Source organism: Camellia sinensis, chromosome 1 (genome assembly GCF_055761805.1).
Source record: "Camellia sinensis isolate YWXY chromosome 1, ASM5576180v1, whole genome shotgun sequence".
Classification (NCBI taxonomy): domain Eukaryota; kingdom Viridiplantae; phylum Streptophyta; class Magnoliopsida; order Ericales; family Theaceae; genus Camellia; species Camellia sinensis.
In genome coordinates, this window is record NC_138961.1 from 241141195 (window position 1) to 241285373 (window position 144179).

The 144179-nt window shown below is 36.5% G+C and overlaps 3 protein-coding genes, 1 long non-coding RNA gene and 1 pseudogene across 27 annotated transcripts; 1 reads left to right on the forward strand and 4 right to left on the reverse strand.

Annotated features, from left to right (window-relative positions):
- Nucleotides 1-4802: 4802 nt before the first annotated feature.
- LOC145790727 (uncharacterized) lies at nt 4803-8673 on the reverse strand. The gene is made up of 4 exons (XR_014329791.1): nt 8547-8673; nt 8415-8470; nt 7526-8323; nt 4803-5167 (listed from the first exon to the last, which is right to left on the reverse strand). It is a non-coding gene; the product is annotated as an uncharacterized LOC145790727 (long non-coding RNA).
- A 1578-nt stretch (nt 8674-10251) lies between these two features.
- On the reverse strand, nt 10252-13393 carry LOC145790728 (uncharacterized). The gene is made up of 5 exons (XM_082869237.1): nt 12539-13393; nt 12299-12440; nt 12033-12155; nt 10607-10884; nt 10252-10278 (listed from the first exon to the last, which is right to left on the reverse strand). Exons 1-2 carry the CDS (start codon nt 12899-12901, stop codon nt 12423-12425), a joined length of 381 nt encoding a protein of 126 aa, XP_082725363.1. The 5' UTR covers nt 12902-13393; the 3' UTR covers nt 10252-10278; nt 10607-10884; nt 12033-12155; nt 12299-12422.
- Nucleotides 13394-51999: 38606 nt separating this feature from the next.
- LOC114267951 (inositol hexakisphosphate and diphosphoinositol-pentakisphosphate kinase VIP2-like) lies at nt 52000-119806 on the reverse strand. Of its 11 annotated transcripts, none has more exons than XM_082924800.1 (31): nt 119386-119806; nt 119186-119245; nt 118885-118931; nt 118129-118212; nt 117376-117439; nt 116543-116696; nt 115909-115979; nt 115377-115481; nt 114194-114286; nt 113242-113316; nt 112488-112573; nt 110851-111057; nt 110665-110764; nt 110512-110582; nt 110182-110263; nt 104039-104197; nt 103829-103871; nt 101270-101352; nt 100928-100990; nt 100772-100846; nt 93542-93667; nt 92962-93203; nt 92709-92753; nt 89139-89205; nt 74400-74471; nt 73460-73704; nt 73205-73262; nt 66505-66672; nt 54496-54570; nt 53554-53769; nt 52000-52801 (listed from the first exon to the last, which is right to left on the reverse strand). In XM_082924800.1, exons 1-31 carry the CDS (start codon nt 119440-119442, stop codon nt 52634-52636), a joined length of 3261 nt encoding a protein of 1086 aa, XP_082780926.1. In that variant the 5' UTR covers nt 119443-119806; the 3' UTR covers nt 52000-52633. The 11 variants fall into 11 exon arrangements, with proteins under 11 accessions (XP_082780926.1, XP_082780941.1, XP_082780933.1 ...); XM_082924815.1 differs by having other exon boundaries at nt 52000-52382; nt 119368-119791; XM_082924807.1 differs by having other exon boundaries at nt 52000-52500; nt 119368-119791.
- LOC145824630 (65-kDa microtubule-associated protein 1 pseudogene) lies at nt 78815-80042 on the forward strand (annotated as a pseudogene). Its single transcript, XR_014366462.1, has one exon. The product of XR_014366462.1 is annotated as a 65-kDa microtubule-associated protein 1 pseudogene (transcript).
- Nucleotides 119807-123551: 3745 nt separating the features above from the next.
- Nucleotides 123552-130896, reverse strand: LOC114267950 (FAD/NAD(P)-binding oxidoreductase family protein). Of its 13 annotated transcripts, none has more exons than XM_082924892.1 (16): nt 130691-130896; nt 130434-130562; nt 130210-130269; nt 129043-129156; nt 128823-128910; nt 127660-127805; nt 127479-127580; nt 126489-126560; nt 126316-126415; nt 126148-126230; nt 125254-125331; nt 125064-125162; nt 124930-124968; nt 124767-124823; nt 124522-124563; nt 123552-124061 (listed from the first exon to the last, which is right to left on the reverse strand). In XM_082924892.1, exons 1-16 carry the CDS (start codon nt 130835-130837, stop codon nt 123975-123977), a joined length of 1443 nt encoding a protein of 480 aa, XP_082781018.1. In that variant the 5' UTR covers nt 130838-130896; the 3' UTR covers nt 123552-123974. The 13 variants fall into 13 exon arrangements, with proteins under 13 accessions (XP_082781018.1, XP_028064848.1, XP_082781053.1 ...); XM_028209047.2 differs by having other exon boundaries at nt 124930-124980; XM_082924927.1 differs by having other exon boundaries at nt 124522-124600; nt 124930-124980.
- Between the last annotated feature and the right edge of the window lie 13283 nt (nt 130897-144179).

Here is a 144179-nt window from a genome sequence, read left to right on the forward strand (position 1 = left end):
TCCATAATTACCATTTCAACCCTTAGGTCCCATTTTCATCAATGATTCAACATTTATTCCATTTCTCTATACCAAACATACATCTAGGTTTATTATAAATAAAACCCCAACCTTTGTAAAATAACACAAAAGCCCCAAATCTTCACAAGATTACCAAACCAACCCCAACATCTCAAAATACAAAAATTTAAAGACAAAATCCATAGAGAGGAGTAGGATATCCCTACCTCAAATTCGGAGCTCCAAGGGAGAAGAAGACAAAACCCAACGTGCTCCAAATCTCGAAATTTTTAGATTAAAAAGTAGCCCTCGACGATCAACAACTTTTTTGTAAAGGCCAAAGGTGAGCAAATCACTCCTACTAGATCAAAACCTAGAGAGAAGGTAGAATTCTAGAGTGAGAGGCTCAACAATGGTGTTTTTGGAAAAGTAGGAGAGAGAAGGGAAAGTGAAAAAGTGATTTGAAAAGTCAAAACACGGAACTTAAACCCAGTCGACCCGCTCGAGCGTCAAACACCCCGCTCGAGCGTCACTCACAGACTCCCGCTCGAGCGCCAACAATCCCGCTCGAGCAGCGGATACCCACTCCCAGAACTTTTACAGAACCAGGTCTCCGCTCAAGCTTCCAACTCCTCGCTCGAGCGGCACTCACACAACCCCGCTCGAGCGGCCAATACCACGCTCGAGCGTCCAACACTGCACAGAAAATACTGGATGGGTGCAATTCCCGCTCGAGCGCCAACACCCCCGCTCGAGCGGACAGGTCAAAATCTGGGCAACTAGTTTTGGTTTCTAAACTCAACCAACCTGTAACAAACCTGCCCAACACATCCTATAACTCAAATACGAAGTAAAAAGGATGCAAACAAGATAATAAACAACTACCAACATCCACGGACACATGTCCGGATCACAGTACAACAAGGGTAAACCCGGGATCGCTATAGTTATAAAAAGTATGCTATACAATGGTATTATTAAATTTTCAAAAATATTCCATGGCTTTTACTCAACCACCACTACAAGAAATTGCATTTTTCGCAACGCAACAAAATATGTTGCTAAAAGGAAAAATTCGTTGGCAAAGAGTTTTGCCGACACACAAAGCTACGTTGGCAACCCGTAGGCAAAAGTGAGTTGGCAAAAGTTTTTGCCGACGAAATTATGATTGCGTTGGTAAAAGTAATGCCTTTAGCGACGAACATAGTCGTCGCTAAAAGCCTCCATCCATCGTCGGCAATTTACCTTGCGTTGGTAAAAGTCATTCAAATAGGATGATTGTGTGGCACTTTTCGCGACACAAATTTGCATGGGCAAAAAATATACTTTTAGCAACAACATATGCGTTGGCAAAAGTAAACTTTTGGCGACACATTTACGTCGGCAAATGTTGCCATTTGCCGACGATTTGTTTGTCGCTAAAGCTTTACTTTTGGCAACGACAAATTGGCATTGGCAAAAAATACACTTCTACCAACACAATATGAGTGGGGAAAAATAACTTTTAGCGACACATTTACATTGGTAAATGTTGCCATTTGCCAACGATTTGGTTGTCGATAAAGCTTTAGTTTTGGCAACGACAAATTGACATTGGCAAAAAATACACTTTTAGCAACACAATATGAGTCGGCAAAAATAAACTTTTAGCTACACATTTACCAACTAATTATTTGTTGAGAAAGCTTCACTTTTTAACAACGACAAATTTGCAACGGCAAAAATAATTGAAACTCATTTATAATTTTTTAAAAAATTTACAGATTTACAAGAGGCATCCCTCAGGCACCACTATAACAAACTAATAACATGGATATGAAATCACACAAAATACCCCCTCCATACCCTTCTAGCCAAAACACAGTTGCCCGAACTTACACCTAATGACAACCCCCATTAATGAAAACCTGATCTATTACAGATTGGACAAAAAGTCATGCACCCTTCCAAACATCAACAACACTAGCAACACCAGCAAACATCCAACAACAACACAGCAGCACCTTATCGTAACAAACACCATCACAGCAGCATCACCACAGCATCTCAGCAACAGCAGCAACATCACAGCAGAACCAGAAGAATAGCAGATCAGCAAACTGATTCAACACAGATCATCACCAGTTCAGAAAACCATTTCAACTTGGCAACCCAAACAAAATCATATAACCAAATCAGAATTGACGCAACAGTTTACCTCATTTACTAAAACAGTCAGAAAATAAATCAAACAAAACCAGCAACAAAACAACTCAACCAAATCAGAAATCAGGACAAACAGATCGCATCAATCAAAAGCTGCATCAGAGGCAGAGCACACAGAACAGAGCCAATCAACACCAGATTCAACGCAACACAGCATCATGCCACAAAAGTATCCACCAAACAAGTTGCATCAATTGTTCAAACAACCCTCAAAACTATACAATTCTTAGTAACTTTTAAGCCATCAGGTTAACAGAAGTTAAGTTAAGTAAAAATTCAAACTAATTCAGTGGCTGTCATGTTTACACTAGGAGAGTAAGTTATATAAAAACACTCAATTCAAGTACACCACAATGGGTTAATTGAAATCGATTTGGTTGTGTGTTTGTGAAACTATTTCAATTTCTGAATTGTACTTCATTTTTCATTCATAATAAATGATGATCTAGTTGAAGCCACCTTTTTTTTTTTTTTTTACTAAACTTATAAAAAAGGTTATAAAAAAAATAACTTATAGATTTGGGTAAATCTTATATGTTTTTACTAAAGTTATAGATTGAAAACGACATATAGATTTGGGTAAATTTTACTAAACATAAGTTTTCTATTTATTCTATAACTGATATATAGTTATCTGTAGTCAGGAAACAACTCCCACTTCTAAGAGAAAATGGACCAGCATAATCTAGAGATGCAATTTATTGATGAGCAATACAAGTCGTATCCAGACTTCGGCAGCAAATTTTCAACATATCTGAAACAATTATCAAAGCAACAAGCAACTTATTACACTACATCTATAATAGATATACGACAATGGCATTATTACCTCAACTACAAAGAAATAAAAGACCACCAGTAGAATGCCTTTTAGTCAGCACAAACTTTAAGAGAGACAACAGATGTTGTTCTGCAGTGTAATATATGATACCTAATTGACCATCTGATGCAGCAGACTTGACTCGGAATGACATTTTATTAATATTTTTTTTCATAAATAAGTTTGTACCATATTGACAGCATTGGTAATGTTCACCCCATATACTTTCTCCCAAGCCTGTGCAAGAACAGGTGTGTCTACTTAGCAAATGGCATGTTAATATTTACATAACCTCAAAGCAAGTAAAAAAGCCACATAATATAACTTTTATATAAAAGAAATTAGTTCATGAGAACAACCTTGATGAATGTGTCATCACCATCATTTCCATGACCATGAGAGGAGCTTGTGAAAGGACAATTAGAAATTAACAAAATGAGTATCAGGTTGCTCCAAAACATTAATAGCTGCCACCTACAGATTATGGTTGTGAGAAACTGTAAATCATGCAGATACATACCTGCTATTAGATGTTGAAAAGCAACTGCCAGAAGTGGAAGAGGAAATGTACATGATTTGGCCATATCCAAAACAATACCCTTCAAGTTGGACAAAAACCCATCAGGCATAATTGACTCATCCAGCCCTTGATAGAGCGAAATAGAGGAAAATGATTCATGTAACTGACGCCACTTGATTGGGGACACAAGGCTTAGTTTGGTTTGGTTTAGTTTTAGCTTTGCAGTTCACAAAGAGATCTCTATTGAATAAGAGTTCAAAGATTTGAACAAGAATTTGTTTAGATTAGAATGACAAAGCTGTCCACTTAAGGTCTTTCCAATAAAGTGATTAAGCTGAATAGGATTCTAGTATTTAAGATAACTAGCTTATTTTTTTCTCACATTAGCACTTCTACACTTCAATGCCTAGCCAAATAAGTCTTTTCTATTTTCTACTTCATAAAAACATAAGTTTTCTTAATGTGAACTTATTTCGTACATTACTTTATTTTATCAATAATGAGTTCTTAAAAAAATAAGTGGATAAGAGACCCATTTAAGAATGTGATTCTGAATTGAGGTCTACCTTACAGTATTAATATCTCAAAAATCATTATTGAAAGTCTCAATGTGTCCAAATTCATTGATGAAGAAATGATTACCGAGTGGTGTTCAAGTCTAAAATTTTAGTATGCATTTAGCAGATGGTCCTCAAGTAAATGTCCTAAATGCTAAATCCACCACAAGAAAGGAAGCATAATTTGAATGGAATTATAAAACTGCAGTTAGCATTTAATTCACCCAAAATCCCCATTGAACTTAACTTCAAAGTCAAGAAGTAAAGAAATTACTCATAATACACTTGAACAACACTAAGAAACTTACAACATGAGAAGACTTACCAAATTTTGAACAAAGTATTCAGGAGATGTTTGGTTTGATTATCCCTTAGCAACTGGGGAACACGATTCTTGAAAACCCTATAAAATTGAATCCAACGGAAGGATGTCTAGTAGCAAGGTAACACAGTATCTGCTTAAGAAAACGCTAGCAAATTCCAGGAATGTCATGAAAAAAAAAACTAACTACAGCATTTACATTTACCAACACCAACTACCAAAGCCTTGAATACCTATTGAGTTAGTATAAAAATGCACAGATCTTTGAAAGTAAACAGATGTTCCCATGTTTGTGTATACATGTAAGCACATAACAAGAAGGGCTTTCAGTGTTCAATAAATTTTGCAGCTAATTTCTTTAAAGGCATGGGTTCTACAAAATCAGTTCATTGTTAGAAACAGAGAGTGCCAATCAGTGCCATGGTCTCAACTGGTGCCCATGGTGCAAATCAGATTATTAGCAGTCTCATCTATCAAGGTTGTGCCTGATCTAGAATTGGCAATTTCAGATCAGAATGCTTATAAGGAATGCTTCAGGACTAGAAATATTTAAATTTTAAACACACAACATAATCCTCAGTAAAGAATTGTGAACAATAATTTACCATGAATTTCCAGCAGCATTAGAAATAATGTCATAAATTATCCATGGATGAATACCAGCTTGGGCACCAAGAGAAATGACCTCCACAGAAGAAACAAAATGAATGCCCTCAAGCAGCTCTATTACCATTTTAATTTTGCTGCAATTTAAAAAAGAAAAGTAGACATTAACAATAACATCATCTAATATGATATTAGAACACCTAACATAAATAAACAAAGAAAAAGGGCCATTCCCCTGTGCCAATCCCTGTTAAATTGGGTTAAACACCTAGCACAAACAAATTTACTATCAAGTGGCACAACCAAGACACAATTAAATTATCATTTGAAAAGCATTGTTCAAAGATATGAAATTACTTAAATTTGTATTGGAATATTCAAGAATCATTTAGTTGTAAGTTTATAGTAAATTAGATTTGACTTGGTTTACACAATCACTAGTGTAATATTAGGTCAGGTGTTGTTTTCTGCGCAAAGCCATTAGTTTTTTTTTTTTTAACCAAATTTTAATTCCACTTTTTGTTTCCAATATTTACATGTTATCAAAGCCATATCACTACTAAGAAGCAGCCTATCAGTTCTCGTATTCCTGTCAAGTAAAAAAAATCTCCTATGGTTTCCTAGTGCTGTCTTGTGAATTTTCTAGTCTCCAATGGTTCAATAGCTACATGTTGAATATTGTTATAATTTAGCAATAAAAAGAGACAAAATGCTATATATTAGCAATGTTGCTCCAATGATGACTTTGCTCCCTCCATTTATTCTCCCATTTCAACTATCATTTCAAAATAACAAGTACATGCTACTTAATCAAACTTTATTAACTTAATTTAGAGTTACATGCTGCAAAATAAAATAACATAAGACATAATCATGGAAGAGGAAGAACATAATAATCTGAGTTGCTTGATCATGCCAAAATTTTTGTGCATGATCGTTCATTTAGAGGTATCTCAAGTCAGCTCTTGTGAAATGGATCCTGTGCTCTAACCATGATCACTTAAAATTGAAAGCATTTAGTGATATTATTATCAAGAAGACTAAGAAACTGCAGCTTAGGGAGTGATGCAAGAGGATCAATCTCAACCAAATTCGTTAGTTGATTGTTAGTGAGAACCAAAGTATGCAACTTGGGCAAGAACTCTGCAATCACAAACTACCAACCCATTAAGATGCTATTACTTTAGAACAAACCAAAGCCCTCCACTCTCTTAAATGAGGAAGAAATTGTGTGTTATGTGTTTGGGGGTGTAATCAATTAGCATTTTATGAAAACACTTGACAAAAGTTAAGATTTCAGATTTTCAAGTTTTATCTTTGACCAAAATATTTATCAAGAGGCTGCTAATTTGCATCTCAGCCAGCCATGCCTAATGCTAAACCAACAAGAGGAGAGTGCAATCTAGACAAAAAAGGTTATACCCAGTGCACAAGGCTCACACTTACAGCAGGGCCTTGGAATGGAGCATGGTGTCCAAGTTCCTCAAGTAGTACCACAACCTCAATATAGAATCTATAGATTTAGTGTATAGGGTTGGGTCTTCTTTTTATTTATTTGCTTACAATATATATATATATATATATATTTGTTGTCCCTCCTTGTTGAAGCTGTGTCAATAATTCTTATGGCAAGAGCAGACTAAGGAAATAGTCACTTTGCTTTACTTGAGTTTTATATTCAAGTAGGCAACTGCTTTAGTTTTTTATTCTTCAACCTCTCTCATCTGCTTTAGTTTTAGATCGTAAACAATTACGCATAAGTCTGTGCATATCACCCTCTTGTTGTCTATGTTTATTCTTCTTCTTTTATATATACATATGTGTGTGTGTGTGTGTGAGAGTGCAATTCGTAAACCTTGTTTAGTGTAGCCATGTTCAATTATCCATTAAGGTAGGTTTTGGTTTTTGTTTACAAACATTTTTTTATGCTTTCCTCATGTTTCTATTTCCAAGCTAACTAAAATAATGTATTGAAATGAAATTCTGACCCTTATATATAATATATAAGCAAAATCCCATCAATTTTTAAGAATTAAAACACTAGTTTAGTGATTGTTCATCAGCAGCAAAGTGGCAACTGAAAAACATACACAATAAATAATAGAAATACTAAGATCAAGTTGTAGGCTCAACCCTGGATAAGTTAAGGAATGTAAAGCAAACAAAACTATCACTCCTGAGATATATAGATATAGTTGGAGACAACTGCTACTCAAACTATGGTGTGAAGAACAACAAATAGCACATAGTCACAATATACTTCGTCCAGCACGACATATAGTCATGATTTCTTAAGACAACAATAGCACATCCCTAGGTGAGCAACTGGATAGAAACACAGTACAATTATTCAGCTCATAATTAAGAACATTATTTCACGTTAGGGATAACGAAGAAAAACAACAACAACCAAAAAAAAAAAAAAAATCAGAAACTCAAGCAAATCATGAAACAAATACTAGTATTCTTCGCATAAACTAATGAATACATCAAACCTTTGTCTTCTCTGTCTTTCCAGAACCAGTGTTGATTTTCAAAGAAGAAATATCACTAGAACTGCAATCTTGTGCAGTCTTTTCACTAGGAAATGCTGCCCCACCATCTGCATTTAGAATTATACAATAGCAGTGATCTGTATCTATCAAGACCTGCAAAACAAAAAATTCCCAGATGATAAATGAAACAATGCAAGAAACAATACTTAATTCAAACATGTAAGTAATAGATTTCAATTTTTACCTCATTTCTCCGAATCTTCAGTGGATACACTTGAAAATAACTGGGGAGTCATGTATTTATAATGATATAAAAACTTTGTTGTGAGTAAAAATGAACTAAATAAATATGTGATGCACTCTCCTCACCAATTTTGAAAAGGCAAAAGCCTTAAAGCATGACAGATCATTCAAAATCAGAAAAGCATATATGTAAACAACATATTTGTCCGATATCTACTAATTTAAGTTTTACAATGGTATAAATCATTTTTATCCTTTTATTTAACATCATTATTTTTCAATTTGCATATCAATGACAAAATTGCAGATTTTTCAGCAGAAAGATAAAACAAAAGGATATAGCATATATCCATAGCATACCTCGGAAAGGGTTCAAATTGAAAGGAAATAAAAGATAGTATGGCTCAACCCAACTGTTTCATGATGAGCTCAAACTGCCAAATGTTTGGTTCAACTCAGGTCAATTGCAACCCTAGCTCAATCTTGGCAAGAGCTAGACTTCTTATGCTCCAAGCATGCATGAATAGTATGACAAAAATGTAGTTCTTTGTCCACCTATGAATATCATCAAAAATAGCTCAACCAAAAGATTTCAACTAACTTACGATTTGTAAAAGATTATTGAAAGACGAGGAGAGAAGCATACCGTGCTTGTAGTTATATCACCTTTGGATACCAAGGCACCAACTATAAACTCCAGAGCTGCAAGATCACCAATGTTTGAATCTATAGCAAAATGTAAAAGGTTTTTAGCAGTTTCTACTGGAATCTTCCTTACATATATTGTGATGAATGCATTCTCCACAGCTTCATAAATGGATTTGTCCTGTGAAAATACCTGTATGCAGCCAGCAAATATGCACAATTCACTATTTACACGAAACATCTACTGAAAGGTATGAGCAAAAAACTGATAGAAATCCAATATCATTTTCAAGCTGGAAATTTGTGTTCTCCCCAACAGTGAAGAGAAGCTGGAGATTTGCATCACTGGAAACCAATTGAAATTAGATGTCATTTTCTGTTACACACAAACACAAAGAGATGGGGGGAGGGAGGGAGAGAAATCTTACCAAAAATCTGCATCAATAATCATAAATCAACATAAAGCAAGCATTGCAGATGCCAGTAGTTCAGGATACTAAAAAAAAAACAGCAATCAAATTAGTTCTTAGATTATTATTATTATTATTATTATTATTATTATTATTATTATTATTATTATTATTATTATTATTATTTTGATGTTGGGAGATAACTTCGCTTAGTAGACATCTAATTCAAGATACTTAAGAATACAATTAGCCAAGATGAAAGGCATTGTTGTTCATATTGGCTATTGGGGATGCAAATATTCAAACAAATCCTCAAGCTCCAATACTAACAAGAGAACAATCACTTTACTAATACTGACAATATTAGCCACTAATATCTCTGTCCTAACCAATCCTTACAAGGTCAGAGTAACAACTTTGCGGAGCATAATCAAACCAACAATTCCTAAAACTTCACCCTTAAAGCAGTGCCAACCATCACATAAATAACCTTATTATAGGATATAGTATTGCTTAGAGAATATCTTCTTCATCAATATGTTCTTCTAAGAAGGCAGATTTGAAATAGCATTTTCTTTTTTTTTAACCCCTTTAGTTCAACAATAGCTCCTGCCAGGAGCTAAACATCATATAGGAAGGTATTAACCAAAAGTTGTATGGTTGGTTGGAAGCTTCTAAGAAGAAAAAGAAGAAAAAAACTTGCTAGATCAGCCATAAAGCAGCCAAAAGGATGCCTCATCAAGCTACCTTCAGTTTAGTCATAATCACACATCTTTATTGATCCTAAACATCTCACATGATCCTGGATCTGTGCAAGAATGAATTGGTCTCTACTTAATGATCATTGTATTGACAATCAAAACTGTAATGCTTCTAGAATTGCATGTCTGTGTGTAACATGGATGGACATTTATATACTTAGGCGTATGCACATACGCAAATATGTATTGTTAACAAAATTCTAGTAGCAACTCCAGGTTGATAATTTTTTTGGCTATATGCCAAATCTGGTATGCATCATTTTCACACTCATTTCCCAGCTCAAAGCATAGAGAGAGAGAGAGAGAGAGATTTACCTGCAAGGTATTGTGCTTGAGTTATGGTAATAGTGTCTGTAGTAACTCCATTAACGAGGGGTCCCCCATATTGCAAAACATGACGACCTGGTGTCACATAGCCCTGAATGGTTGGATACCTATGGTTGCCAGAGAGAGGATGACCCATTTGTCCATATGGGACAATATTTGTGTTAACTGTGCTTGGTACGCCATATATTTGAAGGTAATGCTGACCCATGTGAGGATTGTAGACACCCTGAAAAAATAGACAGAACACATCACGATTGTGCACATATTCCTTTCCAGAACTAACTGGAGTACCAAAATACCCATTAGCAGTTGAGATTTGAATTTACTGACCTGTGGGTAGGCATATTCGGATCCAAAAGATGCGTACCTGCCAAAGGAAAGATTAATGCCTTGATGTCAAAGAGCACATCAATCAGTTTAGGTTGTAATGCAAGTGGACATCAGATGATCATGTAAGTGAACACATGAAGCTCTGACATCACAAGAACAAGGCTTTTCTATCATACATAAATTACCATGACAATCATCTTGTGCTGATGCATATACCTTCGGTTTTTTGAATTAATAATAAAAACATAAAAAGCGGACGAGTTCAAAAAAATATCACGAACAAACAAACTTTAATTCACAAAAGTTAACTTGATTTTCACAAGTGTATGAATAAACTTTGCTAGTAAACATCAACTTCTACAAACCTCTGGTTGATAATCAACAATGACTTCAACAAAGAAAACGGACGCACAAGAATTTGCTCAATTAGCTATTTGTCTGGATAGGGGCAATTTAACTCTCCTATAGGCTCATTTTGCCCACGAAAGTGCAAAATCATGCGAGTTTGTAGAGATTGAGAACACCAACAGGTGGAAGTAGATTTTCACATAAGTCTTAGTTCATACTCGCCGGCCATGGTTATGTATCTCACACATGGAAGAGCCTGGTAGCCGCTTTTCTCGATAATCTTTAGGTAACGAACCTACAAAACACAACATTTACATAAATAAAGGATATTATTTTATTATGGTTGTTACGTTACGTTCAGAACCAAACTGAGCATCCAGAAGAACCAAACAGCAGGAATACATCATCATGAAGAGTCACCAAAGCAGTTTCCCCAACCAACTTGAATAAAATAAAATAAATTTCAAAGTTAAAACCAGTGGCACTGTTCACTCCTCAGAACAAGAACAAGACCAGAACTAGGGCAAGTAGGCATCAACCCCTTCGCTTAAGGTTTAGAAGTTTCACATCCCAGCAGTAGAAAGCAGCAAGCAAGAATCAGAATAATTATAATACATAGGTTCAATCATGCTCAATCACTAACATCTGTGGAAAACCACATCTCTAAGTTCAACATGCTATTCTATTCTAAAAGGAAATACAGTGCAGGAGCAGGAATACCACTTCAACAAGCACAACTTCTGTCAATGGCTAATGACAAATTACAGTGCCAAAATGGCTGAGACAGACAGAGAGTAGTTTGGCCTTTTTTTGTATCCACATCTGTGAATTTAAAAAGCAGGTTGGCCCTTTTAATGCAGAGTCAAAAGAAAGTAATATTGGAATAGGTAGTTACAGAGGAGCAGTCGTTCAGAGTCATTCATGACCTCTGTTGGGAGGACAAGCATTTCAGGGCATAATGAAACCCAAATAAGAGTCATACAAAATGCAGATTTATGTATCATGCAATCCTGGAAAGTGAGTGAAATAGTATTCTCAGTCCAACAACCAACCTTTTTTTATTATTATTATTATTTTTTTTTTATATTTGTTGATTTGATCAAGGAGAGCAGGGCAGTAATGGTAGGTGCATGGTTACATGCACGTAACAGGGAGTGATATCCTGCATCAGATTTGAGTGTTCAACCACATCAAGTATGAATCCTCCCACTTGATTGGAACACAAAGTTTGGTTTGGTTTTGGTTTATCATTCCTGATTGGAACACAAGGTTTGGTTTTATCCATTCCACCTTTGTCTAGATAGATTAAAAAAAATGAAAAAAAAGACGCAAACACAGCAGACACAGAAAGAATGAAGCATTGTAGATATACATGCAACAATATCTGAATTTTCTATTCAATAAAAAATTAAAATAAAAAAAATTGTATTTGAGAGGGGAAACCTGGATTCCTGAAACAACAAAATATGGTATCTCAAACTTCACACGTATAGAAGCTTTTCTCTCAGGAGCTGCGTCTTCAGATGTTATACTGGGAAGAGTATACTCCGCTCTAAGCATATATTCCTAAATTGAATTTGCAAAGAGTGTCAAAATTCCATGTCAAAATTGCAAGTGGAAAAGATACTGTAGCCCCACATAACCAATAGCCATGAACAAGAAATTACTAGCAAACAATACACTGAGAAAAAATTGAGGTAAACTCTCACCTTACCACCAGGAAAAGATTTAATTTTCCAGATCAAAGCATCATTTTCTGGTGCATATGAAGCAGATCCCAATGATGTCCAAACATTTGGGTTGGTAGCATCGGCTGGAACAGGCAACTCAATCTCAACATTTGTAGCAGTGCTGTAAAATTGATTCAATGCATGAATTAGTTAAGAAAAATCTAATGATCAGGCATTTCAAACAGCCCAAGCAATTGACCCATAAGTCCTTAGCCATACCTGCGAATGAACAACGGCAGGGCTCGACGCCACTTCTCCCCCAAAACAAAGCTTTTGTTGCTGAGCAAGGTCTCGGATCTCGAAACAGAGACCACCCATAGCTTCGACAAAGGAACTAGGAGTAGGGACCTCGGACTGAACCCCAATCGAAGCCCTAGGGCTCATACCCAAAATGATCTCGGAGGCAGAAGACTGATTTTTACCCCCATTTCGCTTCACGATGTCCATCAATGTTAACAAATCCCTCTCCAACAGTAAATCTTTCACGATGTGCGAACTCCCCTTAGGCGAAGGAGAACCTTCAGTCACTAACCCATCAGCCATCGTAGCCAAATTGCGTAAATCAGATGTGAGATCAGCCATTATCAACGAAATATTGAATGAGAAAACCCTAGAAATTTAGGCAATTTCTAGAGAGAAGGCAGACTCTCTCTCTCTCTAACCCATCTTTTCCCGAACCCTCAATCTCTCCTTTCACACCCACTTTCTTGTCGATACCCTCCGGCGACAGTGTTGCTAAGATTTTGGAGAAGTTTGGAGAGGATGCCAGGGGTGAGAGACGCCATTGTTGTGGTTGAAAATTATATTTTTAAAATTTTAAAAAGTATTTATGACCTAAAAGATAAAAATATACAAAAATAATAAGTATTTTTTTGTTCACCCAATTTGTTTTTAGTTTTTTAGGAAAAAAAATTTTGAAACTAGTTCCTGAAAATAAAAACAAACATATTGAAATTGATAATCTAACCATATTCTTTGAAAAAATTTAAATTATCTCAAATTAGTCATCTCAACTTAAAACTGTGTTCAATGGGTTCATTTTGTGATCTAATTCAATGATCATTTTAATTTTACAATTAAGTAACTAAAATATTTAAAACTCTTTCAAAAATTATAATAAAAAACACAAATCACTAAATCAAATCATTCCACTAGCAAAACTTTTACCGACGAATAGTGTCATCGTCGCTAAATGGTTAACTCTTTACCTACGCCAACTTGTCGTCGCCAAAAGTAAGCACACTAATAGCAACGCTCATTGTGTTGCTAAAACATAAGCCTCGTAGATAAAAGTTTTGAAATTTTGGCGCCAACCAAAAAAATTGGCGCTAAAATAATGTTATGCCTTTTTAGCGACGACAACAAGTTGCGTCGGTAAAGGTATACTTTTACCAACGAAATTGATCACTGTGTCGCCAAAAATATACTTTTAGCGATGAAAAATTGACGTCGTCGCCAAAAGTAGTCGCCAAAAGTGCAATTTCTTGTACCTTACTATAGAGGCTAATAAATTGTGTGCATGACATTAGTAAGGCCAATCATCTAGCCACACAAGATCTTATATCCCTATTTTTCCCTCCACATATTTCAAATTATTTATTTGTCATACGATAAGTTTGACCGTATAAAAAGAAATGATTTAAGACAATGGGTCAAGCCCATTTTGCCCAATGGGTCAAGCTCGTGTGGTGATTTTTGGATCCAATGGGTCAACCCCATTTTGGTCATAACCTCCCTCTCTACAAAACTTGGGCACCCCATGAGGCACACCCCAAGGTCCAATCCTTTGCCTTATAAACCCACTCAAAACATCCCACCAAATCAATGTGGGACAAGCCATTTTCCGACCTTAAGGAATTTTCACCAAAACTCCATTTCTATGGAGCTCACTTTGGCTTCAATTTCCCATTCATCCGATAATGGTTTTGAGCAACCAAATATACCACGTGAATCACAACGCGGCATAGAACGCGTTACCACTTAGACCCGCCAAAATAGACGCACGGGTCCTACCTAAATTAGAGACTAAAGTTAGGAAAAAAATTCTATTTTTACCCAGAATTTTTCAAATATTTCCAACAAATTGTTATACAGTAGGGATTAGTTTTAGGTGTGAAAGTATTTTATGAAAAAACTTGAATGTTTGATTATGATGCTTGCGTTTAGACACGACCCTGTGCATTGAGGTACATGAAATATTATTGGCCATTCAGATTTGCCAACTCTAAGGTTGTGTTTTTCTATCCCGATCTAATCATGGTCGATTCTCATTATTGAATCTGTTGATAACTTGACTAGTAAATCTATTTGTCCAAAAAAAAAAAGGGTCAAAAAATTTATTGAGAATTTGATTATGCGGGCTGTCTTTTTTAATAAAAAGGCGCTTCTATGATGAAGGAGGTATTGTGGACTATCTTGTACATTATTTGTAGCCGTCCGTTCATGTCGAACACATAGCCCAACTACCACCTTGAGGCATGGACAACACATTGCCTAGCCAACACCTAGAAGTATTGTCCGCTTTGGCCTAAGCATGATAGCTGGCAAGCCGCACGGATTTATTCCTTTGATTTTCCAAGGACGCCTCCACAATGGAAGTGTCCAATGCTATCTTATAAGTCTATTCTAAATATTATCTACAATCGATGTGGGATGGCAACACATATTTGAAACAAGATAATTGAGAATATTATCCGCAATCGATGTGGGATGGCAACCCATATATTTGAAACAAATGATATAATAAAAAATATATAACTTGGACATGAACTTTCAATACATCATATTAATATTTTTCCAAACTGGTGTCGTTCAATGGTCAATTTTATTGAATTATTTTAGAAAATTCGAAGTTATTTTCAAATTTTCAAAACTTTAATTTATATTTCTTTATTTATCTTGATGAAACTTTGTCCCACATAAAAAAGAAAGGATAAAAATAATGTATTAATAAATGAAGTTTTCAAAGTAATTTTTAAATCAAAGAGGCTTGATGATTTAAACCAAAAAAGCATTTCGACGGTGGAGGTATTGCTAATCAAGAGTGATAAAAAAAATTTCTTAAAAAATCTACGTCAATAAATTTTTATTTTAACTTCACAAATGGTTGATACATATATATTTTTAATAAACTTAAATAATTTGATAGATATAAACTGTTAGTTTTTAAAATTTTAATCATATAATATAATCTTATGAAATCAAATAGAAATCTCGACATGATCGATCAAAATTCTAATATTTAGTGCTTGTTTTGCATGAGGGTTTTTGATGAAAATAGTCAAAATGTCAAAACATCCAATCACATCACTTTCTTTACTTTTTACACATCTTTTCTTAACACATAAAATAATCAATTAAAATAATCAATTCCCAAATAACCCCTAATGTCTTTTTTCACCTCTCCATTTGTTTATATTAATCGTAACTAACAGATTAAAATTTTACAATACATATGGCACGTTTGTTTGTTTGGTGAGTGCTACATATGAACTTAATATTCATTTCATCAACTTTTTTCTATTATAATTTAAACTCACAAAATGATTACAGAGGTGTGAACGAAAATCATAAGCAAATAAGTCTAAAAAAATAAGGCTCCATTTGGAAAGCCTCTCAAAATATGGTTCCACCCATTGATTTGAGTGTGTTGTTTGTTTGGAGCTTTCAAATCATAATTCTACACCCATTTCTCAAATATCAATTTAAGACATAATTATTGCTTTTCAAAACTCATAACCAAACACATAATTCAAAACTCTTTTCAAAACTCAATTCAAATCAATAATTTAATTTTTTTAAATATTTTAAATATTTAAATATTTTAATTTTGTTAAGATTTTAAAAATTTTAATATTTAAATATGTTATCCATTTTTAATTTTTTAATTATTTTTAATATTTTTAAATATTTCAATTTCAAAATATTACGATTCTCATTTTTTAAATTTTAAAATATTTTATAAAAATAAATTCAAACTCTATTTTATAAAAATATTTTTAAATATTTTAATTTTTTTGTTATGTATTTGGTTACGATTTGGGTGTAGAGTTGTGAAAGTAGTATGAAATTTCGAGTTATGTGTTTGGTTATGAGTTTTAAAAATAATTTCTAAATTGAGTTTTGTTTTATGTGTTTGGTTACGATTTGAGTGTAGAGTTGTTTTTAAATTTAAAATATTAACACTTTAAATTATTTAAATTTTTACAATTTAAATTTTTTGAATATTTATTTTAATTTTTTACTTATTAAATTTTTTAGATTATTTAAATTATTTAAATATTTATGATTTCAATTTTTTGAATATTTATTTTGAAAAAAATTTATTTCCGTTGTAGTCTTTTCAATTAAAAAATTGATTAATGTTATTTTCTGTTAATAATAAATTTTTTTAATTGAATTTTAAAAAGAGTTTGGTTATTCGTGTTGATCAGAATTTTCAATAGTGTGAAAGTAATATGTTTTGTTATCAGTTATAATAATTTGAATTAAGTTTTGAAAACTATTTCCAAAACTCATAACCAAACAAATTTTCTTACTTCACATGTCAGATCAAACTTGCAAAACTCAATTCCACACTCAATTCAACACTCTATTCAAAAACCATAATCAAACAAATTTTCTACACTCAAATCATAATTCTACAACTCACAAACTCAAAATACAACTCATACTTTCAAATCATATTTACAAAACTCTACCAAACGCAACCTAAATTTATATATCATTCAATACTCAAGATCCAAGAATAATTAAAACAAAAAATAAAAATTTAAAAATTTTGCCAAACGGGCCTTACGAAGTTGAAATTGAGACGTAATATAATTTGTTTTTATCAATTTAAATAGAATGGTTCATGACACTACAACTATAATAAAACTACACAATTCAAAGGATTCGTAAATTCATACCAACCCAACTCGAGTCAATGCCCGAACCCACAAACAAATTAAGAATATTATTTAACAGATACCCAAAAAAATAATAAATAAATAAATGCAATTTTATTCAATTCGTTACAAATATATTATTAACATCACAGTTATAGAAGTATGCTATAGAATGGTATTATTAAATTTTCAAAAATATCGCATGGCTTTTACTCAACCACCTTACTATAGAGGCTAATAAATTGTGTGCATGACATTAGTAAGGCCAATCATCTAGCCACACAAAATCTTATGTCCCTATTTTTCCCTATTTTTCCCTCCACATATTCAAATTATTTATTTGTCATACGATAAGTTTGACCGTATAAAAAGAAATAATTTAAGGCAATGGGTCAAGCCCATTTTGTCCAATGGGTCAAGCCCATGTGGTGATTTTTGGATCCAATGGGTCAAGCCCATTTTGCCCATAACCTCCCTCTCTGCAAAACTTGGGCACGCCTTGGGATATACCCCAAGGTCCAATCCCATGCCTTATAAACCTACTCAAAACTTCCCACCAAATCAATGTGGGACAAGCCATTTTCCAACCTTAAGGAATTTCCACCAAAACTCCATTTCCATGGAGTTTACTTTGGCTTCAATTTCCCATTCACCCGATAATGGTTTTGAGCAACCAAATATACCACGTGAATCACAACGCGGCATAGAACGCATTACCGCTTAGATCCCCCAAAATAGACGCACGGGTCCCACCGAAATAATAGACTAAAGTTAGGAAAAAATTCTGTTTTTACCCAGAATTTTTCAACCATTTCCAACAAATTGTTATACAGTAGGGATTAGTATTAGGTGTGAAAGTATTTTATGGAAAAACTTGAATGTTTGATTATGATGCTTGCATTTAGACACGACCCTGTGCATTGAGGTACATGAAATATTATTGGCCATTCAGATTTGCCAACTCTAAGGTTGTGTTTTTCTATCCTGATCTAATCATTGTCGATTCTCATTATTGAATCTATTGATAACCTGACTAGTAAATCTATTTGTCCAAAAAAAAAAAAAAGGGTCAAAAAATTTATTGAGAATTTGATTATGTGGGCTATCTTTTTTAATAAAAAGGCGCTTCTATGATGAAAGAGGTATTGTGGACTATCTTGTACATTATTTGTAGCCGTCCGTTCATGTCGAACACATAGCCAAACTAGCTACCAGCTTAAGGCATGGACAACACATTGCCCAGCCAACGCCTAGAAGTATTGTCCGCTTTGGCCTAAGCATGGTAGCTGACAAGCCGCACGGATTTATTCCTTTGATTTTCCAAGGACGCCTCCACAATGGAAGTGTCCAATGCTATCTTATAAGTCTATTCTAAATATTATCTACAATCGATGTAGGATGGCAACACATATTTGAAACAAGATAATTGAGAATATTATCCGCAATCGATGTGGGATGGCAACCCATATATTTGAAACAAATGACACAATAACAAATATATAGCTTGGACATGAACTTTGAATACATCATATTAATATTTTTTCAAACGGGTGTCGTTCAATGGTCAATTTTATTGAATTATTTTAGAAAATTCGAAGTTATTTTCAAATTTTCAAAACTTTAATTTATATTTCTTTATTTATCTTGGTGAAACGTTGTCCCACGTAAAAACAAAGGATAAAACTAATGTATTAATAAATGAAGTTTTCAAAGTAATTTTTAAATCTAAGAGGCTTGATGATTTAAACCAAAAAAGCATTTCGACAGTGGAGGTATTGCTAATCAAGACTGATAAAAAAAATTTATTAAAAAATCTATGTCAATAAATTTTTATTTTAACTACACAAATGGTTGATATATATATATATATATATTTTTTTTTAATAAACTTAAATAATTTGATAGGTATAGACTGTTAGTTTTTAAAATTTTAATCACATAATATAATTTTATGAAATCAAATAGAAATCTCAACATGATCGATCAAAATTCTAAGATTTAGAGCTTGTTTGGCATGAAGGTTTTGACGAAAATAGTCAAAATGTTAAAACATCCAATCACATCACTTTCGTTACTTTTTACACATATTTTCTAAAAAAATAAAAAAATCAATTAAAATAATCAATTCCCAAATTGTCACGCCCCACTTTTTATTACTCGAAGTATTACCAATTTCCTTTACTTAATTCCATTTCAGAGATAACATGTAGAAATAAACTTGTATATTCAACTCGTAGAAGTGAATAACATTGCTCTCATTTCGTATGCAAGTAAATACCACATGAGTATAATAGATAAATTGCCCTTGGGCTTACATCATTAACAAATCAAGAAGAAGGGTACAACCCTTTTACACATATGGCATTCCACCAACACAATGAAGGCCCCGTGGCCAACAAATAAGAAGATCCAAATCTTGTAGCACATCCTGCTCTACACCTGAAAAAGATTCAACAACGTGGGATGAACATATAGTCCAGTAGGGATCTCAACATGGTCCTCAACAATAACAACTTACAGATAGCTATGTTCATGAATGCTCAATCTCATACTAGGGTAGTAATATGACAGTTTATACAAATATACATAAGTATGAACTTTTCTTGAAAACAACTATTTCAATCAACGCCATAGGCGATTCAATTTTCTTTTCTTTTCTTTTCATTAATCCCCGTCCCAATCTTTCATAACATTAACAATACCTTAGGAAATAAATTCACTAAGCCCACTGCTCTCTTCCACTTTCCACACATACATAGATATGCCTTTTCAAAACATATATCTCTATAAAATATCCGTTCTCCTTCACACTTTCCAAAAGACAAAAATGACATTTTGGCTTCTTCCCGATACAATCAAATCTATACGTGCACCGTTATAAAAAGGGAGATAACAACTCACCAACATGCATAAGATAAACCAATGGGGCAACTTGGCCCTTTAAAACCGTAACCAACACAATCCATGATATTCTCAGACATACTGAAACATCAACAACAAAACTTCACTCTACTAGCTATGTGCGTAATAAGCCAAAGATACACCTTTCACAACAACATGCCAGTTTACCAGGCGCTAGCTGGAAGGGTATGGTGCCTTAGATTTTCAGCGCAGTCAGTTCTCCATGCGCTAGCTGGAAGGTCACGGTACCTCTGATTTTTAGCGCAAGGTATAACACCACCAATCAAAACACAACAGGGCATAACCAACATGTATAACACATATACATAAACTATCAAGATACAAGCCGTGTGTTAAATTATATGAACACATAATTAATTTCCCCCGAACAGGTATACATATATAATGTATTTTAGCATCTCATCACATACAATGTTCAATCAACAATGGTATGATGCATACACGACAATTCAACACAACCATGTCATCCTCCACTGATGACCAAGGACAAAACCTCTAGATGCAAGTATTTAGTACATCTATTAAAGGCTCAATTATTATGAGGCCACAAACTCAACAACAACACTAACATGGTAGTTAAAGATACAACCCCCCACATGTGTGTATTTAACCCTCAAGAAACAACAATCCAATTTTTGTACTTATAACAAAGATACTTTTCTCATTTCACAAAACAAATTCCATTTCCCTTTGTTTTCACAAAACCAACTCCATTCCTTTCATTTTACAAAACCAATTCCGTTGATAATAAAGCCATAACTCACATTAGTCCACTACATTCATTTCAAAACCATTTCAAAGCCAAAGTTAACTCCTTAGGCACTAACACCTTCACCCAACTCACATTAACAATAGAGATTTACAACACGGGTTAACTACCCTCCATTTTAATTTACCAAATCAAAATATAGTTTAGGGCTTTTTCTTCTTTCAACTACAACATGATAGTTTACACTCCAATTAGCCCAAAACAACCATCAATGATAAAATAACTATTTTCAAACAACCAACCCTAGGTTCCTTCTCATGATTTCAAACAAATCCAACGTGGATATGATTTTCATGCAATACAAAACTACCACATGTCTATCTATAGACGAAGTATAGAAAAAAAAAAAGGAAATCCCTACCTCAAATATAGAACCCAAGGAGAAGAAGAGCTAAACTCGGAAGTGCTCCAAATACCAAATTTCTCGGATCAAAATGTAGCCCTCAATGATCAACACACTATTTGTAAAGGCCAAAGGGTAGGAGAATACTCTAACTAGATCAATCCCTAGAGAGAAGGTGGGTTTCTAGTGAGAGAGGCTCTCCAATGGAGTTTTAGAAAAGTAAGAGAGAGAGAGAATGTAAAAAATGATCTAAAATAGCCTAGCTGCCAACTGATATACGACTCTCCCGCTCGAACGGATAAAAGGACGCTCGAGCGTCAAGTACAAAAAACTGGACTCGCTCGAGCTCCAGGACACAAGAATAAAACACACCCGCTCGAGCGCGAAAACCAATCCGCTCGAGCGTAGATTCTCCTCCCTCAGTATCTTCACCGACAATGCTCACCCCGCTCGAGCGCCAACAGACCCGCTCGGGCGCGACCCGCTCGAGCCTAAGGAAACTCGCTCGAGCATGAAAAACACACCTGCAGAAGTTTTGCAGAGGCACGAAATACTGGAACTGTGAAAACCCCGCTCGAGCGTAATGAGACCCGCTCGAGCGTACCACCAAAAATCTGGGTGACAAGGAATGGGACTAAGGCTCAACCAACCAGTTCGAAACACGCCCAACACAACCCAAAACTCTAAAACAAAGAGTAAGGGATAGAAATGAGGATAAGACAACAACAGATCTACGGAACCAAGTCCGGATTACAGTTCAACAACAAAGAAAACTGGGATCGCCATACAAATAACCCCTAATGTCTTTTTTCACCTCTCCATTTATATATATTAATCGTAACTAAAAGATTAAAATTTTACAATACATATGGCACGTTTGTTTCTTTGGTGAGTGCTACATATGAACTTAATATTCATTTCATCAACTTTTTTTTATTATAATTTGAATTCACAAAATGATTACGGAGGTGTGAACCGAAATGATAAGCAAATAAGTATAAAAAATTATATATCATTCAATACTCAAGATCCAAGAATAATTAAAACAAAAAATAAAAAAAAAAAATTTGCCAAACGGGCCTGACGAATTTGAAATCGAGACGTAATATAATTTGTTTTTATCAATTTAAATAGAATGGCTCACGACACTACAACTATAATAAAACTACACAATTCAAAGGATTTGTAAATTCATACCAACCCAACTCGAGTCAATTCCCGAACCCACAAACAAATTAAAAATATTATTTAACAAATACCCAAAAAAATAATAAATAAATAAATTCAATTTGATTCAATTCGTTACAAATATATTATTAACATCACAGTTATAGAAGTATGCTATAGAATGGTATTATTAAATTTTCAAAAATATCCCATGGCTTTTACTCAACCACCGTTCTATAGAGGCTAATAAATTGTGTGCATGACATTAGTAAGGCCAATCATCTAGCCACACAAGATCTTATGCCCCTATTTTTCCCTCTACATATTCAAATTATTTATTAGTCGTACGATAAGTTTGACCGTATAAAAAGAAATCATTTGAGACAATGGGTCAAGCCCATTTTGCCCAATGGGTCAAGCCCGTGTGGTGATTTTTGGATCCAATTGGCCAACCCCATTTTGCCCATAACCTCCCTCTCTACAAAACTTGGGCACCCCTTGGGACACACCCCAAGGTCCAATCCCATGCCTTATAAACCCACTCAAAACTTCCCACCAAATCAATGTGGGACAACCCATTTTCCAACCTTAAGGAATTTTCACCAAAACTCCATTTCCATGGAGCTCACTTTGGCTTCAATTTTCCATTCACCCGATAATGGTTTTGAGCAACCAAATATACCACGTGAATCACAACGTGGCATAGAACGCATTACCGCTTAGACCGGCCAAAATAGACGCACGTGTCCCACCTAAATAATAGACTAAAGTTAGGAAAAAATTCTGTTTTTACCAAGAATTTTTCAACAATTTCCAACAAATTGTTATACAGTAGTGATTAGTTTTAGGTGTGAAAGTATTTTATGGAAAAACTTGAATGTTTGATTATGATGCTTGCATTTAGACACGACCCTGTGCATTGAGGTACATGAAATATTATTGGCCATTCAAATTTGCCAGCTCTAAGGTTGTGTTTTTCTATCCCGATCTAATCATGGTCGATTCTCATCATTGAATCTATTGATAACCTGACTAGTAAATCTATTTGTCCAAAAAAAAAAAAGAGTCAAAAAATTTATTGACAATTTGATTATGTGGGCTATCTTTTTTAATAAAAAGGTGCTTCTATGATGAAAGAGGTATTGTGGACTATCTTGTACATTATTTGTAGCCGTCTGTTCATGTCGAACACATAGCCCAACTACCACCTTGAGGCATGGACAACACATTGCCCAGCCAACACCTAAAAGTATTGTCCGCTTTGGCCTAAGCATGATAGCTGGCAAGCCGCGTGGATTTATTCCTTTGATTTTCCAAGGACGCCTCCACAGTGGAAGTGTCCAATGCTATCTTATTAGTCTATTCTAAATATTATCTACAATTGATGTGGGATGGAAACACATATTTCAAACAAGATAATTGAGAATATTATCCACAATCGATGTGGGATGGCAACCCATATATTTGAAAGAAATGATATAATAACAAATATATAGCTTGGACATGAACTTTGAATACATCATATTAATATTTTTTCAAACTGGTGTTGTTCAATGGTCAATTTTATTGAATTATTTTAGAAAATTTGAAGTTATTTTCAAATTTTCAAAACTTTAATTTATATTTCTTTATTTACCTTGCTGAAACTTTGTCCCACATAAAAAAGAAAGGATAAAAATAATGTATTAATAAATGAAGTTTTCGAAGTAATTTTTAAATCAAAGAGGCTTGATGATTTAAACCAAAAAAGCATTTCGACGGTAGAGGTATTGCTAATCAAGAGTGATAAAAAAAAATTATTAAAAAATCTACGTCAATAAATTTTTATTTCAACTTCACAAATGGTTGATATATATATATATATATATATTTAATAAACTTAAATAATTTGATATGTATAGACTGTTAGTTTTTGAAATTTTAATCATATAATATAATCTTATGAAATCAAATAGAAATCTTGACATGATCGATCAAAATTCTAATATTTAGAGCTTGTTTGGCATGAGGGTTTTTGATGAAAATAGTCAAAATGTCAAAACATTCAATCACATCACTTTCTTTACTTTTTACAGATCTTTTCTTAAAACATAAAAAAATCAATTAAAATAATCAATTCCCAAATAACCCCTCATGTCTCTTTTCACCTCTCCATTTATTTATATTAATCATAACTAATAGATTAAAATTTTACAATACATATGGCACGTTTGTTTGTTTAGTGAGTGCTACATATGAACTTAATATTCATTTCATCAACTTTTTTCTATTATAATTTGAACTCACAAAATGATTACCAAGGTGTGAACCAAAATGATAAGCAAATAAGTCTCAAACATTAAATTTATATATCATTCAATACTCAAGATCCAATAATAATTAAAACAAAAAATAAAAAAATTTGCCAAACGAGCCTTACGAAGTTGAAATCGAGACGTAATATAATTTGTTTTTATCAATTTAAATAGAATGGTTCACGACACTACAACTATAATAAAAATACACAATTAAAAGGATTTGTAAATTCATACCAACCCAACTCGAGTCTATAACGCCCTCAAAATAAACCCATAACGTCAAACACTCACGATAAAGAAAAGAGATTTCATATTACAATCATCAGAGTATTCTTACAAAAAGTATTACAGGTTGACAACAAAAGTAAATGCCCTATAGGCTTACAACTTCCCAAGTCAACACTTGGTTACAAAAGGAGAGTACCAACTCTACACAAAGTAAGCCCTTGGCTTGATATACATGTAATACAACAAAAACAACAAAAAAGTATCTAACAGCCTCAAGCCTCCTAAGCTACGTCCTTAGAAGTGGCATAGCACCTGCATCTGAAAATGATGTCCCATATAGGGTAAGCCAACGCCCAGTAGAGATATGCTAAACATAATATGAGCAATAACTAAAACGTGAACATTTGATAAATGTTTAACTCACATAAATCAATTCATAATTCATTTCAATTGCATGACAAATATGTCCATGTTTCCTTCCATTTTCCATTACTTATCTAGTTCTCAATTTATGAATAAGGCTCAGAACCTGGCCAATAATTTAATGAGACTATAGCTCATATCAACAATACTTCCATACTTCACAATAGATACACATATTTGTTGTATCAATATCACAAAAAACACTTCCATACTTCACAATAGATACACATATTTGTTGTATCAACACTTCAATAGATACACAGATTTGTTGTATCAATAGAGTTCATCCCCTATCTCCTCCCAAAGAATATCCGGTTTAGGAGTCCATCCCCTATCTTCCTCTAAACCATGGAGTACATCCCCTATCTCCTCCCACACAACACAATTTATATAAGCATAAATCATATACATAACCAATCAATACATAAATTTGATGTATTATTCCAACCGTCATATTCAATGACATATTCAATTGATTAGTTTTAATTCACCTAATCATCATGCAATGTCTACAGCAATCAAGACTATCCTCCACCGATAGCCCAAAGCAATTATTTCTAAACAGATAATAATCATATCAACAGATAATTTATCAACATTTTCAAAGGTGGGTGATTAATGAATCCAACTCCACCATTCTACCTTATAATGAGCCAATTTCATTATTTCCACTCAATTTCATATTCCCATAATAAATGTCATTAATTACACTAATGACCCAAATATACCCAAACATAGCATTTTTCCCCTTTTTCTCAACATTGACCCAAAGGTCCAAATATTATCAACAACATCAATAACCTCCTTTTTAGACCCAAAACACATATGTTTGAATGAAAAGAACAAAACCCCTCTTTCCAATATAACACATCTCAAACCCTAACTTTCCAAATCAAACCATTTATACAAAAAGCTCAATATCTATGTTAAAGCTCGTAAAGACGAGTAGGAATCCCTACCTCAAAAGATGAGACCAAAAGGAGATGATGACGAAATCTCGAAATGCTCCAAAACCCAAGATTTTCGGATTGATAAGAAGCCCAAGCCAAGCTCTACACTCTTTGCAAAGACACTAAGGGAGTAGATCACTCAAGCTAGATTAATCTCTAGAGAGAAGGTATATTCTAGAGAGAGGAGCTCTCAAAAGAGGGTTTAGAAAAGTAAGAGAGAGAAAGGAAATGTGAAAAGTGATTCAAAATCACCTAGCTGCCATCTGATATACGACTATCCTGCTCGAGCGGAGAATAGGACGCTCGAGCGTCAAACACCAAAAACTGGACCCGCTCGAGCGCCAAGACACAAAATCAAAAAACACCCGCTCGAGCGCAAAGAGAAACCCGCTCAAGCGTAGATTACCCCCTTCCAGTATTTTTACAGACATTGAACACCCGCTCGAGTGCCAATAGGCCCGCTCGAGCGTAAGGAAATCCGCTCCAGCGCAAAGGGACCCGCTCGAGCAGACCACCAAAAATCTGGGCAACAAGGAATGGGACTAAAGCTCAACCAATCTGTTCGAAACACACCCAATGCATCCTAAAACTCAAATATATGGAATTAAAGGATGACAGCAAGACATATACAACAACCAACTCCACAGAACCTAAGTCCGGATACAACAATCAAAGAAGGAAGAACCAGGATCGCTATAAAGTCAATGCCCGAACCCACAAACAAATTAAGAATATCATTTAACAGATACCCAAAAAAATAATAAATAAATAAATTCAATTTGATTCAACTCGTTACAAATATATTATTAACATCACAGTTATAAGAAGTATGCTATACAATGATATTATTAAATTTTCAAAAATATCCCATGGCTTTTACTCAACCACCTTACTATAGAGGCTAATAAATTGTGTGCATGACATTAGTAAGGCCAATCATCTAGCCACCCAAGATCTTATGTCCCTATTTTTCCCTCCACATATTTCAAATTATTTATTTGTCTTACGATAAGTTTGACCGTATAAAAAGAAATGATTTGAGACAATGGGCCAAGCCTGTGTGGTGATTTTTGGATCCAATGGGTCAAGCCCATTTTGCCCATAACCTCCCTCTCTACAAAACTTGGGCACCCCTTAGGGCACACCCCAAGGTCCAATCCCATGCCTTATAAACCCACTCAAAACTTCCCACCAAATCAATGTGGTACAAGTCATTTTCCAACCTTAAGAAATTTCCACCAAAATTCCATTTCCATGGAGCTCACTTTGGCTTCAATTTCCCATTCACCTGATAATGGTTTTGAGCAACCAAATATACCACATGAATCACAACACGGCATAGAACGCGTGACCACTTAGACCCGCCAAAATAGATATAGCGATCCCGGTCTTTCCCCATTTGGTTGTTATATCCGGACTTAGGTTTCGTGGAGCTTGTTGTTGTATGTATTTTATTGTCATCCTTTAATTCCTTATTTTTCAGTTATAGGATGTTTTGGGCAGGTTTATTACAGGTTGGGTGTGGCTGGGAGCAAATGGTTACTGCCCAGAATTTTGGTTCTTTGCTCGAGCGAGGCTTTTGTCGCTCGAGCGAGCTCGGTGCTTTAGATCCTTCGCTCGAGCCAGGGTTCCTTCGCTCGAGCGAGAGTTGAGTTTTGTATCTGGTGGCTCGAGCGAGAAGTCCTTCGCTCGAGCTTGTGTCTGCGTCTGGTTCTGGACCTGAAGGTTGCAATTCTTCGCTCGAGCGAGCGTTCCTTCGCTCGAGCGAGCGAGTGAGGTGTATGTTTTGAGTTTCTTCGCTCGAGCGAGCATTCTCTCGCTCAAGCATGCTTCTGGGTTGCAGACCTAAAGCTTCACATATTTGGCTCGAGCGAGGCTTTCTACGCTCAAGCGAGAGTTCTTTGTGTCTGGTCGCTCAAGCGACCAATCCTTCGCTCGAGCGAGCCTGTGTTATATCAGTAGACAGCAGCAGCTAAACACTTCACTTTTTCATCTCTTTTGGTTTCAAAACCCTAGATCCGACTCTCCCTCTCTCTCTACACACCTTCTCTCTAGGGATTGATCTACTTATAGTGTGTTTCTACCCTAATCCCTTTGTAAGAAAGATAGAGGATTGTTTGGGCTACGTTTTAATCTGAAAATTTGTGGATTTGAAGCACTTTGGATTTTCACCATCTTCTCCTTTGGTCTCTTCATTTCGAGGTAGGGATACCCTACTCCATCTTATGAGTTTTGTCTTTAATTTTGGACATTTTGATTAGTTGGTGATGTTGGGTAATTTTGGAAAAAGTTGGGGTTGTTGTGTAATTTATAAAAGAGGGGTTTTCAAATAATAAAACCCATATGTGTGTAAGACATTGAGAAATGGAATTATTGTTGTATTATTGATGAAAATGAACCTTAAGATTGATATTGTAAATTAGGGAAAAATGTCCTAGTTATGTGATAAATTAATTTGAATAATTAATTTGTGGGAATATGAAATTAAATTGGAGAATTATAAAGTTGAATGGTAGGGTTGGATAATTTAATCACTCACCAATGAAATTGTTGATATTATATCTGTTGATGCATTTATTATCTGTTTAGAAATAACTGCTTTGGGCTATCGGTGGAGTATAGTCTTGATTGTTGTAGACACTGCATGTTGATTAGGGAAAACTAAAACTAATCACATTGAATACGTCATTGAATATGACGGTTAGAATAATACATCAAATATGTGTATTGATTGATCCTTGTATATGATAACTGTTTATATACTTGGAATATGTATATTGTGTGGGAGGAGATAGGGGATGTACTCCATGGTTTGAGGGAAGATAGGGGATGGACTCTCAAACCTATTTGGGAGGAGATAGGGGATGGACTCCATTGATACAACAAATACGTGTATCAAATTGAAGTGTTAATACATCAAATATGTGTATTGAATGGAAGTGATAATGCAGCGAATATGTGTATTATTTGAAGTGTTAGAAGTGTTTTAATATGAGTTGCGATCTCATTTGAATTGTAAAGTATGGAAATGTTATAATCTGAGATATAGTCTCACTGAATGATTAGTCAGGTTCTGAGCCATGCTTATGAAATGATTGGGTTAAGTAAAGGAGAAATGAAATGTAACATGGACATGTTTGTCATGGAACTGTATGATGATATAAACTGGTTATTAAGTATTAACCATTTATCAAATGCTTGTTTTAGTCATTGCTTATATTTGGTTTAGTATATCTCTGTTGGGCTGTGGCTCACCCTTTATGGGACATCATTTTCAGGTTCAGGTGATATGCCACCTCCAAGGACATAGCTTGGGAGGTTCTAGGAGTTGAAGACTCTTTGTTATTTTGTTATCTTTTGTTGTATTACATGTAAATTCAAGCCAAGGGCTTTATATGATATGAGTTAGTACTCTCTTTTGTGTAACCAAGTGTTGGCTTGAAAAGTTGTAAGCCGTTGGGCATTTACTTTTGTTGTCAACATGTAATACATTAGTAAGGAATACTCTGATGAATGCAATTACGTTCTGTTTACTTATGTCTATGCATGTCTATAATGTGGATTTCTAAGTATTATTTTGAGGGCGTTACAAAAGAGGCACGGGTCCCACCTAAATAATAGACAAAAGTTAGGAAAAAATTCTGTTTTTACCAAGAATTTTTCAACTATTTCCAACAAATTGTTATACAGTAGGGATTAGTTTTAGGTGTGAAAGTATTTTATGGAAAAACTTGAATGTTTGATTATGATGCTTGCATTTAGACACAACCCTGTGCATTAAGGTACATGAAATATTATTGGCCATTCAGATTTGCCAGCTCTAAGGTTGTGTTTTTCTATCCCGATCTAATCATGGTAGATTCTCATTATTGAATCTATTGATAACCTGACTAGTAAATCTATTTGTCCAAAAAAAAAAGGGGGTCAAAAAATTTATTGAGAATTTGATTATGTGGGCTATCTTTTTTAACAAAAAGGCACTTCTATGATGAAGGAGGTATTGTGGACTACCTTGTACATTATCTGTAGTCGTCCGTTCATGTCGAACACATAGCCCAACTACCACCTTGAGGCATGGACAACACACTGCCCAACCAACACCTAGAAGTATTGTCCGCTTTGGCCTAAGCATGATAGCTGGCAAGCCGCACGGATTTATTCCTTTGATTTTCCAAGGACGTCTCCACAATGGAAGTGTCCAATGCTATCTTATAAGTCTATTCTAAATATTATCTACAATCGATATGGGATGGAAACACATATTTGAAACAAGATAATTGAGAATATTATCCACAATCGATGTGGGATGGCAATCCATATATTTGAAACAAATGATATAATAACAAATATATAGCTTGCACATGAACTTTGAATACATCATATTAATATTTTTCCAAACTGGTGTCATTCAATGGTCAATTTTATTGAATTATTTTAGAAAATTTGAAGTTATTTTCAAATTTTCAAAGCTTTAATTTATATTTCTTTATTTATCTTGATGAAACTTTGTCCCACTTAAAAAAGAAAGGATAAAAATAATGTATTAATAAATGAAGTTTTCAAAGTAATTTTTAAATCAAAGAGGCTTGATGATTTAAACCAAAAAAGCATTTCGACAGTGGAGGTATTGCTAATCAAGAGTGATAAAAAAAATTTATTAAAAAATCTACGTCAATAAATTTTTATTTTAACTTCACAAATGGTTGATATATATATATATATATATATTTAATAAACTTAAATAATTTGATAGGTATAGACTGTTAGTTTTTAAAATTTTAATCATATAATATAATCTTATGAAATCAAATAGAAATCTCGACATGATCGATCAAAATTCTAATTTTTAGAGCTTGTTTGGCGTGAGGGTTTTGATGAAAATAGTCAAAATGTCAAAACATCCAATCACATCACTTTCTTTACTTTTTACACATCTTTTCTTAAAACATAAAAAAATCAATTAAAATAATCAATTCCCAAATAACCCCTAATGTCTTTTTTCACCTCTCCATTTATTTATATTAATCGTAACTAATAGATTAAAATTTTACAATACACATGGCACGTTTGTTTGTCTGGTGAGTGTTGCATATGAACTTAATATTCATTTCATCAACTCTTTTCTATTATAATTTGAACTCACAAAATGATTACCGAGGTGTGAACCAAAATGATAAGCAAATAAGTCTCAAAAATTAAATTTATATATCATTCAATACTCAAGATCCAAGAATAATTAAAACAAAAAATAAAAAATAAAAAATTTTGCCAAACGGGCCTTACGAAGTTGAAATCGAGACGTAATATAATTTGTTTTTATCAATTTAAATAGAATGATTCTCGACACTACAACTATAATAAAACTACACAATTCACAGGATTTGTAAATTCATACCAACCCAACTCGAGTCAATGCCCGAACCCATAAACAAATTAAGAATATTATTTAACAGATACCCAAAAAAATAATAAATAAATAAATTCAATTTGATTCAACTCGTTACAAATATATTATTAACATCACAGTTATAAGAAGTATGCTATAGAATGGTATTATTAAATTTTCAAAAATATCCCATGGCTTTTACTCAACCACCTTACTATAGAGGCTAATAAATTGTGTACATGACATTAGTAAGGCCAATCATCTAGCCACACAAGATCTTAAGTCCCTATTTTTCCCTCCACATATTTCAAATTATTTATTTGTCATACGATAAGTTTGACCGTATAAAAAGAAATGATTTGAGACAATGAGTCAAGCCCATTTTGCCCAATAGGTCATGTAACACCCTCAAAATAAACCCAAAAACAGACATCCATGATACGAGAAAGAGATATCACATTTCATAAATCAGAGTATTCTTACAGAATGTATTACATGTTGACAACAAAAGTAAATGCCCTACGGGCTTACAACTTTCCAAGTCAACACTTGGTTACAAAAAAGAGAGTACTAACTCTACACAAAATAAGTCCTTAGCTTGATATACATGTAATACAAAAAGTAATCAAAAAGGGTCTCTCAGCCACTAAGCTTCCCAAGCTACGTCCTTGGAGGTGGCATGTCACCTGCACCTGAAAATGATGTCCCAAATAGGGTGAGCCAACGCCCAATACAGATATGCTAAACATAATATGAGCAATAACTAAAACATTAGCACTTGATAAATGTTTAACTCATATAAACCAACATACAGTACAATCCAGTTCCATAATCCTTTACTTAACAAAATCTCAACTTGTAAACACGGCTCAGAACCTGGCCAAACAACTTAAATGAGACTACATCTCATGCCAACAATACTTCCAACTGCCATTTCACGGAAATTGCGTTCGCGGGATTCGGCACCTATGTGTAATTATTTTCTTGTGGCCATTTTACGAAAATTTCATCCGCGGGACTCGGCACCCATGTATAGATATTTTCGAATTGCCATTTTATAGAAATTTCATCCGCGGGATTCTGCACCCATGTATAATTATTTTCAAATTTCCATTTTACGGAAATTTCATCCGCAGGATTCAGCACCCATGTATTCAAATACTCATCATATACAATGACCAATTAATACACATATTCGTTGTATTATTCCAACCGTCATACTCAATGACATACTAAAATTGATTAGTTTTAATTCACCTAATCATCATGCAGTGTCTACAACAATCAAGACTATCCTCTACCGATAGCCCAAAGCAGTTATTTCTAAACAGATAATAAATGCACCAACAGATAAACTATCAATAGTTTTCAAAGGTGAGTGATTATTAAGTCTAACTCCACCATTCTACTACATAATGAGCCAACTTCATTATTTCCAACTCAATATCATGTTTCCATAACATTCCCAAATTTATTATATAAATTAATTCATAACAAAAATTAGGGCTTTCTCCCCTCTTTCTCAACATTGACCAAAAGGTTCAACTATCAACAATAACCTCATTTGAGACCCAAAATACACATATAATGGCCCAAAGAACAAACCCCTCTTAAAACAATTGAAGACCCTAACACCCAAATTTACCCAACTTCAACATTATATCAAAGAGACTAAAAGTTAATGTCAAAGACCATAAAAGTGAGTAGTTATCCCTACCTCAAATTTGGAGCTCAAAAGAGGTGGTGAAGAAAATCGAAAGTGCTCCAAATCCCAAGATTTTCGGATTGATAGGTAGCCCAAGCCAAGCTCTACACTTTTTGCAAAGGGACAAGGCTAGAAACACACTAGAACTAGATCAAACCTTAGAGAGAAGGTGAAATGTAGTGAGAGAAGCTCTCAAAATAGGTTTTTGAAAAGTAAGAGAGAGTGTGAGAGTTGAAGAAGTGATCTAAAATGATCCAGCTGCCAACTGATATACGTATGACCCACTTGAGCGGAGAATAGGACGCTCGAGCGTCAAACACAAAAACTGGACCCGCTCAAGTTCAAGAATACCCGCTCGAGTGCCAAGACACAACTGCAAAACTCCACTTGTTCGAGCGCAAAGGAACACACGCTCGAGCGTAGATTACACTCTTCCAGTACTTTTACAGACATCGAACACCCGCTCGAGCTCGACCCGCTCGAGCGTAAAGAAATCCGCTCGAGCGTGAAAAACACATCTGCAGTATTTTTGCAGACGGACAAACTACTGAAGGTATGCAAACTCCGCTCGAGCGCAAGAAGACCCGCTCGAGCGGATCACTAAAAATCTGGGCAACAAGAGTTAGGACAAAAGCTCAACCAACCTGTTTGAAACACGCCCAAGACAATTCTAAACTCAAATATAAGGAGTTAAAGGACGAAAATGAAATGCAAACAACAACAATTATCAACGGAACCGAGTCCGGAATACAGTAACATGAGAGGAAAAACCGGGATCGCTATAACCTCCCCCCCTTAAAGAATTTCGTCCCCAAAATTAGATACAAGTTTCAAAAACATGTTTTTCTTTCTCAATTACCAGCAATATTACAATTCAATATATATCAACCTAACCCATCACCGGTCATACCATCCCTTCTCAAGGGGCAAATTACAACATATTCGACAACATGCATTATCAACATGTTTTTCCTTGAAATTCACCAATTTCAACACATATTCCACAATTCAATTACATACCCAATGCCAATAATATATTTGCATTTCTAAAACAGAAGTAACATATGCAATGCTAAAATAAACTTCCATTTTCCAAGCATACTCAACAATGCTTCCATAAATTAAAACATATGCCATGTTTTACAACTTAAGAAATATTCAATACTCTTAAGGTTTATCAATACAAAACAAAACTCCGATTACATAATTAAACGTTAACAAACAAATCCGGATATTTTTCTCGGACCTCCAACTCACGTTCCCAAGTGGCTTCTTCCACTCCATGATGTTTCCACAAAACCTTTACCAAGGGTATCGTCTTGCCTCGCAAGACTTGCTCCCGCCTATCCAAGACCCGCACCGTCTCTCCTCATACGAGGCATCCTCATCAACCTCTAAGTCGGTCCAATCCAATACATGTGATGGATCCGGCTCGTACTTCCAAAGCACACTAACATGAAACACGTCATGTACCCCGGACAACTACGGCGGTAAAGCTAAATGATAGGCGACCATACCAATCCTCTCAAGGATTTCAAAAGGGCCTATAAACCGAGGGGACAACTTCCCACTTTCCCAAACCTCATCAATCCCCGCCTAGGTGATATTTTCAGAAAGACATGATCACCCGCCTCAAATGCCAAAGGCCTCCTCCTACGGTCGACATAACTCTTTTGGCAACTCTGGGCTGTAGCAAGCCTTCTACGGATAAGCTCAACTTTCTCCATCATTTCCCTCACCAACTCCGGGCCCAACAAAGGTGCATCACCCACCTCAGCCCAATAAACTGGAGACCTACACGGTCGGCCATACAAGGCCTCAAACGGTGCCATACCAATACTGGATTGAAAACTGTTGTTGTAGGCAAACTCCACCAAGGGCAAGTGCCTCTCCCACGACCTACTAAAGTCAATGACACAACCTCGAAGCATATCCTCAAGGATCTAAATAGTACGCTCGGACTACCCGTCAGTCTAAGGGTGATTAGCCGTGCTAAAGGTCAATCTAGTGCCCAAGGCACTTTGCAAACTCTGCCACAACCTAGCAGTGAAACGCGGATCTCTATCTGAGACGATCGACATTAGGATCCCGTGCAACCTCACTATTTCCCAAATATACAAGTCAGCAAGATGATCTACTGAATCCTTCACGCGCATAGGAATAAAGTGCGCCGACTTAGTCAATCGGTCTACAACCACCCAAATGGCATCACTACCTCGCTGAGTCCTCAGAAGACCTTCAACGAAGTCCATAGTGACATGCTCCCACTTCCACTCGGCAATAGGCAAGGGTTGCAACAAACCCGCTGGCCTCTGATGTTCAGCCTTCACTTGCTGACAAGTAAGGCACTTAGACACAAAAACTGCCACATCTCTCTTCATACCCCGCCACCAAAACTAGCGACCCAGATCACGATACATCTTAGTGCCTCCAAGATGCACCGCAAGGCGCGAATGGTGAAACTCTCGGAGTATTTCCTCTTGGCAAGACTCCGACACAAACAAACGGTCTCGGTATCTCACACTCAGGTAGGGATACACAGTCAAACCCTTCTCAGCCTTCCCGTTGGAGATCTTCTCTCGGAGGGATTCTACCTCAAGGTCACCTCTCTGTGCCTCTAACACTCGATTCACAAGTGTGGGTTGCACAACTACAGAAAACAAGGCCGCAGCCTCAACGGATTCGCCTAGAAACAAATCGAACTCACCAAGTGCACCCAACATCTCCCACTCCTGGATGACTATACAAGCTACATCACTAATGGATTTCCTACAAAGGGCATCGGCCACAACATTGGCCTTTCCTGGGTGATAGTGCAACTCGAAATCGTAATCCTTAATAAACTCCATCCATCTCCTCTGCCTCAAGTTCAAGTCTCTCTGAGTAAACAGATACTTCAGACTCCTATGATCCGAGAACACCTCGAATCTCTCACCATACAGGTAGTGCCTCCAAATCTTCAAGGCAAAAATCACGGCTGCTAACTCAAGGTCATGTGTAAGGTAGTTCCTCTCGTGTATTTTCAACTGACGTGAGCCATAGGCTACCACTTTTTCCTCTTGCATCAACACACAACCCAAACCCTCTCGTGAGGCATCACAATAAACCGCATAACCCAAACCTTTCTCCGGAATTATCAACAATGGAGCGGTGGTAAGTCTAACTTTCAACTCCTGGAACGACTTATCACAAGTCTCACTCCACACAAATTTGACCCATTTTTCGCGTCAACCTAGTCAACGGCGAAGCTAGTCTGGAGAAATCCTTCACAAACCGGCGATAGTACCCAGCTAATCCCAGAAAACTGCGGATCTCAAAAACACTCTTAAGCTTTACCCAATCCTACACTGCCTTTATTTTGGATGTATCAACAGACACCCCTTCCCCGGAAACTACATGGCCTAAGAACTTAACCTCTCTTAGCCAAAATTCACACTTCCCAAATTTGGCATACAGTCTATGGGCTCTAAGCAACTCGAGCACTACTCTCAAGTGTTCATCGTGCTCCTCCTCCGAAGGTGAATAAATCAGAATATCGTCCACAAAGACGACCACAAAACGATCTAAGAATTCTCAGAATATCCGGTTCATCAATCCATAAACACTGCCGGTGCATTTGTGAGCCCAAAAGGCATCACCAGAAACTCATAGTGGCCATACCGCGTACGGAATGCCGTCTTTGGAATATCCTCCGCCCTGACCCTCAACTGATGGTAACCCGATCTCAAGTCTATCTTAGAGAAACAACGGGATCCTCTCAACTGGTCAAACAGATCATCTATACGGGGCATAGGGTATTTGTTCTTAACCGTAGCCCGATTCAATTTCCGATAATCGATACAAAGTCTCAAGGCACCATTTTTCTTTTTAGCAAAGAGGGCCGGTGCTCCCCACGGCGAAACACTAGGGCAAATAAAGCCCTTATCTAGCAACTCCTGGAGTTAGATCTTCAACTCACTCAACTCGGCTGGGGCAAAACGATAAGGTGCCATGGAAATCGATGTCGTACCAGGCACTAAGTCAATGGAGAACTCGTTCTCTTGATGAGGTGGTAAACTAACAAGGTCCTCAGGAAAAACATCTAAATACTCACAAACCACTCTCGACAATACAGTCTGGGTCTCATCACACTCACTACTCATAAAGCTAGCGAGGAGACCACTAACTCACTCCGTCCTCGCGGATCATATACAAGTGGTAACACACTGCCAACCCGATCCTCCAAGAAATGGAAACAATCCCCGCTCAAGGTACATACAGTGACCCTCTGGCGGTAACAATCAATAACTGCCCGGTATGACGATAACCAGTCCATACCCAAAATCACATCAAAACCCGACATAGCCATTACTACAAAAGAGAATGAAAGACGGCAGTCGGCGACCTCTATGTCACAACCTCTACATCCTTGTTTCAAAATCAATTCGCCCCCAACAGGCGATACAACATATATAGGAGATGCTAACTGTGCCAACTCCAATCCCAAAACAGATGCAAATGCAGCAGATATAAAGGAATGGGATGCACCTGTATCAATCAACGCATTGACAACCGAGTTGCAAAACAAAAAGGTACCTCTCACAACAGATGGAGCCGATACAAGATCCTGCGCAGTAACAGCATACACGCGCCCGGTAGGTCTCTGGTCAACCTGCTTACCTCTCAGTGCAAAAGACTGTTGCACAGACTGAGACGATGAAGCCCCCTGATTGGCCCTCAAGGCCTGAACAGACTGTGCTGACTGCGAACTTTGTGTCTATCTCGAACCAGACGCACCGGGTGTACCACCCAACTGTGGGCAGAACCTTTTCAGGTGCCCCGCCTGACCACACTGGTAATAGAAGGACGACCGGCCTCTGCCCTGACTCTGGCTTTGAGGTCGAGCCGAAGATGAAGCTACTCCTTGACCTCCTCCCCTCTGCGGGCAAGCTGGAGACTTGTGGCCCAGTCGACCACATTTGAAACAGGTAAACTCTCCCTGGCTGCCTCTCCTAGAACCCGAACTCGGTACTGGAAAGGTAGATCTCACCAAAGCACTCTGGGACTGCTGAGGGTTAGAACCCCTCTGCCTCCTACCATCTCCCTGGCCATCCTGACTCCTCTTGAAGCCCCTCATCCTCTCCTCCTCCTCCTGCATCATAGTCTCCATATGGGTCGCGGCATCCACAAGACGCCCATACTCCCGGATCATGGATCCCCCAACTCTGGTCTTGAGCCCATGCCTCAACTTCTTCTCGAACTCAAGACAACGACGTTCCTCAGACGCCACAAGCTCAAGAGCAAACCTGGATAAACTGGTAAAAGTGGCCTCAAACTCAGCCACTGGCATACTCAACTGCTTGAGCTGACAAAACTGGTCCCTCAACTTCTCCCTGACAGCTGGAGATAAGAACTTCTCCTGGAAAGCATCTACAAAGGCCTCCTATGTGCCACCAATACGACCCCTCATGAACTTCCACCACTGACCCGCATCCCCCTTAAGCTGGAAAGATGCCAAAGTCACCTTCAATGCCCCGTCTTCGATGCCAAGCATCTCAAACGTCTTAATCATCTGTTCCAACCACTCATCAGCCTTAAGTGGCTCTTTCGGATCACCGACAAACTTATCCGGGTTTGACCGGAAGAACTCCCTCTTTAGAAAAGAAGGCCCTGCATCAACAACCTGGGCTTGATTCTCAGCTTTGAGAATGCCCATGGATTCCCTCAAAGCTCCTGCTATCTCACGGGCTAAGGCGCCCATGGCCTGCTGACCTACTAGCTTGGCCACATTGGCCTGACCAACACCCTTCTGCTGCGCTGGAATCTCATCCGGTATAGGCATCTCCTACCTCCTAGGCCTACCTCGCCTACCACCACATCCTCGTCTTGACATCCTAATAAAGGTAACGAAGAACATTAGCACATTCACAAATGTTCCGAAGCTATAACACTCGCGTCCTAATGCAATGGACAGCTGTAATTCACCCCACGTAAGCACATAATCACAAAAGCACTTACGAATTTCATTTCTGGATAATGATAGTCTCGAGGCGTTACTAGAGTTCTGGTTAGAAACAGCATTGATCAAGTGTTTTTCCAACAAGATTCACAGAAATCCAAGGATCCAATCAACATCCTAGAAACTAAATCTCATACCCATATAGCCACATAAACATGTTATCACGTAAGCACATAACACTACATCTAAGTCTCTAACAAGCGAGACAAACCCATTGTGATACTAATCACTTCCCACGTACCTAAAGTATTCAAACCCGGTACGCTTTGATACCAAGTTGTAACGCCCTTAAAATAAACCCAAAAACAGACATCCATGATACGAGAAAGAGATATCACATTTCATAAATCAGAGTATTCTTACAGAATGTATTACATGTTGACAACAAAAGTAAATACCCTATGGACTTACAACTTTCCAAGTCAATACTTGGTTACAAAAAAGAGAGTACTAACTCTACACAAAATAAGCCCTTGGCTTGATATACATGTAATACAAAAAGTAATCAAAAAGGGTCTCTCAGCCACTAAGCCTCCCAAGCTACGTCCTTGGAGGTGGCATGTCACCTGCACCTGAAAATGATGTTCCAAATAGGGTGAGCCAACGCCCAATACAGATATGCTAAACATAATATGAGCAATAACTAAAACATTAGCACTTGATAAATGTTATCTCATATAAACCAACATACAATACAATCCAGTTCCATAATCCTTTACTTAACAAAATCTCAACTTGTAAACACGTCTCAGAACCTGGCCAAACAACTTAAATGAGACTACATCTCATGCCAACAATACTTCAAACTGCCATTTCACGGAAATTGCGTCCGCGGGATTCGGCACCCATGTGTAATTATTTTCTTGTGGCCATTTTACGGAAATTTCATCCGCGGGACTCGGCACCCATGTATAGATATTTTCGAATTGCCATTTTATAGAAATTTCATCCGCGAGATTCGACACCCATGTATAATTATTTTCGAATTGCCATTTTACGAAAATTTTAACCGCGGGATTCGGCATCCATGTATTCAAATACTCATCATATACAATGACCAATTAATACACATATTCGTTGTATTATTCCAACTGTCATACTCAATGACATACTAAAATTGATTAGTTTTAATTCACCTAATCATCATGCAGTGTCTACAACAATCAAGACTATCCTCCACCGATAGCCCAAAGCAGTTATTTCTAAACAGATAATAAATACACCAACAGATAAACTATCAATAATTCTCAAAGGTGAGTGATTATTAAGTCCAACTCCACCAGTCTACTACATAATGAGCCAACTTCATTATTCCCAACTCAATTTCATGTTTCCATAACATTCCCAAATTTATTATATAAATTAATTCATAACAAAAATTAGGGCTTTCTCCCCTCTTTCTCAACATTGACCAAAAGGTTCAACTATCAACAATAACCTCATTTGAGACCCAAAATACACATATAATGGCCCAAAGAACAAACCCCTCTTAAAACAATTGAAAACCCTAACACCCACATTTACCCAACTTCAACATTATATCAAAGAGACTAAAAGTTTATGTCAAAAACTATAAAAGTGAGTAGTTATCCCTACCTTAAATTCGGAGCTCAAAGGAGGTGGTGAAGAAAATCGAAAGTGCTCCAAATCCCAAGATTTTCAGATTGATAGGTAGCCCAAGCCAAGCTCTACACTTCTTGGAAAGGGACAAGGCTAGAAACACACTAGACCTAGATCAAACCTTAGAGAGAAGGTGAAATGTAGTGAGAGAAGCTCTCAAAATAGGTTTTTGAAAAGTAAGAGAGAGTGTGAGAGTTGAAGAAGTGATCTAAAATGACCCAGCTGCCAATTGATATACGTATGACCCGCTCGAGCGAAGAATAGGACGCTCGAGCGTCAAACACAAAAACTGGACCCGCTCGAGCGCCAAGACACAACTACAAAACTCCATCCGCTCAAGCGCAAAGGAACACCCGCTCGAGCGTAGATTACACTCTTCCAGTACTTTTACAGACATCGAACATCCGCTCGAGCGCAACGATACCTGCTCGAGCGTAAAGAAATCCGTTCGAGTGTGAAAAACACATCTGCAGTATTTTTGCAGACGGACAAACTGCTGAAGGTATGCAAACTCCGCTCGAGCACAAGAAGACCCGCTCGAGCGGATCACTAAAAATCTGGGCAACAAGAGTTGGGACAAAAGCTCAACTAACCTGTTTGAAACACGCCCAAGACAATTCTAAACTCAAATACGGAGTTAAAGGACGAAAATAAAATACAGACAACAACAATTATCAACGGAACCGAGTCCGGAATACAGTAAACATGAGAGGGAAAACCGAGATCGCTATAGGTCAAGCCCGTGTGGTGATTTTTGGATCCAATGGGTCAAGCCCATTTTGGCCATAACCTCCCTCTCTACAGAACTTGGGCACCCCTTGGGGCACACCCCAAGGTCCAATCCCATGCCTTATAAACCCACTAAAAACTTCCCACCAAATCAATGTGGGACAAGCCATTTTCCAACCTTAAGGAATTTCCACCAAAACTCCATTTCCATGGAGCTCATTTTGGCTTCAATTTCCCATTCACCCGATAATGGTTTTGAGTAACCAAATATACCACGTGAATCACAACGCGGCATAGAATGCGTTACCACTTAGACCCGCCAAAATAGACGCACGGGTCCCACCTAAATAATAGACAAAAGTTAGGAAAAAATTCTGTTTTTACCTTGAATTTTTCAACCATTTCTAACAAATTGTTATACAGTAGGGATTAGTTTTAGGTGTGAAAGTCTTTTATGGAAAAACTTGAATGTTTGATTATGATGCTTGCATTTAGACACGACCCTGTGCATTGAGGTACATGAAATATTATTGGCCATTCAGATCTGCCAACTCTAAGGTTGTATTTTTCTATCCTGATCTAATCATGGTCGATTCTCATTATTGAATCTATTGATAACCTGACTAGTAAATCTATTTGTCCAAAAAAAAAAGGTGCAAAAATTTATTGAGAATTTGATTATGTGGGCTATCATTTTTAATAAAAAGGCACTTCTATGATGAAGGAGTTGATGTGGACTATCTTGTACATTATTTGTAGCCGTCCGTTCATCTCGAACACATAGCCCAACTACCGCCTTAAGGCATGGACAACACATAGCCCATCCAACACCTAGAAGTATTGTCCGCTTTGGCCTAAGCATGATAGCTGGCAAGCCGCACGGATTTATTCCATTGATTTTCCAAGGGCGTCTCCACAATGGAAGTGTCCAATGCTATCTTATAAGTCTATTCTAAATATTATCTACAATCGATGTGGGATGGCAACACATATTTCAAACAAGATAATTAAGAATATTATCCCCAATCGTGTGGGGTGGCAACCCATATATTTGAAACAAATGACATAATAACAAATATATAGCTTGGACATGAACTTTAAATACATCATATTAATATTTTTCCAAACTGGTGTCGTTCAATGGTCAATTTTATTGAATTATTTTAGAAAATTTGAAGTTATTTTCAAATTTTCAAAACTTTAATTTATATTTCTTTATTTATCTTGATGAAACTTTGTCCCACGTAAAAAAGAAAGGATAAAAATAAGGTATTAATAAATGAAGTTTTCAAAGTAATTTTTAAATCAAAGAGGCTTGATGATTTAAACCAAAACAACATTTCGACGGTGGAGGTATTGCTAATCAGGAGTGATAAAAAAAAATTATTAAAAAATCTACGTCAATAAATTTTTAATTTAACTTCACAAATGGTTGATATATATATATATATATATATATATTTTTAATAAACTTAAATAATTTGACAGGTATAGACTGTTAGTTTTTAAAATTTTAATCATATAATATAATCTTATAAATAGAAATCTCGACATGATCGATCAATTATTTAGAGCTTGTTTGGCATGAGGGTTTTTGATGAAAATAGTCAAAATGTCAAAACATCCAATCACATCACTTTCTTTACTTTTTACACATATTTTCTTAAAACATAAAAAAATCAATTAAAATAATCAACTCCCAAATAACCCCTAATATCTTTTTTCACCTCTCCATTTATTTATATTAATCGTAACTAATAGATTAAAATTTTACAATACATATGGCACGTTTGTTTGTTTGGTGAGTGCTACATATGAACTTAATATTCATTTCATCAACTTTTTTCTATTATAATTTGAACTCACAAAATGATTCCAGAGGTGTGAACCAAAATGATAAGCAAATAAGTCTCAAAAATTAAATTTATATATCATTCAATACTCAAGATCCAAGAATAATTAAAACAAAAAATAAAAAAAATTTCCAAACGGGCCTTACGAAGTTGAAATAGAGACGTAATATAATTTGTTTTTATCAATTTAAATTAGAATGGTTCACGACACTACAACTATAATAAAACTACACAATTCAAAGGATTTGTAAATTCATACCAACTCAACTCGAGTCAATGCCCGAACCCACAAACAAATTAAGAATATTATGTAACAGATACCCAAAAAAATAATATATAAATAAATTCAATTTGATTCTACTCGTTACAAATATATTATTAACATCACAGTTATAAGAAGTATGCTATACAATGGTATTATTAAATTTTCAAAAATATCCCATGGCTTTTACTCAACTACCTTACTATAGAGGCTAACAAATTGTGTGCATGACATTAGTAAGGCTAATCAACTAGCCACACAAGATCTTATGTCCCTATTTTTCCCTCCACATATTTCAAATTATTTATTTGTCATACGATAAGTTTGACCGTATAAAAAGAAATGATTTGAGACAATGGGTCAAGCCCATTTTGCCCAATGGGTCAAGCTCGTGTGGTGATTTTTGGATCCAATGGGTCAAGCCCATTTTGCCCATAACCTTCCTCTCTATAAAACTTGGGCACCCCTTGGGGCACACCCCAAGGTCCAATTCCATGCCTTATAAACCCACTCAAAACTTCCCACCAAATCAATGTGGGACAAGCCATTTTCCGACCTTAAGGAATTTCCACCAAAACTCCATTTCCATGGAGCTCACTTTGGCTTCAATTTCCCATTCACCCGATAATGGTTTTGAGCAACCAAATATACCACGTGAATCACAACGCGGCATAGAACGCGTTACCACTTAGACCAGCCAAAATAGACCCACGGGTCCCACCTAAATAATAGACTAAGATTAGGAAAAAAAACTGTTTTTACCCAAAATTTTTCAACCATTTCCAACAAATTGTTATACAGTAGGGATTAGTTTTAGGTGTGAAAGTATTTTATGAAAAAACTTGAATGTTTGATTATGATGCTTGCATTTAGACACGACCCTGTGCATTGAGGTACATGAAATATTATTGGCCATTCAGATTTGCCAGCTCTAAGGTTGTGTTTTTCTATCCCGATCTAATCATGGTCGATTCTCATTATTGAATCTATTGATAACCTGACTAGTAAATTTATTTGTCAAAAAAAAAAGGGTGAAAAAATTTATTGAGAATTTGATTATCTGGGCTGTCTTTTTTAATAAAAAGGCGCTTTAGCTTCAATTTCCCATTCATCCGATAATGGTTTTGAGCAACCAAATATACCACGTGAATCACAACGCGGCATAGAACGCGTTACCACTTAGACCCACCAAAATAGACGCACGGGTCCCACCTAAATAATAGACTAAGATTAGGAAAAAAATCTGTTTTTACCCAAAACTTTTCAACCATTTCCAACAAATTGTTATACAGTAGGGATTAGTTTTAGGTGTGAAAGTATTTTATGGAAAAACTTGAATGTTTGATTATGATGCTTGCATTTAGACACGACCCTGTGCATTGAGGTACATGAAATATTATTGGCCATTCAGATTTGCCAGCTCTAAGGTTGTGTTTTTCTATCCCGATCTAATCATGGTTGATTCTCATTATTGAATCTATTGATAACCTGACTAGTAAATCTATTTGTCCAAAAAAAAAAGGGTGAAAAAATTTATTGAGAATTTGATTATGTGGGCTGTCTTTTTTAATAAAAGGCGCTTCTATGATGACGGAGGTATTGTGGACTATCTTGTACATTATTTGTAGTCGTCTGTTCATGTCGAACACATAACCCAACTACTACCTTGAGGCATAGACAACACATTGCCCAGCCAACACCTAGAAGTATTGTCCACTTTGGCCTAAGCATGGTAGCTGGCAAGCCGCACAGATTTATTCCTTTGATTTTCCAAGGACGCCTCCACAATGGAAGTGTCCAATGCTATCTTATAAGTCTATTCTAAATATTATCTACAATCAATGTGGGATGGCAACACATATTTGAAACAAGATAATTGAGAATATTATCCGCAATCGATATGGGATGGCAACCCATATATTTGAAACAAATGATATAATAACAAATATATAGCTTGGACATGAACTTTGAATACATCATATTAATATTTTTCCAAACGGGTGTCGTTCAATGGTCAATTTTATTGAATTATTTTAGCAAAATTTGAAGTTATTTTCAAATTTTCAAAACTTTAATTTATATTTCTTTATTTATCTTGGTGAAACTTTGTCCCACGTAAAAAAGAAAGGATAAAAATAATGTATTAATAAATGAAGTTTTCAAAGTAATTTTTAAATCAAAGAGGCTTGATGATTTAAACCAAAAAAGCATTTCGACGGTGGAGGTATTGCTAATCAAGAGTGATAAAAAAAAATTATTACAAAAATCTACGTCAATAAATTTTTATTTTAACTTCACAAATGGTTGATATATATATATATATATATATATTTTTTTTTTAATAAACTAAAATAATTTGATAGGTATGGACTGTTAGTTTTTAAAATTTTAATCATATAATATAATCTTATGAAATCAAATAGAAATCTCGACATGATCGATCAAAATTCTAATATTTAGAGCTTGTTTGGCATGAAGGTTTTGATGAATATAGTCAAAATGTCAAAACATCCAATCACATCACTTTCTTTATTTTTTACACATCTTGTCTTAAAACATAAAAAAATAATTAAAATAATCAATTCCCAAATAACCCCTAATATCTTTTTTCACCTCTCCATTTATTTATATTAATCGTAACTAATAGATTAAAATTTTACAATACATATGGCACGTTTGTTTGTTTGGTGAGTGCTACATATGAACTTAATATTCATTTCATCAACTTTTTTCTATTATAATTTGAACTCACAAAATGATTACAGAGGTGTGAACCAAAATGATAAGCAAATAAGTCTCAAAAATTAAGGCTCCGTTTGGAAAAGCATCTCAAAATATGGTTCCATCCATTGATTTGAGTATATTGTTTGTTTGGAGCTTTCAAATCATAATTCTACACCCATTTCTCAAAACTCAATTTAAAACATAATTATTACTTTTCAAAACTCATAACCAAACACATAATTCAAAAACTTTTTTCAAAACTCAATTCAAATCAATATTTTAATTTTTTAAATATTTTAAATATTTAAATATTTTTAAAGTATTTTAATTTTGTTAAGATTTTAAATATTTAAATATGTTATGCTTTTTTTAATTTTTAATTTTTTTGAATATTTTTAAATATTTTAATTTCAAAATATTACGATTCTGATTTTTTAAATTTTCAAATATTTTATAAAAATAAATTCAAACCCTATTTTATAAAAATATTTTTAAATATTTTAATTTTTTTATTATGTATTTGGTTACGATTTGGGTGTAGAATTGTGAAAGTAGTATGAAGTTTCAAGTCATGCGTTTAGTTATGAGTTTTAAAAATAATTTCTTATTTGAATTTTGTTTTATGTGTTTGGTTACGATTTGAGTGTAGAGTTATTTTTAAATTTAAAATATTAACATTTTAAATTATTTAAATTTTTTGAATATTTAAATTATTTAAATTTTTACGATTTAAATTTTTTGAATATTTATTTTAATTTTTTACTTATTAAATTTTTTAGATTATTTAAATTATTTATATATTTATGATTTAAATTTTTTGAATATTTATTTTGGAAAAAATTTATTTCCTTTGTAGTATTTTCAATTAAAAAATTGATTAATGTTTTTTTCTGTTAATAATAATTTTTTTTAATTGAATTTTAAAAAGAGTATGGTTATTAGTGTTGATCAGAATTTTCAGTAGTGTGAAAGTAGTATGTTTTGTTATGAGTTATAATAACTTGAATTAAGTTTTGAAAACTCTTCCTAAAACTCATAACCAAACAAATTTTCTTACTTCACATGTCAAATCAAACTTTCAAAACTCAATTCCACACTCAATTCAACACTCTATTCAAAAACCATAATCAAATAAATTTTCTACACTCAAATCATAATTCCACAACTCACAAACTTAAAATACAACTCATACTTTCAAATCATATTTACAAAACTCTACCAAACGCAATCGTCATTTTTGCACATTACTTCAAATTATGAAGGGTTTATGAGTATATTTATAAATCTAAGAGAGGTAATGTGTTACCTTGTTAAACCATGAGTAAAGTGTAATTAATCCTATTTTTCCATACTCTTTCCATGCTAAAATAATAATCATTTTTAGGGAATCTAACTTTTTTTTAGTAATACAATTATTGAATTTTAAAAACATTAATTTTCCAAAATTACCATTTGTTATTATATATATATATTTTTTTTGAAGAATATCAATGGTCATAATTATATTTTTTTCTGTTATTAATGAATTTAAAAAGAATGACAAAATAGAAAATTTATATTATTTTAGTTGTTGATTTTTGAAAATGGATTAATATTTTAGAACAGAGGGAGTACATTTCTTCTAAGTCCCAGTTTAGATCCGTACCGATAATTCAAATCGTCTATCTTATTAATTTTGTAATAAAGATCATTCATATAAAAAATGAGTTTCATCGAAAAATTATAAATTTAAGAAAAAATTATATTTTGTTTGATAAAATGAACGACAAATGTGATTGTAAACTTAAATAATTTATTTTATAAAATAAAATATTTTTCGTTCTTGTATTTATAATTTTACGATGAAACTCATTTTTTGTATGGATGACTTTTATTACGAAATTTACAAAATAGATGGTTCAGATCATCGGTGTGAATTTGAATTTATGGAAAGATGAAGGTATGGAGGGGAGTCTATCCCAATCGTTTTACCTACGAGAAATTATTCAATGATCTTGAGTCACAGTAATGTATTATTTCAAGTGTGTTGTAATTGGTAAAAATAAAATAAAATTTACTAGTTTATATTAAATAATTAAGCAATAACAAAAGCTATGGGCCTATTTTGACAACACGATTAAAAAGTTAATTTTTTAGTTTTTCTAGATTACATCATCTCTCTATTTTTTTTTCATATTTAATTTTTTTTTTTTAAATCAATTTTTAACCTACTTTCCAAAATAGGCCATTGTGATTTGTGATTGGTCAAAAATATATTTGCAGGGTTTATTACACTTTCTACTCTTAAATTATCACCAAATTATCTACTTAATTCTTGAACTATAGATTGAGTCTACAAACAATCCCTAAAATATATAAACTAAAATTTATTTAGTCCCTAAACTATCGATTGAATCTATAGTCTTAAATATTTAATTCAAACATATTTAGTTCCTGAAATGATCACAAAAATAAAATATAATTCCATAAGTATTACAAATTAGTAAAAGACCCTACCAATTTAAGATTTTATTTATGAAAAATATTTAAATTTTTATTTTGTCTTTCAAAATCTTTTTCCCACTATTTGTTTAAATAAGTATCAGAGTCTGATTTCTCAGTCCTGTCAATAAAATTATATGAGTATTACACATACTGAAAGAGTAAAATTAAATAATTTAAATAATAACACTTTGTTACAAATTATAATAAAATAAAAATAATACATTAATTAAGTTATAAAAAGAATTTATTTGAAAAACTTACGAACAATTAATAAGAAATTAAAAACAAAGCCCGGTATAATAATAGATAAAGGCAAATAAATAGTCACTATAGAAGATAAGTAAGAAAATACTATAGATATTACCCTTACACTTATAAAACAAAAAATTACTAGAAGAATTGACGCCTACTTTTCATAGACAATATAAAATTTTAAGATTTTTTTTTAAAATAAAATTTTAATTAGATAAGATATTTTACTAATTTACAATATTTATGAATTTATATTTTATTTTTATAATACTTTCAAAAACTAAATAAGTTTAAATTAAATGTTTTAAAAACCTAATAAATTCAATCAATAATAAAACTACATCGACGCAATTGATAATTCAAAAATTAAATAAATAATTTGATAATAATTGAAATGCGTAACCCTATATTTACGTGCTCCTCAATCAGGAAATAATTTTTCTAACTTAACCCCGTCTACTATAATGACGTCCGTGTGGGTTCACCCCATAAATTATTTTAGACTTTTTAATTTTTAATTTTTTTTATTATAATAATAATCTCAAATAAAATTGCTACTAAAGATATTATTAATTTTGAGATACACTATCTCATAATTAAACCTACACATCCACTAGATCATGAATTAGGGTTTATGAGAGTACCCACCCCAATCACCACTCATCCATCTTACTCAAATCTCACTTTCAAAACCTACCCATCCTCAAAACTTTGAAAACCTTTTGGCGGCAATATTCTTACGGTAACAATGACAACCATTTGATTACCTACATTAAACAGTCAAAATATGAAAATTTCTTAATACATTAAACTGCCAAAATTGTTAACGCTTGCAGAAATTTTTATTTTTTCAAGTTCGGAAATACAGGTCCGAACATTACTTATTTGTTCGGAGAAGAAATAAGTAATGTTCGGGGAATGCAAATCCGAACATAAAAATTTCTTAACATTATTGAACGGTCATAATTGTTAAAGCTTGTAGAAGTTTTCATTTTTTCAAGTTCGAGAATATAGGCTCGAACATTACTTATTTGTTCATGAACTCATTCTCGAACATAGATTATTTGTTCGGGAATACAGGTCCAAACATGAAAAATTGTTAACACTTTCAACGGTTAAAATTCTTAACACTTGTAGGAATTTTATATTTTCAAGTGTGGTAGTTTCAGTTTTGAAGAAGCAATGAGAGAGAGGGAGAGAGAGAGAAAGCATGCCAAGTGTGACAATGATTAAACCGGCAAAGACGGTATTCTTCTTCTTTATCGTGAGTTTTGAAAAGGATGAGAGTCTTCTTCTTAATAGGTTTTGTTAAGATTTTTTGGAATGAATGTTTTTTTTGGGTGTGGGGATATGCATTTAATGGGTGAAATGTTTAAGGATAATTTTAGTATTATTTATAGGGAGGGAAATTTTTTTTAAACAAATTTCAAAATTTATAAGTGGGGAACCAAAAAATAAAGGGTTCAAAATAATACATGAGTATATCCTTCCGTTTGACAGTCCTGCCCTCCCTTTCTATACCTAAATACAACAAAGGCAGGCAGTTTTTAAGTTATTTTTTATTTATTTTTTTTTTTATAAAACATACATTAAAATATGTAAATATATATATATATATATATATAAATATTTTAACATTTTATATTCTCTTTTTTATTGACAATATTTAAGACTGTCATTAGAAGACGCATATAATAAAAAGAAAAATCTCCACCTTTTAAGTAACTCAAGTCTAATAATATTTATATTTAAATTATTCACATTTTAAATTTAAAAAGTAAATAATTTAAATTTAAATATTATCAGATTATTTTTTTCTGTTAAAAAAAAAATCTAATATTTGTTTTCTCTTGGATTGGCTATTTGCCTTGATGGCTACGTGAAATTTAAATTTTTTACATCAATGACAAATTTGTCCACTCAAAACAAGATTTTCATGCAAGTATTTGGTTACTTAGTGAGCATAATGGTGAGACTTTGAATATTTTTATTATCTTCTCATAGTTAATCCTAAAGCAAACGAAAACAAGAAACTAAATCAAGTAGTTATATAATTTTTTTTATACAAAATAATATAGTTATGTGTGATACTTTCATTTGAAGCTCAATCTTAATTTCGTGCAAATTTCACTACAAACTTTAACTTTCTTCCAGACAACAAAATTTAATTTCCTCAGCAGAACTCTCTTTTTTGTGTGCGAGTGTGAAAACATCATACACATTAATGAATATATTGCTTATTTGGGAAACAAGTTTAAGAAATGTACAAAAAAAATAAAAATAAAATGATATAACAATAATGTTATGATGACTAGATTTGAATATCAAAGTCAGAAATAATCTAATATGTCACAAATACACATGTTTAATGGGTCTCGCATCTCATTTCTTGTACCTGAGAAATGAAAAATGAAGTCCGTTCTTCTTTTGTAGAAGGATCATTAATGTTTGGATGGCTCAAAATACTAAAGGCCCATTTCTCACACCATAGTTTGAAAGTCTCGGATTCTAGTAGAAGGTTTTGAAATCTCATGAAAAATGCAAGGACCTACTATAAGGCAAATTAAATCTACCACTAGGTTAAATCCTATTCAAAATTAGTAAATGCTCACCAAATATATAATCAAAAAATACTATATCACCAAAAAATTATACAGTATTTACTTCCAGATTATGCCATTAGCAAACCCGTAAATTATATTTATAATCACGAATCTAGTGTTTTTACGTGAAACTATCACAATAAGCCACATCATTCTAGATAATATTCTACTACAATTTTTCTGTTTCAGTTTATATAGCTCTACTCTTTATAAACTGTATAAGAACCCAACACATGCATGTGAATTGCAACTAACCTCAAACTGCATGAACATGAAGACATTTCTGTTCATCATCTTTCTTCACCTCCTTATTTCAACTGTTGTGCTTTGGGCACCAATAGGTGGTTCTTACCATCACTTTCAGTGGGTGCAGACTTGGCCCAACACATTCTGCTTGAATCCTAGTGTGAGATGCAAGAGACCTGTGCCTCAGTACTTCACCTTGCATGGCCTGTGGGCCTGCAGACAGTAATGGGATAACTCTGCAGAGATGCAATAGTAGGAATGTCTCTTCCACTGTATGTCTCTAGCTCTCATGTGCTTAATTTCTCTCTCCTTTTCTTCTTACCAGTGCGACCTAGAAATTTCTTAGACTTCAGGTGCCAGAACACTATTTTGTATCATACATCCAAAAAACTACAGGACCTAAGTGAAATTCTTAAGAGTTTGGAGGGGCCATGTAAAATGTCTTAGGCTTTGGGAGAGCCAAATTAACTATTTTGTATCATAAATACCAAAAAATCTATAAGATTTAAAGAGGAACTTTTAGAATGTGTCCGCCGTTGCTCCCTCCCTACTCCACTCTCTTTGCTTTTGTAATCACCATGAGATCCTATGTCTCCAAAATTTATATCACGTTGTCTCAATGGTACTCTTAACTGCACAAATGTACACTTAACCACATGATTATGTCTCAAGATTTTCATCACATCATGCAAATAAAAGTGTATTGGAAACATAAAGGTACCGTTTGGTAGAGTTTTAGAATTATGATTTGAGAATAGAGTTGTATTTTGAATTTTTGAGTTTTAAAATTATGATTTGAGTGTGGAAAATTTGTTTGGTTATGAGTTTTGAAAACAGTTTTGAATTGAATTTGAAATTTTTGATGTGACATATGATATTTGATTTAAAAACTTACAACTCATGACCAAACACACAGTCCAAAATTCTATACAAAGCTCATAAAAAATTTTAAAAAATTCCGAAAATATTTTTTATTTAAAATATAAAAATAACAGGTGCCAAAAAAAAAAACGAACATTGTTCCGGTCAACCGGCCGGACGTCCAAGAGGATGATTGGGTAGACATGTTTTCAACAGTGGATGTGGAATCAATTTTTGAAAACTCTCACCAAACAATACACTCAAACCAAGGGGTGGAATTAAATTTACAAAGCTCTACCAAACAAAGCCAGATTTTGGAGACAAAGGATCCTTGACCTCCCTAAATTTACTTTTTGATTGTTATTCAAGCTACCAATTTTTTGACGAATAGAAAAGAACAAAGGAAAATGACGAGGAATGAAGAAAAAAACTAGATTTGAAAAAGAGAGAGAAACTGTATAGGTATTTAGATTTACTACTTTGGATTAACAGTTCCATGCTTATGGAAGGGCCAAAGGTTTACCAGGCGCTCAAGCACCGCTGCACTTTTGGAGAAGTAGCCGGAGAATCCCTGTGGGATTGATGGTGGCGGAAAGTCTTCTGCTGGCATGGCAAATGGCCGAACCATCTTCTCCATCTTCTCTAACGTCAGATATGACCCTACTTCCTGCAGCCTTTCTGGACCCATTATTGGCAGTGTGTGCTCTTGATGCAATGAAGAAGCTTCACTGCTGTTCTTCTGCAAAATAAATGGAAAAGCAGAGTATAGTTCATGAAACAACCCAAAATCAATTTCTCCTTGACGTAAACTTTGTGGATGCACTCTCACCTTGATTGGCTGAAACCTTGATTTTCCATTATAAACATGAAAACACTGCCCCTTTTTAGTTGCAGGAATGTCCTATTTCATGAATTTTTCTAATTTGAATTAACTAGTTCAAGATCTGTGATTTTCTAAATGAATTAATTAATATTTGCGTAGCCATAGAACAAAACACATTTTGAATCTCGCAGTTTTCGATAAAGTAACTTGATGTTTTAAAAGAGATGATGAAATAAAATTTCATAAAGAAAGTAAACTGTGTAGACTCTTAAAGCCAAACTTGTACAATTGTCTAATTTGTACATGGGTTAGTCGCAAAATGGTCCAATTCACATTTTTTGAAAAATCAACTGGGCCCCTTAGGTTTGTCATCGAAGTGAATGCCAGTATTTATCAGGAGAAATTACTAAACATCATGATGGCTTAACACAATTTGGGTACACTAGACCTCCTAAACATAAGAAGTTTCCTACTCTCGGTCTGTTTAAAAAGCTCTTTCAAAATTCACCCAATGAAGGAGTTGGTCTGTTTGCTACCAGGGTACATTTCATGGTGACAAACAAACATGGTCCATCGTTCACTTCCTATTATTAAGTAATCTTTTAATTACATAGGAGTATTAATTCATTGAAGATACATTACCTCTAACGGAGACAAATCTGCACCTCGGCTAAAAGTCATCTCCATGCGGAACCTTTGTGGGTCTTCTAAAGCTACCTGCAATTCAATTTGAGAAACTCACTGGTCCGCAAAATACAGTATAATGAAAATTTAACTATTAACAAAAGAATCTTTCAGTTTTCAATTAAATAAATTCTGAAGTCCACGAGGATGAGAATTCAATCATACAAGCAAAACCTACCATCACCTACTCCACCTACTACACCTACCACCACCTACTACCACCTACTACACACCTACCACTACCACCTACTACCACCTACTCCACTACATCTCCTATATAAGGAGCCCCTCACCATTTGTAATATATAACATATATCAATCAATAATAATACATACAATTTATTCTCTCTTTCTCTATACATTATTTCTTACATGGTATCAGAGCTGGTTTAAAACCTAGTATTTTCGCTTTCCCGGCGGGCGGCAACCTCACCTTAGCCGCCCGCCGGACCTCAACCTAGTCCGCTAGAATTTTCTACACATCCCTTGAAATTTCTTCGAGTCCACCACCTTCACGCCCAACTCCTTCGAGTCGCAGTCCTTGTCTCACCAAGCTCACACCAGAGTAGAGAAACCTAGCGACTCCACCATCACCGACATCTATACGAGGATCTCCAGCTCCCAATGGGTCATCAGATGACAAACCTTCAACTTTTTCATGAAAATCTTTTCCTTCACCTGCTGGAGCTATCTGATTCTCTCCTTGCAGATCGTCTACAGGATTCGTTTCTTGATCAGAGTTTTCTGCAGACTCAACTGCTGTGTTCTCTTCTTCTCCATCAGCACAATATAGCAACATGTAGCACTGTACAAATCATGGTCACCGAATATCTTTTGCTAAGCATACCTTTTTGCCCTGAAGTGTTGCTGTTGCCCATCTCGAGCTTGATCACAGAGCTTCTTCACCTCCGCCTCCGGCAGTGGCTTGCACTCCAACTGCTCGATCTGCCGGTCCAGATCCGATTAAGAGGCCATCGTCAAAGGATATGATGATCACGGCTTTCCGGCGCGTAGCGGCCTTGGAGGAGGATTACGGCCTTGTTTGGTTTCAGAAACTTCACCATTTTAGCCTTCCTTCGAGCTCTCTCTCTCTCATTTCTTTTTGATTGGATCTAAAAATTTCTTATCAGCCGTTGGAGGTAGACAGCTACGGGCAGCATCTTCTCTCGGGCTCTCTGGTTCTCTCTATCTCGCATGAGCTGCACTATCTTCTCTCTCTAGGGGGAGTCCAGACTGTGTGGCTGGGTTTGGTGATGGCTATGTGAAATCAATCCTCATAAACACACACACCCATCACCCACAGAAAAGCAGAGCTGCCCACGTGATCCCCCTAACCAATGCACTTTAATCTTTTTCCCATGCCATTCATACCATATAATTTTGCACACCAAACCATATTTTATTCCTCTTAGGGATCAACCCCGATCACCATTTTACAAAAAAAAAAAAAAAAAAAAAAACAACAACAACAACAACAACAAAAACAAAAACAAAAACAAAAACCAAACACAACACCCAAAGATTTGTTTTCTTTTCTGCAGACGGCCACCCACCGACCTCACTTCTTCGCCTATTCCGCCGGTCTTTTCTTCTTGCCTCCGTCCTGGGCGGCCCTTGCCGGTGTTGTCTCCGTGTTTCCCACGCCACCGAGCACGTTCACTCCACCCTGCTCCCCCACTACAGCATATGGCGGACCTCCAAATCGGAACATCACGGTGGCCTTCCGCTTCAGCTCCTTGTTTTCCGCCTTTAGAACACTTATCTCTGCTCGTGCATTCTTATACATGCGCTGGAGCAGAGCCAGCTGGGCGTTTAACTGCTGCACCTCATTTGTCCTACTTTGAAGCCGGTGCGACAAGTTTGTGACCGCCGTCATGGTCTCCACACATGACTTCAATGTATACTGATTGGCCTCAATATCCGTTTACACCGCCATTTTTTGCTCCACCGACCGCATCAGAAAGTTCAACGGAGCAAAACCAGAGGCGCTTGGTTGAGGTTCACTGGCCACCGCACCAGTTATCTCTCTTGTTGACTCGTTGAGGTCGGGAAAGAGAGTGAGCAGACCACGGGACGAAGAGGCCATATTCTGGGTAGCTGAACGGGAAGACGAGGCCATTTTCTGGGCAACAGAGTGTTCCAGAATCTCTTTCTCAGAAACGGAAGAGTTTTTTCAAAGGATTTTCGCAGGTTTTTTGTCTCAGCCTCTGCCTTCGCCTCAGCCTCCGTCTTGGTTAAATAGCCAAGGCAGACACGCGCATCGCGCGCCACTTGACGCCAGACGACAAAACGGGCGCGCAAGCCAATGTGGTGACGCACCTCGCCATCATGTCCGGCACACCTTTTTATGACTTGGGCTCGCCTTTTGATGGCACGTCTTTTTATGGATTGGGCACGCCTTTTGATGGCACGCCTTTTGAAAGATTGGGCACACCTTTTGAGGGTGCAACTTTTTAGGGGTCCGACAAGACTCTGTAAACTGTCCCGACATTGATTCCGGTTAGCTCCTTCATGGGTCCGACAAGACTCTGTAAACTGTCCCGACATTGATTCCGATTAGCTCCTTCATGGGTCCGACAAGACTCTGTAAACTGTCTCGACATTGATTCCGGTTAGTTTCTACAAGGGTCCAGCAAGACTCCGTAAACTGTCACAACAACTGCCACAACATTGTCTGCTACAACGGTCCGACATGACCCCATAAACTGTCTTCTACATCGGTCCAACACGAGCCAATGTCTTCTACATCGGTCTGCCATAACCATACAGTCTTCTACAACGGTCTGACACGACCATACAGTGTCTCCTATCTATTTTTTATTTTTCAGATTATTTTCTTGTTTTGTTACTCTCTCCAAACTCAAGTTGGTTAGTTCCTATCCCCCTTGAGTTTGCGGGGGGCTGTTAAAACCTACCATCACCTACTCCACCTACTACACCTACCACCACCTACTACCACCTACTACACACCTACCACTACCACCTACTACCACCTACTCCACTACATCTCCTATATAAGGAGCCCCTCACCATTTGTAATATATAACATATATCAATCAATAATAATACATACAATTTATTCTCTCTTTCTCTATACATTATTTCTTACAGGTTCTGACAGTTTTTAAGCTCTACGCAAGGTTGTAACTGCAGCCAGTAATATAATTAGGCAGGACTCAGGTTCCATGTAAAGGTCTCAGTGGGATCAATTTAATTCTTTTGCATCGTTTAGACTGCTCTCAGCATATTTGGATGAGAAGCATTTCTTTAACCGTGAAGCAAACTACCACAAGGGCTCGAAGTCCGCCCCTCAATGGATTAATAGCTATCTTACAAATCAAACCCCGTTGGAGAGATGAGCCACCTAACTTGAAGGCCATGCAAAGAATTCACCCCAAGCACTTAGACAAAATGTAGATCAGATGCTAATATTGTGCAAATAGGTAAACCTGTCCTGTTTTAATTCCCCCAAAAAATAAAAAATAATTCCCTAGAAGGATGATAATAATGGGGGGCCAAATATAAAAAGGGTCCCTTGTTAATGAATCTACTCAATGAAACTATATACAAGAAAAAAGTTGTACAATAAAATCCTACCAGCATAAATGCAGTTAAATTAATGCATTAGAAATTGCAGCAAGGCAAACTTCATGTCAGAGAAGATTGTTTCCAAATGGACCCCAACTCTAAAAGCAAAAGGTTTTGGTAGAGAAATATTCAGTGTGTTTGGTTATAGTTTTTTGAATTCAGTTTTCTGGAAATTGAGTTTTTTGTTTTTCGTATTATTTTGTTTTTAGTGAATATTTTTAAAATTTTAAGCAATTGTTTTACTTTTTTAGATGCACCTTACTTAGATATATCTAAATAGTAAAATATTAATATTTAAAAAAAATTATGAAAAAATATTTTTAAAAATTAATAAATACACAAAAATACGAAAAATGTACTGAATTTTCGTAATTTTTTTATTTATATTTTTGGTATTTAGTAAATTTTGTAAAGATTTTTTTCACAAATATTATACTTTTTAAGTGTAGTTATGTTAAATGTGGCTAAAAATTAAAAAAAAAATTGCTTGAAATATTAAAAACATTCAGTGAAAACAAAAAAATACGAAAAACGAAAAAGTAAAATTTTTTGAAAAAGTGATTTCTGAAAACTGAAACCAAACAGAGTTAATACTATTAAAGTGTGCTTTTCTGGTAGGGAAATATTACTGTTAATGAATGTGTGGATTCGAGGTTGAGGCAGAGAAAGGCGGAGATTATGTGCAAACTAGATATTGAGAAGGCATATGACAATGTTAGCTGAGAGTTTCTGTTAGAATAGGAAATTATATTCACATATTCTAATTTATTTTTATTCCCTGATTTATGTAATGGGCTGTAATGAGATGGCCCGTAATTCATGCCTTGTGACACTCTTGTAATTATTCTTTATTCTTAATATAAAAGGGGATAAAGTCTCACTCATTCCCTATCTCTTTCTCTTCTCTAAAACTTTCATGGTATCAGAGCCACAAACCTAAACCCATACACCACCACAAAGCCACCCATCCATTTTGTGTAGACGGAACAACGGCCCTAGCCCAGTCGGCCACTGCCACAAGGCTTCTTAACCTCGTCCCACTCTACCGAAGGCTGCCGAGGGCTTTCCCAACCTAGTTAGCCACTGCCGACAGGCTACCTAGCCTAGTCGGCCACTGGTGTAGGCCGCCCAAGCCTTGCCAACTGCCACTGGCAGTCCCTCTGCCCAGCCGACAGCCCCTATGCCTGTTTTTGGTTTTATCCGACACCCTCTGCTGTGTTGACCCTCTGTTTTTTGACCCTTTGCTGTCTATCGGTTTCTTTCTGATGTGTTGACCAAGTTAAATACAAGCCTCATTTCCTTTTTCTTCTTTTCTTCCAAAAAAAAAAAAAAAAGGGTTCATATTGGATTCTTAATTCCTTATACATCCATAGTGACTGTTGTGCTTGTTCTTTTACTCTTATCTTCCGAGTTTGTGATTGGCATTGTGTTTGATGAGTAATTAGTAGAGTCTCCATGGCAGATTTGACTAGTGACTCTACTACCTCTCAGCACTCTCAGGGTGAGAGTTCTATAATTCCTTCTACTATGACTGATAACCTCAACCTTGGCCTTAAAATCACCACCTCTCCATTCAATGGTCAGAATTACCTAACATGGTTGCAGAGTCTGACTATTTTCTTGAAGATCAGAGGGAAGATAGGATATGTTGATGGGAGGGTACAGGCACCCAGTATCACAGACCTTGGTATGACCAGTGGGAGATCACTAACTCTCTGATAATGGGCTGGTTGATTCATTCTATTGTACTGGAGATTGACGAGGGCTACTTGTCTATGGACATTGCTTAGAATATTTAGGAGGCCATAGCTATTACTTACTCCAGGAAGGGGAACTTCTCCCAAACTTTCAAGTTACAACGCTCCATTGAACGGTCAGTACAAGGTGAGATGACTATCCTCTAATATTTTACCTTCCTTAGCAATGGGTGGAAAAGACTTGATCACCTACAAATTACAAGCCTGTATGTTCCATTGATTCTGTTGGTTACCGGAAGTTTGTGGAGCAAGAGCGGGTCTTCAAGTTCGTGGAAGGCCTGAATGTGGAGTATGATCCCGTTCGGAGCAGAGTTCTAGGCATGGACGTGCTTCTTTCTCTCCAGGAAGCTTTTGCTTATGTGCAGAATGAGGAGAGTCGATGCTCGGCTATGCTTCCTCCTGCCACTACTGAGGTTTCTACACCCCTAGAGATGGCGAACGTGTCCCTCATGGTTCTCGTCCTTCCTCTGAGAAAGATCATCTTTTCTATGAGTATTGCCATAGACCTCAACACACAAGAGACTTGTTGGAAGCTGCATGGGACTCCTTCTGGTGGCCGAAAAGACCGTCCTAGTACTCGAGGGGGTAGGTCTGGTCAGTCTAGAGGCCAAAGGGCCAATGCTCGGGCACATCTTTCAAACACGGTTAAGCCACCATCTTCATCTCCAGTTGTCTCACCTGCTGCTGATGTTTCGGGATTATTTGTCTCAAATTTTGAGATTGCTCTTCACCACTTGCTAGACCGTCAAGCCTCTACTTCCATCACTAGTGCATCCACTTCTTCCTTTGCCAATTCAGGTAACTTAGCTTCCTCCTCCTGTCCATTACTATCTTATACGACTGTGCCATGGATCATTGATTCTGGTGCTTCAGATCATGTGTCTGGTTCCTCTCATTTGTTCTCAGAGTATAACCACTCCTTAGGTAAGGAAAAAGTGCGTATCGCTGATGGTACTATTTCGTTTGTGTCAGGGAAAAGTTTAATTCATGCCACCTCTTCCCTTCTTTTATCCTCTATCCTCCATGTTCCCAATTTTAGCATTAAATCTTTTATCTTTGAGTCGTATTACTCGTGATTTGAATTGTCGTGTGACATTTTTTCTTGATCATTGTCTTTTTCAGGACCTTATCACGAGAAAGAGGATTGATAGTGGTAGAGAGGAACATAGTCTCTACATTCTGGATCAAACAGACAAGCTGGCTCATTCATCTATTCAGTTATCATCCACCAAGGAAGACCTTTGGCTTTGGCATCGTCATTTATGACATCTCTCTTTTTTACTACTAAAGCATTTATTTCCTTCTGTTTTTGAGAAAAATAACGTGTCTGATTTTCAGTATGAGTCTTGTCAACTTGGAAAATAACACAAAGCTTCTTTTGCTCCTTCTATTAATAAAAGTTGAGTTCCATTTTCTTTGATTCATTCTGATGTATGGGGCCCCTCACATTTTGTGTCTTTAAAGGGTCAAAAATGGTTTATTACTTTCATAGATGACTGTTCTAGAACCACTTGGGTATATCTGATGAAAGATAAGAGTGAGGTGTTTTTTGTCTTTCAAAACTTTCATAAAATGGTTTGCACTCAATTTGGTGCGGTCGTCCAAATTTTGCGTTCTGATAATGGGAGGAAATATATTGACTTTGGTCTTGCCCGTTATTTCACAACTCATGGCATTGTTCATCAAACTTCATGCACTAATACCCCTAACCAAAATGGTGTTGCCAAATGAAAAAATCGTCATCTCATTGATGTGGCCCGTTGTTTATCCTTTGAAACGTGTGTTCCTCGTTCTTATTAGGGGGAAGCGGTTCTCACTGCCGCTTATTTGATTAATTGTCTTCCCACTCAAGTCCTTTAAAAACAAACTCCACTTCAAGTTCTATTCGGGTTGGGTTTTTCATTCCACCTAAGACCTTTGGTTGTGTTTGTTTTGTCCATAATCATTCACCCCACTGTGGTAAATTGGATTCTCAGTCTCTTAAGCTTGTTTTTTTGGGTTACTCTGCCACTCAAAAGGGTTATAAGTGTTATCATCCTCCCACTACCAAATGGTTTGTCTCCAGGGATGTTACCTTCTTTGAGTCTCAATCTTACTTTCTCACCTCTCCAGTGTCACAGTCATCTCTTCAGGGGGAGCCTTGGTGTAAAGAGATTCCTGTTCCACTACCACCAGTGGTTGAACAAATAGAGAATGATGAGCCTGCAGTTGTTGTGGAAAAGGAAGCCGGCAAAGTTTATGTCCGGGACAAGGATAGACAGAAAGTCACCCGGGATGCAAGAGACTACTTTCCCTCCTCTACTGCCAACTTCTTCTCCTGATGAGTGTCCAGAGTCATCCCCCTCTCCTGAAAGTCCGAGTAATTCTGATCGCAATGCTCTTACTCCTGAGTTTTCAAATCTTGATGTTCCCATTGCTAATAGGAAGGGGGTTAGGTCATGCACTTAGCATCCTATTACTAATCATGTCTCTTATTCTAATTTGTCTCCCTCATATAAAGCCTTTCTGTCTAAGATTTCTTCTATGAGTCTGCCTAACAATTTTCAAGATGCTCTCTCTATTCCAGAATGGAAACATGCCATAATGGAGGAGATGAGAGCTCTCAGCAAGAATGGCACTTGGGAGTTAGTGAAGTTACCCAGAGGCAAAAATCTAGTTGGGTGTAAGTGGGTGTACACTGTAAAACACAAAACAGATGGTTCCATAAAACGGTAGAAAGCAAGACTGGTTGCTAAGGGCTTCACTCTGACTTATGGGGTAGATTACCAGGATACATTTGCACCGGTTGCTAAGATGAACTCTGTAAGAATACTACTCTCTCTTGCAGCAAATTTGGATTGGCCACTTTATCAATTTGATGAGAAGAATGCCTTCCTTCATGGAAACCTAGAAAAAGAGGTCTATATGGATATTCTTCCTGGTTTTGAGGATGCTAAGTCTAAAGGTAAAGTGTGCAAGCTCCGAAAGTCACTTTATGGGCTAAAGTAGTCTCTTAAGGCTTGGTTTGAAAAGTTTGCTCAAGCTATGCCAACATAAAAGTTCAAGCAAAGTCAAGGTGATCACACCTTATTTGTGAAACACTTCTCATATGGTAAGACCACAGCTCTTATTGTTTAAGTTGATGATATTGTTCTGACAGGGAATGATGTTGAGGAGATCTCTCGGTTGAAGGAATACTTAGCCAAGGAGTTTGAAATCAAAGACTTGGGTAATTTGAAGTATTTCTTGGGCATTAAAGTAGCTCGGTTCAAGGATGGCATCTTCATATGTTAGAGGAAGTATGTACTGGACTTGCTACAGGAAACTGGGATGCTTGGAGGTAGACCATGTGATACACCTCTAGAACTGGGCTAGAAACTAAGTGAGGATCAACGGAGAGAGCCAGTGGACAGGGGGAGATACCAACAACTAGTGGGTAAGCTCATATACTTATCTCATTCACGTCCAGACATTACCATTGCCGTGAGTATAGTTAGCCAGTTTATGCATACTCCTAGAACTTTCTACTTAGAGGCAGTTATGAGAATCCTAAGGTACTTGAAGTCTTCTCCCGAAAAGGGTCTCTATTTCTCAAAACATGGACATCTCAGTATAGAGGCATTTACTGATGCAGATTGGGCTGGATCAGTCACTGACAGACGATCAACTTCTGGGTATTGCACATTTGTTGAAGGCAACCTTGTCACATGGCGAAGTAAGAAACATAATATGGTTGGTCGATCTAGTGCTGAGGCAGAATTCAGGACTATGGCTCAGGGTGTATGTGTGTTGCTATGGATTAGACTATTGTTAGGAGATTTGGGGATTCATTAGATCGATTCCATGAGATTGTATTGTGACAACAAGGCGGCGATCAACATAGCTCATAATCCAGTTCAACATGACAGAACCAAGCATGTAGAGATTGATAGGCACTTCATCAAGGAAAAGCTCACTAGTAGCACCATATGTACTCTATTTGTGAAAACTAGGGACCAACTAGCAAATGTTCTCACCAAAGGAATAGGGAGCAAATTGTTGCATAACATTCTCAACAAATTGGGCTTGAGAGATATCTTCGCACCAGCTTGAGGGAGAGTGTTAAAATAGGAAATTATATTCACATATTCTTATTTATTTTTATTCCTTGATTGGTGTAATGGGCTGTAATGAGTTGGCCCGTAATTCATGCCTTATAGCACTCCTGTAATTACGCTTTATTCTTAATATAAAAGAGGATGAGGTCTCATTCATTTCCTATCTCTTTCTCTTCTCAAAAACTTTCAGTTTCTGTTGTATATACTGGAGATGATGGGTTTTGGGGCTAGATGGAGGCCGTGGATACATTTTGAATATCTATTGTGCGGCTGTCTGTGTTGGTCAATGGCTCTCCAGTAGGTTTTTTCCCCACGTATAGAGGCCTACGACAGGGTGATCCCCTGTCCCCGCTGTTGTTTATTCTAGTTATGGAGGCTTTGGGGCGGTTGCTATCAAAGGCAGTTCATAAAGGTCTGTTGCAGGGTTTTGAGGTGGGTTCTGGACCTACTTCTTTGGTCGTATCCCATCTTTTTTATGCGGATGATGCTCTTGTATTTTGCGATGCGGACGCTGGTCAGATTGGACATCTTCGGTGTGTGTTGCTGTGTTTTGAGGCTGTGTCTGGTCTTTGAGTTAATTTCTCAAAGTCTAAATTAATTCCAATAGGTGAGGTGGCTCGACTTCTGGTTTTGGCAGCGATTTTGGAGTGCAAGGTGGCTTCTCTGCCAGTTTCGTATCTTGGTCTACCTTTGGGAGCTTCTTTCAAGGCCCTCAGGGTGTGGGACAGGGTGGTGGAGCGTGTGCAGCAATGGTTGGCAGGGTGGAAGCGACAATATTTATCTAAAGGAGGGAGGGTTACTTTGGGTCAAGAGTGTCTTGTCGAGTATCCCGACTTATTTTATGTCAGTTCATGTGATTCTGGTGGCAATTGCGAAGCGGATTGAGAAGTTGCAACGGAATTTTTTATGGGGAGATGAGGAGGAGGGTTCTCATTCTCATTTGGTGGCATGGGATCGGGTTTGTCGTCCTAAAGAGAAAGTGGGTTTGGGGGTTCGGCGGTTGGTTATGTTTAATTTGGCGTTGCTGGGTAAGTGGTTGTGGCGTTTTGTAGGGGAAAGAGAGCATTTATGGAGGAAGGTGGTTGTGGCAATGTTTGGTCTAGGAAGAGGGGGGTGGGTTTCGGGTAGGGTGGGACAGCCTCATGGTCGTGGTGTCTGGAAAGGAATTTGGTTGGGCTGGGAGGAGTTTTGGTAGAGGCTTCAGCTAAAGGTAGAGTTGGGAGATAGAGTCCGTTTCTGGCGTGATAGGTGGTGTGGGGATACTTCTTTAAAGTAATTGTTCCCTTTGATTTTTGGGATTGCAGAAGATTGTGAGGTTATGGTGGGGGCGGTTCAAACAGGGCAAGGATAGGCGGCGGTTTGGAACATCCGGTTGCGTCGTAAGGTTCAGGATAGAGAGGTGGATCAGTTAGTGGAGCTGTTAGGTATCTTATACGGGTTACAAGCTGGGGGTGCATGGGAAGATTCTATGGTTTGGATCTGTCCAAGTTCTAAGGGGCTTTTTTCTGTGTCTTCGTACTATGGTGTGCTTGTTGTTTATGTTGATGCGGTTTCGTTTCCTTGGAAATGTGTCTGGGTGTCAGGCACGCCATCCAAGGTAGCTTTCTTTGTGTGGACAGCGACCTTAGGACGTATTCTGACGATTGATAATTTGATTCGCCGTGAGCATATATTGGTGAATTGGTGTTGTTTGTGTTGTGGTGATATTGAGTCGGTGGACCATTTGCTTGTTCATTGCTCAGTTACATCTCGGCTTTGGATGCTTATCATACCGACTTTTGGTTTGGTGCAGCTAGGTTCGGTGTTGGCAGTCTTGCAAAGTTGGGCTGGGGGTAGGGTTGGGAGGAGACGTCGGAAGGCGTGGATGATTGCTTCTCACTGTTTAATGTGGCTTATTTGGTTAGAGCGTAACAGGCATGTATTCCAAGAGGTGTCTCATTCAATTTCTTGGTTGAAGAGGTGGGTGTTTATGGTATTATATAATTGGGTAACGGGGTTGGTTCATTCAGATGTTTTAGCTTATGTAAATTTTGTGGGGGATTCGATAGCTTAGCATTTTTTCCTTGGGGGTATGAATTTTGTATTCTTTATATCATCTCAATGCTTTTCTAATAAATTTGCTTATTCATTAAAAAAAAAAAACAAAAAAAAAAAAAAAACATGTTTCATGATTAAGTGTCTAGCTCTAAATACAATAAGGGGCTTAGTCCAATTAGATAACTCCTTTTTTTTTTCGGTATCTTTTATAATTGAGGGTATTTCCTTACAATTTTAAAAGAAATTACACTCGACTAAGAGTTACTAGAAGATATTATAAAAAAAATGCTTACTTATTACTGATTTGTCCCCCTATTCAGCATAAAATATGTAAAAACTTCAATATAAGGCATAGCTTAATAATATAAACACAATATTCTAATTGAAATTTGGAAGGAACAAAAAAGTAGGACTTTATTGTCACATAAATTGATTATGTACCAACAAGAAGAATTTCAGTAAATTCACCTAGATTTTTTTGTTCTTTCTGTTAATGTAGAAATACCAACCTCGGTGTTCTCAAACATCCTCAACACAATATAACTCATGTAGTCAAGCTCCTTAGTTTTGCATAAACGCTCCAAAGCACTATGGCAAACTAGGCTATCCTCCTCTTCCAGACATTCATCCAAATTACAGTAACGGAGAACATTCATCAAGGAATGAATATGTGACTCCTGTTATTCAAAAAATAAACTGAGTTCAGTATATATAAATCTAAAATAACTGAGCAGAAGATCAGTGGATGTGTAAAAACCCGCATAAACACCTCACCAATCTGATAAAAATGAGTGATAAACAGAAGTAATTCTCAGCAAGTTAAAATGACTAGCAAAGCTAAACTGTGTTACATATGAAGAAGTTAATGAGGAAACTTGAATAGGCTTTGGCCTTATCAATAGTATATCTTGTTGGACTAAATACAAGGTTGAAGAAAGGGAAGACATTTTTTGAAATAATGCAGACATGGCTTTCAATGTAAATGATTCACTCCTTGAATATGGATTACTATCTATTTAATGGCCTGATAGCTTCCGCGTAGAGATTAATATGGGTCGAACAACTACATATATTGTTGAATGTATAGATGAGAAGAAGAAGAAGAAACGGAACGAGCGAAAGAGAGAAGCTGCTGTATTGTTTATTTGATTCAAAAGAATAGGGTTTCCCCCCTTACACCTATTTATAATAATAAGCATAAGACATAAAAGACCAAACTACCCTAACACTTAACACCCCCCCTTAAGTTGGTGCAAAGATGTCCCTCATGCCCCACTTGCAACAAATGGGGTGAAAGACCTTACTACTAAGACCCTTCGTAATAACATCCGCCAGTTGATCTTCAGACTTAACAAAAGGCATACATATCACACCCTTATTCAACTTCTCCTTAACGAAATGTCTATCAATCTCAATATGTTTAGTCCGGTCATGTTGAACAGGATTGTGCGCAATACTAATAGCAGCCTTGTTGTCGCAATACAAAGTCATGGGATCTCGGCAAGCAAACCCTATATCACTCAACAAAGAGTGAAGCCACATCAGTTCACATGTTCCAAGTGCCATAGCTCTATATTCAGCTTCAACACTGAATCTGGATACTACCGCCTGCTTCTTACTCGGCCATGTGACTAGATTTCCCCCTACAAAAGCATAGTAACCGGAGGTAGAGCGTCTGTCATCTATAGAGCCTGCCCAATCTGCATCTGTGAATACTTCCAACCTCAAGTCACCATGATTAGAGAACAAAATTCCTTTCCAGGGGCATATTTAAGATATCTCAAAATGCGATAGACTGCATCCAAATGAGTTGCACGAGGATCATACATAAACTGACTCACTATCCCAACTGCATAGGCAATATCTGGCCGAGTATGAGATAGATATATCAGTCTTTTCACAAGTTTTTGGTACCTTTCTTTCTCCACAAGCTCACCAACCCCACTACAAAGATGATGATTAGTCTCAATTGGAGAACCCAACATGCCCGTTTCCTAAAGAAGATCTAGAATGTACTTCCTCTGAGAAATAAAGATGCTTTTATTAGATCTAGCAACTTCCATCCCAAGAAAGTACCTTAATGGACCAAGGTCTTTGATCTCAAACTCCTTAGCTAACTACATCTTGAGATGAGTCACCTCCTCCTCATCGTTACCTGTCACAACTATGTCATCCACATATACAATAAGCATTGTTACCTTATGTACATTGCGTTTGACAAATAATGTGTGATCTGCATTGCTTTACTTATACCCAAATCCCAGCATTGCCTTTAGGAATCGACCAAACCAGGCTCGAGGAGATTGTTTCAAACCATACAAAGCCTTTTTCAATCTATAAACCTTTCCAATTGTAGTCTGAGACCAAAATCCTAGAGGTACATCCATATATACCTCCTCCTCCAAATCCCCATGACGAAAGGCATTCTTCACATCTAGTTACTGTAAAGGCCATCCCAAATTAGCAGCACACAGAAGAATAACTCGAATGGAATTCATCTTCACTACAGGAGCAAAAGTTTCTTGATAGTCTATACTATATGTCTAAATAAATCCTTTGGCCACTAGTCTTGCTTTATACCATTCAATCGTCCCATCTGCATTGTGCTTAATGGTGAACACCCACTTACATCTGACTGGTTTTTTCCCATTACGAAGAGACACCAACTCCCAAGTGTTGTTCTTACTCAAAGGTTTCATCTTTTCTACCATAGCTACCTTCCACTTAGGATCATTTATAGCTTCTTTCCAACCCTGCGAAATACATACAGAAGAAAGAGACGAAACAAAGGCACAATATGTAGAAGACAACGAACCATATGACACAAATTTAGAAATGGGGTGTTAAGTATAGGCTCTAACCCCCTTTCTAAGAGCAACAGGAAGACTCAAATTATCAACAATAGGGCTATCAACAACTAGTGAAAAAATAGGCTGAGGATTATTACTTGTAGAGTCAGTGGAAACCGGGCATGGAACTGGCATGAGAGATGATGATTGACCGGGTGGCACAAGAGAAGTTTGCTCTTTCTGACGCTGTGAATAAGTCTTAAGATCAGCTCTGTCTAAACGACCACCGATATCATTCTCCTTCTCAACAGAACTCTTAGGCTCCCCCTCACCACAATTAATAGCCCGCTGATTAGGAAGGAAAAAAGACAACTCATGTTGATATGATTCATCCGCAATCTCATCCGTAACACTCTCCCCCTGAGGAGATAGCGGAGGACACGGGAAAAAAGACTCAGATTCACGGAAGGTAACATCCATACTAACATCCAGCTTACGAGTGTGAGGGTCATAGCATTTGTAGCCCTTCTGAGTAGCAGAATAACCAAGAAAGACACACCGGACAGCCTTGGGATCAAGCTTCCCACAAGTACGAGGTTGGAGATGAACAAAACAGACACTGCCAAAAACCCGATAAGGAAGGAAAGAAGTGGGATAAGGTACAGGAAGAAACTCGAGGAATTTGGAAGTGGAGGACACTAGAGGGCATACGGTTAATAAGGTAAGCTATGGTAAGAACAGCATCCCCCCAAAAAGACTTAGGAACGTTCATGGTAAACAAGAGAGAGCGAGCAACCTCAAGGTGGTGGCCATTCTTGCGTTCAGCAACCCCATTCTATTCAGGAGTGCCAACACAACTAGTTTGATAAAGAATGCCATGCTCCTCGAGGTATGCCCTGAAAGCTCCATCAACATATTCAATCTCATTATCACTCCTAAGAATTTTGATATTAGCATTGAAGAGATTGAATACCATTTTATGAAAACTTTGGAAGCACGAGAAAACCTCATTTTTAGTACGAAGTAAATAAATCCAAGTCACACAGGAATAACAATCAATAAACGTGACAAACCACTAATAACTAGAGGTAGACACTACAAGGGAAGAACCCCACACATCAGTATGAATAAGCATAAAAGGAAAAGTACTTTTATTAATGGAAGGATAACAAGTACGTTTATGCTTAGCAAGCTCATAAGCATCATAAACAAAGTTATTCCTAGGACAATCTTCAACTAAGGAAGGAAAAAGTTTTTCTAAAATACTAAAAGAAGGATGGCCCAAACGACGATGCCACTGAAGAAGCAGACGTAGAGAGGAGCCGGAAGTGGATTGAAGAGACTGAGAGGACAAAGTTGATGGAGGAGGAACGACATCCAGAAAGTACAGACTGCCTTGTGCTCTACCACTACCAATCATTGTCCCCGTAGCCAGTTCCTAAAAGACACAATGAGTCGGAAAAAAGGTTACAGAGCAATTGAGAGCAGTTGTAATGCTACTAACAGAAAGTAAGTTAGTGGAAAAATTAGGAACATGAAGAACAAATGAAAGAGAAAGCAAAGAGGTGCAGTGAACGGAACCCTTGCCGGAGATAGAGGATAAAGTGCCATCAACCACTCTAACCTTATCTTGCCCAGAACCAGGGAAATAAGAATGGAAAAAACTAGAAGTACCCATCATGTGATCTGTAGCACCGGAATCAATGATCTAAGGAGACGACGAAGAGGTACTAAATGCACCAGCAACAATACCTGTGTGGGCAAAGTTGGAAGAGGCAGAAGAGAAAGGAGCTAAGATAGATGAAGAATCAAGGCGAGCCATCAAATGTCTGAGAGTGTGAAGCTAATCCTGGGAAAGAGAACTAGTGTCACCCAAGGCACTAGCAGTAGTCTCCGATATATGTGCTTGAGGACGAACACCACGACCACGACCACGACCACGACCACGACCACAGCCACGGCCTCGGCCTCGAGTAGGCCGACCATGTAACTTCCAACAGTGCTCTTTATCATGTCTATCTTTCCCACAATAATCACACTTCAACCGGTCCCGATCAACCAAGGGCCCCATTCCACCACCCTGAGACTGACTAGGCTGAGTAGCACGTGACTTTGGGGCTGCAACCATCGCTGACTAATCCTGAGTAGAGACATGTACCATAGCACTACGACTCCTCTCCTCCTACTGAACCAATGCATAAGCCTCGCGCAGTGCGGGAAACGGAGAGTGACCCAATACCTGAACCCGTAACTGATCATACTCCAAAGTCAGGCCAACAAGAAAGTCATACACCCGCTCTTTTTTCACAACTTGTTGAAACATAGCGGCATCCGTGGAGCAAACTGGCTGGAAACTCTGGTAGTAATCTAGCTCTTGCCATAAACCACTCAATCCGCATAGTAGACTGCAAGAGAGCGATCCTTCTAATCCAAGCCCCTAATCTTCTTTCTCAATTCATAGGCCCGTGCATCATTACCCTTTTGAGAATACATCTGAGAGGCGGCTATCCAAATTTGGTGAGCAGTATCCATCAAGAGAAAAGTCCAACTAATAGGAGGCTCCATAGAACTGATTAGCTAGATCATAACGAAAGCATTCTCAAAAATCCATTGAGCAGATAAAGCACTATCCGCAGTAGGTTGCTGGGTACTACCAGTAATATAGGCAGTCAAACGCCGAGCGGCAATAGCAAGACTACAGGAACGGGACCAAATCAAGTAATTAAGACCATTAAGCTTGACCGGACTAATCTGGAGAGAAGGACTATCACCAAGAGTCAGACCACGACTCAGTCCACTCTCCTCCTTGCCCTTAGAGTCCTGACCCAAGCTGTCAACCATGACATGAGAAAAAGAGGGTGAAGAAACACAAGCCGGATACCAAACAAGTCCAGAAACCACCCAACCAGCACAACAAATCACCTTCTAAGGCTAAAATAGTCCACGATAAGCCTAGAACAGAGCAACCAGATCGGCTACAAGTCAGAAAACTGAAGCATAGCATCTAAACAGCAATAAAAAGCCAAGGTAGGGCCAAAATACATCAAACCAGGGACAACAAACCCCTCTAGGGTGCTAGTCGGCTCCCTAGGATAGGAGGAGGGACAAAACCAACAAACAAAGATTCAAACAGTCACTTATAAAAATCACCCAGTTTTGACGAAAAAACAAAAAAATTGAAAAACTCAATCAATAATGACCAAACAATCAAAAGGAGATTATAGGGTGATTACCCATTAAATTTCAAGCATACTGGTTTTTTTTTTTTTTTTTTCATTTTGTTTTTTTTTTTTTTTTTTTTGTAAAACAGACGTGCTAGTATACAAGAACAGGAAGGAGACTGAGAGGAACAACCTTCAAGGAGGAAGATATTGCTCCGATACCATGTTGAATGTATAGATGAGAAGAAGAAGAAGAAGAAGAAGAACGAGAGAAAGAGAGAGGCTGCTGTATTGTTTATTTGATTCAAAAGAATAGGGTTTCCCTCTTACACCTATTTATAATAATAAGCATAAGACACAAAGACCAAACTACCCTAACACTTAACATATATAGGACAGGAAAACTGACCATTTAATGAGATTTCAAATTCTGTGCATTTAGTCAGCGGCCAATTCTGGTAACAGAAATCTATGGGTGTGTTTGGTACTTTTTAAAACTGTTTCCTGCTCTCAGAAACAGAGAAAAATAGAAACTAATATGGAAAACTTGTTTGGGAAAGCCATTTTTAGGAAAGACTTTTAAGTTGTTTCTGACTTTTCAATACTGTTTTCACACAAATAAAAATGATGGGTGATTTTTATTTTATTTTTATTGTTTTTGTTTATAAAAACACCAAAAATGAAAACATTGAAAATAAAAACGATACCAAACAGACCCTTCTTTTCTTTAAAGTTCTTGTTCACACTCAGCCAAAAGTTGAGAAAATGAGATATCCCTCTTGAATAAGCCATTTGAATTTCAAGAAAAAACTTGTCTTACTCATGTTCTTATTGGTATGCTTTGATTAACTAAAAAGATTCCCTCAGTGATGCTTCCAGATAATTTTGTGAAGGAATAATGACATTATATGCATTGACATTCTCTCTCTCTCAGAAGATATTAAATTATGACATAATTCACATATATTTAATCACCTGTAGTTCTGTCTCATTAAATAGGTATGTAGTAGATTATTTCTTATTACGTGACTTATATATTGTATTAAATTATCTACAACCTCAGGTTCATAGGGAAAAAGGGACAAATTTTAGTGGGTCATATTACATTCTATCCAACTGAAACTAGGAACCCCTATATATATATATAGAGAGAGAGGGGGGAAGAAAGAGGGAAGGTCAAGTGTGGAGCAGCTTGGGGGGGGGGGGGGGGGGGGGGGGGGGTGTGTTTAATGACAAGATGATTAGCTACATTTACTCACCGATGTGAAATAAAGGCGTGTCCGCACATGTCGTTCTGGTGTTTTTACATTGGCGTACCTAACAGACACAAACCAGGAAATAGAGGTATAATTAATAAGACAAGTGTATTCCATAGAATGTGTATAAGAATTCCTTTCAGTTTCTATTATTTCATATAATATGTATCCCATATTCTAATTTCTAAAGAAAAATTAATCTATCAACTGTGTGTGTGTCTACTTGGGTATAATGAATCAAAAGGTTCAAATATTCACTTTGGATCCAAGCGGTATTTGGTTTCTTTCTCATCGTCATCATCCTGATCCATTGAGATATCACTGGTGAAACTCGCTCTTCTGCCATCTTCATTCTTACTGTGAGGCTTCAATTGGTACTCTACTTCTTCTTTTCCAGTTTTAGTGGATTGATCTTGACTACTCTTCAATTCAGCAACACTGATTGCTTCTTCACGAGTATTCCTCAGATCAATTAAAATTTTACCCAGCAAGCGACGAGCAATCTAAACAGCCACAAGTTAAGTGTTACAGTAATATGTAATTGTATCAATAATCATTCACAGCTGCTGATGTGTTCTTCTATAACATTGAAGCGGCATAAAATATAAATGACCAGGAAGCAATGCACGCTGAAATTACAATGTAAAAGGATAAAGCCAAACCAAACCAAACCAAGCCTTGAGTCCCATCTACAATGTAAAAGGATCTACAGAATTAAAACTAGAAATCATGTTTAATTAGGGAAGCATGCAGGGTAAACCATGTTAAAGAATTAAGAGATGCTAGGTACATAGTGACAAAATCAATAATTGCATGTCAGACACAATGCTGAGTGTCCATGGTAACATCCACAAATGTATCTGACTGACCCTCATATTTACCAAGTCATGCCTAATAAATGCATTTCTTATTCAAAAAATTCTAAATTTCCATTTAGGCACTCATGACACCCATCTTTCTATGTAAGGATATTGCAAATATTAAGCATACAGTGCAGTCCTAATTTTGCAAGAAACCAAGTGTTCACATGTTACAATGGATTTATGGTTATACAGAATATGACATTAAGTAAAAGAATAGATTCTTTCAATAAATTAAAACCTATTAGTCACTACGAGAACTAGAAAATGAGACAACAGTATTCATAATTGCATAATAAAAAGTGAAATGGAATGGAATGCTACAAGAGGGATTCTACCTTTGAGCCAATTTTAAGTTTCTGCTTTGGATTGATCCCGTATTCATTAGGGATTACACCATCTGCAAGTAACTGAAATAACAAGGAAGAGCATTCAGGCTAACTGCCATGATAATATGGTGTGACATGACAATTCAGAGAGTATCCTCATAGCGATGTTTAAACTTGGGGATCATTATCTCTACAACATGATTCTTGCAGTCCGTAGTTATGATTAAACAGAGTTACTACTTAAAGACTGCAGAAGCCTCAGTCATTCTAATAAAAAAGGAGAAAAATGGCCGTTTGGCAAAGCTTTTAAGTATAAATATTTGGATTATAGCTTTAAAAAATCTGGTGGAAGGTGTTTGACACAACTTATTGCGGTAAACTTATATAGCTTAATCAACTTACTTTTCTAGCTTAACTTTTTTAGCTTTTGGACGTTAGACCAAAAAGTGTTATTCTCACAGTGGATTTGTGTGTGTGTGTGTGTGTGTGTGTGTGTGTAAATTAAAGGACTAAATAAAATAAACAACAAAATAAAAATAAATAATTCAGAAAATAATTTAATTAATTAAATTCTAAATTAAATGCTTACAGAAACTTTAAATGTCAAGGCTTGTGTTAGACACAATCTTCTTAAAGTAGATTTTGCTCTCGCTCCGGTGCTCCGAGATTTATTGGCGTCTACTTCTCAGGATACAACGACTACTACTTGGTTTGCAGCGCTACAAACTTAAGTCTGGCGAACCAAAACTATGTTGTAACTTTTTTTTTTTTCTTCCTAAAAATAAATGCAGAACAAATGTAGAAAACAGGAAGATGGAAAAGGAAGAAGAAAGACGATATGCTCAAGGAAAAATTCGATGCCCAGAATTGTTGGAATGGCAGGGTATATATAGGAGAATAGGTGGCTGTTCCGAACAGGTGCCAACAAATAGGAAACCTGTTCGGACAGATTCAACAAGTAGAAAACCTGTTTGGACAGTTTTGAACAGAAATAGATCTGTTCGGGTGGAATTTCAACCTATTCGGGTGGATTCTAACCTGTTAAGGTGGAAGGAAAAATTTGGACCAATTTATTTTGAATTTTGAAACCAAAATTAAAAAATAAAGAAATAAAATACAAATGTTTTTGGCCCAAAAGGGTAAGTCTTTACCCATAACCTCACCCCCCTTCCACAAAGTTGAGTACCCTTTGGGGCCCATCCCAAGTGTCCCAAGCTAAAGTTTATATACTCATATAAATCCTTAAGCCTTTCCAATGTGGGACAAGCACATTTCACAAATGTGTAGGAAACTCACCTAAAGCCATATCTACAAACCCGAAAATGCACGTTGAATTCTCATTTATCCGGAAATAATTTTGAGCAGCCAAATACACGATGTTATTCACTACGCGACATTAAACATGAACCCAATTAGAAACGTTAAAAATAACACGCTTGGGTCCTACCTTAATTAATGCGCAAAGTTAGCAAAAAATAAGGTTTTACAAAGTCATTTTCCAACAATCCCTCACATGAATGAAATTCATGATAACGGACATGCAACAAGATACAGACAAAGAAAGAGTACATTAAGAAGATACACCACATCGAGATAGGTAGCTTTTGGTTTTGAACCTCCTCTAGTGAAAGCCTATCGGACTTGCTGGCTAACCAGTGGATGCGACGCCTTGAACTGTTCAGCTGTTTGTGTAAGCCAAGACAATAGACTACACATAGTGTATCCGCAGACACAGTTTGGTTCTCACGGTTATGTTCATTTTGGCCCTGAACAACACCTGGTAATTCATGAGTGCTCTAGAGAATTTAGCTTTCTTAATTCTCACATAACCGACTTAGTTCACACTTATATTGGTGACTTCTTATTAAGAGTATCCTGCTGTACCCCACTTGGAAGTCCATGCTATAAGAATCTGTTAAAATTTACCATCACCTACCACCAATTTACCATCACCTACCACCACCTACTCCTCACCTACTCCTCACCTACTACACTCACCCTCTCCTATATAATGAGTCACTCACCATTTGTAATATATAACATTATATCAATCAATAATACATCATTCATTCTCTATACAATTCTCTTTATACATTGATTTTTACATGGTATCAGAGCCATAAGATTTAGGCCTATATTTCTTTCTCACCGGCGGGCAGTCGGCCGGCAACCTTGCCTTCACTACCCGCTGGAGTTTTCTAAACATACCTTCACTCCGCTGCCACTCATCAGAATCACTGTCGATATTCATTGGATAACAGATGTTCTGCTCGGCCCGCCTTCTCAGCACAAAGACATTAAAGTAATAGCTGACGATGTCTTTTTTGGTCCGGTTAGGGAAAACCATTGAAAGATGATCCCAAAAGTTCTTACCCAATGATGCGGGATTTGAAAAAAACCACCTCTTGAAATAAGTGTTTGTTAAAAATCATGTATTATTGATTGATATTGATGTATTACAAGATTGATTAATTACAATTCCTATACAATCTATATATAGAAGAAAATGTGGTAGTAGGTGTAGTGGAGGTGATAGTGGGTTAGGTGAAGTGGAGTGTGTGGTGAAGTGGAGGTAGGTGAAGTGGAGTGTGTAGTGGAGTAGGTGAAGGTAAAGATGGGAAATTCTAACAGCCCCCCGCAAACTCAAGGAGGAGAGAAACTAACCAACTTGAGTTTGGAGAGAGTAACAAAACAAGAAAATACATAAAAATAAAAAAGGATAGGAGACACTGTATGGTCGTGTCAGACCGTTGGTGAAGACACTGTATGGGGTGTCATAACGTTGTAGAGGACACTGTATGGTGGTGTCAGACCGATGTAGAAGACAGTTTATGGGGTCATGTCGGACCGTTGTAGAAGACAGTTTATGGGGTCATGTCGGACCGTTGTAGAAGACAGTTTATGGGGTCATGTCGGACCGTTGTAGAAGACAATGTTGTGACAGTTTACAGAGTCTTGTCGGACCCATAAAGGAGCTAACCGGAATCAATGTCGGGACAGTTTACAGAGTCTTGTCGGACCCTTGTAGAAACTAACCGGAATCTATGTCGGGACAGTTTACAGAGTCTTGTCGGACCCATAAAGGAGCTAACCGGAATCAATGTCGGGACAGTTTACAGAGTCTTGTCGGACCCATAAAAAATCGCATCCTCAAAAGGTGCGCTCAATTTTTCAAAAAGCGTGCCATCAAAAGGCGTGCCCAATCCATAAAAAGGCGTGCCATCAAAAGGCGTGCCCAATTCATCAAAAGGTGTGCCGGACATGATGGCGAGGCACGTGGGCGCCTTGGCTTGCGTGCCCGTTTGTCGGCTGGTGGCAAGAGGCGCGCGATGCGCGTGGCTGCCTTGGCTATTTAACCAAGGTTGAGGCTGAGGCGGAGGCAGAGAAAAGCTGCGAAAACCCTCTGGAAAAAAAAAACTTCGTTGTGCTGAGAGAGAGAGTCTGAAACACTCTGAGAAAGAGAGTCTGTAACACTCTGTTGCCTAGAAAATGGCTTCATCGTCTTCCCGCGGGCTGCTCACCCTCTTTCCCGACCTCAACGAGTCAACAAGAGAGACAACTGGTGCGGTGGCACTGGAACCTCAACCAAACCGGCTGCAGAGTAGGACAAATGAGGTGCAGCATTTAAATTCCCAGCTGGCTCTGCTCCAACGCATGTATAAGGATGCGCGAGCAGAGATCAGTGTGCTGAAAGCAGAAAATAAGGAGCTGAAGCGGAAGGCCACCGTGATGTTCCGATTCGGAGGTCCACCATATGCGGCAGTGGAGGAGCAGGGAGTAGTGAGCGAGCCCGGTGGACAAGGAAACACGGAGGCAACACCGTCAAGGGCCGTCCAGGACGGAGGCAAGAAGAAGAGACCTGCAGCAGAGTAGAGAAGAAAAATCCCGCTGTGGGTGTGGGTTGTTTGTGTTTTTTTTTTTTTTTTTTTTTTAATGTAAAATGGTGATCGGGGTGAGCCCCGAGATGAATAAAATGAGGTGTGTTTTTGGGTTTGTTTTGTTTGTTTTGTTTGTTTGTTTGTTTTTTTTTTTTTTTTTTTTTTTTTGTTGAAAATAATAATAATAATAATAATAAGATGAATATGGGTATCATGGAGTGGGGATATGACATTAACATAGTTGAAAATATTAAAATAATAAAAGAGATGTATAATAAAAGAATATACAAGTGGATGAGGGGAGATGATTATGTTTGAAAAAAGAAGAGATAAAAAAAAAATAATAATAATAAAAAAAAAAAAAAAAAAAAAAGAAAGAAAGAAATAAAGAAATCACATAGTGTTGTGGTAGTGCGTATGGATTTGTGTTTAAAGTGGAATATCTTGGGGCATAGATAAAGTAAAGAAAGTTTGAGTGGGGGACGAAAAAAAAAAAAAAAAAAAACGGCTAAGGTGTGGGTTGGATAGAGAGAGATGGGATTTTTTTTTTTTTTTTTTTTTTTTTTTTTTGAACCTGTCAAAAAATAAAATAAAATAAACAATAATAATAATAAATAGGTATGGAGTGGGTGATAAAAAAAAAAGAAAAGAAAAGAAAGTGGATGCCCCCATGTGCTGTCTTCTACGTGTGGAGTGTGTGCCCATGTGAAGGCCAAGCTTTTCAGTGTGGGCATTCCAAAAGATGCTGGGAAAAGGCAGGTTCACACAACTGGTCGATCTTCTGGTCATTGGTGCATGGGCCCAGATGGAAAGAGTGTTTATGCGTCTGAAAGTGGGCTGGAGTTGATGGGTAAAATTGCATACAGACATTACAGGAAGGAGAGTGGAGCTGGGTTTAGAAGCTTGAACTCCTTGTCATGGAGATCCTTAGCTCTCTGAATGGCGGCAGTGGATGCTCAAAATCCTCTTCTTGGAGATACTACTTGTGGTTCTCTACTGCAACAAGTGCAGCGAATTTGGGATGAGGTTGGTGAATGTGATGAAGAACGGGACAAGATGCTTCTTCAGTTAGAGCTGGAGTGTTTGGATGTGTACAAGAGGAAGGTGGATCAGGCTGCAAAGTCAAAGGCACGACTTCTTAAGGGCTTGGCAGATGCCAACGTTGAACTCTCGAGTCTTCTATCTGCTCTCGGAGAGAAAAGTTTCGTTGGAATTCCTGAGAAGAGTACAGGAACGATCAATGAACAACTTACTGCTATTGCACCAGTTCTAGAACAGCTATCCCTGAAGAAGCTGGATGAGTTTCAGTCTCGGCTCCAAGGTGGCCCGGTCGTGGATTTGGAGCGGTGGTGGCTCGGCAGTGATCAGTCACGGCTGGAAGCAGTGGCGAGGCTTCCGGGGACAGACATGAGGTGCGCAGACCGTGTTTTGAACCATCATTGTTGCAGACGAGTGAAGGTAAGTGTAGAGAATTTTAGCGGACTAGGTTGAGGTCCGGCGGACGGCGAAGGTGAGGTTGCCGCCCGCCGGGAAGCAAAAATACTAGGTTCTAAACCTGCTCTGATACCATATTAAAAATCATGTATTATTGATTGATATTGATGTATTACAAGATTGATTAATTACAATTCCTATACAATCTATATATAGAAGAAAATGTGGTAGTAGGTGTAGTGGAGGTGATAGTGGGTTAGGTGAAGTGGAGTGTGTGGTGAAGTGGAGGTAGGTGAAGTGGAGTGTGTAGTGGAGTAGGTGAAGGTAAAGATGGGAAATTCTAACAGTGTTCTTCCTCTAGACTCCATCTTCCTGCCACTACCTCTCCCATATCACAGAATCCCAGCTCCAAAAATCTCTCTGGGCCAAGTATTCTCCAAAGTTTTTCTCTGGCTTCTTTGATATGTTGTCTAACACATCTGTCAGATCCAGAATCCCTACAGCAGCAATCAGTTCTACCATCACCAACCGTGTCGCCGTTGTACGCAGACGGTCCAAATTCAGGCATTGGGATGACACAAATACCAGCCAGCTTAGTCTCATCATCATTATGATCACTGAGATCCAATTCTGAAGCTTGAGGAAAGTGAGTTAATGGTTCAGATCCATTTGAACCACCAGTAACATTCTTGGTACCCTGTGTACCCCATTCTGGTATATCAGCTTGAAAATCTGGTCCAACTGGAACTAGTTTCCGAGGAGGACATTCCAAGAGAGAGGTATATATCTCTTCAGAGTGAACTAATGTTCTTCTTGGAGGACCGAGACATCACAGTAACCCCCCTCACGGGTGAGGAATAGAATATGAAGTGATTCTGCAATAGTGGGGGTGTTCTAGGGCTTGTTCCCCCTCTCTCTCGCCGCCTTTGGGGGTTTCGGCACTGCCTTTTTCTCTGCAGCAAAATCTGGGTTTTGAAGCCGCATTTAAGTCGCCTTGTGGTTGTTCGACAGATTATTGTCTGGCTGGTCCTCTTTCAATTATTTCTGGCTACCATTTATCTCTCTCTCTCTCTCACTCAGCAATTATTTCTGGTTGTTCGAAACCCAACCTGGTATGACCAGCATAAGCACCCGTAACCCACTTCTCTAGAGTCTCAAAAGTGCCCCGTTGAATCATTAACAAGTTCCTTTCTTCATTGGCAACATAGAGTCCTTGAAAAGGAGTGCACGAGATAAATCTGAAATTTGATAGCATGCCATCATCCACTACCCTTTTTTTATTTTTAAACCATTCTTCACCTTTTGCACCCACATGGGTTGGTTCCCCCTTTTCATCATCAATCTGTTCACACTCTTTTCCACTTTCTTTTCTTTTCCTTTGTTTTATATCACCCACTCCCTCTTTTTCTTATCACCCACGAGACTACTCACATGCACCACCCACTATCTCTTTTCTTTTCTTTTCTTTTTTCTCTTCAATTTCTTTTCTTTTTTCTCTTTTCTTTTCTTTTCTATCTATCATATATATATATTATTATTAAAAAAAAAAAAAAAAAAAAAAAAACTAGGCCAAGAAACTTTATTCTTATTATTTCTTTCTTTATTTTTTTTTTCACATTTTTTTTTTAATCTTTTTCAAATTTCATTCATACCATATAACTTTGCACACCAAACCATATTTTATTCATCTCAGGGATCAACCCCGATCACAATTTTACCCTAAAAAAAAAAAACAAAAAAAAAAACAAAAACAAAAACAAAAAAAAACAAAAAACAAAAAACAAAAAACAACAAAAAAAAAAAAAAAAACACACAACACCAACGGCTTTGTTTTCTTTTCTGCAGACGGCCACCCACCGACATCCCTTCTCTACTCTGCCGCCTGTCTTTTCTTCTTGCCTCCGTCCTGGACGACCCTTGACGGTATTGCCTCCGTGCTTCCTAGACCACCAAGCAAGTTTCCTCCTCCCTGCTCCTCCACTACAGCATATGGTGGACCTCCAAATCGGAACATCACGGTGGCCTTCCGCTTCAGCTCCTTGTTTTCTGTCTTTAGCACACTTATCTCTGCTCGCGCATCCTTATACATGCGTTGGAGCAGAGCCAGCTGGGAGTTTAACTGTTGCACCTCATTTGTCCTGCTCTGCAGCCGGTGCGACAAGTTTGTGACCGCAGTCATGGTTTCCACACATGACTTCAGAGTATACTGATTGGCCTCAATATCCGTTTGCACCGCCATTTTTTGCTCCACCGACCGCATCGGAAAGTTCAACGAAGCAAAACCAGAGGTGTTTGGTTAAGGTTCACTGGCCACCGCACCAGTTATTTCTCTTGTGGACTCGTTCAGTTCTGGAAAGAGCGTGAGCAGACCACGGGACGAGGAGGCCATGTTCTGGGTAGCTGGACGGGAAGAAGAGGCCATGTTGCTGAGTGTTTCAGAGACGGGTTGGTTACCGAGTATTACAGAGTTTCTCTCTCAGCAAAGGAAGAGTTTTTTTCAGAGGATTTTCAGAAGTTTTTTGTCTGCCTCAGCCTCAGCATCAACCTTGGTTAAATAGCCAAGGCAGCCACGCGCATCATGCGCCGCTCGGCGCTCGACGCCAACCTGGACACACCTTTTTATGGCATGCCTTTTGATGGCACGCCTTTTGATGGCACGCCTTTTGATGAATTGGGCACGCCTTTTGATGGCACACCTTTTGATAGATTGGGCACACCTTTTAAGGGTGCGATTTTTTATGGGTCCGACAAGACTCTGTAAACTGTCCCGACATTGATTCCGGTTAACTCCTTCATGGGTCCGACAAGACTCTGTAAACTGTCCCGACATTAATTCCGGTTAGCTCCTTCATGGGTCCGACAAGACTCTGTAAACTGTCCCGACATTGATTCCGGTTAGTTTCTACAAGGGTCCAGCAAGACTCTGTAAGCTGTCACAACAACTGTCACAACAGTGTCTGCTACAACGGTCCGACATGACCCCATAAACTGTCTTCTACATCGGTCTGACACCGCCATCCAGTGTCCTCTACACCGTTATGACACCACCATACAGTGTCCTCTACAACGTTATGACACCACCATCCAGTGTCTTCACCAATGGTCTGACACGACCATACAGTGTCTCCTATCCTCTTTTATTTTTATGTATTTTCTTGTTTTGTTACTCTCTCCAAACTCAAGTTGGTTAGTTTCTATCCTCCTTGAGTTTGCGGGGGGCTGTTAAAATTTACCATCACCTACCACCAATTTACCATCACCTACCACCACCTACTCCTCACCTACTACACTCACCCTCTCCTATATAATGAGTCACTCACCATTTATAATATATAACATTATATCAATCAATAATACATCATTCATTCTCTATACAATTCTCTTTATACATTGATTTTTACAGAATCATTAAAAGCAAAGCTTATCCTACTAACGCTGCAGGTATCACTCTTCTTATCAAAGAAATGGGTAGGAGAAAACCTCCGTAGGCCTCGTTTGGGAAGTAATCTTTTTAGCCTAAAAGCCAACAACCTATACAAAAAAGTCAAAAATTCCCTTTACACTCTACGTTTTGCGTATCTTTTCGTAAAAAATTAAAAACTCATCCCAAACATACTAGTTTTTTATATATCATATTTTAGCCAAAAAGTCAAAAAGTTACTAAAAAAGCCTGTTCCTAAATGAGGCCTTACGTGAAGTCATCCATAATTCGGTTGTCCCTTTGAACCTAGATCTTGGGATTTCCAGTCAACTAGGTTGGGTTGCCATTATGGTGACTTTTAAGTAATAGACTTTAATCATATTCCCCTCGATAAATGGTACACTTGCTCCCTTGCTAGCCCTTTAGTCAATGGATCTGCAATATTCTCTCTTTGACTTTATATATTCTATGGAAATTATCCCATGTGAGAGCAAATGCCTAACGGTATTATGTCTTCGACGAATGTGTCGAGACTTACCGTTATACATATGATTCTATGCCCGTCCGATCGATTGCTGCTTCACTATCACAGTGAATGCATATAGTTGGCACAAGTTTAGGCCACATTGGAATGTCTTCTAAGAAATTACGAAGCCATTCTGCTTCTTCTCCTGTTTTATCTAATGCAATAAACTCAGATTCCATCGTCGACCTTGCTATGCATGTCTGCTTGGAAGATTTCCAAGAGACTGCAGCACCTCCCAGGATAAAGACGTACCCACTAGTGGATTTTAAGTCTTTAACATCCGATATCTAATTTGCATCGTTGTACCCCTCGAGTACTGCTAGATATTTGGTATAATGTAAGCTATAATTTTGGGTACGTCTTAGATACCTAAGTACCTTAATTATCGCTTTCCAATGATCGGACCTTAGATTACTTGTGTATCTACTCAATTTGCTTACAGCATAGGCTATATCTAGCCTAGTGCAATTCATTTAGTACATCAAGCTGCCGATTATCCGAGAGTACTCTAATTGTGATATGCCTGCACCTGTATTTTTTGACAAATGAAGACTAACGTCAACACGTGTTTTAGCAGGATGGTCGTCATGCTTTCCAAATTTTTCTAAAATCTTCTCAACATAATGAGACTAAGATAAAGCATATCCTTCAGATGTTCTAGTAATTTTTATTCCTAGAATTACATCGGCTACTCCCAGATCTTTCATGTCGAACTTTTTGTTCAACATTTTCTTCGTGGATTTGATCGTGTCATTATTGCTTCCAATAATGAGCATGTCATCCACATAAAGACAAACTATGACATAACCTTTGTCTGCGCTTTTAACATAAACGCATTTGTCACATCTGTTTATCTTAAAACCATTCGAAAGCATAGCGTGATCAAATTTTTCATGTCATTGTTTCGGAGCTTGTTTTAATCCATAAAGAAATTTGACAAGTTTACAAACCTTTTTCTCTTGGCCGGGAACTTGAAACCTTTCCAGTTGTTCCATATAGATTTCCTCATTTGACTCGCCATTCAAAAAGGTTGTTTTAACATCCATTTGATGTATCTCCAGATTATACAAAGTTGCAATCGCAATTAGCATGCGAATAGATGTTATTCTTGTCACTGGTGAATAGGTGTCAAAATAATCAAGGCCTTCCTTTTGCCTGTATCCCTTAACAACAAGCCTAGTCTTATATTTATCAATTGAACCATCTGCTTTTATTTTTCTCTTGAATATCCACTTATATCCAAGAGGTTTATACCCTGGTGGAAGATCCACCAGTTTCCAAGTATGATTTTGCAAAATTGATTCAATTTCACTATTCACAGCCTCTTTCCACAATGAAGCTTCAGGACTTGACATTGATTCCTTGAAGTTTTGAGGCTCATTTTCTAGCAGGTATGTCAGAAAATCTGGACTAAATGATTTAGAGATCCTAGCCCTCTCACTACGTCTAGGTTCATCTGCTCCATTATTATTTTGGTCTTCACTGCCACCCATAGCAGTATCAAAAGTTATTTTATTTGAACTTGTCTCTTCAGTTTCCTTGCAAGGAAAAATGTGTTCGAAAAACGACACATTCCTTGACTCAATAATAGCGTTTACATGCATATTAGGATTTTCAGATCTATGAACTAAAAATCTGTATGCACTACTATTATTTGCATAACCAATAAACACAAAATCAATGATTTTTGGTCCAATCTTAGTTGTTTTAGGACTAGGGACTGCCACTTTAGCCAAACACTACCACACTTTGAGGTAATTGTAGGTAGGTCGTCGACCTTTCCGTACTTCATAAGGTGTTTGATTGATTTTCTTGTAGGGTACCCTGTTAAGGATAAAGTTAGCAAACAAAATCGCCTTCCCCTACAAGTTCTGAAATAACCCTGAACTAATTAACATGGCATTCATCATCTCTTTAAGAGTTCGATTTTTTCTCTCAGCAACTCCATTTGACTGAGGAGAATATGGTGCAGTGGTTTGGTGAATAACACCATGTTCAGAACAAATTCCTCAAATGGTGCATCATACTTACCACCTCTGTCACTTCTCACTACCTTAATAGTTTTGCCAAGTTGATTTTCAACCTCAAGCTTATATTGCTTAAGAGCTTCTAAGGCCTCATCTTTACTTCTCAATAAGTAAACATAACAGTATCGGGTGCAATCATCAATAAAAGTAATAAAGTACTTTTTACCTCCTCTAGTTTGAACAAATTTTAAATCACAGATATCTTTGTGAATTAGACTTAGAGGTTCAATACTTCTTTCTACTTTATTAAATGATGCCTTGGTGAGTTTTGCCTCAACACAAATCTCACATTTATGATTAGGATCAAACTCTAAGTTTGGCAAACATTCTAAAGAAACAAGTCTATGCAAAGAATTAAAATTAACATGTCCTAATATACCATGTCATAAAAAAGAAGACTCAGCAATATAAACAGAAAATTTGTTCTTATTAGTAATAGCCAAATTTGGTACAACAGTTAGTACATCGAGCTTAAAAAGCCCATAACTCATGTAACCTCGCCCCACATACATTCCACTCTTGGAGAGTACAACCTTGTCAGACTCAAAGACTAATCTAAACCCATTCTTGATCAACAATGACCTAGAAATCAAATTTTGATAAATATCTGGCACATGGAGTACATTGTTGAGCGTGAATTCTTTCTCCGAAGTCATTTTCAATACAATCTTTCCTTGTCCTTCTACAATTGATGTGGAGAAGTTTCTTATAAAAAGTTATTCCCCACTTTTCACTATTTTGTAGGTTGTGAACATCTTCCTATCTGCACAGATATGGCAGGTTGCTCTAGTATCCACTAACCACTCCTTGGGATTGCCCACCAAATTTGCCTCAGAGACTACTGCAGCAAGATTGATGTCTACCACTCCATTGGAAAGATAAAAATCCTCGACTATGTTGGCTTGTGCTGGCTTTCTCCTTGAACTCCCTCCGTCCTTGCGAACGTGACAATCTTTAGCACGATGTCCATCTTTGCCGCACACAAAACACTTGCCTTTGAACCTTTTGTTGAACCCATTGTTGATCCCTTTGTTGATCTTACTAGTGGATCCTTGTTTGGAACCATTGCTATATCATGTTTCCGCTTCTTGTTGTTGAATTTTGACCCTTGTCCATGTTCTACAACATTTGCTTTAGCTTGCATGATATGGCTTTTTGACTTTTGTCGAAACCACGGTTGTCCTCCTTAATTCTGAGCCACAGTATCAGTTCCTCCAATTTCATCTCATTACGCTTATGCTTCAGATAATTGTTGAATTCTTTCCAGGATAGTGGCAATTTTTCAATAATTGCCGCTACTTGGAAAGATTCACTGAGAATCATCCCTTCCGCATGTATGTCATGGAGAATTAATTGGAGATCTTGAACCTGGCTAATAACCGTTTTGGAATCTATCATTTTAAAATCCAGAAAACGGCCGACAACAAATTTCTTTGTACCGGCATCCTTTGTTTTATACTTATGATCTAGAGATTCCCACAGTTCTTTTGCAGTGCTTTTGATACTATACACATTATACAGTGTATTATCCAACCCATTGAAGATATAATTCCTGCACAAAAAATCACCATGTTTCCATACATCAACTGCAGCAACCACTTGCTGGTCAATTTCTACCTCGTTTAGTATCGGAGCTTTTTCATGAGTGAAGTAAGTCAAATTCAATGTCATAAGATAAAATATCATTTTTTGTTGCCATCTTTTAAACTCATTTCCGTTGAATTTTTCTGGCTTTTCCCCATGATTTACCGGTACTGCCGAAGTCATCACTGGCACAACAGCTGTAGGGGTTGGGGTACGAACAGTCTCAGTACTGTTTGTTTTAGTAGTCATTTTCTAACAAAATAATTAATGCACCGATCACAAATTTTTACAGAATAGAATTTACACATAAAATATACAGAATAATATTTTGTAACAAAATTCTAATGATAAACAGTATATGACTACTATGTTATCAAAGAAATCATTAAACAGTATATTACTACTATTTAAGAAATTAAAGAGTATATGACTATTATTTAATTTTCCAAAACAAAATATTCATCTGTCTAACACATAAATAAACAAAACAAAATCTACTTTAAGATTGTTATTCCCACAGTGGATGCGTGTGTGTGTGTAAATTAAACGACTAAATAAAATAAACAACAAAATAAAAATAAATAATCCAAAAAATAATTTAATAAATTAAATTCTGAATTAAATGCTTATAGAAACTTTAAACATCGAGACTTGTGTTTGACATAATTTTCTTAAAGTAGATTTCGCCCTCGCTCCGATGCTTTGAGATTTACCGGCGTCTACTTCCCAGAATGCAACGACTACTACTTGGTTTGCAGCACTACAAACTCAAGTCTGGCGAACCAAAACTATGTTGTGACTCTCTTTTTTTCTTCCTAAAAATAAATGCAGAACAGATGCAAAAAACAGAAAGATGGAAAAAGAAAAAGAAAGACGAAATGCTTAGAGAAAAATTCAATGCCCAGAATTGCTGGAATGGCAGGGTATATATAGGAGAACAGGTGGCTTTTCCGAATAGGTGCCAATGGATAGGAAACCTGTTCAGACAGATTCAACAGATAGAAAACCTGTTTGGACAGTTTTGAACAAAAACAGATCTGTTCGGGTGGAATTTCAACCTATTCGGGTGGATTCTAACCTGTTAAGGTGGAGGGAAAAATTTGGACCAATTTATTTTGAATTTTGAAACCAAAATTAAAAAATAAATAAATAAAATACAAATGTTTTTGGCCCAAAAAGATAAGTCTTTATCCATAACCTCACCCTTCCACAAACTTGGGTTCTCCTTGGGGCCCATCCCAAGTATCCCAAACTAGAGTTTATATACCCATATAAATCCTTAAGCCTTTCCAATGTGGGACAAGCACATTTCACAAATGTGTAGGAAACCCACCTAAAGCCATATCTACGAACCCAAAAATGCGCATTGAATTCTCATTCATCCAGAAATAGTTTTGAGCAACCAAATACATGATGTTATTCACTACACGGCATTAAACATGAACCCAATTGGGTCATACCTTAATTAATGCGCAAAGTTTGCAAAAAGTAAGATTTTACAAAGCCATTTTCCAACAAAAAACTCCTCAATATTTTCATAATTATGAGTGTACCCCTTAAAATATAGTTAGGTTTCAAAAAACTATTGACATTTTGCACTTTATACTTCAAAAAGCTACTTTTTGAATTTCTTGTGAAAAACACTTTTTCACAGGCTATTAAAAACGTTTGCACCACACATTTTTACAATTTGTTCAAAACAGTTTAAGCCAACAATCTAAAAATCCATAATCTTATAAGCTAACTTTTTAAGCTTTGCCAAACAGGGATTTAAACCACAATAACTTGTTCTATTGCAAAATAAAGAAGCGCCTGACATAGAAAAATATATCATTTACAACAGAAAACAATATTCCATCTGAAAAAAATATTGATTACCTGAGCAACTTTGAAAAGTTCATCCAACCCTTCTAAATTAAGATGTGCGTTGTGCAAGAGATCATATCTGTCCAATGGAACCAGTTAGAATGCAAAACAGGTGAAAATTAGGGTTAGGGTTAGGGTTAGGGTTAGGATTAGAGAGGAAGAAAGAGAGAAGAGAAGATGTTTTGACTAATTGGTTTAGAGTTATTAATTAACCCTATACCAGTAGCATATATTTATATGAACACACATTATAATATGATATGACCATAGTACCCTCAACTTAATAACATAATAACATCTAACTATTCTAACAAAACCAAAATAATGACCAGTGCAGCAAGGATAAGGTAGAGTAAGCATCAAATAAGAACCCAAACTTCCTTATTAGATGATTAACTTATTTGAACAAAATTAATTGCATAAGGTGTAAAATGCAATGCAACAAAAAAGAATTAAACCTGCAAAAAAATAATACAAATTATAACATGAAATACTATATTTACTAGTGACCCTTTCAAATGAAACCTAAAGAATGTGCACGTTGTGAACCTGTCCTGATGTGCCAAGGCATACCCCCTACAGCCTTACCCCTGTTACGAATCAGAATACTAGATACCTATGGATTTTTGGCAAGTGTGGGTCGTAGGAATTGGAAATAATGGCAAAAAGAACAAGAACAATATTACTGATGAGGCTGCTGATGACTAAAACATCAAATCACAACCATATAACACAAAAATTATGTGGTTCAGCAATCACACCTACATCCACAGGCAAACAGGCAAGATATATCTGTAAGTTTCTGAATAATTATGTATATTCAACTTGGGCTAATACAAAGATTACAACCAATATATATAGCAATCCTAACCCTAATCTGAAATAGGAAATACAATCAATCTAATATTCACAATCAATCTAAAATACATTTCCATAAGTAGCATAAATTCTCACACCCTTGCTCAAACTCAAGATGTTTTAGCATAAAACACGGAGAGTTTGCCAAGAAGAAACTGAAAGCGAACAGTGGTGTGAGTCTTCGTAAAGAAATCAGTAAGTTGGAATGCCGAAGAGACGAAAAGAAGCGAGATGGAGCTAGACCGCAGATGCTGACGTATAAAATGACAATCAATCTCAATGTCCTTCATTCGCTCATGAAAGACAGCATTATGTGCAATCTAAATAGCATTGCGGTTATCACAGTAAAAGGAGGTCGGAGAACAATTTTGAAGTAAGAAGAGATAGGGAGTTACATGATGAGAAGCACCAGAGTCAAAAATCCAGACAGACGAAGAGATACCTGAAGAAGTTCCAAGTAAACCTAAATGAACGGAGGAAACTATGGAGGCAGATGGGAAAGGCCGGGAGATAGACAGTGTATGCTGAAGCTGATTAATCTGAGCTCTTAAGGAAGCCAAGTCAGGATCAGGAACCGGAGCAGATGCAGTAGAACCGACAAGAAGCTGAAAAATATTCGGAGAAGGGGCGCAGAACTGGATCGGAAACTACTGAGAAGACAAGGCAAACAAACATCCCTTCTTGAGACAATGATACTTCCAATGACCTCTCTGATGGCAGACGGCACACTCATCAAAAGACAGAGACTATCGTAATAACCAGAAAACTAAGGTCTAATTGTAATAAAGCAAAATAGCCAAACCAGAGATCAAAGGCTAGTAACTAGAAAGTTGTGGGGTTCAAAATGTAATAAACCCAAAATAGACCACAATAACCAAGCTAGGGGTCAGAGTATACTAAACAGGAAACTAAGGAGCTTCTAGTGTAATAAACCAAAGTGAAAGATCGATGGACGGAGACGAGATACTTGTCGCAATAGCGATCAGACCAAGACCAGAATATGGCGACTTCAGACCACCAATCAGAGGACCTTTGCTACTTCAGACCAGAGAATATATGAACCAAAGATGTCGTGAGTATGAACTAGATGGGTCATGAACTCAGATGAGTTGTACAAGCCAGACAAATCAGAGGATCGAAGCAGATGACCCAATGATGAATCAGACACACAACGATGACGTTTGTAAGCCAGAGGGACTGAATTCGCGAACCAGAAGTGCCAAGACTGAGTCGCGATGAAGCAGGAGGCTAAAGCTGATCGCGAGTTGCTGATGATGACTGAAGCTGATTGCGACCCACGAACCAAAGAGATCCACAAACCCTAAGTCGCGACTATGAAGAAGACCAGAGAATAGAGAGGCCTTCGCAACTTCGGAGAAGCCCAGAGAAGACTTCGAACAACAGATGTGAACACAAAGGAAGGACTTCGAATGATCAAGGCCAAACATAGGGCTTCGGATGTGGCTCTGATACCATGTAAGTTTATGAATAATTCTATATATTCAACTTGTGCTAATACAAAGATTACAACCAATATATATAGCAATCCTAACCCTAATCTGAAATAGGAAATGCAATCAATCTAATATTCACAATCTATCTAAAATATATTTCCATAAGTAACATAATATTCTCACAATATCGGCCATCAAAAAAACTTGGAGCCTACATTATTCATGAGACTACAATTGTCAATCATAAAACCCAGTGGATTCCGCAATCTCTCTCACACAACTCACCTAAAGAACTGAACATGTCCTTATGTGCCAAGGCATACCCCGAACGGCCTCTCGCTGAACCAACTCAACACCACCACTCATCAACCCATGAGCCCTATATCTTCTCTTTTTAGTTGCTATACCAAGGGAGAAGAGAGTCCTCTAGCAAAGGGCTACTCCGTAGGCTAAACACAAAATGGGGTGCTACATCTTGTTTCCCCACCCCCTTACTTGACAAGAGTCACCTTTTTATTTTATACACTAGAACAATTAAAATCTTCTTTAAACATGCTGTAACCATGTCACCCAAGAAGAAAAATGAACAAGGATAAGAGGCATTGAGACAGAAAAAAGATACACAACAACACATGTTTATTATAAACGTCGGCTTTGAGCAGAAAACAATACAAGATTGGTGCAGCTGACAGTATAGCTGATCCCACATAATTGAATTAAGGATTGCTTGAGTCAAGGTGAGTCTTTTTTTTTACCATAAAGAATATTGAACCTAGAAAAGTATTGTTACAATGAACAGACAACAAAACCACAAACCCAATTCATAAAAAACCATATCTTATGATTTATGGTAAAATTTCAGCAAGTTCAAATATCTTGTATATTAAAAATTCATAAGCACGCAAACACATGTATATATATAACTGAGTAAATAGTTAAAAAAATCAACATAAAAACAGACAATTTTCTGTTAAAAAATAAAACAGGCAATTTCTCAAAAGAAGCATATGGAGAATAAAAAAGTGAAACATGACAAGTAATAATAACCTGCAAACACAATGAGGACATTGCTAAGATAGTTTTACCGAGGTTAATCCAAAAAAATAAGAAAGATAGTTTTGCCGAGGATCTTATTCAAGTTAGAACAAGTTAGAACTCGGTTTGCAAACTGTGCATAGCTTCTTGTTCCTTATTGGTAACTTAGAAAAGTATATAAACATAGAACTTATTATAGTGTGCTTCTAATGTAAAATACAAGTAGATCACTTACTTGCAAGAGTCATAAACATCCGGAATTTGTGTTATATCAAACCGTCTGCAAGTGAATCCAAATTGTCAATCAAAATTGCCTGTCTATTATGTCAAATCAATCATATCCACAATGTTGTTATACATATTCCAATAATTAATTCTTTTCTGATCAAAATCAAAACTACTCTTGTGAAATGTCTGTCATCATCATATTGGAAAGTTTCTAAATATTCCAAGATGACTGATGGTTGTTATATACTTTAAAAACTTACTCTTTGCGCTCGTTATACACGTCTCTCTCAAGTTTTCTCCAACGAGCGTGCATCAGAAGAAATCCCTCACTCCCACAGGGTAATCCAGCAGCAATACGATCAACATCGATGTTTGTCTTACCAAGGGCCTTTGCCTGGTCATATGGTGGAATTACATCATATGATGCTGTCTCTGCAAGCTTCTCATCTTCATCCTTAGCAAGTAGTCTCACTTGTTCAGTGACCTTCTTAGTCAATTGCACCTATTTTGAAACATATTTTATTAAAAAAAAAAATGAAGGGATAACCAAAATTAGGAACAATTTTCTATTTTCCAATTAAGGAATTTGAACTGAACCAATGACATGAAGAGAAACAGCATGTAAAATAGGGAGGTGAAAAGAGTACAAAACTTTGAAACGTCCACTGTATAATTCAGCATAATGAGAACAAAAACCACACTACATGACAGGAAAAGGAATCAACCACTTTCCGTTAAGCTGTGCCAGGTTCCAAGAAAATATTCCATTTTATCAACCAATTAAAATTAAAAATCAAAATATGCACTGCATCAATCCACCTTTGCTAAAATTCCAATTACCAATTTGGGTAGAAGCTCAGAAGCATTATGAGGAAGTCCAGCTCCATCAACCATCCAAGGTGCATCAGATGATCCATTGCTATGAACTTCCTTTGCTCCCAAAGTTATGATCTCATTCAACCTGGCCTGGTGAAATATAAAAAGAAATAAATTCTAAGATAATAAAATAGTAGCAAGGTAATTTTCAATCAGGAATTTCTGAAATCCAGAACAGAAATTTAGTTGATCCGAAAATAAGGTTCATTTTTTTTTATCAGCAACAGACAAGAAAATGTTATTAAGGCACAAGGCCAAGAGGATGAGGCATCCTCAAACAGGAAAAAGGAAAAACACATCCAAAAAACAAAACAAAAAACAAAAAGCCATCAACCACAAATTATTCAAAGCAAACCGACACCCAATCTGAAGCGATCAAAAACAAAGGGATCCCACGGAACACAGGACTCGCCGAAGCCCAAAAAGATGCCAAGTATCTCACTCTATCCCATAAATAGTCTATATCCCTATTCCTTCCTTCAAAAATACGCCCATTCCTCTCCAACCAAATGACCCAGGAGATTGCAAAAACCACACTACTCCAAAGAACTTTAGCCCTCTTTGACCTTCCAAAAACTTGAAAATCAAATAATAATATTTGAGCAACACCTTTAGGAGCCACCCACTGTACATTGCCCAAACCAAACGCCCTATTCCATAACAACCTTGCCACCGAACAATGCAAAAAGAGATGATCCAATGATTCTCCACTTTTACAACACATTGTGCACCATTGAGGATTAAGATACCATGAAGGTCTCCTCTTTTGCAATGAATCATTTGTCAAAGTACCCCCATGAACCAAGATCCACATAAACACTTTCACCTTAAGAGGAACACATGCCTTCCAAATCTTCTTATGAAACAAAAACTGAGGTACATGCCGAATATCAATGATTTTATCCAAGAAAGATTTACAAGTAAAAGACCCTGACGAATGAATATTCCAAAACCATTGATCCTCCAAAGTTGGAGACAAAGAAACATTTTCAAGCCTTGACAATAAAGATATCAACTCAGGAATTTCCCTATCATGAAGATTCCGGAAAAAATTAAAATTCCACGAACGAGGGGCCAACAAAGAAACCACCACAGACTCAACAGAACAATTATGAGATTGAGAAATTCTATACAGAAGCGGATAGGATTCAGCGAAGGACAAAGAACCCACCCAAACATCTTCCCAAAATCTAACCGTATCCCCCTTACCCACCCTCACAGAAATGAATTGGGACCAAATTGGATAATTATGAGAGATAGACTTCCACGGAGCACGCCCATTACCCCTAGAAACCACCTGAGAGTCCCTACCATTAACATGCAACCCATATTTGCTTTTGACAACTGCATGCCATAATGAATCACACTCAATTGGGAATCTCCATAACCACTTGCCCAATAAAGCCATATTTCTAGCCAGTATATTACTAACTGCCAATCCCCCTTTCTCCTTTGGTAATGACACTGTTTCCCATTTCACCAAATGATCTTTCCTACCTTCATCCTTCCCTTCCCACAGAAAGTCCCTCATAAGCTTCTCTATGAATTTTGCTACTTTGACCGGAATCTTGAACAAAGACATGAAATAAATAGGAATTCCACTCAACACTGTCTTAACCAAGGTATACCTACCCCCACGGGACAATAAGGCCCTACTCCACCCTTCTAACCTCTTACCTATCCTATCCACCACTGGATTCCAAAACATTTCACCTCTTGGATTACCTCCCAGTGGTAGGCCTAAATACTTCATAGGAAATGTCTCAATCCTGCAACCAATCAAATCGGCCACACTTTGAATCAGTCTAGGGTCAGCATTAATACCCGCCACCCTACTCTTTTCTAAATTAACCTTAAGCCCTGAAATCACCCCAAAAAGCCTTACCATAGAAAAAAGATTTGCCACTTGGCACTCGTCCCCCGTAGAGAAGAAAATAGTGTCATCCGCGAATTGCAAATGCGACACACTCAATCTATCTCTACCAATCTATAAGCCTTCAAACAAGCCCATCTCTATAGCTCTGTCAATCATCCTACCTAACACATCTACTATCAAAATGAAAAGAAAATGAGATAAAGGATCTCCCTGTCTCAACCCTCGCGTGGCCTTAAAGCAATTCCCTGGCTTACCGTTAACTATTACCGACATATTACAAGACACCAAACAACCCCTAATCCAAGATCTCCATCTCTCACCATACCCTTTCTTATTCATCACGAAATCCAAAAAACGCCAATCTACATGATCATACGCTTTCTCAAAATCTGCCTTGAACACAATGCCTACCTTCCCCGACTTCCTATACTCCTCAACCACCTCATTTGCCACCAAAACCACATCTAGAATCTGTCTACCTTGCACAAAAGCCCCCTGTGTATGAGAAATTGTATCCCCTACAGAACATCTCAACCTTTTTTACAATACCTTACCCAAAATCTTGTAAAGAGATGTAGTTAAACTAATTGGCCTAAAGTCTCCCATTCGAATGGCTCCAACCCTCTTAAGAATCAAACAGATAAAAGTGGCATCTGTGCATAAATTCACCACCCCTGTCTCATAAAATTCCATGAAAACTCTTACCAAATCCCCCTTCACCACCTCCCAGCAATCTTGAAAAACAGCCATGGAAAACCCATCTGGACCCGGAGCCTTATCCCTATCACACTCAAAAACTGCCTCCCTAATCTCACTTTCCTCAAAAGGTCGCTCTAACCACGTTGCAATTTCCTGATTAATAGGCTGCCACTCAAGCCCATCTATCCCAGGCCTAACAATATCATCCGCCGAAAACAAATTAGAATAAAAATCAAAAATCCCCTGAACTATTTGTTCTTCTCTATCCACCACTACACCTGGCCTAACTTCCAATCGTTTAATGAATTTCTTCTTCCTTTTCCCCTCCGTAATTTTATGAAAAAATTTTGAACTAACATCCCCTTCCTTAAGCCATTTCACCTTTGCTTTTTGTGCCCAAAAAATCTGCTCCCTAAGAGTCAACTCTTCCAATTTCAAACCTAACTCCCTCCTCTCTCCCCTCAATGTCTCAATCTCACTCCCTTACATCTCCAAAGTATCTATCTCCTCAATCCTACACAAAGTCTGATATTATTTGATTCCAAGTTCCCGAAAACCTCCCTATTCCACTGTTTCACATTCTCTTTAATCACCTTCAACTTACTCATGAATCTATAACCCTCCCACCCCTGACATGAAGTAGAGTTCCACCACTCCTCAAAGATCTCTTTAAATGAATGATGTTCCAACCACATATTCTCAAATCTAAATGGAGTCGGACCCCACCTAAAAGGACAACTCTCAACCATCACTGGGCAGTGATCAGATACCAATCTTAGTAATGCTTCCTGCCTGACATTAGGGAAAACCCCCTCCCACCCCAAAGAAAATAAAAATCTATCCAAACGACAGCATACCCGGCTTTCCCTTAAATTAGACCATGTGAACCTGGCATTAAATAGAAGAGGGTCAACCAACTCGCACCCTCTAATAAAGCCATCAAAATCTCTCATACTCCTATTGATTCTATTCCCATTAAGTTTTTCCGAGACCTTCCTAACTACATTAAAGTCCCCTCCTAAACACCAATTAGGAGAACATAACCCAAATAAACCATATAACTCATCCCACCAAACCTTTCTCCTAGGAGGGCCACTTGGACCATACACCCCCGACAACCACCACTCACTGAGATCTAGATTCCAAAACCTAATTGATAATGAAAACTCACCAACTACTGATTCACACTCTGACACAACCCTCTCATCCCAAATACTTAAAATACCTCCTGACCTTCCCACTAACGGTACAAAAGCCCACCTTTTATGCCTACTTCCCCAAATACTTTTAATAAAAGACCTATCACAAGACTGTACTTTAGTTTCTTGAAAAATGAGAATATTAGGTTGATGTTTCCTCAAAAAATCCCTAATGATCCCCCTTTTCTTTCGGGACCACAAACCCCTCACATTCCAGCTAACAATCTTCATTGGTAGTCATTGTCACCCCTAACCTTCACATGCCTCCTTTCATAATTAATTGTACTCCCCAAACTCCTTAACTCCCTGGCCCCCTTTCTAACTGAAACCCCTCCTCGTCTAGTACTCTCCTCTGTAGTGACACTATTATTCACTCCACTACCATCACCCTTCCCATTTAAACTTACTAGGGATAGCCCCATAACTTGAAGCAAATGCTTGAAATGGGGTACTTCATTCTCCCCAATTGGACATGACGCATACTTACTCAACTCCATCAACCAACGTTCTGTCTCTGCCTCACTATCCCTCATACTACTAAAAATACAGCCACTTTTGTGCGAATGTATTACAGAAACACCTTCTGAACATCATTTGCTTGGCCTGCACTTATATTAGCTTTATAGGATACAGGGTTATTGGTAGGAACATCCCTCATGGCTCCAGAGGTATCTGGAATGACTCCTCTATCAACCCTTCCCCTGACAGAACACTTGAGAGCAAGACACTGAGAAACCCCCTTCCCATCCCCAAGAGAAGAAGAATCAGGAATAACAACATGACCTCTCTGTGGTGACAGTTCTGTAAAACCATGATTAACAGAGTCACTGACATGATTCATTGTTTCAGAGACCTCCTGAATTTCATCCTCCTTGATATGCCCTTCTCAATTTCTTCTTCCTCAACATTGTCCTTCTCAGTAAAGAGATTAATAAGCTCGAGATCAGACTCTCCTTGATTTTCTTCTTCACGGCCTGAACCAGATTCATACTCTGAACTCTCCTCAGACCCAGACCCATATATGTTCAAGGCTTGCAGCACTTCATTTGGATCAAAACACCCTTCATCCACCTTTTGACTCAGCATTTCAGCATCAATGTCTACTTCACCTCTTTCATTGACCCACTCATCCCCTTCCGCCACTAATCGCTGCTCACCTTCGACAATGACATCCACCCTATCAGCTAAACCAAGCTGAATCTCCTCCTGCGTTAATCGATCCTGACTGGCCCCCTGTAAATAGTCATCACCTTCGCCCTCGACACCCCCTTTCGACCCAGACGACCATCGTCGTTGGACCTCTCCCACTCCAGGTAGTCGTCCTTCGTCTTTAATCGAATCGGTTCGAACTTCAGCTCCCAATGGTTGAATCTCAACCCTAAATCCCTCCTCCAAGATATGAGCCCCGCTCATATAACCCACTGGGCCCACTTCATTTAACTTGAGATTATCACTTCTAATAGGCCCACCATTATATTCCTTAGAACTTTTAGAAAATGGCCCATCTGTTGGACAGACAGAAGTGGGCTTCTGATAACTACCCTCCAAGCCCACAGTTCGTGAATCACTTGAGCCCAGAATTTCATTCGGCCCATCATAACCCTTCTGTGGCCCATTCAATATCATTTTGATCCCCCTAACTGTTGGTCTTCCCCCTACCTCTACTACAGCACCGACTCTGCCGCCAGACCCTTCCACTCCTTCGCCTTTTCGACTTCCCTTTACCCAGCTTCCACGTGTCCTTCCAGACCCATCAGCTTCCATGTCGGCAGCGATAGGATCGCCTGTGGACACTAGTCGGAAAACCTTAGGCCACTCTTCCACTTGGCGTCGTGCTGTCTTGGACAAAGCTTTCAGACGAACCATTGCCGATCGTCCTTCCACCTTCACCTCCATGAACGCCGGCAGAAAACCAAAATCGAATCCTCTGACTTTTAACCGAGCCTCAAAAAGATTATCCAGAGCAATGGTTCTTCGATCAACTTCCAACAAACCACCACATCTCTCACCTATGATCTGAAAAACCTGGTCATTCCAAAGAGTGAAAGGCAAATCACACATTGCAATCCACCCTCCATAAGAAACGATGACCTCAGATTTAACATGCATCTCGTTAGACCACTTCTCCAAGCTAACTGCCACACCTTTGTCAAAGAATCTCAGACCCTTTTCTCCCAGAAAGTTCGCCTCCTCAATGTTACTAGCCCAGAACAGAGCTCAATTGAGTTGGAATGGCCTTAAAGCAATATTTATCTTTAAATACTTGCTCAGATTTTTCTCAATTTGAACCCAACTACTTGAAAAATCATACCTTGTACATACAACAGCCCTCTCCAAATCACTCTTTAAACTACCTAGCCCATTCACAGTGAACAAATCAACACAACTCCTACCTCTGTTTGCCCCTGTTTTTCTATCCATAAAACTCTCCTTTGCGTTCTTGCTCAGTTTTTCTTTTATGAAATCAGCCCTGACTTCCATACCTTTGAAATTTGCCTTGGTGTCAATGCCGATGACTTTACGAGGCATTGTAGCAATTTGAAACCACCCACGACCATTATACCCTGCTGGAAGAATGATGTTGCCTTTTTTAATACCTCCCTCCCATTTTGACATCTCAACAAAAACACCCTTATCATTTGTATACTTTTGTAACCAGAAAACCGCAGAACTACTACGATACTTGCTAAAAAAAGATCCTCCTCTGAAGCTTGACCCCAACTGCTGAAGCGCTTGGACAGCCCAGCTCACTCCTCCCAAATCGATCTTCAACGAAAAACTATGCGCTCTATTCCTCTCTATAATCTCTACTATGCTCCCTCTAGATTTTTCATCAATCTGTATAATAATGAGCTTCTGTTCGATCCTCAGTTCTGAGGATAGCTCCCGATACAACCTCACCATCGTCCCGATACAAAAATAGTTGCCCAGAAGTTTTCAATCTTGGCTGCTCCTGTACTCATTAATATTTTCTTTGATATCTGAAAATAAGGTTCATCACCCCACATCCTTCTACTTAACCTCCGGCGACCCATCAGTGGCCACCTTTTCCTTCTTCACTATCACTAGTGGCTGATGGTGGCCACATCCACCACTACCCACCTAACTCTAAAACATCAACCACCATGGCCACAGGCAGCCATTATTTCCCTCAGCTCTGACCGCTCAACAACTCCATTACCCCTACCATAGGCCCATAGCACAAACTTGTTCTTCGATTCCTTCCATCACCTTTTTCTCAGACCTACCTTCTCTTTTCTTTTACCCCAATATCTTTTTTTTTTCAGAAATTGAATATAGAACAGTTTCTTTGAAAATGACTACCATATATGAGAAATGATTTTTGACCTGATATATATATATATATATAGGTATGTATAGACATGAATACCAGAGCATAGCCATAGAAGGACAAAAAACCTTAGCCTCTTCCATCTCATTACTGGCGTTGTCAAGTCCATCCAACATAGAAGAGTCCTTGCTAACAAGTGAAACCTTCAAAAAAATAGACCATCTCAGTCATACAATACTCAAGTCAACAAGCAGAAAGAAAACCTTGGGGCAAAAAGGCTGTACCAGGATTGGTGTTAGTGGTCCTTCCAAGTCTAGGAGGCCTTTGGCAAATGCAGCTGCAGACATCTGCCAAGAAACCAAACCAAACCAAACTAAGCCTTGTGTCCCAATCAAGTAGGATCATCAACAGATATCTAATAAATGAAGTCAGTTATAAAGAACACAAAAGTCAAGCTAATGATGTTATGGCATTGACTTTAACCACATAAAACTTGGATGACAGTGTTTAGAGGCGAAGGGGAATTCATCATCAAAATTCCTATAGACTGAAAAGTTAGAGCACAAACCAGGAAAGCAATTGAAAATTAAACTAAAGATACCAAAAAAATACACCAGAAGCTATACCTGTACGCGACCTTCATCAGAGCTGTATATCTTAAGATCATGGCGATATGTACTATGAAGGCGAAGCAAGCCAGTTCCTTCACCTAAAATTTGGGGGAGAAAAGAAGCAGCTATAAAATTAGTATCATGGCAAATTAATTGGACTTTACTAGAAAGCTAATAGAGTTGTTTGCACACTACTGCAAATGAAAAACCACAACCTACAAGTTGAATTTGTCAGGGTAGAATTCACAGTGATATTTGCTTGGCACATTCCCAAAAGCTAAGCTTTTTAGTTAACTAGTTTTCTGTTGTTAGTGTTCAAAGCTTTAGTTTTGGGAGGTCCTAGGTTCAAGTCTCTCAGCTTGTATTTACTCCTCATTACTTTTATCTGTAGGGATTTTGTCCAATTTCCATTTGCAACCCATTCTATATGTATACACGGGCAAATGGGGCTAAGAAACCAGAATGGTATCCAGACCTTCTTTGTTTCTTTCCAAGAGCCTGTTAAAATTTTGATAACATGTCAATCAAGTGCAAATACATGACATGAAATGCTCAGAAAAATGACTTCAATAACGAGATATATTACATAGCAGGAAGTCTGACACAAATCAACCTTCCACTCTTGAGGCTTTGACAAAGAGCACCACAACTCTTGTAATTCATAATGCCTTTCAAAAGTGGCAACATCAATACTAGCATGCCTTCCCATGCATTTATTTAATTAATCAAACCCACGAGAAAAATATGGGAGATACAAATGGAATGGCCAAAATTATTGTCAGTTTCCACAGTTTGTTTATAGCAAAGCATGTATCTTGTTAGGAGAAAACGATTGATGTTACCCAGTAATAGGATACAAGCAGAGTACTAGAATAAGAGGTCCAACTATGAGCAATTTTTTTAGAGAGGAAAAATTACAACAGAAAACAATATGGTTTCTCCAATCTAAGATTCCTATACATACAAAGCTAATACTTGATCAATTTGGCTATGGGAAATTATGTATTCTACAAAGAAAAAGGATTAATGGTCCCATAGTATACAAGCAGATAACTAGAGATGTAGATTCAGCAACCCTAAAAGATGAGCAATATATTTATGAAAAAATAAAAAAGCTTCCCACTTTGCACAACTTTTTACAAAAGTAAAAATGAAAAATGAATGATTCCTAATCATTATATGGATCTGGTGCCTGACCCTCTATGAAACTGGGGGATGTGACCTCTGGAGAATGGCAACTTCCCCTTGCCCTAGATTTTTGGACCTCAAAATCTTCTGGTATATCTCCTATAAATTATAGGAAAGGCCACAGATCCCTTCTTCTGGAGATGAACAATGACATGCATCCCTGAGCCGAGTAAGAATGTGAGCTAGGAAGCTTGAATACAGACATGGGACACAGACACAACATTTTTCTAAAAACTACAAGACGACTCATTAGTGATCCGTTAAATAGTGTTTTAAAAAATATTTTTATATGACCATATAAAAAATCAACATTATTTTAATGAAACTAGGAATAAAAAAATGGGTAAACTAATAATAGGTCTTAATAGTTAGACTTAATTCCCATCAAGTCCCAGAAAATCGTTGATAAAAATAATTGTGACAATTTTTTGCATATGTCGCTAAAAATTGACAACTAGCGACTTTTTGTCACAGATTTTATAAATTGTAGCTAAAACTTACAATTAGTGACATTTTTTGTGACGAATTTCTCAAACTGTCGCTAAAAGTTGAAAATTAGTAACATTTTTTTGTAATGATTTTTTTAAACTGTCGCTAAAACTTATAATTAGTGACATTTTTTGTGACAATTTTCAAACCGCCACTGAAAATTAACAATTAGTGACATTTTCTAATAGTGTTTAATGAAAAATGCCATTAATTCTCACAAGACCTATTGGATAATAAGTCCACCTATTAGGACCTACACGTAAATCCTCCTAAAAAATTACACATCGCAGGAGGAACCCAACTAGCAAGCAGATACAGAATACAGAAAGAACCCAACTGAAACACAAGCAAAACAAACAAGGACCACCAATCATGAATACTTCCACAAAAAGTGGCCTGCACGTGTTATGTGCTGCCAAGTGAGCATGATGTGCGTAACAGAGGATGTGAAGCGAAGTCCCCCATAGCCTGGGTACAAAAGTAATGCGCAGTATATAAGCGTGAGAGTGCCCTCACTTCCAAAAATCTAACCAAGACCCTGTAACAATTCTGGCCTAAAAGAAGCTCAAGCGACCTCAAATTAAAAGCTAAACATAGAAACCTAAACTAACCTTTGATGTGAAACATGCAAAACAAAGGCTATAACAAGTACCATGGAATGTAGCACCACTCAGATTTATCAATATCCCTGTATATTTCCATTGATCAGGCATCATTATGATGTGACATATTGAAGTACAATGAAAACAAACAAGCTATGTACTGAATTCCTACCAATTAATGACAGTCAAATAAAAGTCTGTAATTGCTATAATCTTCCACTATCTTCCATTTAATTACTAAATTAAGAACCCCAAAGTACCAATCTTCAGAAATGATTTCATTAAAGAATTTAACCTGGATACATGTTGTTGCGGAAATATCTACCCAGTTCTTCAGCCTACCAAAACACATGAGCAGCATATTAATGAAGCAGAACAATGGTAAAAGGTTATGTATAAGTACAACACAAATCATTAATTCTTAAGAACAATAAATATCAGAGTCCTCATTTAAGTGTAAAGAGGTCCACACCAACAAATGAATGATCTGATTAAGAGTTAGCACCTGCTTTCTGCCGGCATGTGTAAGAACACCCCCGTATTTAAGAACCATTAGTGCTTCAACAGGACGCTCTTCTTCACCTTCCCCATTGCTTTTTGGAACTTTAACCCACTTTAATGGCTTTAGTTGAACCTTCCTATAAATGCCAGAGAAATGTCCCCCCTGGATGCCCAAACATATATAGGTCAAACAGAAAACATATACAGTTTGAGCTCTGGTTATGTATTTAAGAAAATGGAGAAATTTACCTAAATCTAAATGTAAAGATAACGTTCTATGCCCATCTTCAATGTATAGTCAGGCATTCAATACCAGTTGAAGCATATTGTTGCCTAGTTGGTTAAATGTCACTAATCAGAACACACTACTATTAAAAATATGTGCTAGAGTCTTTTTGGTTCACTATGCCATTTGCTAGGTTTAAATATAACTATATTGATCTTAGTAACAGGTTCATGAACATGGTTCACTAAGCTATTTATCTAGGTTTGAATATAACTACATTGGTCTTAGTAACAGATATAGAACATGGCTCCAACTTCCAAGCCAATACCAAATGAAAAGAAGTTTGATTGTAGTTCTCCTAGCAATGGCCAGGAATGTTCACTTACAACCTAAACAATTTCAGGAAAGTAGCAGACAACCAAACAGTAAGATGCCCCATCTTCTATGTGATGAATTGTCTGAAACTCATCTAAAATATGCGATTTCTTTAAGATAGCATAATACTCCTTTAGAATACAACAACACAATGCTTTCGGAATAAACAGCAAAAAGTAGAAATTCCAAGAAATAAGTTGCAACGGCATATATGTTCACATGCAAACACATAAATTCATAATTGCCTAACAGATTTTCCAAAACATAAGGTAGAAAGTAATAAAAACACCAAAACTGATACACCTGCTGCTATTTATTTTTTTTTATAAATAAATGCAATATTATTAGAAAGCAGCATCAAGCTGATGCAAAAGAATACAACGAAAGAGTCCCAGTGGAGGGAAAACAAGCCTAACCAATCAAGTCATCTAAAAGATACACCTGCTGCTCTCTATGCAAGGTCGTGCCATTTTTCAAAAATCAATAAGAAAATTGCCCAATATTACTTATTTAGTGAATTCTTTGACTTGCAAACAATTGTTAAATCCAAAATATTTATCATCAAATCCATACCTCATTCCAGGACATTAGCTTGGGACTCTGAAGTGCCAAAATAATAAAATAATGGTTCGTCCATCAATCGTCCTCAGGCCTTTAACATGCAATTCAACCAAATATTCAAATTGCCAACGAAGTTGGTTAAATTATGTTAAAATCCACCTACTCTCCACCTACTTCACCCACTTAAACCTACTCCACTAAACCTAACCCACTACACCACTACCACCTCCACTTCACCTACTCCTTACCTACTACACACTCACCCTCTTCTATATATAGGAATCATGAATCATTGTAATATAGAAAATATCAATAAACATCAATCAATAATACATAAATTTTTACATGGTATCAGAGCAAGGTTAAGACCTTAGTATTTCTCGCTTCACCGGCGGGCGGCAACCTCGCCTTGGCCGCCCGCCGGACCTCAACCTATTCCGCTTATTTTCTACACATACCTTGACTTCTTCAACATTTTCTTACACCCCTCCTCCGCTATGTCGGCGGCGGCACCCGCATCATCGTCTAGCCTCTATCGCCGTTCACCTCGCCTCTCACATATCCGTGGTTGTACTCTTACTCGTCGTCGTCGTTGTTGGCGTTTCTGGCGCTGCTTTTCTGCTCGTCACTGCTGTTTTTTTCCCGATTTGCTCTCTCTCTCTTAGCCATGGATTTGGGTGTGGGGTGTAGAGCTGTGGCTCTGTTGTTGGTAGCCATGTTTGCTGGCTTGAAGGTTTCAATGGCAGCAGTGTACAAGGTTGGGGACTCCGCTGGTTGAACCATCATTGGGAATATTGATTACAAGGCCTGGGCTGCTTCCAAGACGTTTCATGTTGGAGATGTCATCATTTTTCGAATACAATTTTCAATGTCACGTGTTGCAAGTGCCCCACAAAGAATACCAAGCCTGCAGAAGTGTAAGACAGTAACATGCATCTTCACATACAGCTTGGGTAATGTGTAACTGTCAAAAGCACAAGCTTCTTGGACATCCCTCTCTCTCTCTCTCCATGGACCCAACATCATCATCATGCACCCACTCTATCTCCCTCTCTCTCATCTTTTCCCACTTTCAAACCCACTTTAATCATATCTCTCCTTTCTCTTAATTTATTTCATCCACAAATATTTTTCTCTATTTTCTTTATCCATTATTTTCTTTTATTTTATTTTTCTTATTAAACAAAACAACACCACAAAATAACACCAACGACATTCCACAACCTTGTCATTTTATTCATATCAGGGGATCAACCCCGATCACACTTTTACATCAAAAAAAAAAACCCACACAAACAAAAACAAAACTACCACACCCACAGTGGGATTTTTCTTCTCTACTCAGCCGCCGGTCTTTTCTTCTTGCCTCCGTCCTGGGTGGTCCTTGCCGGTGTGGCCTCCGTGCTTCCTAGACCACCAAGCAAGTTGCCTCCTCCCTGCTCCTCCACTACAGCATATGGTAGACCTCCAAATCGGAACATCACGGTGGCCTTCTGCTTCAGCTCCTTGTTTTTTGTCTTTAGCACACTTATCTCTGCTCGCGCATCCTTATACATGCGTTGGAGCAGAGCCAGCTGGGAGTTTAACTGTTGCACCTCATTTGTCCTGCTCTGCAGCCGGTGCGACAGGTTTGTGACCGCAGTCATGGTTTCCACACATGACTTCAGAGTATACTGATTGGCCTCAATATCAGTTTGCACCGCCATTTTTTGCTCCACCGACCGCATCGGAAAGTTTAACGGAGCAAAACCAGAGGTGTTTGGTTGAGGTTCACTGGCCACCGCACCAGTTATTTCTCTTGTGGACTCGTTCAATTTTGGAAAGAGCGTGAGCAGACCACGGGAAGAGGAGGCCATGTTCTGGGTAGCTGGACGGGAAGAAGAGGCCATGTTGCTGAGTGTTTCAGAGACGGGTTGGTTACAGAGTATTACAGAGTTTCTCTCTCAGTAAAGGAAGAGTTTTTTTTCAGAGGATTTTCAGAAGTTTTTTGTCTGCCTCAGCCTCAGCATCAACCTTGGTTAAATAGACGGGGCAGCCACGCGTATCGCGCGCCACTTGACGCCAGACGACAAACGGGCGCGCCAGCCAAGGCACTCACGTGCCTCGCCATCATGTCCGGCACATCTTTTTATGACTTGGGCTCGCCTTTTGATGGCACGTCTTTTTATGGATTGGGCACTCATTTTGATGGCACGTCTTTTTATGGATTGGGCACGCCTTTTGATGGCCCGCCTTTTGAAAGATTGGGCACGCCTTTTGAGGGTGCGACTTTTTAGGGGTCCGACAAGACTCTGTAAACTGTCCCGACATTGATTCCGGTTAGCTCCTTCATGGGTCCGACAAGACTCTGTAAACTGTCCCGACATTGATTCCGGTTACTCTGTAAACTGTCCCGACATTAATTCCGGTTAGCTCCTTCATGGGTCCGACAAGACTCTGTAAACTGTCCCGACATTGATTCCGGTTAGCTCCTTTATGGGTCCGACAAGACTCTGTAAACTGTCCCGACATTGATTCCGGTTAGTTCCTTCATGGGTCCGACAAGACTCTGTAAACTGTCCCGACATTGATTCCGGTTAGTTTCTACAAGGGTCCAGCAAGACTCCGTAAACTGTCACAACAACTGTCCACACAGTGTCTGCTACAACGGTCCGACATGACCCCATAAACTGTCTTCTACATCGGTCTGACACCGCCATCCAGTGTCCTCTACACCGTTATGACACCACCATACAGTGTCCTCTACATGGTTATGACACCCCCATACAGTGTCCTCTACAACGTTATAACACCACCATCCAGTGTCTTCACCAATGGTCTGACACGACCATACAGTGTCTCTTATCCTCTTTTATTTTTATGTATTTTCTTGTTTTGTTACTCTCTCCAAACTCAAGTTGGTTAGTTCCTATCCCCCTTGAGTTTGCGGGGGGCTGTTAAAATCCACCTACTCTCCACCTACTTCACCCACTTAAACCTACTCCACTAAACCTAACCTACTACACCACTACCACCTCCACTTCACCTACTCCTTACCTACTACACACTCACCCTCTTCTATATATAGGAATCATGAATCATTGTAATATAGAAAATATCAATAAACATCAATCAATAATACATAAATTTTTACAAATTATATCTCAGAGCAAAAAGGCAAATCAATTGGTATCAGAGAAACTGCTTAGCTTTTTCAGTATTTGGAACCATGTTGCAAACAAACTCCCTAGTTGATATTATACTCTGACACAATCTGATGCAGGCCACACCTGCAACTCAATTGTAACTAGGACTCATTTGATCAGGTGAAGATGGAAACACAAGACCCCAACTACCCAAAAAAACAATAAAAGCAAGAAAGAAGGTAGTGTTTTGGTAGAGTTTTAGAATTATGATTTGAGAATAGAGTTGTATTTTGAGTTTGTGAGTTTTGGAATTATGATTTGAAAAGAGAAAATTTGTTTGGTTATGAGTTTTGAATTGAGTTTTGAATTTTTGATGAAGAGAAAAGTTGTTTGGTTATAAGTTTTGAAAAGAATTTTCAAAACTTAATTCAAAAACTTATAACTCATAACCAAACACACAACTCAAAACTCTATTGAAAATTCTATTCAAAATTCATAACCAATCTCTTTTTAAAATTCAATTCAAAAAAATAATTTGTCATTTTGGTCTAAAAAAATAATTTGTATATTTGAAAAATATCAAAAACAAATATAAATTTTTTTTTTTTCCCAAATAACAGGTGGCAATTGGCAACAACAAAAAAAAAATTGTACTATTCCGGTCAACGGATGTCCGGGCGAATGACCGGGTAGACCAAAAATTCAAAAATTGTTTGCTTCACCAAACATGTTTTCAAAATGTATTTTAAAATTGAGTTGAAATCATGATTTAAAAACTCAAACCAAACATAGCATTCAAATATAAGGGTGGAATTAATTTTTGAAAGCTCTACAAAACACAGCCCTTTACTCTGCCAAACTACCTTCAATTTAGTTCACTATACAGAAATTAGTAATCCAAAAATCATCATTTCAATAGCTATATAAATAAATTACTAAGCTTACATTCAACCCACTTCACCACTCTTTTAAATTTTCTAGACACCCATCATATCTTCTTGAGTGTCTTAAGCGCATAGAAAATTAAAAACCATAACCACCACCTCTAGACATATGTTTAATAAACTATTTGACCGTGACTAAGTACAGTATTAATCCCAAAATAACATTAATGACCTCAATATATATTAAGAAAAAAAACTCACAAATAATTCAAATTTGGAATGAGAATGTCCGTTGTCCAATCTGACAATCTATAACCGAGGTTACATGATACATCTACTCCTAATCATTATAATATCTAAGGAATCTAAAAAAAAAAAAATCATAGCTGTGTAGCATCATTGCAATGAAAGTATTATGGTATTGGTACCACTGTAGTAGACAATTCCATGACTCTCAGTGAAATTTCGATGAATTTAACCGGATGAAAACATAGAAGCATCTTGAAATCATATTGAAATCATACCTGAATCCTCTCCTCCAAAAAAAAGGAAGAACGTCCACTTTATGTTCACCTTAAGTTGATAACATTCTATAATCTCTTTTTATCTCTCTGCCCTGATATAACTAATCTATAATTCATTCCTGACAGAGTCTAGTGTAATACTATTTTGGGTAATGATGCTTCCATCAAAGGATTAAAGGAAAAAGTTTACTGTGCAGTTCTCTAATTTTTTAGTTGAATGAGATCTTATGGGTGATGGTTTATGAGGTCAAGGTTAAATTCATGGATTTTCTCTTCTTCCGAAATATTCATCTCTCTCATCAAGAAAAGGCTGAATTTTGCCACACTTGAATGCAAATGGGGCCATTGAAATCTTTAATCCATAAAAGGTGACTCTCCTCTAAACAAAAATGAGAAATAATAAGCATATAAAATTCAGATTTCATAATTTGAAAGAGAATACATGAATGTACCTCCTCAAGAACTGCTTTAACTTGACGGAGTTTTTCAGCATGCTCAATGTCTTCTGCTTCACTATCACTTTCACGACCAGGTCTAAATGATGTCGAATTTTGTCAATGCAGAATTCAATAAGCAAATAAAAATACAATTTTTTGTTTGTGGGCATTAGTGGTGTTTCAGGCTTAATGTTATGCATGTTGAAATCTGAAACACAGTAGCATAAGTAGACAGAGAAGGCAAGAAGGCAGATTGTTATGCTTGAAAGACAAGTTTTGTTACAACTTCTGGAAGTTATATGTAACTTGTGACAAAAAAATTTATCTGTACATACAGAGTTATACCTAGATCGTGGTACCAGAATTCTTGTGGCATCTAACAAATCTTGCAACTGAACAGCACTTTTAAGTTTTGTCTACCCGAAAAAAGACACAAACAGTAAGTAGCATTACACAAACAAATTGATAGAATGAAGAAAAAGAAAAGAAAATAAGCACCTCCGATCTAGGCCTCCCTCCATTGTATTTTAACATCAAATTTAACAGCTTTTCCTCAGTAACTTTCAACTTCACCTTCTGTTTAGGAGTTCTATCACCACTGCCAAACAAAAAATGTGAATAGATAGTAAAAAAACAAGAAATACGACCTAATAAAGCTATTAAAAAAAAGGATATATATCTTACTGACGAATAACAACAATCACACATCGTAGCTCCTCGGACTGCCCAAATTTCCCAATAATCCCACTTCCCTGGCGTGTTAGTCCCTCAAAAGGCTGAACCGGTTCATTGACTTTCCATGGTAGAATTGGTGGAATTGTTGAAGAAAGATGGGGAGCTTTTGCATCTAGAAACATCTTCCTCAACACACAAGCAGCATCATCATAATACCTACAGTTCGGAAGATATGCCATAATTATATTTAACAGTAAAGTCAAAAGCACAAGTGAATACAGTAGTTAGATAGCAAAGGAGAAGATAGTATATGTTACAGTTGTAGTATCAATATGTTTGTGCACACAGGCATGCACAATGTTCTAAATAACACGCTCAAAAGTGTTGATTGTTCATGATCCCAATTGCATTCAGTCAGACAAGAAGGTTGAACCAAAGAAAGAACCAATTCTCAAATTATCAGTCAAACCAGTTCACTTGACTGCTTCAGCTTTAATGTGAAAAATCATGTTTAATGATCAAAATAAAAAATAAATAAAAATAAGAAGCTCTAAATTGTGGGGAATGGGGACACCAAGTGAGTTTTTGGAGTCAATTGTGGTGCAGGGTGTAGAAGTTGGAGGCAGCCAATCCTGCTATTGATAGCATTGCAATCAAAGAAGGGCAGCAATTAGCAAGTACTTGAAGATAGAACTACAATATTGGTCCTCATAGAGAGCTAGATGATTGGGAGGTTAGGGGGATGGTGGATCTTCTTGAATGTTTTTTTGCCAATCTCGCATTGGTGAGGAAGATAATTCTTTGCATTGGTTGAGATCGAAATCCGGAGGCTTTAAGGTGAAGTCCTATTTTGATGCTGTAAAGGGTCAAAGGAGGTCAGCTTTTCTTTGGAAAATGGGTCAAAGGAGGCCAGCTTTTCTTTGGAAAGGAATCTGGATTACAAAGGCTACTTCTAAGATTTGTATTTTTTGTATGGATGACAACTTGTGGCAAGATTCTCAATATTGATAATTTAATTAGAAAAAATCAAATCCATGTTAATTGTTGTTACATATGCAGGCATGATGGGGAGTCTGTGAGAATCTTTTTATTCACTGTGAGGTGACATGTTTGGGTTAGAGTGGGTTTTCCCATGGAAGGTGACAGATCTCCTTCATTTTTGGAGGGGAGCTATAGTGGGAAAGAGAAGGAAGGCTAGGTTTTTGGTGCCTAGGGCTTTAATGTGAATTGTATGGGGAAAGCATGATCAGAGCAATTCTGATGGGAAGAAATAAATAACCCATTTACAGATCTAAAAGTAAACTTTCATCCTTTTTTGTATAGTTAGTTCTTGGGCACTATTGATCCATCCTTGAACCTATTTTTAGATTTTGTAGAGGCCTCAAATTTTTCAGCAGAAACTGGTTAGTTGTGAATTTGAAACTGGAAAAGTGTCAAATGAACCAATGAGCTGTAGCTCAAGCGTTCAGTGATTAGGAACTTTGTGATGCTAGTGCTTCAACTTCCTCTTGCAAACTTAATATCATACACAGAAGGAAAAAAAAAAAACAGGAAGAATAAGCATGGATATTGAAAAACAACAACACTGCAAATAATAACATGCGAATCACTGTGACGGATTCAAAGAAAAATATAACCATTATTACTTGTAGGAGTTCTTCACAAAACTCCATCCGTTCACATCACAGACATATGAACGCCCCTCACAACGTAGAAGATCAAACCCACAAACCTACAAGCAACATGAAGAAATATAAATCATTAAACAATACAATAATTTCTTATGTAGAAGTGCACTTGCATGCATGCTCTGAAGCACATCATTTCTAGCACTCCCGGTCTTAATTTACAAAATTGGAAATAGTGTCAGTACTCAGTCCTCTAACAAAAGAAAAAGCAATATCACAGAAGATAAAGCACGTAATAAAAGTGCTGATCTCTATGACATCTTCCACCTATACAAAGCATGTGAAAAAATTTATGGAGGTGCATAACCAATCTGGAAACATCAGAAGCTCAAGAAAGCCAGCTAAACTAAATGCAGGACTTATCTAATTGACATATCTTTATCAGAAACGGTGGTCAACATGCCAATGCCAAAGCAATTTCTGCAAACAGCAGTCATATGAGTTTGAGGAATTGACCTATTTTCATTCTAAAACATCAGCAACAATCAAAAGTGAAAAACATTGAGTGGGAAATTCCATAGAAACAAGTGGTGTGATAAAAACAAGAAAAATGGGAAAAGCGTGAGACTATTAATCGGGATTTCAGAGCACATTAAATCACAACTGAGAAATAATGTAACAATATAATCATAACAACAATAAAAGTAGTAACAATAAAGCCTTGATACTATAAACAATTAGTAATACTTTCTTGAGGATTTAGATGTCTTACCGCTTGCCTAAACGCAACGCAAACCTCTCTTGCCATTTGCTTCTCAGTTGGAGTAAGTAGCACAGGGTACCTTACCTGCCACATGAAGTAAACTTTCATATCCTTCACATATGTTCCTTTTTAAGCCTAGGAATGAGGAGTACCAAAAACATTTGTTAATCCTAAACCATGGTTATTAGTTGCCGCTTCATAGATGCACCTACAGATAAATGCTTCGCCTGCAGTTCTCAGCTCACAACCTGATCTTAATAATTTTCCAGCTATTTTTAAAATGATTATCCTAATTTTACTATTTTTACAAGCCTCACATTATACTCGAGATATTAGGCATAGAAACCTAATCCCAAGAGTTTATAATGTACGAATATAACAAAACTGAAATGAGTTCAGGATTTGAGAATGGCTTCTAACTCGATCAAGTTTGACAGTGCTTAGTTGAGTTCGCTTAACTATTGCCAAAAACTCAACTCCTATTTCAGATGAAAAGTATAGATACCAGCCATGCAGATATGGAGAATCAAACAGCCATCATTCCTTTTGTTGAATAACATAAATTAATTAACCAAATTCAGCAGTTTGAAGGTTCACTGATCACCAGTCAAGACAAACGAGGGCACTGAAAACCCAAAATTATTTTCCCAGAAAATCGAACAACTATGACTTATTCTTGGCTTCATGTTGTTATCGTTAGCTGGATACCTAAATAATAGCTTCCACTCCTTTCACAACTAATTTTTCAAAATGTGCAACAGAAACATAGTTACTGAACCTATGAGAAAATGTTCCATGGTGGTTACATTTTTTATTTTTCATTTTGGTTTCATACACACACACAAAATGGCAAATTCACTTACAGTACCCCTAGGAATTAGAAAGAGGGAGGAGGGAAGGAGAGAGGTTGAAGAAGAGGCATCTTTTTTGCAAAAAGGTATGTCTAACATGTATTACTCACTTCTTTGCCATCAGGATTTCTCATAACAACACCATCAACAACAGGAGATTTCCTTGCCTCAGCATGTGCATACTCAGTACCAACTGTATATACCTGCAAGAAGTTGACAGAAGCTAAGGCAGTTCTGTGTAAAAAATCAGAATGTGAAATTCTTTGCTTTGAACGTAGAACCTGACATGTGGGATGGACATGTATAAACCATTTAATTTATTCTTCTTGAAATTTTTCCTCAAGTATTTGAAAAGCATACTAAAATCAGAAAAGACGGAAAGGAGAGGAGCAAGAAGAATGAAAAAAGAAAGGAAAAAAAAATAAAGAAAAAGAAACTATTTTTACAAATAATACGGAATCTTTCACAAAAGTTGTTACTCTGATTCTAAAGTTCACGCTTCAGAAATTCCCTTATGACATGTAAAAGCTAGGAGACCTAAGAAAAACCCACTTCCAGAAGCTTCTGCTGTCTGTAAAGATGAGGAAGGACAACTGACCAAGAAAAGCCGGAACCTCCCAGTGAAAAGCATTCCTTTTTTTTAAGACCAGAAAATCGTTCTTCGTGAATAATTTCATACTTCAAGCTCATGAAGTTAAATCCTTCAGAATTTCATTTGCATAGAACTTCAAAACGAACTTCATACTTCCATATTCACATATTTCAGAACAAACTAAAAATTCTCCATAATGTGGGTAGTTTTTTGATATTTTAAGAACTTCATTTATCTGTTTCTTATTACGGAATGGGAAACAAGGAGTCCAAACCCTGACCAACAGTGGGTTGAAGCACTGGTCAATGGTCATAAGGTCAATTTCATCTGCTGGACAAAATATTTCTTAAGGTGCTGAAGGCAGTGCTAAAATTACAATAGATGTAAAAAGACGGTGACCTGGTGCACAAGGCTCCCACTGAAACAGGATCTGTGAAGAACAAAATGTACACTGCTTTACCCACAATTTCTGGAGAGGTGGTTCATGTGACTCAAATCTGCACCACCAAGGGCGTAATGGAAAGTCTAACCATTGGGCCGAGCCACACTATCTAAAAGTACAATAGATATGCCAGAACTAAAAAACTTGACAAAATGACGGATGTCAAAAGAATTTGCAATAATAACCTAAGCCATCCTCATTAGCAAGGTGCAAAATAAGAAATCCATTTGCTAACAGTACAAAAACATAGGCCAGAAACCTTGACATCTGTTCCTCCTGTTGGCATAAATTCCTCGTAAATATAAGAGCCTCCACGCCTCACTCTTCTAACCTCTGGGTGAAACTCACTTGACCTGTTACCAACCTAAATTCAAACAAACAAAAACTTTATGAATCTGGAACGTAAGAATAATCACAAACATCAACAAGCCCAGATGGTTTTGTGGTCAAATTAGAAAGAGCGCAACTCCAACAATATCTACTTGAGAAAATTTTCGAGAAAAAAAAAAAACAGTACGAATGCAAGCTTGTTGTAATCACAAAATGGAAGAAAGGAGGATATGTTCGGCAGAAAATATAAGTTTTGAAGTATAGTTCTAAAGTATTGTTTTTACAATTTAATGGAAGCTGGATAACTGAATAATCCTTATAATTTTTTTACCTTGTTTGCAGAAGATATCAACCAAGACAGATTTCCGCAATAACAAATCATAACAAAGAAAAAGTTAAAGTATATATCTAAGCAATTTATGGTAATTAAAACCAACAAAGAAGTCATGCTAAATTCTCACCTTCCGGAACAATTCTTTCATGCCCCCACCTGCTGAACTAGGGTAATATATCATTATGCTGTGATCATCACCTTCACAAAAGCACAAAACTGAAATTTGTTACCCATGCACACTTATAAAGGTGATACTTGCACATTAATTAAGATACCAAAATAGTTAAATATCAACATAATTGTAACTAGCTAAAACATAAATATCTATATCATTAATCAAGCAACTCAAAATTTACTCTTGATCATAATAAGATTCATAAACTCATAATAAAGCCCTATTAAAATATAGGCAACATCAAGACACCACAAGCAACTGCAATCATCATGCTAATCATATGCCTCAAAAATGATTTTTTTGCCATAAATGACATGAGGCACAACCAAAGAATATCTCCATTACAGATCTGGTAATATTGTTCAACAGTATGGGAAGAAACTTCCCTCTCTTCTTACAATTCACGTTTATGTATTAAGTAAACATAAACAAATTGATGAACCAACAAAATAGCACATGCAAGAAGGACAGCATTGCATAATTAGTGCTCAAATATTAACAACGGTGTAGGAACAATTTAAAATAAAATAGAAAAAATAAAAAATAAAATAAAAAAAAGGTAGAAGAAGAGAGAGAGAGAGCTTACCATGAACAGGTTTCTCCACAAAAGGCTTCCAAAAGCGACTCCCATGAACCTCAACAAAATCATCTTCCTCAACAAAATAATCCAGCTCTTGATACGGCACTTCTCTATTTACAAGGGCATATCTTGGAACAGGAATTCCATATGTTTCAAGACGCTTGATTTTGAAGACAGAAGAGAAAGAAGGAAATGAAAAAGAAGGAGCATTAATCTGATTGCCTCTGTCACAAGCACTGAATGTAGCTGAAAAGCTAATGCATGCTGAAGTACCATAAACTTCCCATCATACATGTCTCCTATAAAAGCAGTCTAACACTGAAACAAGCCAACCCCACAAGCTTGCAGTAAGCCACTAAGACCATTCCTCTTAAAATACCATGAAGAAGGGAAATAATTCCCTTTACATGAATCACGCGGTATCACCAACGTGGTCAAAATCAAAGTTTCTCCATTGTCCACTCACAATGGATCATTATGTTGAAAGTACCCCCACAGAAAACACCTCCTATTCAAAGGATGTGACCACAAAATGACAAAACACAACTGCCATTGCATCCATTAGCAACAACAACATTTGTAACAAACAAATGAATGGGCTCTCTCCACAAAGACTAAGTTCTCTCCACTCCCTCCAAGGACATTTATACTTTTAGATAATAAAGAGGCCTAATGGCTAATCCCTATCATAATGGCTAATAAAGAGGCCTAATGGCTAATCCCTCTTTTAGATATTAAAGAGCCCTAATGACAATATTACAATAAATATTGTCATAAAACAATAAACACCAATACTATGAATATGAACCTTGAAAAAGAGGGAAAATCACAAAGCATACCTTGTATACCTTCCTTCTATCATGAAGAAGGTGTTGTTGCACCAATTCATTTACAAGGAAAGGCCTGAAAAAACAAAGCATGTACAGCATTCTAGTAACCTTTTATTCATTTAATTACCTGAAAAAAAAACATATATTCATTTGGATAACTTCATAAGAAGGGTTTGTCATCCATTCCAAGAAGTTTTGCTGACAAGGTACATCAAACTTGTAAAACATGTAACAGTAAGAAAAAATGTTACTGTAGACAAAAGTAAAGTGTGCATCACATGCATGCACAACAGTACTCAGAGATAAATACACAAGAGTCAAAAACTAGCAGAAAAAGAAACTTCCAGACTTCCTGTTTTAATGAAAGCACAAATAGAGATCCTATAAACCCAAGAATGCCAAAAAGAAACTCACAAGACATTATGGTCCCCCTCCCTGCCACAGAACCAAAGTTATCAATACCTTACCAGACAGTGTACTGTTTTATTATCAGAACGGTATGTACCAGTACCAGTGCATTTCGGTGTACCCGGTACCATTTCAGATTTATTATTATAAATATTATATATTTTATAAAAATATTTATAATTTACAATGCACCCGCTTCACCTACGGCCTACGCTTGTATGGGTGTTACTAGGCACACCTCCCTCATAGACAACGATTATTTAAAAAAAGCCTGTTGTCTCAACATATAAAGTATTTGAGAGAGGGAAAAAAAAGAGGTGGAGAGGGAGAGAATAAAGAGAGAAAGAAACTTACTTCCTTAATGCAGCATATGCCTCAGCCTTTTCAAGGGGATAACCAGAAGAATAGAAGGCAATCAAGCAATCGCAAACTGGCCAACTGAAAATAAATTAAACATTGAGATGATTTAGTCATCTGGTAGAGAGTACTGCACAACAAGGATGCATCCTACTCTAGAAAAATATAGCTGAAACTTACAACATGAATGATGAATCTATTTAATCAAAGTTAATGACACACGGTATTGTCAGCTCAATCTAGGAAGGGCATTAAAAACATTGTATACTTTATGACTTCTTCAGTTATTAACAACATACCCATGGGATGTGCACACCTTCTTATAACTATAGGCCTTTTAGTGTGAACAAGCTTTTGAAGTTTTGTCACACCTTTTTCCATTTGTAAATTGACCCCATGTAACTAACCGCTGATTTCAAATTTTAAAAATTCTTCAATTTTTAACAGCATATACATCAGGGGTGCACACCTTCTTATATATATACATATATTCAAGTGCATTAAAAATCTATACATGCATTATTTATGATTGACAAGGACCTTTAGATCCAGCTAGGCATTGCAAGAAGACAAAATCAAGTATGTCTTTAATATAAGAAACTAACTTGGATTAAACCGTTAGCTCATCTCTTCTACAAACAAAACCAAAAATCTCATCCACAAAACCAACATTGACTAGAATCTCCATGAATTAATTAAAAACCACATATAAACAAAACATAATATGTTTTAGATAACTGCATCGAAATGTACCTCTTTATTGGATCTTCAAGAATAACTTTGTCCCCAAAATGTACGATCTACAATATATCATGAGAAAGAGCAAACGACAACTCATGTTCAGCTACGAATTAGGCAGTTGAGTACTTACATGACATAAAAAAACGAAAATAATATGATTGCATTGTTAACAATTTCAATTTCACTAAGCATTTTTACTTTTACAACCGAAGTCCTTTGAGTTCTCGTTTGTTTCCAAATCAACTTGTTCTCACTCCAATTCAATTTAAAACAGTAAAATACATAACGACTCGTCAAATAACAATCAAAATACCTCAAATTCACCAAAGGACTGTAGCCTCTCCAGAATCTGCGCCATCGGAGCGGAGAAAACCTATAGCAGATCATCCAGTTAGAACTACCAAAAAGTGATTATGTATTACAATAATAACAATAAAACGATTCATTGCATGCTCGGTTTTGGATTATATATAATTTGAGCAACAAGAACGGAACCTCGGAGCCGCATTTCACCTTCTTTTCCATTACGCATACGCCAATCTTTATCCTTTTACCAACACCTCCTGCCATCTCTTCCCCTTTCTCTCTCTATACTTTCTCTCTCTACATATGCAGTATCCGAATGCCTTTTTCACTTTCAAATCTCAACTTCACTGCTCAAACTCAACAAATCACAATAACAACACTGCATATGTATATACAGGTGTGTGTATATGTATGTAGATATGTAGATAGGTAACGAAACCACCAGAAATCGCCGCCGGAGATGCAAGAATCGAGCGAGAGGAGAAGAGAGAAGAAGAGCACCGATGTTATCGCCGCCGCTGGTAGGAGTAGAAAACAAGTCGGAAATACGCAGTTAAAATAAAAAGAAACGACCGAGACCTGTAAAGCGTGAGGCGGTTGAGATACACATATAAATTGAAATAATGTTATATGCACGATATTAATTAGTTGATTAATTAATGATTTAGTATAATTTAAAAGATATTTGATATTTATAATTTGTATAATGAATAAAATTAATAATAATGTTATAATATATGTTGGTATACTAATTAGTGCAGGTAGATAGGGCTGTGTTTTGTTTTAGTATTTTTTTTTATATTTATTTATGTAAATTACATTTTAGATTTATAATACCAAGTTTTATAGTTTGTTAAAATTATATCAATTTTTTTAATATTTTAATTTACATAATATTGATTTTTGTTTTTATTAATAATTTATTAATTATATGAATAAATATATATTATTTATTTTATATTGAATATATATTAGTTCTTGTTTATCTTATGATTTCATATTATTTACATTAATTTATATCTATTTAACAATAAAAATAACGTTAATATAATTATACTAAAATTGTGAAACTGCTAGTATTTTTAACCAAATCTCGAGGAGGTTGCATAATTTACTTAATTAATTTTGGTAATAAGTTTTGTTATTTAAAATTTTTAATGAGTTATGAAAAGTGTTAAAAATTTAATTTTTATTATTGATGAAGTTCAGATGCAATTTCATTTTGTCTTTAGTAAACAACTATTTTAATTTTTTTGATTTAAATATAAAAATAATAATTTGAAAATGAAAAAAAAATAAAAATAAAAGAAAAGTCCAACAATAATTTTAAAATATAATGTAATGTTTTTTAATCATAACGAAACAGAAGATGTAGTTGGGTAATTGTGTTAATGGATACATATTCTACTGACTTGATACGTGTTGTGTGTGGAGGTGGGTGTGTGATTTTGGATATGAAATTTGGATTCTCGAATATACATACAATTGGGGAGGGGACTTTGGATGGGGACGCAGAAAGGCTTATAATTGTTGGCTTTACATTTGCCCCTTTTTCTTCTCTTTCTTTTATCAACTTTGGCTTTATATTGCTAACTTTATGATAAAGTTGTTTGTCCTTGTCATTGTATTTAGTCATGGTATAAAGTTTGAGCGATCTTTTTGGGGATTCATATAAAAAAAAAAAAAAAAAAAAAATTGAAGTCCAAAAATAAAAAAAGATACATATCATATTAAAAAATTATGTCAAGCATTATGAAACATTTTATTTGTTGTCACATACATCTTACCCTTTTTTTTTGCCTTTTTTTTTTTAGATAAACACTTACATCTTACATATTATCTCGTATTGTGGATTTGAAAATTTATTTATAGTTTTATCATGAAAGCATGCTTTAGCCTTTAAGCATGCTCTTGACATTTTTTGTGTCGTGGATTTGAAAATTTATTAGATTAGTTTTATCATTAAAGTATGCTTTTGACTTTGAAGATATTCAAAACATCTCATCGGTAAAGGTTAATGGCTCTTTTTCTTTGTTATATTTTAATATTAAACTTTGAGATACAATAAATAGTTCATGATTTTATTTGTTATAATGAAAAAGAAATAGAATGATCATCTTATTATAGGATCATACTCATCTTTAATTGATTAAAAAAATAAAACTAAAATCATTAATTTATTTCCATTGTATCCAAAAAAAAATAATAATAACAATAATAATAATCATCAAATGTTATTTTTTATTTTTTTTATTTTAAAAACCGCTGCGATCAAAATTAAAGTTAATAGTTACTATCATAGAAGTATTATCTCTATAACTTTACAATAATCAATTTTATTGTACATTATGTACGTCATACGCATTCTGTTATATTTCAACGCAATTGATCAAAGATTTTGATAATAATTTAATGTTTTCAAAGTAATCATGTGATATTTATAATGATAAATTTTAGTCAGCAACATGAATGATCAGCTCTAATCATATAAATATCTTATTGGTTTGGTTGATAGAGACGATTAGATTGACTATTATAACTTTGTTGAGACGAGATAAGCATATATAAGGACAAAAAAAAAATCACAAAATCATAAAATGACAAAATATTTGATTTTTGATGCAAAATTATCAAATTGACCCATATATAAATAAAAAATCAAAAAAGTATCATTTTCAAGTGGAGGGCAATTTTATCATTCTAATTCAAACCAAACAAGAAAATCAAACGAACAAGAAAATCCCAGACTAAAAAAATCAAAATAATTAAAAAGCTAAATTTACCAAACAACACCTAAATTATTAGCAGTTAAAATTTTAAGTCCGTGGTATTATTGCCAATGGTTTGAGAGTGGTGGTTCCGGCGTGACCTGCGCCGACCTTAGAGTAGTTGGCCCAGTCAACGAAAGCAAATTCCAAGTCATTTCTTATTACCTAACCTATTATTAACACAAAAACGGGAAGTGATTGAGAGCCTCCAGAACATTAATTAGACCCTCTTAAAACACTCATCCCCACAATTCCCACACTCATCCCCACAATTCCCTCACACACATGAAGGTTGGGGATTGGGTGAGAATGAAAAAAAAAAAAAAAAATTGGCCAATCAAAACTAAAGGGAGTCAAGAGGGTGACCCCCAAAGGGGGTCTCAACCTTTATTCAAAAAAAAATTGACCAATCAGAAAGAGAGGGTCAAAGGGAGTGCCTCCTTAAGAGGTCCAACTCATTTTCCAAATTAAATATAGAACTAAACACAGATAATATGAATAGATTATATTTTACAAAAATTTATTTGTGAAATCCACTCTTTAAAAAAGTTATTCATCTATTTATATTATGTGACTAATTCTGACTTTATTTGATTTAATTTTTAAAAAATTATTTTTAAATGTGTAATTTTATAATTTTTTATATTTTCAATACATTAAGATTAGATGCATCTAAAAAGTTTTTAAAAAAACTAAATATGAAAAAATTCACCAAAAAAACAAACAAAAAAATAGTGTTTGGTTTGGTTTGCTTTGAAGAGAGTGATTTTCAAAAAAAAAAAATTGAGAGAATTTAAAAATGTTTTTAGTTTGTTTGATTGTATATTTTGAAAGTAGTTTTCGAGTTTGGGATGATTTGATATTTTGTTGTAATTGAATAAATATGTGTGAGAGAAAAAGTGATTGAAAAAGATAAGAGAGAAAAAAAATGATTGATTAATGTATAAGAGAGAGAATGATTTTAAATTTTTTTTGAGAAAAACCCACAAACCAAACAAAATTTTGAAAAAAAATTTCAAAAGCAACTCTCCCAAATCAAACCAAACAAGCCCAAGATTTTTATTCAAAATTGCATTTATTTTTAATAATTTTTTCCTCATATTTTTTATCAATTTCTTGTACTTTTAAAATGTATCTAAATCATGTGCATTTACAAAGGGGGGAAAAAATTAATGAAAATACATTTTTAAAAATTCACTAAAAATCATCCAAAAAATTTGTTTGAAAAATCAAACCCAGCAAACTCCTGTGTTCTTAGACTTTTGACAACCCAATGAGTTGTTAGAAGGCTTTGCACCGTACCAATTGAATTGTTAGATTATGCCGCATTCTCAATGTTTATAATCACTCAAACTCTTGTTAAATCTCTCATTCGAGCCTCAATTTGGAATACAGTTCTGCCTCCAGCTATAGGAAAGCATAGAGTTTTTTCTGAGATAGTGTTATTGACTTTCTGATATATGTGGACGTAGAACTGAAACCTATTAGCAGGATAGTCATTTTCATAGAGACCACTTCTTCCAAATTATCAGGATAGTCATTCACACTGTTGACGTTACTCAAAATATAAAGAAACCCATAGCATCAATGGATATGCTACCAGAATTTGTGAGATTCGATACTTGATGACGACTTTCATTTCAATTCCTTTTCATTCTTTTGGACTTTCTTTTTAACCTTTTTATTTTCGGTTGTCAACCTCATGTACAACCACCAACTGCTAAGAGCAAAACCCAGAATTCATGTACAACTAAACATGTTCATAATTCTGTCTCTTCACATAGCATTCAAGTATTCCCAAAGCCAACTCGTGTGGATGACAAATTCAAGGCTTGCGTAGCAAAATGAGGAAAAGACGATGAGGATCGAAATTGAAGATAATATTCAGTTCACGATTTGATTGGGACCTTTTGAGCTCCTACCTCCAAGCTTCTTGGAAAATCACGCCCTGTTCGGTAGCTGAAATCTTATAATAACATTGTCGGAGTGCAAACGTTCTAACTCAGGTTGACTGCTATGTTGGTAGGCTTATCTTACAACTTCCTCGTTCAGTTTAGCAGCCACTGCCAGATTGCCGATGCTTGTTCCTGCAATGTATCCACCAGACCAAGCATTCTGCAACCAAAAATTAAAAAACAAAATAAAACCCATAATGAAACTAAAGTAGCCTAGTGGAAGCATATGGATCTAGTTTGTGTCATCATGTTCAGCTAATAATTGAATATAATAACAAATTATATGACTTGTGACTTTGCTTGAATGAGAGGGCAAAATGATTCTCCTCGTTGGGAAGTTTGTTCTAGAGCAGTTATATTTCAGAGTACTGTGACAAAACAAGGATAATTACACATGGAAACTACCAAGGTTAACATTCTTACACAATGAATGTTGAAGGAAAGGAATTTCATAGTAACAAATGGGGAGCTACAATTTAACATCACTATAGAGATCAATTACAAGAAGAGATTTGGAAGTAGAATTCAATTATCTATAGTCAACGTAGTCCATCCACATATCAATAGTTGACGATAATATATGTAAATGAATGAATTTCTTCCTTAAACATGTTCCTTACCTGGAAATTGAAACCACCAGTTACTCCATCAATATTCAGTACCTACAGAAGCTTCAACTCTTGAGTGCCACAGTGGGGACTAAACCATTTGGAAATATTGAGAAAAAATAGCATGGTTAAGCGGTAGGGTCACAGAATCTAGCCCACAACTTAGAGGTATTTCACCGATAAGGATGCAACAGCACTCCCTAAGCTTTCACATAAAGAAAAGAAAATGAAAAACCAGAAAGTACTAGTAACGCTACCTCTCCAGCAAAGAATAGATCTGACTGGATCTTGCTCTCCATTGTGCTGAGTGTGATCTTCACAAAGCAACAGGAAAAGAATTTAAGTTTCGACACTAGAGCATGTGTACGAGAAAGAGCTCACACACGAGCAGAGAGAGAGAGAGAGAGAGAGAGAGACAACCTCAGACAAAGGAACTCCTCCAGCTGTGACAAATTCATCCTTAAATTGGCCCTTCATTATTAAAGTATTATATAGAAGAATCTGAAGAAAAATAAATAAAATATAGATTTGAAAAGTGAAATTCAGGATCGTACCTTCCCTTTCACTCTAAATGAGTACTGCTTCAACAGAGAAGCAACAGATAGTAATGTGTTATTTGAAACAGAAGCCCACAAGATATCCCCATTTAAACCCTGCATGTGAAATTTGAAAGTCATTATATGGGAGCAACCTTCCACCAGTAAAATCCAACGAATGATCAGTCAAAAAGAATGGCCATACAACCTCACGATCCAATATATATTTCCAAAATCTTTTTACAAGGCCAAGTTTAGAAGGACACCAATTGAGCACTTTTTGCTTCTGCAGAAGGTAGAAGTAATATATTCAGTAGTAAGGAAACATAGTACTGCCGTTTCTTGCACAGTAAAATCAATAGGGTGAAAAGCAGAGTAGAATAATTAGGATTGTAACACTAAACAGAATGAAGTATCCACAGGGAACAAGAATTCAGGGGTATCAACTTTCAAGAGGATTCTTATTCTTAGGAGTTACACAGCCTAAAACATTACTTCTGAGGCAATATTTTTTCTCTGTTACACTAACATAACATCTATAAAAATCCATCTTGATTGGGGTTTTAGGTGCTGACTCACATACTCCCTCATTTAAATAGCTTAATGGAAAATACAGGGTATGTTTGGTTTGTGTTTGAGAGATGTGTTTTAGAGATAAAAAGTACGAAAAGTTGTTTGGTTTAGTTTTTTTCAAAAGATGTTTTGGAAAATTATTTTGAGAGAGAGATTTGGAAAAAGTGATTGATTTGATGTGTGTGAGAAAGAGATTTGTTTGGAAAACTTGTTTGGTTTACAAGTTTTGAGAAATTTTTTTTGGAAAAATTTGTTTGGTTTGATTACTTTTAAAAACTTATTTGTAGAGAAAATTTTCCAAAATTTTTTCAGAAATACAAACCAAACGAACCCACAGTTTCTATGGTGTTCATTTGTTTCAAAATCTCTACTTGCATGGCAACCCAACTACCATGATCCTTTCTTTTTTCATGAATAATCACGAAAACATTAACCTTTTAGAAATGGTATTAATCCTACTTGATATGTAAAATTCAGCCAGTAGGTACTAGCTTCGCAAGTGATAATAAAGGTTGGAGAATATAATTACCACAAACTGATTCTTGTGTTGAATAAGAATGGACTTCACATCATCAATATGAACATCAGGAATAAAATCCACGTGTAGTATTCCTAAACCAGAATAGTATCAAGTTGAAGAGAGATAACTTGAAATGTAAATATAAAATGCAAAAGAAAAGATAGAACCATTCTTTGCCTTCATAATCTGAACTGAACAAATTACGGGCTCCCCAAGCAGATAACCGAAGGATTACTGGCCCACTCAGTCCCCAGTGTGTGACTAACATGGGTCCAACCTATAATCACAAAAGTTTGGTTGTATGATACATATATTTGTTTTTCCAAATGATCTCAATTAGAAAAACATGCCTGTGTAAGTTGTGGTATACTCCTCCCAACAGTTTCTAACTTTAACTTCGCTTTAACTTTAGGAAATGTAACCTGGACATGAAAAATAAAAAAGAAACACATTCTAAGGAAGAATTTTGAAAGATACAAGACCATTCATATAAGATTAAAAAAACAACGCCCAAATAATACACATTAATACGTGTTTGGAAGGGAAAAGATTGGGTACATACATAACCTTTGGCATGGTACACAAAGTGGTTGCCCCAAGATTTGAACCCATAACCTCAAAGTTACTAGGCCAAGGTTTTAAAAGATTAAAATCATTAATGAAATGTTTGGGAACCATAAGGAGGAAAACCTTAAGGAAGAAAAGAAAAATGCAAATGATAATCTTCAAAGTTTATGAATGAATAAGTTTGTCCAGTGGAGAAGATTGTCCAGTCATAAAACAAGGAACAATACAATCCAAATCTTTTGATATGCCAGTCAAGAATCATGCATTATCTAGATTGCAACCACCAATCCTTAAAATCAATACTTCATGAGAGATTAAAACCTTCAAGTAACCACTTCATTTTATTTAAAAAACATGCTCATTTTTATCTTCACATTATGAATTCTACAACCATGCAAATAGATGGGATACGCACACTTACATTGAGGGTATACAACAACTTAGCAACCTCCTTCACTGACATGACTATTGTTCATAGTCAAGGCAATAAATCGTTTGGCAATTGGCTTTTTTAGCCAAAGAGCCAAAAAATCACTAAAAAAACCAAAAAGTCAACAACTCATACAAAAAAGTCAAAAATTCCCTTTTCTCTCTACTTTTTGCACATCTTTTAGTAAAAAACTAAAAAGTCATCCCAAACATACTAGTTTTTTCTACATCACATTTTAGCCAAAAAAACAAAAAAGTTACTAAAAAAGCCTTTTCCCAAACGAGGCCAAGACAATAATCAACTAGTAACGGAGAGATTTGAATCAATTAGAAAAGCACATTACCCCGGACAACTCTGCCAACTGGGGATCGTCAATCTTGAAAGTGAATAGGCTTGGTACTGGTTCTACTATAGAATGACCCACTTGTGTAGCAAGAGTATATCCCTGGAACATCAACAAGAAAGCTTACCAACACAAATATCTAATCTACTACAATGTCAATAAACCTACAATAGATAACAACCTGCTTGCTACTGCCACTTGCAATTAATAGATAATCAGCTTCAACATAGTCTACAAAATCTATTGTACGCTTCTCAATCTTCAGAAGAAATTTCCCACCCACAGTCACAGATGCAGTTGTAACAACTTTGCCAGTCTGCAGCAAAACTGATTGAGTGACTTGTATTTCAGAATAGACTGCTTGATATATCTCATGATTTTGAAAAAGTGTGATATTAAATTCTATGAAAAACTATCAATGAACTTAACACCTAAGACAATGTCCATATAGCATGAGGTATATTCTCCATGTGTAGAAGATCCCCCTAAAAGATACTATTTTTTTTTCTTCTCCTCAGAATGTATGTGCATGAGCAATCAAGCTTTACATATCCCTTTACTATGGAAGGCATAGATAGAATGTTCGTCCGGAGTAGGATTTAGAGTCTTAACAAAAGAAAAGACACTTCAACCTTTGCCTCATGGCTCACAATTGGTAATAAAATTCCTGATATCATGCTTCTAAGTTGGGGTGCCTGTTCCACAAATCCAATGGAAGAAAATAATTTATGGATTGTCTTATCATATTTTTTTACACACTGCCCCTAAAGCTAAAATATATGATTTAGTCACGGTGATAACTGTTCTCAAAAGCTAACAGAGTCACATAACCTAGTACATATGAATACGATATCAAAAGAAACTACAGTTGGGATGCTATGCAACACAAAACCAAGAACTCGTCTCAACTAAGTGTTCGCAAACTACTTAGGGTCGGCTGCATTGGTGCTATTTAGCCATTCACTCAATCAACAGCCATAATCCTGGTTAAACTAAAAACTAACATGCCTTTCTTATCCAACACTAGACTATGAATGTTACAAAACAATAGTTCAAAAATATAAGACAAAAAATTGCTAACCAATGATCTTTAGCACATCAAATTAAGAATATTTTCTTCGTGTGCAGACAGATGTTGAAAACTGGACCTACATTCAGCTGGTTGAAAGGTCCAGCCATTTCAATATTGCAGGTGGAGGAGTGTAGGATTGGTTGACTGAGGTTTGGTGGAAAAAAGGGTCCAAACAACATCTACCAAAAAAGATAAATAAATTGAACTATGAAAATAAATATGGTAAGAGAAGTACACAGACGATACATGCAATAGTTAATACAAATACATACCTCCCCTTTGCTTTGCTTCTGACAAGAGGCAATCGACTACAGAAGATGAGTTGTTACTGACTGGAAATACCCTTCCATCATCCTCAGTCTGACACCAGAATGGTAACACTCGATTCTAAGCATAAATGACTGAAGCCAATACATGATATTGTAAAAGAAAGCATTAACAGCATAAATGAAATAGAAGAAAGGAAGCAAAAGTGTGTAGTTTCTAGATGACCTTCAGTTCCACCCCAAGATCAGAAAACCAGGACATGGTATCCTTGGGACCATGCATACTGAAGAAAGAGCCTCTAAGTTCCTTATTACCCCTAGGATAATGTTCTGCCAAAATCTATTCACAAAGTCAGCATTATGAACATCATATGATTACGTAAGACACTTCAGCTAAACTGAATAGTTTATTTACAGAAATTAAAATATATATACACAAAGGCAACTAAAGAGGGCAGATTGAGTTCAATCCATGCAATTAAAACAAGCTCTTTAGTGAAATTATTTTGTATTTTGATTTCATTTAGCATGTAAGATAGCAGGGGAACTTCAAAGTCAAGAATATTCAAAAAAATCATTGGATTATTTAATTTCCTTTTTGTCTTAATCATAGCTACTTCAATTTAAAGATACTCCACCAAAGTCCAACATGGGCCAAAAAATGTCATAACTTCTAGTGTGAGAAACCCATGTGAAAATCCAAAGCTAGAACTGGGGAGCCCAGGGTCTCACAGTAATGATTTTCTGCACTCTTCCCACTGATGTACATCTTATTCCACGTCAAAGAAAACAATGACAAGCTGAGTAATCTCTATTTATAAAACATATAGCCTTAAGATTATGGCACGAGAGAAATTGAGATTACAATAAAAATAAATAAATAAATAAATAAATAAAATTGATAAATAAAAATTGAGATTACAATACTAATACAGGATCCAGATATTGATCAAGTCAGCAAAAAAAATAGAACGAGTGTTTGATATCAGTTGAATCACTTTAAGAAAATCAAATGCAGCAGACATTTTTCCTTTCAATCAAGGGCAAAACTGCCATCAAGTGAGAGTTCAACCCACCATATAAGAGCCGATCAAAAACTGGACAGAGCATGGAGTGCTTGGCTAAAGTCCTCAGCAAGATAACAAATGTTTATTCTTTATACATATCAAGTAATACAAACAGGCTTCACAAAATTACTCTGGTGGCATGGACTACATATAAGCCAAAATGATATTTTTTAAAAATCAAAAGGACTCTAGCCCCATTATTAAACTCAAAGAACTATATCATGTTCAAGAATTAGTTATAACCATAATGGTCTCATTAAATAACAAATTCACATTACATAAATGTATGTGTAGACGTAGTAAATTTGAAACATAAAAATGCTCACCAAATTGTCACTACAATGCCCATTTGTCACATTGCATCGGCCACCTCCAGAAATTTTAACCTTCCAAATAGAAAATCATTCACTTCAGCAAAATTACAAACACATATAATTTACTAATTGAACAAATGAATACTGTTTTAAGTTACAAAAACCATTCAATAGTGTTCTAATTATCTAACTATGCACAATAACCCAAATATATACACTCCAAAAACAATACAAACCTTTGACAAGGGCTTCCCTTTTTCAATAACAACCACATTCAGATTTGGTGCAATGGTTTTAGCCCTAATTGCTCCATAAATTCCAGCTGCTCCACCGCCAACCACCACCAGTAACTCTGCTTCACTTGACTACCCACCGATTAATATACAGATACACAAGTCAGAAACAAAACTCACAAAACAATCCTCTGAATTTGTTTATGTGTATATGTATGTTGTCACTCATGCATACATTTAGGTTTGTAAAAATTTGTTACCTGTTGAGACAATAAGGGTTTAGATGTACTGTATCTTCTTTTGTTGGTGGAGAAGATGAAGAAACCATGGTTTCTGGCGTTGGTTGAAGAGGGCTTGGAAGAAACCCCAAATCGAAGGATGAAACGCGGGAATGCGAAGCTCGTCATAGTTCACGACTGTGAACTTCCACCCATGTGTAATAGATAAAAGAGAACTATAGAGTCGGGTCCTAGAACCCATTAAAGTCGGGCCATTTCCTTAAATAAGTCAAATTATCAATTTAATTCTTATATTAGGCCTAATTTTTGAAAGATTTCTTAAAATAGGTTAAAACGTGGTTTAGAATCACGCTTTCACGTTTGTGTACCTGTCCCGCGTGAGGATTGGAAAGTCTTAAAAGTGTGGTTACAAAACGCGCTTTTAATTAAGAAAGCGCTGTTACAAGAGGCACTTTTAATTAAATTTTTTTTCTTTTGAAATCGCTGTTCTGAACTACGCTTTTAACTTACATTTTTTAGTTCTGAAAGCGCGGTTGTGAACCACGCTTTTAACCACAAAAAAATTCTTCTGAGATCCTGTTTACGAACCACGCTTTTAACTTAAATTTTTTTTCTTCTGAAAACGTGGTTATAAACCACGCTTTTTGGCAAAAAAAAATTTGTTCTGAAAGCGTGTTTGTGAACCACGCTTTTTATACGATTTTTTTTCTTTAAGTGAAAGTATGGTTTGTAATCATACTTTTAAAACTTATATAAAATCTCCCCAGCCCCGTCTTTTGCAATCACACTTGTTACACCTTTCACTCTCGCTGCCTGCTCTCTCTCTCTCGCTCTTACTACTCTCTCTCTCTCTCTCTCTCTCTCTCTCTCTCTCTCGCTCTTACTGCTCTCTCTCTGTCGCTGTGCTCGAGCTCCCTCTGCTTCAGTATTGTCGCTCTCTGTGCTCTTTCTCGTTGGTATGGCTTCTGTATCTCTCTGTTGATCTACTTTAATGCGTTTTTTTTGTTTGTGAAAATGTGAATGTGGGTATAATATTGGTGGAATAAGGTTCATGAATGTGGGTATAATGTTGGTAGAATAGGGTTCATGAATATAGGTATAATGTTGGTAGAATAGGGTTCATGAATATGAAAATGTTGTGAAATCAGAAATAATAAATTAGGGTTAGGGTTTATAATTGTGAAATCAGAAATTACGATTACGATTTGAGAAATTAGGGTTTTGAATTGTGAAATCTGTTTAAAAATTTGTGAAATCTGTTTAGAAATGGGAAATCTGTTTATAATTGTGAAATCTGTTAAATGTGAAATCAGATTTCTATTCAATGTGACATCTGTTGAATGTGAAATTTGTTGAATGTTGAATCTGTTTAGAAAAATTTAAATATTATGTTTGAAATGAGAAAATAAGGGTTATGGTTTTCTATTGAATGTGAAACCAGAAATGAGGGTTTTGGTTTTGAATTGATGAATGTGAAATCATTTTTCAATTAGGGTTAGGGTTTTAAATTGTGAAATCAGAAATGAGGGTTATGGTTTCAGAAATTAAGGTTTAACAAATTTATGATAAGTTAAATTTTTTTAATAATGTTATATGATTTTTTTTAGAAACAAATAATTATCTATAATAATAATAATTTTCTTGTATATTATTATCGTAACTAACTTTATAATTTCTTGAAAAAAAATATGGCAAAACACAAGAAAATCTAATTTTGTCTATATAAAAATTATCTATAATTAAAATTTCAAAATTTTCTATCCCTTTCTTTCAAAATTTCCAAATTATTATTTTTTTCTTTCACTTTCACTTTCCACAAATTTTTCTTTTTAATCAAAACATATTTAAGGAATAATCATGCCATTCCCTTTTATTTTCATTCCAATAAATTAAGCACAACCTAACAATATTTACGATATATTAAAAAAAATAAAAATAGAATCATATAATATATATCAGTGTCATACAAAATTGAATTACAAGGAACTATGTATAAAATTGTCATGGTTAGTCTAGTACTAATTATCCCGAGTTCATAGATCCAACTGATCATTATATCATTTTTTCTTTCTCTATTATGGAAAGTATAAGGGGATGTTTGGCATAAAAGAAAAGCAAGTTCAGCCAAAAGAAAATGAGGAGAAAATTTAAGGGAAAAGGAGAGAAAATTTTCAGTTGTGAGAGAGTGGCCGTGTCCTTCACCGTGAATAGTCTAAGTGAAACCCAAAATGGTCGTCGACGACGTTCTTCTGATTGGGAATTGCAAATAAATTTTATAGGGTTTTCAATTGTAAAATCAGAAATTAGGGTTATGGTTTCAGGAATTTGGGTTTTGAATTGTGAATCCTGTATATATTTATTGCATTGTAAACTGTGAATCCTATCTAGTTTTTTACAAATTAGGTTTTTGAATTTTGAATTGTGAATCCTGTCTATATTTTTTGAATTGAAAATTTAATTTCTGATTGCTTCTTAGTCCTGTCGATATGGTTAAATCTTGTTATTCTTTCGCTTATCTCTTTAACTTCATCATTATGCCACTATAACTACTACAAACAATTTTTTGGGTTGTTTTAAGAAATAAGTTAAAAGCTAATTTTTTGTATTTTTAATTTTTTTTTTCAAAAAACGTGTAAAAAAATACCGAAAATGCCTTTTTACCTCTTTGCCAAAAATTTTGATATAAATAAATGACTTTTTACAAAAAATTTGATATAAACATTAGAGGTCAAAAAATTTGATATAAACATTAGAGGTGATCCACAAAAAATTAGAAGTAAAAAAATGACTTTTTACCTCTTTGCCAAAAGAGGCCTTTGATGTCGTCCTGGAAAATGCTATTATCAAAACATTTGATATAAATAAAAAAAATTGTTTAAAAATTATGTTTGAAAAAATTAAAATATTTGATTTATAAAATGACTCATTCTCGATAATTTTTACCCACTTGAATTATCCAATTGACTTATTCTCTATGCGCCTGCATTATGTTTATTCAATTAAGTTTTAACTTTTTATGATAGTCAAATGTCTGAATCAGTTTACGTATTTATAGACTAATGTTACAATCCACACCAAACATCCCTTCCACGTAGATCCGACAAATCTCAATTAATACCTATAAACATGACACATACTGAGAGTTCAACTTGAGACTTGGAAGGAGCATACCTAATTTTTAACACATAATGAGAGCTCATTAATATTAATGAAACTCAAGTTTGACTCGGTTCAGGTCGATAATTTTTTTGTTATGTTATTTATATTGCTTAAAATTATGAGAGCTCATTAATTTTTTATTTAGGTTATTTCTTACGTTATTTCCCTAAATTATTTCCTATGTTATTTCGTATGAGGTTATTTCCCTAAGAGAATAATCTCATAGGAAATAACCTACCAAATAATTTTGTCATTAAGGTCCCTAATGGCAGAAGCTTGAGCAAATAAAAGTAACTTCTCTCTAATTGTCCTTAAATCTCATTAATTTGACCATCAGTTTTAAAAAATTACGTGAACAATGTTTCAAATAAAAATTAAGAACAAGTCATACAAAATCAGTCGAGTTATTTCAACTCAATGAAAAAAATAATAATTTCATAGAAAAAGTTACACTATGATTTAAGATTTTTGTATGACTTGTCCAATTTTGTCCAATCGCACTGAATAAATACAATACTTGATACAAATTATACTATAAAATTATATGAACAGAAAAATAAAAGAAGAATCTTCATAATGTCTTCACATTCAAAATTATTGATATATCTGTCTAGTTTATCGAAATACTAAAAAAATAGATCAAGATTTATCAAAATATCCTCAAAATAAGTGTTTTTTAAATCGTTACCATTTACATGCATACGATTAAATCATTGCCCAAATTAGGGGCTTTTCCCAAATTAAGGCAAAATAGTAATTTATTTCCCAAAATATACTTAGTTTGGACAGAATTCCTAAACTAAGCTAAAACGCGGATACAAACCACGCTTTCACTGTTTTTGTGGCCCTCCCGCGAACAATTTGTAAAATCTTAAAAGCGTGGTACAATCCACGCTTTTAATTAACAAAACGTGATTACAAATCATACTTTTAAGGAAATTTTATTTATACATAAATTTTTAAGTAATTATTTTTTTAAAGTAAATCTGATTAAGGAAATTTGATTTATACATAACCATGCTTTTGTTAAGTAATTCTTTTTATCTTCAGAAAATGTGGTTGCAAACCACGGTTTTACTGTTGACCCGTGAATAATAACCACTTTTAAGCAAAATGTAAAAATTCAACAAAAAATTCAAAACCAGCACTCATTCTTATTTCTCACAGACTTTCACACTCACTCTCTCTATCTCTCTCTCTGACACACGCACCCACAACACTCACACTCACATCAAACATATATAATTTGTAATATATATAAATTGTATTTTATAAAATTCAGACCAATATTAAATATATATAATAATAATTGATAATAGTAAATAATAATCAACTATATAAAATGATTATTTTTTTACTTTAATTCTTAAAATGTAATTTTTTTATTTAGGTAAATTACACTGACACCCCCTGAGGTTTATGTTTATGACAGTTATTCCCCCACCTTTGAAAAAAAAATTCATTGGAAAAAAAATAAAATTAATTGGAAAAATAAATTATTCCAAAAGAAAAATTAAATTAAAAAAAAATTAATTGTTTTGAATTTTATAAAATAAAATTTATATATATTAAAAATTATATGTTTGATGTGAGTGTGTGTTGTGGGTGTGTCTGTCAGAGAGAGACAGAGAGAGAGTGAGTGTGTATGTGTGTGACAAAGAAGAGTGAGTGCTGCTTTTTGATTTTTTGTTCAAAATGTGTTTTGAAAACACATTTTTACATATTTTACTTACAAGCGTGGTCACGAATATGTATAAATCAAATTTCTTTATGTATAAATCAAGTTTACCAACACTTTATAATTTATATAAAGTCACAACCTACACTCATAATTTATGTAATTATTAGAGATTTAGGTAAATTAGAAATATTGTTACTTTGATGTAGGTTGTTACTTTGATGTAAAGTTAGGTTTACCTACACTCAAAAGTTTACCTACCTCATAAGATTGTTGGATTTTCCTACACTCATAAGTTTACCTACACTAAAAGTAACAAGATTAACAACTTACACTCATAAGTTTATGTAAATTACTTAGATTTATAATTTATCAATTACCTAAATCAACTTACATCAATTACATTTATTTACAAATGTTATTACTTTATAATTTATAATCATTTTTATATAATTTATACAAAATTAATCCAAAATTAATAAAAGATTTTCAGACCTAAAACTTAGCTAAATTACATTTAATGTGCACAAAAGCATGATCTTAATCCTAATAAATAATGTAAAAAACATAACACAAGAGCATGATGTTAATTTTGTATGTGTTGTAAGATTTGTTTCTTAAAAAGCTAAAAAATCTAAAACATTATCATTATTTTAACTCATATTTTAATTAAAAAATCAATAATGATTGTTGGATTACAATTGCGGATTACTTAAATAAAGTTTTTGCGTCACAAGTAATTGTAATTGAATGAGTTAAAATTCATATAATTCTTTTACAAGTACAAGCAGATATAAGTATATTGTTGCTATTTTAATGTTTTTTGTCTTAATTGAAACAAGTATATGGAGACTGTTCCAATTATTTTCTACTGGGGGAAACATAATTCGGGATCCTGATGAAGGCGTCTCATATGATGCTGAGCCGAAAGGGATATATGCGGTGTAAATTGGCACCACGCTTAGCAATTTGGAGGACATGTTTATGTCAAAGGTGGCAAGTTACGGGGAAAGTGTTTGATTGACCTTCAAATGTAGATATCCTTATCGCCAGTGGCAAGCACGCAGCAAATACAAGATATTACCGATCAATGACGATGAGGCGTTGCACACCGTATTAAGTATCGGTGCAAGTTTTCAAGCACCAAATTGTTTGGAAGTCTACATTGATAAAAAGGTTGTACACAATATCCCGAACATGACACAGATGGATTCTCGTCCGTTTACTACATTGCTGACACATGGGATTGACACAACAGCGTTTCAGTCTCCTATGTTTGAATCAGATCAATGTTATCCACTAGGCTACACACAACAGTCATTTGAGGGCCATGGTGTAGAATCAAGTTCATGTGGTAGATACGATTATGAATTTGACAATAACACACAAGATGTGCCCACATGCAGCCATCATACCACTCCGGTTGAAGTTGCTAGTAATATGGCAGAAACAATGAACAATGTGCAGTTTGCTGACAGTGACATGTACGGTCCTGATGTTGCCCTAAACGATGATGACAATGAAATGTGTGATGAAGAAAAATTATTGGGCGGATCAGATGATGATGATGATGATGAAGATAACGCCGAGGCTCTCGTTGATCCTGAAAATGCCGCCATTCCACCTAGAGTTGAAATCCCTTTCTATGACAACATTCACATGGGTGGTGATTTTGACATTATTACCCGTGATGTCGTTTCCCGTAACCGGATCTGGAGCGCTGAAAATCCAGAGTTGGACAGAGGAATGGTTTTTGTTGATAAGAAGCAACTTGTACATGCTGTGAAATTGTACCATGCAACAAATAATTGAGAGTATAAGGTCGTAACCTCCAAGCGAGACGTTTGGGTGTCTGCTTGCAAGCACGACTGCAGTTGGTGGTTGCGTGCATCTCTTAGTAAGAAACATGGTATTTTTGAAATAAAGCAGTACAGGGGTCCTCACCATTGTTTATACCCACGAGTGAACAGGGATCACACTAATATTAGCTCCAGTTACATTGCTTCTCATATTTTGGGACAAGTTGCGGTTAGTATAAAAAATAAATGTTTACATATATATACATATTTGTTTGTTTATAGTGTTCACACCCAGATAATCCAACTCATATTTGATTGTCGTATGTAGAATGAACCTGATATGCCAATTAAGAATATCATCGAAGATATCAAAAAGACAATGAACTATAGTATATCATACAAGAAGGCGTGGCATGTAAGGGCAAAGGGAATTAAAATGGTATTCGGTGATTGGGATGAATCATATAGGCAGTTGCCTAAATTCATGCATGCATTACAGACATCTAATCCCGGCACCATCGTCAAATGGAAGCATAGGTATACCGGGCATACAACTATTATGCCCGTCTTCTACTTTGTTTTCTGGTCTTTCAAACCCGTCATCGATGGCTTTAGATATTGTAGGCCTGTTATAACTATAGATGGTACATTCTTATACGGTAAATACACTGGTGTGTTGCTTGTAGCAACGATTGTCACTGCCAATGGCAAAATATTACCGCTTGCATTCGCTGTTGTCGACAGGGAGAGTTTGGAGTCTCGGTCGTTCTTCATTCAAAATATCAAGGAACATATTGTCCTGGACCGACAGGGAGTGACTTTGATATCTGATCGAGCTGAGAGTATTTCAGCTACTGTAAGGCGGCATTTGCTGAATCCCTCGCTCCAATGTGTTGGATATCATCGGCACTGCCTTCGACATGTTTGCAGTAACTTTAACACAAAGTTCAAAAATAAGGAGCTCAAACAACTACTATGGAAAGCGGGGAGTGCTGATCAACGACGAAAGTGTAATGGTTACTGAGAACAGATACAGGCTATTAACTAAGAAGCCATCAATTGGGTCCACAAGATGAATCCTGAGGACTGGGCCCTTGCATATGACGGTGGATATCGCTAGGGGGTATTGACCAGTAATGATGCAGAGTGCTTCAACAGCGTCTTGAAAGGTGCAAGGAACTTTCCTATCTCAACTATGGTTGAATTTACATTTCGACAGCTTGTCAAATATTTTGACGAGATGGGAGCCCAAGCTGAAACAGATGTACGGAATGAGTTCCAATACCCTAGAGAGATACAAAAAACTATCGAGGAGGGTATCGCAAGGGGAAATACTTTCCAGTTGATATCGTATGATAGGTTAGTTTGTAATGTGAAAAAATTGTTATTATTATGTTGTTAAGTTAATTACACCTAAAAACATGAACTTGATTAGTTTGTATCAATATTGTCTTATAGGCCCCGCCGCGTATTTGAGGTGCAAACATCTTTTCGCCGTGGACGAGGTCGCAATAGTCAGATTGTGTGGATGAATCAACCCACGTGCAGTTGTGGAAAATATGAGATAAGACACTATCCATTGTCGCTGTAATGTCTGAATGCGGTGACAATCCATTCAAGTACATTGATCCAGTATATAGGCTTCATGTATACATAAGGGTTTGGGAAACTAAATTCAATCCAATACCGCATCAAGATTATTGGGATGATCCGCAGTGGACCTTAATGCCTAATGTACTTCGTCTGCGAGAAGTAAAACGGGGTCGTACATCTATGGCTCGTATTCCGAATGAGATGGATATATCAGACAGGCGTTTGACAGCTCGTTGCAGTTAGTGCCAGCAGACAGGTCATGACAGACGAACATGTCCGGCGCGACTTGGTCGATGAAGACTATGTAATACTTACATATTGTAATATATCATTTTGAAATTCTTTATTTGTAATAGATCATTTAATTATGTATTTTTAAATTCTTTATTTGTAAACGGGGTCGTACATTTAAAATGTGTATTACAAAATGTGTACTTGATTCAAAATGTGTAATACAAAATTGAAAATGTGTATAATTTATTCAAACTTGTATAATTTATTGAAAATGTGTACTAGTATTTCACTGTGTACTTGATTCAAAATGTGTATTACAAGATTCTATACTAATCACGTAGTTCTTCTACCATTTCAAAATTTCATATTTTTGAATAAATTTAATATCGAATGCTGTAATCGTTGTTCACATTTTATAATTTAAAAAATTTACAAATTTTAAAAAAATTAACCTATTATAAATTAAAATTTTAAAAATTGGAATGCTGCAGTCATTGTTCACAATTACAAATTTTATATGTAATTTACAAAATTTGTAATTTATTCAAACTTTTAGCATTACAAAATCAATATTTAAGTTTTGTCAAATATGCCATAAATGTAATCATTAATTTTGAATTCCTTCCATGTAAGTGGCACATAAATTTGTCTTTTCTCGAACCTATAAGATTTACTTCATTGTATTTTAAATCGTTAAGTACAAAATCAATAATTACAGTTTCTCTGTTATTATGTTATGATTAAATGAGATTTTGATATGGATGATCTAATATTTCAGTTGTACAGGCGTCATGGCACATATACCTGAGGAGGTTCCACTGTTCAGACAAGCACATCGGGCTGACAGTATATGGGAGCGTCCGGTATGCAATAACGTTTGTTGGACTTTACGCTTACAATTAAAATACATTGCATTTTGTTGTATATTTCGTGATAATGCTATTATTTAAATTGGTCATTCTGTTGTGCAGGATAAGGCACGCACCGTGTTGACATGCCGTCGAGCAGATTCTGGATTGTGGGAGCATCTGTTGGACCATAGAGTCTTACAGTATATATTACGCGCGAGATTCTATGGTATGTATCGAATCGGGCACATTTGACTGGACCACGCACTCATCACTGCTCTCGTCGAGAGGTGGCGCACAGAGACTCATACATTCCATTTCCCGATCGGGGAGGCCACCGTCACATTGCAGGACGTATCCGTCCTATATGGTCTTCGGATTGATGGCCGAGCAGTTACTGGATTTGACCCATCTTTCGCGACGGAGCAGTGGATAGCCCTATGTGCTAAGCTATTGGGAGTAGCACCTACACCAGCAGACTTACAGGAAGGTAGACTGAGGGTCAGGTGGCTGGCCGAGCTGTTTGTGTAAAAAATAAATTGATAGAGAGAGAATAAATTGTATGTATTATTGATTGATGTAATGTTATATTTATTACAATGATTCATGATTCCTATATATAGAAGAGGGTGAGTGTGTAGTAGGTAAGGAGTAGGTGAAGTGGAGGTGGTAGTGGTGTAGTGGGTTAGGTTTAGTGGAGTAGGTGAGGTGGTAGTGGTGTAGTGGGTTAGGTTTAGTGGAGTAGGTTTAAGTGGGTGAAGTAGGTGATAGGTTTTAACAGCCCCCTGCAAACTCAAGGGGGATAGGAACTAGCCAACTTGAGTTTGGAGAGAGTAACAAAACAAGAAAATAGACGAATACATAAAAGAAAAGAGGATAGGAGACACTGTATGGTCGTGTCAGACCGATGGTGAAGACACTGTATGGTGGTGTCATAACGTTGTAGAGGACACTGGATGGTTGTGTCAGACCGATATAGAAGACAGTTTATGGGGTCATGTCAAGGAGCTAACCGGAATCAATGTCGGGACAGTTTACAGAGTCTTGTCGGACCCCTAAAAAGTCGCACCCTCAAAAGGTGTGCCCAATCTATCAAAAGGTGTGCCATCAAAAGGCGTGCCCATTCCATAAAAAGACGTGCCAGATATGATGGCGAGGCACGTGAGTGCCTTGGCTGGCGCGCCCGTTTGTCGTCTGGCGTCAAGTGGAGCGCGATACGCGTGGCTGCCTCGGCTATTTAACCAAGATGGAGGCTAAGGCTGAGGCTGAGGCAGAAGCTGAGACAGAAAAACTGAGAGAAACCTCTGAAAAATTCTTTGTTTTGCTGAGAAAGATACTCTGTAACACTCTGTAACACATTCTGTAACCAACCCTTCTCTGAAACACTCAGCAACCCATAACATGGCCTCCTCTTCTTCCCGTCCAGCTACCCAGAACATGGCCTCCTCTTCCCGGGGTCTGCTCACGCTCTTTCCAGAACTGAACGAGTCCACCAGAGAAATAACTGGTGCGGTGGCCAGTGAACCTCAACCAAACACCTCTGGTTTTGCTCCGTTGAACTTTCCGATGCGGTCGGTGGAGCAAAAAATGGCGGTGCAAACGGATATTGAGGCCAATCAGTATACATTGAAGTCATGCGTGGAGACCATGACCGCGGTCACAAACTTGTCGCACCGGCTACAGAGTAGGGCAAATGAGGTACAACAGTTAAACTCCCAGCTGGCTCCGCTCCAACGCATGTATAAGGATGCGCGAGCAGAGATAAGTGTGCTAAAGGCGGAAAATAAGGAGCTGAAGCGGAAGGCCACCGTGATGTTCCGATTTGGAGGGCCGCCATATGCTGCAGTGAAGGAGCAGGGGGGAGTGAACGTGCTCAGTGGATTGGGAAACACGGAGGCAGTACCATCAAGGGCCGTCCAGGACGGAGGCAAAAAGAAAAGACCGGCGGAATAGGCGAAGAAGGGAGGTCGGTTGGTGGCCGGCTGCAGAAAAGAAAACAAAGCTGTTGTTGTTGTTGTTTTTTTTTTTTTTTGTGTAAAATTGTGATCGGGGTGAGCCCCGACATGAATAAAATAAGATGGTGTGCAGTTCGTCTTCTTCCTCTCTTGTTTTTTTTTTTGTTTTTTTTTTGTGGAATATAAAAAATAATAATAAGATAAGGGAAAAAGAAAGATAAAAAAAATAAAATAAAATAAAAGTAGGGATAGGAGAAATATAGTATAATAAAAAATATAGTTATATATATATATCTTAAAATAAAAGAAAAAAATGTGAAATAATAGAAGAGTGGTGTTGGGTCAGCCATGGGGGTGATTAAAGAGAATAAAAAAATAAAGGGTTTGAAAGTGGAAAATAAAGAAAAGAAAAAGAAAGGGGATTTCAGGAAAAAAAGAGTACAGGTTGCTCCGGCAAAAGATATAGTTTTGTAGAATGGGTCACATGGGTGATGAAAAAAGTAAAGTGAGAGAGAATAGGTGCAGTGCAGTGCAGTGAGTGCCTGCTTTTAAGCAAAGTGAAAGATATATTAATTTGATTTCAGGAAATTAATATGTGCAAATATTTGTTTTTTTTTTTTTTTTTGTTAAGAAAGAACAGTGCAGTGAGCGTGAGTGCCTGCTTCGTTTTTTTTTTTTTTTTTTTACACCTCTTTTTATAGTGCCCGCTGAGTTTTGTTGCTGTTTGAGGGAGACCAAAAGATGGAGAGAAAACAAGGATTTTTCTCGGCTTTGAAAGACGAAGTCGGCAGGGGCCTGTCTCCGGGGAGGTCTAGGGAGAGGAGTCCATCCAGAAGTGTTTCTCCCGGGTCGGGTCTTCTGCGCCGGAGAAGACCCGCCGGCGGCCACCACGTGGCGGGCCCGGACGTGTTCATTTCGAGATCCGAGAGCTTGAGGCCTGCGGAGGCGCTGTCGTCGTTAATGGAAGGGCCTGATCCTGATGAATCGGACGGTGGGGATTCCAGGATGGAGAGGTGGGGCCACTGGATGAAGGGCCAGCTCGGTCTCTGCCTATCAACGGTCCGATCTGAGGTTGCTGCTCAGTGTTTTAGGTGCGCCTCTGGCTCCGGTGCACGTTAGCAACAATGACCCTTTGCCTCATCTTAGCATCAAAGACACCCCCATTGAATCATCCTCTGCTCAATATATATTGCAGCAGTACACTGCAGCTTGCGGAGGACAAAAGCTTCAAAATGCTGTTGTCAATGCTTATGCAATGGGTAAGGTGAGGATGTTTGCTCTGATACCATGTAAAAAATAAATTGATAGAGAGAGAATAAATTGTATGTATTATTGATTGATGTAATGTTATATTTATTACAATGATTCATGATTCCTATATATAGAAGATGGTGAGTGTGTAGTAGGTAAGGAGTAGGTGAAGTGGAGGTGGTAGCGGTGTAGTGGGTTAGGTTTAGTGGAGTAGGTGAGGTGGTAGTGGTGTAGTGGGTTAGGTTTAGTGGAGTAGGTTTAAGTGGGTGAAGTAGGTGATAGGTTTTAACAGTCATCTTCCAGATCATGCTCCAAATGAGTTAGTACAGCAGCATACCCAAGCATATATTCTGTGGCTTATTGGGGTGGTACTTTTCCCAGATAAGTCACAGAACCTGCTCAAGCTGATGTACTTGCCACTGCTGAGAGACATTGACGAGATTGGGCAGTACAGCTGGGGTAGCGTGGCTCTGGCATGCTTGTATAGGATGCTATGTCGAGCAGCTCAGGTGAGTACGAGGGAGATTGGAGGACCACTTGTGTTGTTACAGGTTAGTAAGAATTTTATTACATGTCAATTCATATTGTATGCCATATATCAGTATTGTAATTGTGTTCAAACTATTACAGATTTGGGCATGAGAGAGATTGAGTCGCATTGCCCCGTCTAGGCGGCAACTGGTTGGTCCTAGTGAGCTTTCTATCGGTGAAGGGGACATGCAGTTGCCCCCCGGACCACGAGGTAGCTGGTGGAGGGTTGACGTGGGCCACGAGGTCGTCTCGACCCACGTAGTGGTAGTTTATAGAGACTAGCTGGACCGGATGATCGAGGCGAGGTATGAAATTTTTTGATTGCATTTTAGTTGTCTTCTTCGTTGTATATGTTTTGAGTTCACGAGCAAAATTTAATTTATTTGTCGTCATTGTAGTTTATCTGGCAGCCTTACGCTGGGGTCCTCGGTACGCTCCCCGACTACTGCCGACTGGGTCAGG

Coding starts and splice junctions, on each gene's coding strand:
- LOC145790728 (XM_082869237.1), bottom strand. CDS start 12,901: ATGGCTGATCTCACATCTGATTTACGCAATTTGGCTACGATGGCTGAT.
- LOC114267951 (XM_082924791.1), bottom strand. CDS start 119,442: ATGGCAGGAGGTGTTGGTAAAAGGATAAAGATTGGCGTATGCGTAATG. Junction 115,980..116,542: donor TGTGGAGAAACCTGTTCATG/GTAAGCTCTCTC, acceptor GCTTTTGTGAAG/GTGATGATCACAGCATAATG. Junction 115,482..115,908: donor TGAAAGAATTGTTCCGGAAG/GTGAGAATTTAG, acceptor GTTTGAATTTAG/GTTGGTAACAGGTCAAGTGA.
- LOC114267950 (XM_028209045.2), bottom strand. CDS start 130,837: ATGACGAGCTTCGCATTCCCGCGTTTCATCCTTCGATTTGGGGTTTCT. Junction 127,581..127,659: donor CAAGTGGCAGTAGCAAGCAG/GTTGTTATCTAT, acceptor TTGATGTTCCAG/GGATATACTCTTGCTACACA. Junction 126,561..127,478: donor AGTTGGCAGAGTTGTCCGGG/GTAATGTGCTTT, acceptor TTTCATGTCCAG/GTTACATTTCCTAAAGTTAA.